The sequence below is a fragment of the Dermacentor albipictus genome, chromosome 2, assembly GCF_038994185.2.
Source record: "Dermacentor albipictus isolate Rhodes 1998 colony chromosome 2, USDA_Dalb.pri_finalv2, whole genome shotgun sequence".
Lineage (NCBI taxonomy): Eukaryota > Metazoa > Arthropoda > Arachnida > Ixodida > Ixodidae > Dermacentor > Dermacentor albipictus.
Genome location: NC_091822.1, coordinates 87,359,739 through 87,503,917, shown reverse-complemented (window position 1 = coordinate 87,503,917; position 144,179 = coordinate 87,359,739). Strand labels below are relative to the sequence as shown.

At 48.2% G+C, this 144,179-nt stretch overlaps 2 protein-coding genes across 2 annotated transcripts; both read left to right on the top strand.

Moving 5' to 3' along the window:
• Positions 1-28,828: 28,828 nt before the first annotated feature.
• On the top strand, positions 28,829-60,650 carry LOC135900974 (monocarboxylate transporter 5-like). Its single transcript, XM_065430600.1, has 4 exons — positions 28,829-29,461; positions 41,072-41,215; positions 57,253-58,392; positions 60,370-60,650. Exons 1-4 carry the CDS (start codon positions 29,236-29,238, stop codon positions 60,549-60,551), a joined length of 1,692 nt encoding a protein of 563 aa, XP_065286672.1. The 5' UTR covers positions 28,829-29,235; the 3' UTR covers positions 60,552-60,650.
• A 17,011-nt stretch (positions 60,651-77,661) lies between these two features.
• On the top strand, positions 77,662-135,879 carry LOC135901001 (monocarboxylate transporter 9-like). Its single transcript, XM_065430630.1, has 5 exons — positions 77,662-77,764; positions 77,930-78,126; positions 84,150-84,293; positions 131,884-132,981; positions 135,684-135,879. Exons 2-5 carry the CDS (start codon positions 77,940-77,942, stop codon positions 135,863-135,865), a joined length of 1,611 nt encoding a protein of 536 aa, XP_065286702.1. The 5' UTR covers positions 77,662-77,764; positions 77,930-77,939; the 3' UTR covers positions 135,866-135,879.
• The last annotated feature ends 8,300 nt before the right edge of the window (positions 135,880-144,179 follow it).

The following is a 144,179-nucleotide window of genomic DNA, read 5'->3' as shown; positions in this document are numbered from 1 at the left end:
CGACAAGTCATGAATAAAGGGAAAATCAGACATCCACCCGTTCGTAGAAATTGCTACAAAGGAAACCCATACGGGTTCCTCGAAAGAAAAGCCTCATAGTTGAAGAAAAATTTGTCGTGGTCCGGGACTCGAACCCGGGACTCGAACCCGGGACCTCCGCCTTTCCAGGGCAGCCGTTCTACCATCTGAGCTAACCAGGTGGCTAGCAGATGGCAGGGCGAAGTCGAATTTGTCAACAACACGAAGCAAAGGCAAGGGTTTGACGTAGTAGTTCTGTGGAAACCCGCAGAACTGGAGCGGCTGCCCCGGAAAGGCGGTGGTCCCGGGTTCGAGTCCCGGACCACGACGAACTTTTCTTCAAATATGAGGCTTTTCTTTCGAGGAACCCGTATGGGTTTCCTTTAGAGCAGTTGCTACGAACGGGTGGATGTCTGATTTTCCCTTTATTCATTACTTCTGTCCACCTTGCGGGTTTCCGCAGAACTACTCCGTCAAACCCTTGCCTTTGCTTCGTGTTGTCGACAAATTCGACTTCGCCCTGCCATCTGCTAGCCGACTGGTTAGCTCAGATTGTAGAGCGGCTGCGCCGGAAAGGCGGTGGTCCCGGGTTCGAGTCCCGGACCAGGACGAACTTTTCTTCAACTATGAGGCTTTTCTTTCGAGGAACCCGTATGGGTTTCCTTTGCAGCAATTGCTACGAACGGGTGGATGTCTGATTTTCCCTTTATTCATTACTTCTCTCCACCTTGCGGGTTTCCGCAGAACTACTACGTCAAATCAACAAGTCATGTATCAAAGCTGACGCGCTTGATCCGCAGATCAGATTTTGGACGATTGCCGACTCTGCTGCATGTCGCTCTCAGATTGTTTGCCTCAGTATATCGTGAAATAAAAATGTGTATACAGCTGCACTCAAATTTTGCAGGAGGGAGTATCGTAATTGTCGTTGAATTTTTTTTACCTGATGTAGGCCCGCTGGAAGTTCACTGGTGTCGTAACAAAGAAGAAGCTGACGAGTGCGTCCCGTTTTGAGGCGAGCAAATGTCCCTGCTGTTAACTGAAGCATAAATGAACCTGAGTACACCTGGTCAAATTCAACTGAGCGGGAAATAGAACGCAATGCCATTTTAAAGCTCTATACGGCGGTTATGCAGCGATCCAAATCTTCAGGCGCATCTTTGCTGATGAAATACTTAGACATATCATCATACAGACTGGCAACTATACAAAGCAGAAAAAATGAACATGGCTTTTCCCTCAACATGGAGGATGTGAAAAGGTGCGTCGGTATTCTTTTTCTTTCTGTATGCCATAGTCTTCCGCGTCAGAGGCCCTACTGGTGAATTGACGAAGATGTTGGAAAACCGAACGCAGCTATGTGTATGGCCCGAAATAGGTTGCGTAAGATGATAAGGTTCATGCACCCAGCTAACGATGACCCAATCGAAGAAACAATTCATCGAATGTTCGAACTAGGTCCGCTCTTGAACGATCTGAGCCAGCAATTTCAGCAGCATGGAAGCTTTCAACGAAACCTTTCAATGGACAAGTCTATGGTGATATGCTTACGGCACCGCCCCTCCGAATTAGTTATGCGAGACAAGCCGCTTCATCTTGGGTACAAAAATTCGATAAGGCGCAGTGCTGATGGTTATTGTTATGTCTTTGATAGCTGCTGTTCGACATCCTGGAGCTCATATAAGCATCTGAAAACTCACCTGGCTCTCTTTCTCCTTGAGGCAACTTCCGATCACAGTGACCACATTGTCTTTTCTAAATTTTTTACTAGTCAGAATTTCCTTGTTACACTGCGTGATGAGGGATTTATGGCTACATGCAATCTTCACGAGAACAGGCACCTGAAGTGCCCTCTGCCAACTCAGAAAGAAATGACAAGAAAAGCATGACCGTTTTGCCGTTTTTTTTTCTTTTGGACCCAGTTGGTGAGGTTCTTCTCGTAAAATGGAAGGACAATAGTCTAGCAACAATGGCTACCAACCACGCTAGCATCAAACCCACGTGCTTTCTGAAGCAGCGGTCGCGTACAGCGCACCAGAAGGTGAATTTTCTATAACCAAGAGTGTTCCGTTGCTATAACTGCAGTATGTGATATAGATGAAGCCTATTAAGCCGCAAACAACTATAGAGTTCTCATTTGCGACAAAAAGTGGTGGATGCCTTCCTTCTCGCAAATGCTGAACATGGCCGCCACCGTGAATGCTTAGAAAGTTCAAGTCGTCGCAGATGAGAAAATTGACCTCCTTGGGTTCCTACAAAATATCACACGGTACTACCTACGCCTCGGCACAAAAGATGAGACTATCCGATGGACGGACGGGCGACGATGGAGCGACCACGGCGGCGTCACGACCCTGAGCACACGTGTAGCGGCCCAGTCTAGTAGACAACTTAATTGCGTCACTGTGCCCGCGTAAGAGGCCAGATAGATAAAAAGTTTTATTGTGCCTCAAATATGCAAGTAATGCTAATCGCATTAAAATGTACTCGATGGCGGTGCAGGGGCTTCCATGAGTAAACTTAGACAAGGAGTCGTTAGGAAATAATGTTTCTCTGTCCCTCTCTCTTTCGGAGCACAGACTCCCGAAGCTGACAGCCACTGCGGAGTTTCTGTATTATATTGTATGGCGAGCTGGATTTAGAAAGGTATTAATACGAAAAATTCTCTGTATACACTCTAGGCTATCAGCGCTCTTCGATGCGGTCCGGTTTCTCACCCAGTGGGCTCCGCAGGAGGTATCACATGGAAGCACAAAACAGCTGCCTTTCTACATTGGCGAGAACGAAAACCTATCCAGTTGTGTAGAGTAGTTTGTGTAAGGCGTACAAAAGGAAGGGTAGAGCAGTGTCGGGAGAAGGAGGCATTTCGTCGTCATGGCTTGTGTAGCCGCAAAGGTTTTGGAGGTTGTTTAGTGCGGGAGGAATCGTTGCGACGCATAGTATCGCAAGTACTGGTGTTTCCAATGTGTTTACTAAATGCACCTAGTCGCAGTTTTTATTGTGATCGTTCGTTTGATCGTCTTGCGCATGTGACGGATCCATATCGGACTTCTGCTAGCGAAACTTTGGAGATTTATTACGGCTGCTAAGCTTTGAAAATGTTTCCTATAGTTCGCTTCGACAAGAGACACGAAGCGTCGCTACATATTCTGCTCGGAGCGGCATCGACGCGGGGGAATTTGCGCGCCGTTGCGGTCCTACTATCACTAGAGAGTGCGCTGGGGGTATAGTATAATAGAATATATTCTACTAGAATGCCCTTCGCAATGGTGTGATGGCGAAACTCAAGAAGAAAAAGATTCCTCATTTTGATTGGAGCCGCGTTCTGTGTTTCCTCGTGGCTTCTTTGCTTCACTCATTTGAACGGTTTCCACAATTTTCTCTTCTGGATGCGCGTCGAGCAGGGCCGCTCCACATATTCTACAGTGCGTGTGGATATTTCACGAACACGAAATATGCGAGCACGAAAAGAATACCAAGACAAGGAGGACGACAAGACGATTGCTCACTTACAACTGGTGTTTTTTTTTATTTCAGAAGGTACGACTTTGCCTTAGACACAGGCGTAGCCGCTATTGAGAGTCGTGAGCATACGCGACATTCAAAGTGTGTGCTAATGAAATCGTGTTCACATCTATACCTTTCTTTTGAATTTCCCATTCCTGAATGGGTGCCACCTCACCCAGCAACGTACTTGGCTAAGGTACTCTAAGCACAAATGTTCCCATAATAATTATCAGACCTAACTGCGGCGCAAGTGCCTGTGGGAGCTGCACACATGACCGTTCAGCCAGCATGGAAATGATGGTTAGCGCAACTTAAACTTTTCGCTCGGCTCGCATGACTTTGTGACTTTAGAAGTTGGTTACCTTCAACGAAATATTGCGTTATAAATGTAACATTTCTCAGTGATTATGCGTCTGCGCAGAACGGTATCACTGCATTTAGCGTTAGGAGATATGATACTGCAGCAAAATTTAGGCTGATAAATGCACAGACAGCGCAGCAAATCAAGCCAAAAGCCCGAAGATCAGATAAATCCAATCGCTAACGATCATTGCCATGGTAGCTAGCTAAGCGACCTTAGTGCCACAGTTTCCTTTAGCGATCTTTGTAGGAAATTCTAGGACCTAAGCGGCGAAAAGATCCAGTCCACAAACTACCTCTCTATATGTCAATCCGCCTCATTTTATTTTTCGCTCAATGACTACGAAACGGGTTGAGAGCGTCAGCACCGGGTGCCCAGATAGATTTCACCTGTAATTTTTCACTAGTGCCATATTGTTGCCGCACGAGACTCGCTTCTTTCTCAGCAAGGCGCTTCCCGAGCTTCGATTTGCAGGCACGCTGTTCGGGACCAGAAGTCAAAGTTGAGCTACAGGTGCGAGTCTCTGGGATCATGTGCGCCCCGGCATGGCGTCAACACTTGCCGTCCTCGACATCTGGACTGGTATCATGCATTTCCGCTGACGAAGCACTTGGGAAGGATTTCGCCCGGGGTTCCTTTCATGCACACTTACGTCGTGTTTGTGTGTGTGTTTTTTTTTCACAGCCTGACTCGGCAGGACAATAATTCGACAGTAACTTCTGAAGCGTCACTCGACCCGCCAATAGAATAAGGGCAACCTTGGACCTCTGTCAACCAAGAGAACAGGCTGGATTCAACAAGGGATACTCAAGAATGAACCATATCGACGTCATCAATCAGGTACTCGAGAAACCTGGGGAATACATTCAGCCCCTCTATATGGCTTTCATAGATAAGGAAAAGCTATTGCATTTAGTAGAGATATCAGCAGTCATTGGCGCTTTCCGAGCTAGGGAAGCTATGGAATCTACGAGTACAAGAGGGTTACGTAAATATCTCAGAAAATATCTACAAAGATTCCACAGCTACCTCAATTCTCTAAAAGAAAAGTAGAAAGATACCTATGAAGAAAGGGGTCAGTTAAAGAGACACAATCCCTGCATTGCTACTGACTGCATGCTTGGAAGAAGTATTCAAGCTATTAAAGCGGGAATGCTTAGGAGTGAGTTTCAATGGCGAATATTTGAACAACCTTCGGTTTGCAGATGATATTGTCCTTTCCAGGAGCGCTGGGTACGAGTTAAAACAAATGATTGAGGACCTTAACAGAGAAAGTGTAAGAGTGGGGATGAAGATCAATATGCAGAAGAGAAAGATAATGTTCAGTAGACTGGCAAGGGAAGAAAAGCTGAGGATCGCCAGAAAGCCTCCAGAGTTTGTGAAAGAGTACGTTTACCTAGGTCAGTTACTTACAGGGGACCCTAATTATGAGAAGGAAATTTACAAAAGAATAAGAATGAGCTGGACTGCATACGGCAGTCATTGTCAGATTCTGACTGGAAGCTTATCACTGTAATTGAAAATAAAAGTCTACAATCAATGCATTCTACCGGTGTTAACATATGGAGCAGAAATTAGGAGATTGACAAAGCGCGAGAAGAAGTTCCGCGCAAATTGCGATGGAACGAAGAACGTTAGGCGTGACATTAAGAGACAGGAAGAGAGCGGTATGAACCAGAGAGCAAACGGGGATAGCCGGTATTCTAATTGACATCAAGAGACAAAAATGGAGCATCACAGGTCGTGTAATGCGTAGGTTAGATATCTGGTGAACCGTTAGGGTTACAGAATGACTGTAAAAAAAAAAAACGCACTCGAGGACGGCAGAAGACTAGGGGGGGTGATGAAATTAGAAAATTCACAGGCGCTAGGTGGAATCAGTTGGCGCAGGAGAGGGATGATTGGAGATCGCAGGCAGAAGCCTTCGTCCTGCAGCGGACATAAAACAAGCTGATGATGATGATAATAAGTGCAAGCATTGCAGTAAATTTGCGAGAGACCGCCAATATTACCCTGTGACACTGCACTTCCTGCAGTATTGGCGTAGGTCGTAAAGGAACAGGGTGTAACGTTTTTTCGCTGGAATTCAAAAAGTACGCCATCATGCCATATCAGTAGTCGTCGTACCATCGTCGTCATCACCGACTTGGTCTTGCTGCTATCGTCACAAACACTTTCCTCGCCTTACACAAGCACGTTGTTCATTATGAATAACGCCTCGCAGAGCCCCGAAGATGGTAAAGTGTCACTTGCGTGGAATCTGTAGTATTTCTTTTTTATTTCTAGCCCTTGCGACGACATACATTACGCACTGGAATCAATTCAATTCAATTCAATTCAATTCAATTCTTTATTCAACATCGTCATGAGGATGTTGGGTGCATCGACAAAATGCCAGAAGAAAGGGTTGACAGAGGTCGACGCACCCTACAATGACTTGGCAACAGTATCGCAGTGTATCATACAGCATGTGTAAAGCATTCGCAATAACAACATTGACACAAATGAAATGGTATTTGAACATTACAGGCAAAAACAAAAGCAAGCACAAAGCACTATGACATAAGTGTCAGCAGTACATAAATTAACATCAATTCACAGCGCGTTATTTAACGTCTGTGGAAGAATGTAGCTATGCATTTGGCGACCATAATTCGTTCGCGTTTTAGGCACAAACCACGTGAAGCCAGTGCAGGTAGCATACTTAAGTTCCTTGCATTTCAAGATTGCCAGGTCTAACATGAATGTATTATTCTGTCTTATACTTGTTTTATACCGCCTTAACAGTAAATTTTCATGCAGTTGGGGAAGTGGGGTGATGCCAAGTGACAAGGCCGGTCTACCCGCGCTATTACACTGCGTAACGCTTAGCGCGTCGACACCTTCACTAATACCTGTGTCACACGGGCACATTTGGAAGGCCTTCCAGTCGACGGCCTTCGAAACGCCACAACTCCATCGACTCAAAGGAGTTGTCGCGCTGCAACACGGCACTTTTGAAAGGCCGTTGAGCGGTTCAGGCGTTTCTCGCAAAATTGTGTGGCGCTGCGGATCTTTATTTTCGTTTTCATGTCACGAAAAGTTAAACAACATTAAAACCTCTTAAAAGCCCTATAATTTCTTTTGTTTGTTTATACACAAACATTTGTTTATACATCGCCATACATATATGTTTAGCTTTCAAGTTGTTGAGTAGCGAAACTGCGGCAACACTTGCGCCGCTCATGCGGCCGCCGTTTTGGTGTGTGTTCGCACATGTCAAGTGGCAAAAATACTTTATTGAATAATTAATAACATCATATATAGTATTTTTAAAGCATTTTGGTTTGATGTTTTTTTTCTAACCATGAGTACGAGCACACTGTGAACGAGAGGGCATGTACGCGCTGTTTCCGCTTCCGTTGCTCAAAGGCGATCGAGATTTCGATAGAGTTGTAACGTGGTCCGTTGACTCGATAGACTATTGACTCGACGGCCTTCGAAACGGCTCGTGTGGCAGCTCGAATTTGACCTTTGAGTCAACTGACTATCGGTTGGAAGGCCTTCCAAACGCCCGTGTGACACGGGTATAATACACCCGTCGAGGAAGCTGCACAATGCTAAACCAATAAAACAATGCACCTTCCGGCATAGAGATTGTTCATGTGAGCCGTTACCATCTGGCATCCGAATTCTGAGCAAAAATCGTGACCCACTTCCGCGAGAGCTGAAGGACTCGCATCACACCAGGAAAAAAGGAAAAGCGCATATCAGTTACACCTTGCTATTCTTACGCAGCAAAGAAATGTTTCTAGGAATACTTCTCTGATTTGTTTTTTCCCGATTGCATGCTTTTCAAGATCACATGGTACGTGTGGCCTTATATGCCCGGTGCAGTCTGCGAACCCGTCTTGTGTGTATAGTATACGCATGTGGCTTTTAATGAAATCCAGTTGTGAGGTAGCGCTTTTCTCTTGTCTGTCTGACTGTCCCGTCCACGCTTATTATTCCACGCAAGAATCAAACTAGCCCAACAACGAATTCTATTAGGTCCCAATCATGCAAGGTAGCGGAGTAGCGACTATGCAGGTTGCGCGAAGCAAACTATTATATCGCAAAAATTAATGTGCTATTTTTCTTGACGCTGAGCGCTTACTGTGCGCATGCGTCGTAAATACCGTGTTTTGGTTAAAGTGTAGGAAATGGAGTCTTCTCATTGCCGGCTCCGCGGGTAGCTCCAAGCGCGTGGGCCGATGCGCGCGAACTCCTTGGTCTTCTCAGTCGCCATTCTCATTCCAACACTAACCCCCGTATTCAGAAATGCATTTTCATTCGAAGCCCGTGCTTGACTTGATTTAAACGACGCCTGTCGTCAACGCACCAAAAGAAACGCAATGAGCGTCTTCGGCACGTTCGCATAAGACGTCATTCATATCAAGTCAAGCATGGGCTTCAAGTTAAGACGCATTTCTGAATACGGGGGTAAGAATACGTTCAGTAAAATAACCATTATGAGGAAGCTTTAGCTCGGACCTACTTTAATTCGGACCTTTAACTCGGAGTCGATGGCACCATGTCGCCTGTAGCTGCACGGAACATGTTGTTTATATCAGAGCTACCTCCAGTTTTCAGTTACGTCAGCTAGAGTTGGAGTAAGGCAAGCAGTCTCTCTATCATACCGAGCCCCATTCAGTGGCAGCTAAGTGGGCGTCCAGTTGTGAGGCTCATGCAGCAAATTACGGGCACATTATGCGGTTATATAATGCGCTTGGGTGTGTGCTATTCTTTCTACAAGTGGGGTGCGGCCCAAATGAGTGAGCGGTGACGGAGTTGATTGTGGATCTGTTCGTGCTGTGTGTTCCAGCGTGCTGAATCGCTGGGTGAGTGTCAGGGCTGAATATTTGACAGGTGGTAGAGGAGTCAATGACTCGGTCATTGTCCGGAGCTGAGCTGTTGGCAGCCTGATAGGTAGCTCGATCAGCTTCCTGCTTGCTTTTTGCGAGGACAAGATAATACTCTTGCGTGTATTGCGTCTGCAGTGCGCACCCACATATTGAACAAGGTGTATATAGTATGTCATCGTACCATAACATAATCACCGGCCACCTGCCTTTCCCCGTATTTCCAACTTCCCCTTTCCCCAGTGAGGAGTAGGAGGCTGGAGGCACGCTCTCCTGGCCGACTTCTCCTCTTTTTTCTTCATTAAAATCTACTTCTCCTCCTCCATGATTGCGTGTACACGTCGGGTCTCGCGCTGTGCGTGCCATTGCAGTTAAATCAATGAGGTTAGCATTCACGCGGGGTACAGTCGGGTGTTGTGTGAGGCGGAAACTGCTAACTACGGCTGTTGCACCGCAATAGTTGATACTCGAGTCACTGGGAAAAAAAATTCATAATACCGCAAAGGTGCGCGCCATACCGGCAAAAGTGGGTCGCGGCCGTCATATCGCTTCCAGACCACGGGCGCGCTGCCAACGTGCGTTGAGTAAGACACGGATTTCCCTCCTGAATTTCGCGTTCGGTTCAGTCAAACTGGGTTATTTTTGTGTGTTTCTTCTATTGTGACGTAGCAGTTGTCACTACGTTTATTTCGAGCCGAAGATGCGGCGAACCGATCACGCCCACAGCACGGATCACACTCGATAGCCAGCCCCACAAGCGATGATGAAGAAGAACCCCGTATGAACCCCACATGATGATGCTCGTGGACAGATGACAAAGAATAGCTTATAAATGGCCACAGTAATGTCCCCTCGCGCGAGAGCCGCCATCCTGGCCGCAATTCAAAGCGGCGGCGAACGCCTCGTGAAAGGCATCATACGGGACACGCGGACAACCTCAGCGGTGCGGCAGCGGCGGTCACTTGGAACAATAACTGTAGAAATTAACCGGAGAAGTCTACTCCAAGCCTTTGTAGGGGCCGATGAACCGAAGTTGAGACTTGTCACACAAGCCAGGAGTAGGAACTGGTGTCCGGAGTAGCACTTGTCGCCAGGGCGGAAGCACACGACGCGATGAGAGGCGTCGTAATGCTGCTTGCGGTCCTGTTGCCGTTCTTCGGTGTTGATGCGGGTGAGCTGGCGACAACGCAAAATGCGGGACACATATTCTTCACAGGAGGATGGACATTGATTGACAGTTGGCGCGAAGAAAGAGACGTCAAGACAGGAACTGGGCGAACGACCATAGACAAGGTAGAATGGCCAGTAACCGGTCGTGCGTTGAACGGCGGTATTATACGCAAAAGTCACGATTGGCAAAATTGCGTCCCAGTTTCTGTGATCTGGTTCGATATACATGGCTAGCATGTCTGACAGCGTGCGATGAAATCGCTCTGTGAGGCCGTTAGTTTGCGGATGGTAACTGGAAGTAGTCTTGTGGGTGGTTCCAGAGGCTCTGAGTACGTCGTCTACTAGTTGCGAGAGGAATGCTTTACCACGGTCGCTCAGGAGGACGCGAGGAACACCGTGGCGCAGTATTAAGGATTGAAGTATGAATGCAGCAACTTCAGAGGCTGAGGCAGAACTCACACAAGTTGTTTCGGCGCAGCATGTCAAGTTATCAACGGCTGTCACAATCCATCGTTTACCGGTGAGAGTCACAGGAAGAGGACCATACAGGTCAATGCCAACGATTTAAAATGGTTGCGACGGACAAGGAACCGGTTGCAGTTGTCCGCTTGGAGCTGATGTGGGGAGCTTTCGACGCTGACATAGGGCGCAGGAAGCGACATACCTCGCTACACTGGCAGACAGTCCAGGCCAGTAGAAGCGACCTTTGATGCGGTCATAGGTTTTCTGGAAACCAAGGTGACCAGCAGTTATGTCGTCGTGAAAAGCCTGCAGGTCATCAGCACGTAGAGAGCATGGCAGGACAGGAACCTAGCGTTGACCGTCAGGGTGATAGACATGACGGTACAGGACGCGGTTGTCAATCTTAAATTGTGTCAGCTGTCAACGAAGGTGGGCGTTAGGCGGGCGCGCAGCTCCTTGAAAGTGGTCTATGATGCGCCGACACTAAGAGTCCGCAAATTTATGAGATTGGCAGAATCTATTGTCGTGTTTAGGCATCTCGTCTACAGTGGCCAACCAGAAAGCAAGTGAAGAGGGGTCGTGCGAAAGCTTGTCACGGATGGTAGTTGGAGGTCCATTGCATGGTGTCGTAGGGAGCGGACAGCGAGAAAGCGCCTCTGCATCCTGGTGACTTTTTCCGCACTTGTAGGTAATAGTAAAGTCGTATTCTTGTAGACGACGCATCCACCGACCAATCCGTCCAGACAAGTTCTTCAGCGTCGAAAGCCAGCATAATGCATGATGGTCTGTATAACGATGGTGGAATGGCGGCCGTGAAGATAAGGTCGAAACTTCTGTACAGGCCAAACGATAGCTAGGCATTCCTGCTCCGTGATGGTGTAATTCTTTTCGGCGTTTGTCAGAACGTGACTAGCGCATGCGACGACCCTCTCCCCTAAAGTGTCGTCTCGTTGTAGAAGAATGCCACCAATGCCGTGACCACGAGCATCCGTATGCAGGAGGGTAGGAGCAGCTTCATCAAAAAGGCGTAGCACTGGTTCAGATGTGAGAGCGCACTTCAGATGGGCGAACGTAGATTCACATTCGGGAGACCACACAAAGGGAACATTAGAACCCAGTAATTTGTGAAGAGGTGACGCTATTGAGCCGAAGCCTCGTATGAATCGGCGAAAATAGGAGGCGAGGCCTAGGAAACTGCGCAAATCTTTGGTCTTTTCGGGACGAGGGAAGTGCCGAACTGCCGAAACCTTGACAGGATCAGGACGAATGCCATCTTTGCTCACAATGTAACCTAGTAACTTGATCGTCTTGCTCGCAAAATGGCATTTCTTGGTGTTTAGCTGAAGTCCAGCGTTGGCAAGGCATGTGAGAACTTCCTCCAAACGTTGCAGGTGCTGAGCGAAGGTTGACGAGAAAACCACAATATCGTCCAGATAGAACAGGCAAGTCTTCCACTTCAGGCCACGAAGAACGGTGTCAATCATGCGCTCGAATGTTGCGGGTGCATTGCAGAGGTCGAATGGCATGACATTAAACTCGTAGAGTCCATCTGGTGTTGAAAACGCTGTTTTCTCTTTATCGTCCTCATGCATAGGTATCTCCCAGTAGCCGGAACGCAGATCGATGCTGGAGAACTACTCGGCACCCTGCAGGGAATTCAAGGCATCGTCTATTCGCGGCATAGGGTATACATCCTTGCGTGTGATCTTGTTAAGTGCTCGGTAGTCGACACAAAATTGAACAGAGCCGTCTTTTTTCTGGACCAAAACAACGGAGGAAGACCAAGGGCTAGCAGAAGGGCGTATTATATTCCGTTGGAGCATGTCGGTGACGTTCTCGTCAATGACTTTCCTCTCGGCTAGCGATACGCGATATGGTCTACGGCGCACGATGGATGTACCATCTGTCTCTATCCGATGCGTCGTAATCGAAGTCTTTCCCAACGAAGCTGAATGCGCGTCAAACGAACCTTCATGTTTTTGGAGCAAAGCAAGCAATTGTTGTGACTGCGAAGGTGTCACGTCGGAACTGATGGCAGCTGCAAGAGCTGAAGGAGATGCGGCCCGTCCGGTACAAGGAACTTCAGAAGAAGCTGGTTTAAAGGAAACAACAGATATAGACTCCGATTCGGTGGCGGACGCCAATGTAGTGCCTTTAGGGATGAGAATTTTTTTCGGATGTGGGGTTTGTAGCGTAGAGAAGTGCAGAGCCATGATCAAACCTAACCAGCCCTGATGCAAAGGCAATCCCTCAGCGTGCCGATGGTAATACGAGCACGTCGCCGCAGTCAATCACATCAGACGCGACAGTCACAGTGCTTTGATGGCGAGTAGGTAGCGCGGTATCTTCTGCAGCAAGAAAGTGAAGTGGTGTGTCATCTGCATGAATTGAATAGGTCGTGTCGGTCATGTGGAGAACGCGTTGCCCACAGCGGATGGAGGCGGAGGCCGTAGAAAGAAAATCCCATCCCAATATGAGCTGCTGGGCACACGAACTTAGAACTGCAAATTGTACGTAATGCAGAAGTCCATCGATGGAAATACGAGCTCTGCACATGGCGATAGGTCGAATGGCAGCTCCTTGAGCAGCGAGTAGCGTAAGTCCATCATAGGGGGTCGTAACTTTCCGAAGTCGCGAACACAATTCACAGTGAATGACCGAAACACTAGCACCAGTGTCTATTAAAGCTTCTACTTGTACACCTTCTATTACAACCAATATCACATTGCACGGACGCGATGGAGGAATTTCTGTCCTGTCGTTCGGTGCAGCTTTTCCTCCAAAAGCTGCATAATTCAGTTTTCCGGACGACGCTCGGCGAATTGAGAAGCAGGTCTCAGTGGGGATGTAGAGCGGCGAAGGGGTGGCGGCGAGCGGCGTCTCGCAGGACGGTACGTCTGAGCCGTCTCGGTTGCTACAGTAGGCGATGGAGAGCGTCCGCATGGTGGACCATAAGGAGGGCGTTGGTCATGGAAGCTCCCTAGACGTTGGAAATTAGCTCCGGGCGAAAAGTCATCCGGTTCGTATACGTCATATCCGCGGCGCTCGTCTTGCTGGCACTTGCGGCAAAAACGTGCTATGTGGCCACGATACCCGCAGTAGTAGCAGATGGGACGAGGAGGACGCCACTGCAGATAGCTGGTTTGGGTAGGTGCGCTAGTAGTCATGGACGCGATGGGGGCCGGTGTTGGTTTTGGAGGCATCGGTGGAACGATGACTGGAGTAGCTGCGGCTACTTGTGCGCACGTGGATGGGGCCCTAGGGGTTAGAGGGTCCTTGTACGCTGCACCATCCATGGACGCCATTGCCTCCTTGATAACGCCGCGCAGATTGGTATCGGAGGCATGAGAAGGCATAGGCCCTGCAGCTAGGCCAAGTTACTGGAGCTCTTCTCGAATTATTGCGCGTATCATTGCTCGTAAAGAAGGGTCGTCGGCAGTAGTGTTCGCACTGGTGTCTGTCTGGCTGCAAGCGTACTGATTCGAGTTCGTCAAGGCGCTGGCGAGTAGCGACGATATCAGCGACGGTAGCAGGGTTCTGGATGGCTAAAGCATTGAAAGCAATAGCTCCGATGCCTTTGAGGATGTGGCGAACCCTGCCTGATTCGGTCATAGTCGTGTTCACGCGTCGACAAAGAGCAAGCACACCCTCGATGTACGGCGTATAAGATTCACCGGTTTGTTGCTTGCGAGTGTCGAGCGTCTTTTTTGCGAGGGCGGAACGAACAGCCGGTGTGCCGAAGATTTGGCGGAGCTGCTGTTTGAAAGCGCCCCAGTTCGTGAAATCAACTTCATGGTTGAAAACCTAGTCTTCGCTACTCCGGTCAGATAAAAGGCGACGTGACGTAGCTTGGACGCATCGTCCCAACGGTTAGCCGAACTCACTCGGTCGTAGTCGTCCAGCGAATCCTCGACGTCTTCCCCGCGAAGTCCAGCAAACAGATGGGGATCACGCTGGTGTCCACTGACAACCCAATACGGGGAGGCTGGGGTAGCCGAGGCCGAGATGGTGGAAGTAGAAGTGCCTGTTGGCTCGTCCTGCGACATGTTGGCGGACAGCTGGCACAATCGGCGACCCGATCGAAGCTCCAGGAAGTTGAGCGGGGAGTCACAGGACGGAGGACCGAAAAGCGCACTCCACCACTTGTGACGTAGCAGTTGTCACTACGTTTATTCCCAGTCGAAGATGCGACGAACCGATCACGCCCACAGCACGGATCACACTCGAGAGCCAGCCCCACAAGCGATGAAGAAGAACCCCATATGAACCCCACATGATGATGATCATGTACAGATGACGAAGAATAGCTTATAAATGGCCACACTATTGTATATCACAAGTAATACCGGAATATCGACAGTAATGGACGTACTGTGCGGAAAGCGATGGAACTGCACAATGTCTGCGGCGATGGTTTCGATGCTCGCGCACTCTCCGCGTCGCTTTATGGACGTAGTCTTCCGTCAAGTTCTATGTGCGGAGCTGCAAACATAATTGCATGGGCTCGATGAATTCACTCAAAACGTCGTTTACTTGACATCTGTGCCTTGACGTTGTGCTTGTCCTAAAGAACGCAGCCTGACAGCCGGTGGAGTGTGTAGTTGGTGTTTAGGTTGCCTTCATAGTGCTCGTACGCGTCCTTTCAAAGTGAACAAGCAAGAAAATGTAGTCAATATTGCTCACTGTTTGATCTGTATAGTCGGCGCCAAGTGCACACGGCAATATTTATGTGGATTTCTAAAGTTCTGCGTCACGTATCGGGGATAAAACGCGAGTAGCCGTAGCATGCCGACTAACTTCACGTGTTGCGGCTACTGACGTATCTGCGAATGCGTGCTTGCATTGTTGCCATTGATTTGTCAAATAAGCTCTCTGAACGCAATACTCCACGTTGTAATATTAATAGCTCTCCGTTTACGCAAGACGCAAGCTTGCTTTCGCATACCGGTAGAAAAACTGTGTGTGTTCTTTATAAAGTATTTTTGTCCCTTTCATAGCGTCAAACTTGGGGTGTCCTTACTTTCAGAACGTTTACTGTGTTCTGGAATATTCTTTGTTCTTGACGTTGCCAGTACCTGATAGTGGTGCGGTTCTTTTCAAAGCCTGCCTGTCTTTTTTGATCGTACTCCTTTTATTGCAGACGCTTTAAGCGAATCAGATCATTAACACGAAAAAGTATATTTTAGAAAGAAGTCTAGCTCTGACTTGCTTTGTGTTGTCAGCAAGATTGCCATCTTAATAAAAGCATGCAATAACAAAGTAAGATGTGCAGGCAAACAACATATATGTACTTCACAACAGTATCATACAGCACCGAAGAAAATATGTATTGCAGCGCCAAGTTTTCACACAATAAGCAGACATGCGACTGTAAAAACAACAATGTAGCCCGACGGCTGCGTTTATTTTAACATTACTACAGAATTAATTGTGGCCAAACGAGGGAAGTATCAGCCTAGAGTCAGTGGTTCGACAAGGGACATAGGGGTCTCTGTCAGGTGTTTCTTGGCTCCCAGTTCATTGTAGTGTGTCACCTCAACCGTCTGAGTCAAGCCAGCTTCCCTCTACCGTGAGAAAACGTGTTTGAGGTGCGATACGTGCTGTTCCTAGCTGTCAGAAAAAATTGCTACATCATCAAGATATGGCAAGGCGAACTCCTGCAAGTCTTTTAGGACAATATCCATTAACTTCGAAAAGCTAAACGGCGCGTTCTTCAGCCCGAAGCTGAGGGCGAGAGGGCGAAAAGTGCTTACAGGGGAGATAAATGCGGCATAGCGGCTGGCACTTTCTGAAAGGGCAACTTGCTAGTATCCCCGCACGAGATCTATAGTTGAAATCTATTTAGCACCGCTAACTCTTTCGATTTGCTCCTCAGTGTTGGATATCGAATACAGCTGATCCCTCGTGATGGCATTTAACTTCCTGTAATCAACGCACGACGAGGGTCCTTATTAGGGATTTGTACAAGTATTAGCGGTGACGTGTAGTCACTCTCAGCAGGCTTAATAACTCCCAACGCTAGCATGCGGTGTATCTCAGCCTGCCTAATTTCTTTCTGTCGTGGAGACACCCTGTAAGGCTTTGATCTTACGGGTTCGGTTGAGGTCAGCTCTATTTCATGCGTTTTTAGTTCGGTTCTACCCAGCTGATCGCTGAATATGTCGAGATATTCCTCCAACATCCCTTTTAGCTCATTTAGCCGTTCGGGTCTGAGAGCGTGCGAGCTTACCGAATGTTTTACCACTTCTTCCAGGCTGATTTCCGAGTTGGAGGTCGCCTTCTACTCATTAAACTTGGTACTAGTGCCGTCCTGCTTCTTGATGGTACAGTTAACAACTGCGCTCTGCTCTACGTACGGCTTCATCAAATTGCAGTGGTATATGCTCACTTCTTCCTGCGACGGTGCATTTTCAGAGCGTAGTTAGCATCTGAAAGATTGTGCAACACTTTAACGTGTCCTTCCCAGTGAACTTCAAGCTTGTTCTTTCTTTAACGTTTGAGGATCATTACCTACTCTCCGGCGTTGAACGACGAAGCCTCGCATTCTTGTCGTAAAAAAAACTTGGCGTCCTTTAGAGCTACTCCCATGTTCTTTTCGAGTAGTTCTTCGGTTGCACTTAACCGTTCCAGCAGATTTAGCACGTATCCTACCACTGTTAGACTCTCTCTTCTTTCCTCCCATATCTCCCTTAACATTCCCAGTGTAGAACGGAGTGTCCTTCCATACACTAGTTCTGCTGGTGAGAGCCCTGTAGCATCTTGAGGAACCGTTCGCAAAGCAAACAGAGTGGCTGGAATACAAATCTCCAAGTCCTCCTTGTGCTCGTAACAAAGCACCCGCAAAACACGCTTAAGCACTGAATGCCACATCTCTACACTATTTGACTGAGGGTGATAGATGGAACTGTGTATCAACTATACTCCGCAATTTTGTAAGAATGTGGATGTCAATGCGCTGGTGAATACTGACCCTTGATCCGCCTGAATTTTGGCTGGAAATCCAACTCGTGCGAATACTGTCAAAAGCGCGTAAACTCCTTCCGTAGAGCTGAGCTCTTTCAGAGAGATTGCTTCTGGAAACTTTGTAGCCGGACACACCATCGTAAACAAGTATCGGTAACCCGACTTTGTCTTTGGTAGAGGCCCTAGTGTGTCTATCACAAGTCGCCTGAAAGGTTCTGATATTAAGGGTACTACTTTTAGTGGAACTTTGCATGTCTCACCTGGTTTACCTGAGCGCTGGTAGGCGTCGCACGATCTTACAAAGTTTTCTACGTCTTCCAAAGAGCCTGGCTAGTAGTATTCCATAAGCAATCTTTACTTTGATTTTTTTATGCCTAGCTGGCCAGACCATCTACGTACACTCAAAAGGTCCTCCCTGTACTTCGCAAGTCCTTTCAAAATTTTCTAGGAACAAGCCTATGTCGTTCCCATCCTCAAATGGCTTTAACAGCCTGTCCATGCGGTATAATTCTGCCTCACTTGATCGTCCCAGAGCCCCTTTATTTTCTTGAGACAACTCCAAAGGTTTGCTTTCAAGCTCAAGTTGCATTTTTCTTAACTCGCGCGTTCATCTCTGCCCCGTTCTTCTCTCTCTCTGTCCCACTTCTATCTTTTCTTAAGAAGTTATAATCCAATTTAAATGTCCTCATCACTGGCCTGTTCTGAAATCAGCTGCTATAATTGCAATTTTAGCATTTCCGTGCGTATTTCTAGGCCCAGTTCCTCACCAACAATCAGCAATTCGTCTCTCACCAGTATCCTTAACTCCATCATTTCTCCTTTCCTGCCTTGGTTCTGCTCGCTAAACATTCCTAGGTGAACACAAGCTAGCTAACAATCAACAGTCCGGTTTTCCTACTGTTTTAAACTGAAAAACCACAAAAGAGAAGCCTGGAGAGTCAAAGCAAGAACCAAGCAGTCACCGCGGACAGAGCACCACGTCGCAAAGTCCGTCTCATCGCTGTCAGCCAGTTGTTAGGATTGGGTTCGGGCATGAAATAGATGGTAGCTGACCCATGCCGCCGTCCAACTCATCCACGCTGAGGACGTTGTTGAAGGGAAGGACTTGTTCTGATCGAGAACGAAGAATATGGGATTTATTTACAGTATCCGCATGAGAACGTTACAGTTCATCAGTCTAGCATGACTGAAGGAGAATGCACACCCAGCAGCCGCATAACAGCTGCTTTTAAACGCTGTTTCCTCCCTAGATCCCTAGCTGAGGGAAAACGGCCGTTCAACCGTTGACCAATTCGGAGCGTCCAAAGTCATCGTAGCCGACCCGCCTTTGAGGGGGAGGGTCTACACACACTTCATTGCGCACAGGTTTCACTAACCACACCGAAGTAGGAGGGTTTTCGCAGACACGGGTCTTGCCCTGAGCAGGTGCCTCTTGGTCCCAGAGTTGACCTCTCAGACTGTGGCCGCCGCGTCTGTACATTGACTGACGACTTCTAAGACCCGTTAGACGGCGCCGCAAAACACCTTATTCCAGAAGTTCCACCGCTCCAAACAAACCCTTACGGTTACCGCTAATCCACTAACAATTCCTGGTCCGCCAACTGCGTGTTCCCGGCGCCGTTCGGTTGGGGACTGTCGTATTGTCGTCCTTACAAAACGAGTCGCCGCCGTAGACATCCTGACGCCGTTCGACCGTTGACTCGGCGCATTGTTGTTTTCACAAAGTGAGTCATCGCAGCGGGCAGGCAGGTTTCCTCGGTAGCTTCTCCTCTAGTTCTCCAGCCCCCGCAGGCCGTTCGTAACAGTACTAACTCCACCGTTTTCAAAAGCTCCAAGCTGAGCTAGCTGCGCGAACTGGACACGTAAAGCTTAGCGGTCACACGCAAGTGCACCCGCTTGAAAGCAATAACTGTCCATGGAAACTGCGCGGAAGATATTGAACAATTAAGCTTACTCGCACAAGCAGGTGTTCTTCGAGGGCGCGAAGTTTTTGCGGCCAATTCTGTGCTGCTACACAGAACGTTGTTCCCAGTCGTCCTTCCCGCACGGAATGTAAAAAAATGCATTTCCGGCCTCGGTTTGGTTGCTGCACGTGAAGGCGCAGCAACCAGGCGTGGTGTTACGCTAACTTTTGGCGCCTGTGTTCGCCAGAAACAGTGTGCTGTCGCCAGCCACAAATTGCACGCTCTCCGTCTGCATTGCGTCCTCTTCGTGTTCTACGCGCCTACTGGAAGCGCTTGCAAGGGATATGGGGGCAAAAGATTACGTGAGAAGAGTGACCCAACCACAGGCGGCCGTGGCAGGCTGTGGCGCGCACAAAACAGATGCGATATTCTGAACTTTTTTCCAGTGCCTCTAGTCGATACGCTGTAGGGCACACTTCAGCGTATTGGCGAGTTTTAAGACCCTTGGCGCATTGCACTGCTCGTGTTGGAAGGGATGCCCCTGTTGGAGCCCCAATTCGACTTTCATTTGTCGATGAAATTGAGTACCACGTATGCTCAGGAGGAGAGAGGTAGAATGTTCGAAGCGACAAGCCGCCAACCACACCCTGTCGTCAGGAAATGAGAAACTTATCTGCGGGCATAGTTAGGGGTAGGCCATGGATGGTGCATCTGGCACTGGCCGATGCATAATGCGCCACATATGCTGTTAGGATTCGCGGGGCCCCATCGACCAGTACGGTGTGGATGTCGGCCAACTTCTGCAGTGCCGACTCTTGACAGCTGGAAGCCGTGAAGGGATTTGGTCTCGTTGTCACTTGCACGAAGATGTGCCGCTGCTCTGACGTAGTTACCGACGCGAAAGTGCCAATTGCGCTGAATATGTAGTATGTTGGTAGCTTCGACAGGTGAAGACGGGCGTCGCCACGGAGAACGATCGTCCTGGCGACCTAAGGTGTTCAGTTAGGCAGATGGGGGTGACATCTTCGGCCTAGCCATGTAGATGGTGTCGGTCATGTTTTCATCTTCTGTAGAGAGCATGACTTTAAAGCGCACGCCCGTCACCGCTGATGAAAGTCTACTGCGAGGCTGGCCGTGCAAACGGGGCATGCTTGGGGGCTCCGGCTGGGCGCACCGGTCAAAGTGCATTTGCGGTGTGTGAGAGCGCAGCGGTTGTTATACACGGATGCTTTCAACGAGTACCGGTGGTATTCTCCCCACGAATGTTGTGCTCAATTTGTGCAAAGGAGGAAAATCACGTCAGTTCGCTTTACAATACGGAGAGGGAACTCCGTTGTAGTATATAAAAAAGAACCCCGCTACTCTCTAGACGGTGAAATTCTCAAAAATGCAACACTTCGGCCCAGAGAGGCAAGTAGTTGCCCGAGAGGATCCTGCAGGCCAAGGTGATTACAGGAATGAGAAGTCGAAGGTGGAGAACGAAATGGTCGGACGACATTACGAAGGCAACTGACTGAGGGACTTATGCGAAACGATCAAAGACAGACAGATCATGCATGCTTCGTTCAGATAGAGTCACTGCGGGTGATTCATGGCAGTCGCTGAACAGATTCAAAATCAAAGAGCGACGAGGTACACGGTTCGACGTTCTCAGAATAATGCAAGCAGAATCAGTGACACGTTTACCAAACGGGTATTAAACAGGACGGCACTTAGGGAATGCTACTGGTGTGAATGCCTTTATGTTGCTCTCACATGTGCAGGTATTCCGAGCGAGTCTCGGGGAGCCACCGGCATTATGCACTTTATAAGAGTAAAACGGTACACTCATCGAGAAAAGAGGAGTCAATATGTGCCGTGCAACGTTTTCTTACACTTAGCGACTTTCCAACTGCCCATACATAATAGAAATCAACAACGCGCAAGCTCAAGTTATCCGCAAGCTTCGGGAACTCTACGAATCTGAAGGGTCAGCAAGCGAAATAGCGAAGAGGTCAGCCCCCAACACTGCCTGAAGACGACGTTCCTTCATTAAATCGTTATTTTTAAGTGCCTAGAAGAGATTAATAAGTATATAAAGCACAACGTATTTTAAAACACAGCAACTGGTTTGGAATGTTGGCAAGACGCTCACGCATTGTTTAACCAGTCATTTCGGCTGGTTTTACTTCTAATTAACACCCCGTTATTTCATATTCTGCCGGAATCACTGAGGCATCATTTATAGTAGACATACGCCAATATACAATTCTTAGTGAATGTGTGTCGATGTTGCAGATTTACGAAACGAACATAAAATTTTTAGCTCTACCGCATATTTACCATTCGAGGTCTTCCACCGAACCTTCCTTATTTGCTCGTTCTCGCGACTTTAAAAATCGGTGGAAGTGACAAGAGCACGCGCGTGAAGCTGCAGCGAGCACCTTTTGCACAGAGAAAATATTTGCTCGTCACTATTTTTATTAATTTTTTGCAGTTGCATGTGCAACTGCTGTTCACCGAAAAGAAAGTGTGTTCTAGATTTTGAATGTCACTAACGTCGAGGTCACTTCCTCGCTAGCGCATAATATGATGTGGTGTTCGTTTGCTTTCAAATGCAAAAGCTTCACCGTATTTTCATTCTACTATTTCCTGCTAATCAAACTGTCACTGTCTTCAGCCAAGGTCGCGCAACGCTCTGCTTTTTCACCGGTGATTCACTTAGCGGCGTCCATTTATTCGTAATTGAAACATGCGACATGCATGGCTCAGTTCTGTTCACTGTCCGCTGTATGAATTTTGCAGACAGAGATGTACATGTGGGGTTGAAACTGGAATAGTTTTCCCTTGCGCGACGCAGCGACTTCACATCGTCGGTCTCCCAAAGAACATCTTAGTAAATCCATGTAACGAAAACTTTAAATTGCGAATGCTTGGCGCCTTATAAATCTTGGAAATTGCAGTAGTTATAGCACTGTGATAATGTTCCGATGCGCGCTTCGGGAGGCGTTTCGTAAAGAAAGCATCTGGGGCACCGTTTTCAACGTACGTGATCAGCTGCTGTGTGAGATGACATTCGGGCGTCAGATGTATGCATGTTGCAGCATCTTGACAAAGATTTGCATTCGTTCCGACCGTTTGGAATGTGCAGGCTGGCGCTGCCAGGAGGTGAACTGCCATTGCATTGTTGACTTACTAGGAGTGATACCAGCAAACTTGTAAAAGCTATGCAGAGTAAGTAGGCACTTCATTTTTAGTGTTCTTAACTACTTTTAGGCAAAGTCGCAAGAAAGTTCGCTTAACCACTCCATTTTTAGCGAAAGGTCGCTAGTGCTTTTGAGAGTGAATATGGCTGTCTTGGAATTTATATTATCTTGTCTTATTTGTGTCTATATTTCTTTCAGACATCTTCCTCACTATTTTTCAGCTATGGCTTATGATACCTTCTGCGGTGGTCGTTCAGCGTTCGAAATGTGAACTGGCAAAATACCCACCGATGTCCTTAAATAGTTTCAGGTTTCATGGTTGTGTTTAACCTGGAAAAGCGGCTTTAATACACTGAGATGGACCACAGTCTTGTTTTAGAGCGCAGCTCTTAGAAGCTCGTTGCTGCTGCGAGTGTAGGCGTCCCTCGTAACCGACCGAAGGAGCACAGCGAAAGATGAACGAGCCAACGCGGTGGAAGACGGTGATAGCGAAGGGAGCGCCAGGAGGACAGTGGAGGAGGAGTGCATGGTGAAAGCGCGAGAAGAAAAGCGTGGTGACGCGCAAGGCAGGCTCTGCGAAGACGATGGCTACAAGGTGGCGCCAAAGTAGCGCGTGTCGTCATTACGGAAACAAAGCGCTGCATGAGCGGATGTCTGTCTGCGGCTTCTCCTCTGAATCGCGCTCATGCGTCATTCACGCGCTACCTCTCACAATCTACTGATTAACGAGGCAGTCGCGCCACACTTCGCTACGTTTGCAACGTGTTGCACGAGATAGTTTGTCCGCGCAAGCCAATAGTTCGCGAAATGAAAACACGAATAGAGCTGCGCTCGAATTTCGCATTAGGGAGTATCGTAATTGTCAGTAACCTTTTTTATGTGGTTCGCTCATGTTGCGCGTGATGGCGATTTCGAAACACCGCCGAAGTTAAAAAGAAAGGTTGCTTGCTCCACCAGCGCTTTGTGCGCTCACGGGAAATCTCGCGGTGAAGTGGCGTCTACCTTTCACCTCCTCGATGACCCGAGAAAGGGTCACTCCTGAAATGCTGCCAGAAACGCTAAATGGCCAGCAAAAAAGTTACCGAGGCTACGAAAAGGCCGAGTTTTGAAAACAGTGTCGAAAATCCCCTTATTTTAGAGTGACTTTCTTGCTACGTGAACAGCGCTCCTCATTTATGTTGAGGTATATCAGCTCGGATGCGTTACGTTATGCATGACGAAAAACAGTGTTTTATAATGGGGCCGTACGTAGGCGTTCGGGTCAGCGTGAACACCAGGGCAACAGTATTGCATTGGAACCTTGCGCACGATTGTTGCAAGAGGAGTGACCGAAGTAGTTGCTAATCCACTATATAAAAACAGCACATAATCCTATGGAAGAATGGCAGGGGAGACGGACAGAAACGCTTTTGTCCGCCCGGGGAGCAGTCTATGCTGCCGCGCGGTTACCACTTTTGCAGTTTCAGCATGGGTTGCATAAAGAAGAAAAAATAGATGGCGAAAACAACATTGGAGTAGTGCATGCGGCTCCTGTCCTGGCACTTTTCTTCTCTCCTTCGGTGCATTATAATGCTGATCTCTAAACTCACCACGTAAGACGACTTTCCCCGTTTCGGACTTCCCTGTTCCGTCGCATTAATGTAAATCACCTTCCTAGTGTAGTTCCTCCGTTTACATGAATACGATACGGTGCGTCACTTGTCGCATTCATGCAAACTCCGCTATTGTGTTGTAGGCCGACGACTGATAGGGAAGGTGTGGCAGTATAGTGTCTTCACAAAGAGGGTCAGTGTAGTCGAGTGGTTGGGATGTATTAGAGGGTCACCCTTATTTTGACCCAAAGCAATGACAGCGTCTCAATAAGCAGTCGCTGTCCCTTACGCGGCCACTGATAACAAATTCAGAATTGTCCTCAATTTCTATGAGTGATGCATAAGCCTTCGCGAAGGCAACTCCCAGCAACAGCCTGCAGAGAAAGTATGCCTCACGTCACGTAGTTCGGGTGGTGGTCGGAGTTGCAGCCGGGAGTCGAGCTTGTGCAGTCTATTGCATGTTCTATTAGTGCCGTTCCACTATATAGGCTAACGAGAGTCGGCGTGTCAGATCGCAGAGCTGCCTGGAAGCCCTTGCCCTAGAAAGTGGAATCGGGTCAGAGTGGTATTGTTCATGTTACGTTCGAGCCACCTCGTTTGCGTCATCGTTTCCAACGATTGTTTGTTGTCGAATTTTCATGATTTTGTTATGTCAGCTCCATGTTGGAGGAAGGACTGCAAGCACTGTAAACCGCCTTTCAGTCGCAAAGAATGACACATTTTTCAGTACTCTCTGTGGAGGTGAACTTACGTGCACCGTCATCGCATAGAAAGTTTACTGGTGCCATGCAAAAATACCCAAGAACGGTGTGCGCCTTCTTAACCCTGAGGCAATATTTAGGCAACTATGAAAATGTGGAATCAACGAATTGTGGAGTTTTACTTGTCAAAATGTTGATTGGATTCTGAGGCACGAAGTAGTGGGGCACTGCGGATTACTTCAGACCACCAGGGGTCTTTAACGTGCCCCCATTGCACGGCACACGGCTGTTTTTGCATTACGCGCGCATCGAAATGCCACAGTCACGGCCGCGATCTTATCCCGCTATCACGGGATCTAATCCCGCGATCTTATCCCGCATAGCAGCGCAACACCATAGCCGGCAAGCCACCACGGCGGGTATCAAAATCTAGTAAGGGCACGTGTAGCATACCATTAGTACGTAAGGAATAGTAGTTGTACAGTCGCGAGCAAAAGTTTGGAGGCCGCATGGCATCACAAAAAAAATTACAACATACTCAAGCGCAGCTCCGCGGCCTGGAGTTCGTTTAATACATTGTATCGGTCAGACAGGCGCACGTAGGCGTGCACTCTTGATTTCAGCCAAAATACTCAGTCTGCAAAAAGGAAACATGGCAAATTTGGTCCCCAGATATTTGCTGACGACTGTCAGTATGGTGCTTCTGTATATTGCTTCATAAATTTCAAGGTATTTGAATGTATTGACAATAGACGTTGTCACCATGATTTTCCGCAGCAATCAAGAACGACACTGTTGTAGCTTGCAAAATTGTGCATATGTAAGTAACCTGCTGTCTAACCTGTAGTTTGTGAAGCTGATACCTTTGTCAGGCTTTATGCATTTAGGCTCAGCCTACTCTCTTTGAATGATACAAGAAATCAAATTCAAATTAAAAAGTAAAAAAAAAGATCAAATTTAAATTTACTACCACATGGGGCTCTTTAAACCTACACTTAAATAACGCTGCACGAGCGTTTAGGCCCTCTTCCTTCGACGGAATGCAGCAGCCACAACCAAAAAAAGGGCAACCGCGTCTTCTTTTTGCCCAGCAAGAACGTAACACCCAATGAGCCACGATGGAGGGTTTAATACATCGGTGTTCTGGCAAGCGCAATTCGAGCTGTTGTATTTGCGTGTGGTATAATGGCGCCTAACCAATTGCCACGACTACTCAACTGATGGTCGCATCTTTTTCATAATATTTCTCAGGCAGGCATTCAGAAAGATCGGTAAGTTGCACGATATACTCGAGGTATACATTATTGTTCCTTCGCTTTTCAATAGCATCAATAAGCGATCGGGCAGCTGTATCGCAGGTTTTATAGCAAACGTTGCAATCGGCATCACTACGACATAGTGCCACAAAGGAAACCAACACTGCTTCGACCAAAAAAAAAGTTCTTTATGGCTCAAGAAAACATTGTGCTCATAAGCGCGTGAGCATTCAACCATATGACAACGGTAGCTTTCGTAACTCCATATTCACGCATGGGAATTTCCACTGACCTAGTATGCTTAACGGATAGCTTCCGAGATCGCAGCGCGCAGTGCACCCCAGGATTGCGAAGGCCATGGCTTTGCTCACAGACCCTTAAACATGCAGAAATAATAAAAAAACCTTATTGGGAAATCAGTACCACCACCATCATCATCATCCTGGCTACGCCCACTGCAGAGCAAAGGCCTCTCCTATACTTCTCCAACTACGCCGGTGATGTGCTAATTGTTGCCATGTTGTCCCTGCAAACTTCTTAATCTCATCCGCCCACCTAACTTTCTGCTGCCCCCTGCTGCGCTTCTCTTCCCTTGGAATCCAGTCCGTAACCCTTAATGACCATCGGTTATCTTCCCTCCTCATTACATGTCCTGCCCATGCCCATTTATTTTTCTTGATTTCAACTAAGATGGCATTACCTCCCGTTTGTTCCCTCACCCAATTTTCTCTTTTCTTATCCCTTAACATTACGTCCATCATTCTTATTTCCATAGCTCGTTGCGTCGTCCTCAATTTAAGTAGAACCCTTTTCGTAAGCCTCCAGGTTTCTGCCCCGTCGGTGAGTACTGGTAAGACACAGCTGTTATACACTTTTCTCTAGGGGCATAATGGCAACCTACTGTTCCTGATACGAGAATGCCTGCCAAACGCACCCCAGCCCATTTTTATTCTGATTATTTCAGCCTCATGATCCGGATCCGCGGTCACTACCTGCCCTAAGTAGATGTATTCTCTTACCACTTCCAGTGCCTCGCTACCTGCGTAAACTGCTGTTCTCTTCCGAGACTGTTAAACATTACTTTAGCTTTCTGCAGATTAATTTTTAGACCCGCCTTTCTACTTTGAGTGTCCAGGTCAGTGAGCATGCATTGCAATTGGTCCCCTGAGTTACTAAGCAAGGCAATATCATCAGCGAATCTCAAGTTACTCAGGTATACTCCATTAAATCTTATCCCCAATTTTTCCCAATCCAGGTCTCTAAATACCTCTTGTAAACACGCTGTGAGTAGCATTGGAGAGATCGTATCGCCCTGCCTGATGCACTTCTTTATTGGGATTTCGTTGATTTCTTTATGAAGCACTACGGTGGCTGTGGAGCCGCCATAGATATCTTTCAGTATCTTTACATACGACTCGTCTACACCCTGATTCCATAATGCCTGCATGACTGCTGAGGTTTCGACTGAATCAAACGCTTTCTCTTAATCAATGAAAGCTATATATAAGGGCTGGTTATATTCTGCACATTTCTCTATCAGTTGATTGATAGTGTGAATATGGTCTATTGTTGAGTAGCCTTTACGAAATCCTGCCTAGTCCTTTGCTTGACAGATGTCTCAGGTGTTCCTGAGTCTATTTGCGATTACCTTAGTGAATACTTTGTAGGCAACGGACAGTAAGCTGATCGGTGTATAATTTTTCATGTCTTTGGCGTCCCCTTTCTTATGGTTTGATATTATGTTGGCGTTCTTCTAAGATATCGGTACGCTCAAAGTCATGGGGCATTGCGTATACAGGCTGGCCAGTTTTTCTAGAACAATTTGCCCACCATCAGCAGACCTGCTTTTAGCTGATCCTCCCCAGCTGCCTTCCCCCTTTGCATAGCTCCCAAGGCTTTCTTTACATCTTCCGGCGTTACTTGTGGGATGCCAAATTCCTCTAGACTATTCCCTCTCCCATTATCGTCGTGGGTGCCACTGGTACTCTAAATCTCTATAAATCTCTCTGTAAATCTCTGATAAATCTGTATAGAACCGCTTAGCCACTAGAACTTTCTTATTCATATTAGTAATGATATTGCCAATTCTATTCTAGCTGTAGGGTTAGAGGCTTTCATACATTGCGTGTCTCAATCAGATCTTTCGTATGCTGCGATAGCTTACCGGTATCCTGTCTAACGAAGTTACCACCGACTTCTTTTGCACACTCCTTAATGATGCCCATAAGATTGTCGTTCATTGCTTCAACACAAAGGTCCTTTTCCTGAGTTAAAGCCGAATAGCTTGAACCGGAATTCCTCTATTTTCTCTCTTACGGCTAACTCCCTAATCGGCTTCTTATGTACCAGTTTTTTTACGTTTCCTGCTCAAGTCTAGGCTAATTCGAGATCTTACCATCCTATTTCATTGCTGCGCACCTTGCCCTATTTCATTTCTAGACTCGCCATTCGGGCTCCTGCACGTCCACTTTCGGTTATCCCGCTCGCAGAAGAAGGTATTCATTATCCGCAAATTATTCCGTTCTGCAAACTCTACTAATAGCTCTCCCCTGCTGTTCCTATAACCCATTTTTCCTTCGCTTGTTCCGCTTTTGCTTTTTGCGCCGTACCGCGCTCGCCCCATTATCGCATGTGCCGGCATTGCGGTGTGTATGCCTGCAGGTGGTGACGATAACAGCTCGACTACGTGGAGGGGGATCATAAAATTTTACGCAAGGTTCGTCGTCACGTCATATGCGACATCAATCTGTGCTGCGAGTGACCCAGTGGCTGCGCTCGCTCAGTTTCTCATTGTGTTCTATGAAGGTTCGCCGTACGCATCACGTTATATTGGTGCGCTTTACCGACGGAGTCATTGTAACATTACTAAATATTTTTGAGTACTCAGTGGGACCAAACGTGCGAAGTTCCGAGTCAACAGGGGGGACACCAGCGTCCGTACAACAACTGAGGCGGTGGGTTGAGAGGAGGCATTATTGGAAATTTTCGATGTCACATGGAAGTCTGCTGATACCTTGTAGCGAGAACGTTTATGGCAGCCTGAGAGCTCGGATCCCGATTAATAAGTGGAAAGTGGGCCGCACGTGAGGTTTCCCTGGGTCTACAGAGCCGGTATCGTGGAAGGAAGATAAGAAGAGCAGTTCTGCGTACATGCTGAGGAGAGGCCGTTCCTGCACCTAACTGCAGCGCCACAACCGTTCTCATTCGCCTTTGGTTGACGAAATACGTGGTACGCCATGACTCCTGTTTCTGGACGTTCCGAAGGTCCCGTGGCGACGGCGTGTCCACCCCAGGACAGCTGCTGGAGCATACCTACGGTGGCTATGTGCGCCTCGTTCCTCCTCTGCATGACGCAAACCAGCACGGGCTATTTGTACGTGCTATTCATGGAGAAGTTTCGCGTCAATCGAGAGGTGGCTTCCTGGCCGGAGAGCATCATGATGCTCACGCAGAACCTGGGCGGTAAGGCAAGACAGACTGTGTTTTATTATTGCTCACCTTTTCGCCGCTTTGGATTGAATAACTTTAATGAGAGGTCCTGCGAGCTACGGGACGCAAGGTCCCATAGAGCGGGCTACTCCCACGTTGGGACCGGGAGTTGTAACTCCCTGGCCGCATCGTGGGCTCGCTGGACGGCCCATAGCTGCTCCGCCAGGTCCGTGCTGCGTAATGCTTCTTGTAGCCTGGCGGAGTCTTGATCCTTGTTTGCGTGGGTCCGACCACACGGCCAGAGCAAGTGATGTACGTCTAGTGTGCTATGGAAATTTTCGCAATATGATGTTTTGTATATTTCGCCGCTTAGTACCTGAAAGATTTGCTGAAAGACCAGAGTCGTGTATTCGCTCGAGTTAACACGCGCTGGAAAGATGTTAGGTAGAGTTGTAATTTTAACGTGTGCCAGTTAACGAGAACTTGCCTGGTGGACAAGGGTACGTTAAAGCATTTTGATCAAATATACGTTGCTCAGTGTCATGTCACAGGATGTCATCTGAATCGTGGTTACCACAGCTGCATTCCGAATCGGGTGGGAATTAAAATCGCTCCGGAAAATGCAAATACGTTCATTGTGACGTATTTTCTTCACAGCCCTTAACTTCCGGCGGTTTCAAGGGATAATGTGCAGCCCTGGAACGTCAGATCCCCGCATTTGTTCTCATTTTAAGCAATGCCCACGCTCGATCTACAAATGCCTCGTTCGCTCATCTCTGCACCGTTTACTTGTGCCTTTATGTCGATGATTAACTGCTGGAATAAGTGCATTGTACACTTCATTGATGATCCCTATACGCCAATAAGAACGGTCTGCCCCGGCCTAGCAAAACCTCTTGGAGTAACGCAGGGGCCATAAGTGTTGTATGCGAGACTGTTAATAATACGCTTATAAAAAAGAAATCCGACGCGACATATAATTTTTTTCGTGAAAGCTGTGGCTTCGGCAATTTGGTAAAACATAAGCAAAAAATCAAGAATAAATGTATTCCTTCGTAAGACATTCGTAAAGCTTACGAGGTCAATTCCGAAAGTTTATGCAGTGAGTCAGCAAGAAAAGTCAGAGGGGGCGTAGCGGCACCACTATCTCGCTCACGCCACTCGAAAGTACCAGGTTGACCTCTTCACGAGGTCGGCTGCTGTAACGCAGGCCGTATTTTATGCACTTTCGCTTTTTTCTTGCACTTTCGCTGCAATCGATTTTTAATCTTTGTCGAAATGGCGATCGACGGCAGATGCACCAAAGGATCAATCAAATGTTGCAAAAGTTCCACAAAAGGATGCCCTAAAGGGCATGTTTCAACTGGGTTCAACGCTTTCAGGAAGGCCGTGACCCAAGGACGACGCAAGATTATGACGCCCATCCACCTCGTGTGAAGATGAAAACATCGATCGGGCGCGTTCTCCTGCGCTCTGTGACCACCGAATGATTGTTATGGCTTTTATAGAGTCGTAACACAAGCACTTCGTTTTGGGATGGTCGTCAGATTACGGGATTATCACTAATAGAAATAGAAATGATAAAGATTTTTGTCACGATAGTGCTGATACTGGTCACTTTTTAGCAAAAGTTGCGACGAAAATAATGTACGTTGAATAGACTGGAAAACCTGTATTTACTGAATCAACGAAGAGCTGAAGTCAGACATCAAGGAGTGCAAATAAAAGATTAGTCCACGCCAAAAACTTCACCGACGATTACGATACTCCCTAATGCGAATTTTGAGCGTAGCTCTACAAGTGTTTTCATTTCGCGATACATTAACTGGCGCGCATTCTGTCTCGTGCGGCACGTTGCAAATAGAGCAAAAAAATGTGTGACGCGACTGCCTCGCTAATCGGGGGATCACGAGGGGCAGCACGTGGGTGACGCGTGGGCGCAATTACTTCACAGCAGCCGCCACAGACTGACGTCCGCTTATGCAGCGCTCTGTGATGTGACAATTCGAAATGAAACGACATCACTGTTGAAGCGCTTAACAGGAAAGGACTTCAAAGGATGGTTTCAGTAATGGAAGAAGAAATGGAACCAGTGTATTGTCCTTAATGGGGGTATCTTGAACGTGACTCTGTGGACGCATCTGAAAGTTTGTGCAATTTTTTTTATAAACGTACATGAGCCCCTTCAAATAGCGCGTTGTACCTCCTTATCGTTCGCACAATCACTAATGACGCAGAGTTCAAGCAATAAGCACCACTAGTGTAGATTCGAATGACGACACTTTTCCTCAAGAACCACCTGGCTTCCGTCATGAAGGCGCACTCTCACTTACGAGTCACCGAGTTAGTGAATGTTTGAGTCGGAAAGCGACAGCCGTAGAGAGTGGCTCTTTTCGCGCAGGTCATTGGCTGACTGCAGAATTATCCACCACGGTGGCTGGAAATGAACAACTGCTCAACCACTCAGCGACATATTAAGAAAGCATTACGGAATAATTTCGAAAAAGGTGCTGTCTGTGGGATATAATTCTGCAAAGTCATGCTAGTCTCCTGTGTTCATTATTCTTCGCTATAAGAGCACATAATGCTCACAGTTGGTTTCTTTTCGTTTAGAATTCTCAATGCAATTTCTTTGTTCCCCATCATACAATGCCTTGGCGCTCATTGACCACACTTGATCCTTGCGCAGTTAAACGCTACATATCATAATAATCCCGATCATTTCAAGAATTCCTTATCATCCTTGCGCAATAAAAATTCCCGTAAATCACGCTGGAAACGATACCCTTCTGAATCGTATCTCACACGTCGCGCTTTCTTGTGCCAACATTGGCAGAGGCGCTTCACTCAATGTTTGTTAGTCGTGAACGATGGCATGACCACTGCCAATCGTCAATATCAATGCAAGTTCCACCTTATGCCGTTTGGAGGCAGTTATAAAGCGAGCGCAGCTAGCAGTTCTTCGTTAATTCTGCTTCCGGCAGAGGAAGCGCGTTACCGGATTCCGGAAATATCGACTGACATTGCTGTGCCCGAATTGCCGGAGTTCATGTCAATTTGGACCTTTGAACATGGCGCTGCTAAGCAAGAAATCACTGTATACTGTCCTTTTTGCAGGCGTCGGGCACAAGTCCCTCAACAAATAAATGAAGCACGCTGGTAAGGCTCCATATAAGTGTAGGAAAAATAACTTTTTTTTTGTATAATTGAGGCATCTTGGAAATAGGTCTGGTTTTCGTCATGTAAGCCATCTGTGACCGCTATTCATGTCACAGAAGCTGGAACGCCTTCTAAATTTTGATAGAGTTCCACGCAACTCCATTGACTCGATCGACTACTGTACTCGACGACCGTTGAAGGTGCCCGTGTAGCAGAGAACACTTGACCACTGAGTCGGGCGGCTAGCAGCATAAGGGCCTTCTAAATTGTCATGTAACAGCAGTCTTCCTTCTCTTTAATAGGGCTCACGCTGCCAACAGCCTTGTCATTACAGAAACTTTCTAAAAAACAATCACGTAAGCTAATGTCCACAAGGATTTAACCGAGAACCGTCTCGCCAGGTATAATCGCTGCGCAGCGACTACAGATCTTGCCAATAATGAATAAACAGAAAAGTTACATTTGTTGCCTGCATGGGTACCGCCTTTAGAAAACAGAAAATGGTTATTTGTGGTTTTGTGAACAATGTTCCCCGAGGGCCATTTGAATGTGAATTTCGTCATTGCTTGGTCGGTAACAAGGTTTATAATTTCTGTATGATCACGTAAACATTGAGTGGCACTTACTATAAAAAGAATTATGAGCAAACAACTACGGTTTCTATCTAAGACTGCGTTTAGTATGCTTTGGAAGGTGGTTATTTGCGACCCTTTGTTGTACTTTGGGTTGAAAGTGGTGCTCCTCTTACCACTTTGACTTACCCGCCAGCGGAAGCCAACCGGTACTTCGAGGACCACTTGCTCAAGCATTCGGAACTCCATGCAGGGTCTGCGACAGCCTCTGCTAGTAGGCGCTATGGCTAAAGTTCACAGTTATATTTTAGCAAAGGATCTGGGGACTTTAGCTACGACCACAGGCTCAGCGTCGCAAATGACGTCTGCATCTTCGACAAGTGATGAAGCGTCAAACGACAGCATCTCAAAACGATACCTGTCACAAGAAAGGAATGCGAAAGCACTCGCCTTACAACCGTGCCATCAGGGGATACCAACGCCTGTGGTACCGTACCACCGTGCCACCAGAATGCTTAAAAGTCACAAGCGATCGCGACTTCTTCCCAAAGAGTGCTAAACGCAATAAAAGAAAGTTCACGAGTAAAACGACATGTGGATGGCGGATAGACACATCAGAATAGTGGCTAGCTGGGCTCGTTTTTACGAAAGCGCACTTCAGCAAGTAGCGCAAAAATGGGACACAGAAAAGCGGCGCCCGACACAGATGTGCCCCTTTTCTGTATCCAATTTTTTGCGCTGCTTCCTGAAGGATAATACACTTTATAACTGGTGTGAACAGTATTGCTAGAGTCACTAGTAATTTTACCTGGACCCGCTGTGGAGTGGCTATGGTGCTGGGCTGCTGAGCACGAGGTCGCGGGATTGTATCCCGGCCACGGCAGCTGCATTTCGATGGGGGCTAAATGCGAGAACACCCGTGCACGTTAAAGAACCCCAGGTGGTCGAAATTTCCGCAGTCCTACAATCCGGCGCGCCTCATAATTAGAAAGTGGCTTTGGCACGTAAAACCCAATAATTTAACTTTTTTGAACGCTTTTCTGGTCATTAAACTTCTAGGAGGAAGCTTGATATAGCTCAGAAGCGATACCGGGGAGTAGCATTGAGCTGAACCTCTTCGGACGATGGTCTAATTATACGCAGGTACCACATCTTGGCGCGTTACAGCACGCGAGGCAGCCGCTGCTGCTTTGCAGCAGAAATAGCAACTTGACGGCTACTAGGCGTTTCACAACGCTGCATTACTATAGGAGTGCCTACAGCGACGTTGGAAGTGTCGAACCGATATGGTGCATGAGATGAGGCAGAACGCAAATTGTGAACGTTTGTAGCTGGAAGTTAGCTACACAGCCGAAGCTTTACTAATAGTTGTGCCCACAACGCCCATGCCAACATCGGAAGGTGGAGTGCGGCACTGGCTTCGATGCAGGGTCGATTGAACATAGCATGGCGTGCGCCCACTTGGTTTTGTTCCTTTTGCAGGCGCGCGCACTGCGCATGCTCCAGCCATACCCTGACAGTAAGGTCACGACGATGGCAACGGTGAAAACATGCCTTAAACGTCTGTGTAATTGTTATCGCAATAAAAAAAGGCAGAAAATGTAAGCGCATAAATTCCAGAGCAGTAATTCCCGTCGTTCCTTTTTCTTAGGTGCAGTTAAACATTGACCAGCCATCTTTGCTAATAAAGGCATTTAAAACATCACGAATATCTGGAATTCATTCTTACGAACAGTTCTAGCGTACGCACACTCAATAAAAAATTTCAATGTTTTAATTGCCAAAATCACTATCTGATTATGAGGCACGCCGTAGTGAAGGACTTAGGAAATTTGGACCACCTGAGGTTCTTTAAATTGCACATAAATCTAAGTTCACGGGGAAACTGGCATTTAACCCCCATCGAAATGCGGCCTCCATGGCCGGGATTCAATTCCGCAGCCTCATGCTTAGCTACTCAACACCGTAGTACCATAGCCACTAAGCAACCACGGCGGGTGCAAGCACGTTTTCACTAATAGGCGCGTCAATTTTTTGAAGCGTATGTGACACAAAAACTGCATTAAGGAAGCGACTCTTTAAGTGGTTGTTTACTAAGAACGAAATAATGAATATATATAGGGTTGTGCATAGCGGGTGTCTGCCTTCTGAGCAGGTGCTTGGTGCAGAAATGGTCGACATGTCGGCCACAACACTTGCCATCGTGTCTCGCAGCTGGAGATTAACGTCATCTTTTATTAAACCTTGCTATTATTGGCATTCCTCCCAGCTTCTCCGCAGGAAGTTAACCTTTGTGTGTGGGCTAAGGACATCTGCACCAGGAATTCACGTCGCAAATGTCCACAGGTTAATGCTTGACCGAAAGAATGCGCAGTGGCGGTTCCTCGGCTTGGGTGCAGCGAAAATTTGTTAATCGACTTTTATAGTCAATTAACAGTGACACAAGCCCAATATACGTTGGGGATAACTTCTCTTTGGGCTCACGAGAAATAAACAAAGATACAAACGCCAATCTGGGCATATGTGATGACGCCTGCCCAGATCCGTCCCAGCAGGGAGTATGCCTGACTCCATCGTAATTACGCACTCAAGCCATCAGGAACTAAAAGTTTTGGAGAGAATACACCATAGAGCCCAGCGGCCCAATTGACTGTAGCGCCCCAACTGAGTGGAAGGAGCAATTGGACCCAATTTTCGGTTTCGGCTTTAGGCGGGCGCAATTTGAGCGCTAGTACGTGGCGCTCTAATAGCACAGTATTCTTGATACGAAGGCATCGAATGTCCAATTGAGCGAGAAAAATCAACTTCTCTCGTCTGGGAAACGGAAAAACTACGCCTCAATTCCCATTGGCAGCGACAGGACGCCATAAGCGTGCCTCAACAGAGCACAGCGGGCGAAAAGGTACACCTGCTGCTGTGTTTCCGCGACAGGCGCTGCGTGAGGAGAGAGGGCATCGCCTCGACGTCACGTCGTACTCGCTCTCGGAAGCCTGTGCTTACCGCGCATACCTTGTCCGCCCAAACTATAGTCTGCGTTCTAACTGCTTCTTTGTAATCGTTATATAGAAATAATTGCGTAAAAAGAAAAAAAAAATAATTCGAAGGAAAACACGTTGGCGGCAGTCAGTCCCGAACCTAGGACCCCACACTCCGAAACCGAGTGTCTTACCCATGTTCACTGTATTTGCGTTTGACCTATATGTCCATATTTTTGCTTTCAGCAACTGAAATTGCTTTCTTGCGGTGCCTATTTTGTTTCAACAACACATTCACTTACTCCTTTCTATGAGACCTCGCAGCGCTGGCAGATGCGATTGCAAAACGGAACACATCTTAGAACTTGACCATCGAGTATAAACGTTTGCGTTGTCAATGTTACTTGTACTTTTCCGGGGCCAAGCAGCTAAAGAAACTCGAAGAACTGCTCAGCGGCGTTGAGTTGGACATTATTGCTGTCGCATTATGAACTCATAAGAAGTGCTCAGGTGTCCTTTAAGTTTTGTTGTTTTTACTGCATCGACTCATACTGTTTAACCACGTGCCGTTGAGGTGCGGAAAGTTGCTCTTTTTTAGTTTTGCAAAATGTGAAAATATGGACGCTTGCGACTGCTGTTTACAACACATCATAAAAACTGTTCCCTGCCGGACGTGCAGATCGATAAATTAGACGCGAGACGCCTTGTCAACGGAACAAATATTTCTTTTGTTTTAAGCAAATGCAAGAACGAAGCAAAACAGTCGCCATTTTAAGCAGCATGAGGCTGAGTCTTTCAAGTGAAGCAGGTGAAACACTAAGCTCATGTAGGAAATGTCGTATCGACCAAAGTCACTTCCTTAGGCGGCACCGAGATAGAAGCCTCGCTTACGCACTCATCACTAGCGTTGATAATATTTGAGCCTGTGCAATCAGTCTAGAGAACGCACGTAAAACGTTAATTAAGAATGGGTGTTAGAAATTTAGGAACGGACGTTAATTTAGAACAGCTCCGTGTTTTTTATGTAGCTATTAATATAACTGGCACAAGCCGCAGTGCGTGGAGAGATGTGCTAAATCAGGCTTTTTGAGTTCAGACGACAGCACAACGAAGGGCTTGTTGAGGCTACAACATTATTATGCCAGTCTGACCTATATATGTCTAGACAACGACTCTCACTTGCTTCCCTCCACAACCGCTTCGACAAAAGGTCGCATCCTTTCCTGGTTTTGCTGCACTTGAGAACAGAAACTAGACAAGCGCACCAGGGCGGAAAACACGGCGTTCACTCCGTAGCGACACTGTGCGTTTGGATAATTGTTCTCTGCGGTACAGCCAAAAGCGGAAAAAAGGCGTGACTAATTCATGGAGAGATTGCGGAGTGAAACGCCTAAAATCCTTAGTCGGATGTGCAACAGGCTTCGTACGTTCCATGCCTTTGTCATCTGGGAAGCCATATATAGGTCAGACGGGCAGGTGCGTAAAGAAGCATTTGGTGCAGCAGGTTTCTGCAATAAAAAAAACGGACAGGTTCAACCAAGTGTTGATGCTAAAGAAGATAGTGTCGACGTACGTGGTCGTTCAAATAATTCCATGTTTAAAATGCTTCTGATATCTCCATATTTTGTTTCTATTAAATGTTCATGACTCACTTATTTTGCAACTTATTCATATCGTATTTGACGCGCAGTTACGTCGACCGTACCTTGTTAGGTGTCGACTCTTGGGGGACTCTTTTATTTTGCGCGTAATGTTATATCATTAGATGCTCATATTACATTCGTACACATGAATTTCTTTATCAGTCTACTTTTTAGCGTGTACTATGATATTCGCGCCTCCAGCAATTCTCCGCTATTCCTGCTTTTCAGACCCAGCGTCCTCCATCCCAAACTCGGGAAGTTCGCGCCATCTTGACGAGTGCGCGGTAGTTAAGCTTTATGGGGCATGGCAGTGGCATGCTAGAAGGCGACAGTGACAAAGCACTCGCATCGCACCATTTATAACGTGTCTACGACTAATTATACTGTTTTGCATATAATAATTTTAGTTGGCTACTGATAAGTTTTCGCGACATGGAGAAGTATGTTTTCGTACTATTTTCATGTACATAAGCCATCTACAAGTCGCCTATAACAAATCATTTTGTAACAAGACAACAATATTAGACATACGCCAACCCCGTCTGAAGTCAGCTAAGAAGATATTGTCTTCAAAAATGCTGATGACTAGTTGCGGAGCACTTAGTGAGAGTAGACGGCAGTGTCATAGAGGACTGCTCGGTACAAGGTCAGATATAAAGCGCATGTATTCAAGCGAACACACGAACTAAAACAAGATTATCATGCACCACTCTAAAATCGAAAGCTACATAGCACGGAGTCCTGAATAAACACTCATAGTCGTCAAGGAGGGTAGACTGCTCGGCGCTCTCCCAACACTTGTGATGGGAGTGAAATGAAGTGTCCATCAACATCGTAACCTGAACGTATCTGGTGGACATAAAACAAAACGTTACAGGTGTCTCCTCGTTATCGTTATGAGAACTATGCAAGAATTCAAGCAGCGCAACTTCGTTGCCCTCGGTTGCAAGGGAAGAGTTGTGCTACGGCACGAAAAAATGGTACAAAATAAAGGAAGCGGCAATAGGTCCATGAATTTGTTTCCCAAGGAAGTAAGCGTTAAGATTCAGGTTTAGTTCAGTTGCTCCAATGCCCCACGGCTCACGGTTTTCTTCATACAGCTCAGCGCCACAGTATAGCGAGTCAGCATCATAAATAAACGACTTTCCAAAAGAAGGAAAGTGGCTCGTTCTCGCAAAAGCACTTCTGGACGCACGGATAAAACTGAACTGGGAATGCGCAGTCGGTCGAGTATTGAAGCGACTGTCAGGCGTCATAGTTGGCCCGCACCAGTGGCGACTGAGGGAAGTAGTTTAGTGGGACGAGCTATTGCCATCAAGCCAAAGCCAGTGCTTTAGTTGTGATGGCATTTAGTTGATAGCACCGCTCTTGCCAAAGATGTAATCCGGACGCTCACTCTGGTAAAAAGCTCAAAGTCGTGTCACGGCATTTGTTGGCCTTCAAAACGGCAGTGGTGCAAGGTGCTAGTTGTTCTGGCCGGCACAAATCGGCAAAATGTCAGCGTGTTACAGACAGCTTTTAAAATCTCCTGGCAGCGAGGAAGGCCATTGTGCTTGCTTATTCAAGCTTTTGCTTTACGGGTTGCTCAGCGATGAAGTGCTACGGTAAACCTCCGGCATATTTCAGTTCTTCTACAAAAATCAACTCGCTATGAAGACACCATTTGGCTACATCTGTATCGGTAAGAAAAAGAAACAATGTCAAACAATTACCGAGCACCATGGAGATATAGTGTTGAAACGAAAATATATACATCAACAATGTTCCTGGTTCCACATGATCAGGCATAAATGTTTTCGTCATATGGCACAAGTAAAAATACAAAATTATGCACATTTGGCCCCTAATAATCAGGCGCTACATTCTGCGAGTTTATTCATAGTACCTCTTCTTTTAAGGAAGAAAATGAAACCATATTGCGCAGCCGCCGCGTCCTCAGTCGAGGCACTGTAGTGTGATCGACTGTGGAGCAATAGATAGGAGTAAAGTTTTCGCTCGCACGGTAAGAAGAATGCTTCGTTCGGCTTTCATGACGTTCGCATCCTCACAACTGCGTCTTGGGCTAGCACTAAACACCTCGGGTGTTGAAGCCAAACACCGTTTCTAACCGGACCACGAACGAGCATGTGAACTAGTTTTGTAGACTGAGCTTCAGGCGCGGGCGGCTGGAATGTAGACAAAAGAACCGTTCAATGACGTCGTTGATGGGTTCGCACTCACACTTATTCAGCAACAATGCCATAGCGCAGTGCATGTTGTCCCCCGCGAGGCGCGCAATAGTAGGTATTCCTTCTTAAGTGCAGAAGAAAGTAGACTATCATGACTTGCTCTGGTAGTGTGGAACAAGCGAAGAAGGCATTGCGATGACGACGTGTTTTGTGCGAAAGTGCAGATGACAGTGGCGCAAAGGGGCAATCAGCATAACCTGACACCCAACACTACGGAACTCAGGTAGCATGAAGCAGTTCTGTTAGCGCACGGCTTATTCCTACGAGTGAGTAGGGCACCTATAAAAGTCTACGTTGCAAGCTTAAATGCCGGACAGCAGAAATATTTAGCGTTAAGTAGCTACTGCCTTCCGTAAGCTTTTGAGTGGATGTGGTACGCTTCGGCAGTTTCAGTGAAAACTCGTCCGGTTTTCATAGCAGTTTTGGCTATTCACTCGCTTGGTGGAGTGCGTAGATATATGCCCCAATGAGCACAAATTGCCGATTAAAAGAAAAAAAAAAGAGAATCGCCCAACTCCACCTCCCAACCTTGGGTGCTCGACATGGGAATCCAGCGCAATGCCATAAAGCCTAGAACCTACAAGAAAAGAAAACAATTGGTGGCACGGACGCTGTGCCTATCAAGGGCAGGCGTTTCGCAGCCACCTGTGCGCTCTGACAAGCGCCTCTTTCCGCGCTCGCCGAAGGGCACTAGTTTGTTCTGTCATGTGTAGCATCCAGGCCAATGTCGCTCCGAACACAACACATCGAGCGTTCCTATGCAGCTGTAAAACAGGAGCGACAGATGCCGAGTTTGCACTCACAAAAAAAAATTAGTGAGAAGCGACGCAAATGGCGCACATCGGCATTCTGAACTTACCGCTGTTTTTGGAAGCATTGGATAAAATTTAACGTGTGTGTGCGTGCGTGTGTGTTTGTGGGGGGGGGGGGCGAGGCGTTCGGGTGGTGCAGTAACGCACGTCTTTATGTTGTCATCTGGAGGAGTGAAAAGGAGCGATCAGAGCTTAGCAGTACTATTTTTTTCTGTTTTTCCTTTTGCAAACCATTCTTCTCTTCTTTTACTCAGGATTCGTGGTCACGGTGCTCTACAGTAGACTCCCCATCTTCTATGTGACTCTACTGTCGGCTTCTCTCTGCAGCGCTGGGCTCGTCGGCGCCGCATTCGCACCAGATATGAAATGGATGAGCGTCATGCTCGGAGGAATATATGGTAAGGGAGGTCTAAAATTGGTTTATCCACTTCCTCTCCTATTATAGTACCGGAAATGCAGAGAAATGACTCTATCTGTACAGTACTTAGCGTTTTCCCGTCTGACATTTTTTAAGTGAAGTAAAAATTGGTATCGTCACTTTATAGGATAGTGAAGAATAAAACGGTGGCACCATTGTGATTCGCAAACTTAACTGCTTATCGGGTGAACTTGTGCCGGCAAGTAAAAATAGATTGACAGATTTTACTTGCCGAAAGCACGATCTGATTACGAGGCATGCCGTAGTGGGGGACTCATGATTATTTTTGGCACCACCTGAGGTTCCTTAACCTGCACCTAAATCTAAGTACACGGGTGTTATTACTATTCTCTCCCATCGAAATTCGGCCGCCGTGGCTGGGATTTGAGCCCGCGACCTCGTTGATCACAAAACGACTAACGCTCAAGCACAATGACAGCGGCGAAACAAGTGGTGATCGTCGAAATCTGATCTGCAGATATGCAGATCTGACCTGGCCTACGTTCACCCCCTCTACGCCAAGGAATGGTTTACCTCCCGTGCTCCTCTGTGTGGGTTAACCCGACGTGTGCTGGCGAGGCCCTCTACCAGGGAGCCAGTGAGAAAGGGGTTGCCCTGATGGGGAAGGATATAAGAAAGCCAGCGAGCTGTCATGTGGAGTCGCATCTTCTCTGCCATTGCGTGCACGCATGCCGAAAATTTCTCTACTTTCTTTTCTCTTGGAGCAACCAGCTCACCCGTAATTATGTATTAAATTTGTGTTATTTGTTTTTACATCACCTCATCTTCCCTGCCAAACCCTCTCCGATGGTCAACCTTGTTCGAGCTCCAAGCAAGCGCCTTGAATGTCACAAAACTCCGTCCCCACAGAGGGTCATGGCAGGCAAATCCTTCCTTGGTGTAGAGAGGTTGAACGTAGGACACAGGAGAGTAGGATTTGCACATACCGCGTATAACCCCGTTGCACACACCCGACGGACAAGTCTTTTCTTGTTGACAAGCATGACGAAAAGCACGTCATGTCCCAGGCGTTTGGCATCCATTCCATTCATTGCCGCACAAAGTGAACCGTAACCGACTGTCCCGCCGCCGAAAGAGATCCCGATGGGCAGGGGACGACATCCGCTGGCCAGGGCGATGATGCGGTCGGTGCATGTAGGCGTCGTCGGTTGTCGCACAGCCCTCTGGAGCTTGAAACACTGTAGGTGTTCACCAACGAAGATGCCTCGGAAGGGTCTCAGCAGATGCATCAGCAATTTTCCGTTCACAGAATGCGTCAGAAAAACTACGCCGAGGCTCAGCCGCCCAGTCAGCAAGCGCGAAACGAATTCTCGCTAAGCTCCGCCAGGCTTATTTCCCACTCAAAAGTGACAGTTCTAGAGAACTTACAGCAACACTAAATACACACATGAATTTGTTATACGCTTCGCGAGACATGTCTCTACCAAAATAAAGTCCTTGCAATCCCTACCCCAGAAGAAAAAAGGAGGAGGCAAGTTTCATGAAACGTTTGAGGCTGATTCTCGATCTAGGGGCTTCGACTGAAGCCATCGGCACTGTCGTTGACAGTCCACTTTTTATAGCGTACCTCGAAAGAATGCGGCTGTAAAGCGAGACTCCAAGCAGGAGACGGCCATTTTTGGGAGACATTGTCTGCAGCCATTTGAGAGGACAATGATGCGTTTCCATGATGAACCTCGACACCTGCAAAATGGCAAGACAATTTTTGAACAGCCCATACGAAACATGCGCACTCTTTTTCGGTAGCGCTGCACAGCTGTACTCGACTACCGAGTTACCGACTTTCGTAAAAGACGGGATGTTCCTCGTCGCTTTCTCCCTCTCCGCATAGTATTACCCCCATGCTTCGCTCACTCGCGCTGCATTGAAGCAAAAACTCCACGTGTAGTCCGGCGATCTTAGCACGGGCTGACTCGTCAGCGCGCTCTTCAGGGCGATGAAAGAGGATTCCTTTTTATCATGCCAGGGGACACTCTGTGGCTCAGTTTTTCGAAAAGCATCAGTTAGAGCGCTAGCTAGTTCAGAATACCTAAGGATGTACCGCTGATAGTACGCGGTTACCCCTAAGAAAGAATGGACATCGGTCTTTTTGCGAGGCAGCGGCAAATTTCGTATCGCAAGCTCAGAGAGAAGGCGACCGGCCCTGTACGATTACGTGACCGATATAGATTATTTTCGCTAGCGCCATTTGGCATATTGGTGCCTTGATGGTTAAGCCTGCGTCAAGCAAGCGGGCCAACACTGCCCTGGGATGTTTCATATCCTCCGTCCAGGATGTAGAACATATCGCGACACCATCTGAGTAAGGCAAGGCTAACTCCTCCTGTCCACGCAGAACTCTGTTCATAAGGCTTGAAAAATAGTATGGTGAATTTTTCAAACCAAAACTTAGCGCCTTAGGGCAGACCATACCGAGCGAAGATATCAAGGTGGCATATCTGCTATCCCGCACTGTCAGCGGAACCTGCCAGTAGCCTCGAACTAGATCCAATGAAGTAATTAATGGGGCACGACTAACATTCTCGATGCGCTCTTCGATGTTTGGGTATAGGACAAATCTGATCTTTAGTGATCGCGTTTAGCCTGCAGCAATCAACGCAAGGACGAGGATCCCTTCCCGACACTTTAAATAAGATCAAAGGCGAGTTATAATCGCTCTCACAACGCTCGATCACACCTAGAGTAAAAATTTATCCAACGGAGCTTGTATTGGCTCACAAGTGGCGGTCTAGTGGCCATGCAAAAAAAAAAAAAATCAGTTGCTCCCAGAGCAGAGAAGCTGCCGGAAAGGGTGGTTTGATAAGTTGACAGCTGCGCCAGCATCGGAGCGTTAGCCATTAGCAAGGATTCCGCAACGAACCAGAGCCGTTTCGCTTCCGCTAGGGAGGGATACAGCAGGACAGGGTTTCGCGCGTACCTCCGCCGGCTCCGTTTCCGTTCAATTAATTCTCAGAGAACAGATGGGAAGGCCACGTATTTTGCATTCCCCCGAGGAACTGGCAGTGTTCGACCAGCGGCGGCGAGAGCTCGCCTGTGAAGGGGCTCGCCATCGGTACGCCGATCCAGCCGTTAGAGTCGCCCGAGCCCAGGCAGGAACCGACAGGAACGACAGGAACGGAATCCGACAGGAACCGACAGGAACGACAGGAATCCGACAGGAACGAGGCGATCTCACGCTGAGGAAGGGAGGCCGACGCAATCCGGCACCGTTACATGTGGGTTACTTAACCATGACGAAGGTCAGGTGCATGCTGGATAAGCTTCGCTTTCCCCCATTTACCGGTAGGGAAAAGGTTCGTAATTTTTTTTTACTTCCTCATCCATAATCTCATGTTTGTGCGGTGAAACTCGATATGCCTTTGAACGTACCGGCTCCGTAGAGGTGAGCTCGATGTCGGGTGTAAGAACCGATGTCCTTTCTGGCCTATCTACTAACAAGTCCTGAAATTCTTGCAGGATTTCCTGGAATTCCGTTATTTGTTCAGGCTACAGCTGCGCTTTAGAGACTAGTTCCCTAATTAGTTGTTCCCTAGCCTCTTCGTTAGTGTCTCACACGAGTCCCAGAAGCTCTACCGGAATCTTTTCGGGAATATTCACCCGTGCAATAGCTTCGTTTGTGTTGCTTCAGATGTTCCGCTGGCTGGGGTCCTTGTTTTTCTCGGACTTCGAGGCTGAACTTTGTATCTCTGACAGCCGCTGTAGGCCTTACGACTAGGCGCTACAAACACATCTGGCGACTGCTGTTCCATTAACTCGGCTGTTACCACTAACGGGATCTCTGCCTGCGCGGATACAATCTCCTGCGGTTCCAACGCGGACGCATTCTCGAAAGAACGCAGGCTCTCTCAGGTTCCGAATAGCCATCCACCTCAGTTAGTGTACTTTCCGCGACTGTTTCACAGCTCACTAGCTTTAGATCTCGTTAGTGCCATCCTGCTACCCTCCCCGGATGTAAGCCATTTCTAGCTCAGAATTTGATGGTACATATTTCAGAACAGATAGTAGAGCTGAGGAAGACTAAGCGATACGACAGCTTCCGTCTCAGGTGTGCCTAAAGGATCCTTAATAGACATCTTTGCGACAGAAAGACATGCACTGTGAGCTTCTACAGCTTGTTTAATCCAGGCGCATTCAACCGTGAACATCTCAGGTTCCACATAAGAGCTATGAACCACGTCTACAGTAGCTGCGGAGTAGCGTAGTGCGCGACGTGGTTTCCCGTTTTCCTCAGGGTCGCGCATGCACAGTTCCAGCAGCTTCATGATCTCGACATTGCAACCGACCGATAAAAACACTACCTTTGCCTTGTTACATTACGCAGAAATGTGCTATGGTTTGTGACCGTTGTAGCAAAGAAACTATTTCCTTGCTTCCAATTTCTTTTACTGCTCTGCCTTAACTTCAAAGGTCGCTTCCAACCAGGAAATACCACATTTTGAGGTACCCTCAATCATAAGGTCGTGCTTTATTTTTTTCAGCCTGGAGTTCGGCCTGCCTGCCTGAAATTAGGAAAGCCTTTTCGACCGTTGCTGACTTCGCGAGCCAGACGCGTCTCAAATTCCTGTTTTAGTTCAGCGGCACTGGCTATCGTGGTAACTTCAGACCTATTTTGAACCCTGCACTTCGCGTTCCGAGGTAACCGCTTGTAAAATTGTTCAAGTGCAAAGCTCTAAACAACCTTCGCGTGATCACCATAGGCTTTTTGTGCCTTGAGCCAGTCCTCTATGTTTTACGTCAGCTTATATGGAAATTCTGTATAGGTCTCATTCCTAGCCTTTCAATTTCGCAGAACTTCCGCGGAACACTTCCACTGGCAGCCTATACATTCCTCAGCCAACTGGACTGTACCTTATCACAATCCTCAGCTTCCTTTATGGTTAAGTGAGCGATTACGTCCACTGCCTCTCCCTGTCACAGTGCGAACAGACGCTGCGGCCACGGTTATCGAGAAAACCCTTGCCTCTCGCACGCCTGCTCGAAGGTCAACAAAAACAAACCAATGTCCTCTCCAAGATTAAAGTGTCGCAGTAGTTCTGCCATTTTGAACGATACGTGCTCAACTGCACGTTTCGTTCGCTCCTCTGCCCCGCTGCTCGAGCGCGTTCTATTTCAAGCTCGCGTCACTTTAATTCCACTGTGTCGTTACGTTCCCGTTCTTCACGTTCTTTGTGTTTTTTATTTTCCCGTTGTTCACGCTGTTCTGCCTGACTTTTTGGAAACTCCCTTTCTTTAATGATCTGCAGGCATTCCGTAAGCTCGTCATCCTCAGCCTACAAAGCAAGAATAAGCTCAATCAACTCTGGTTTTCGGAGAGCGTCAGTGACATCCAAGTGCCACTCCTTCGCCACGTCTAACAACTCCAGCTTACGCAATTACTGTCTAATTCACGGCAATTTTCAGCGCTGCTCTCCCTACTGTACACAGTTGTCGTGCTACAACCTAACTGAGCGACAGCAATAGCTGGAATTACCCGTTCAGTTCTAACCTTTCAACTAAACCTGGCAAAACTCTGCAGAGAAAGTCCCACACTCACCACCTTGAACCCGAGAATCCGCCATCGACAGTTACAAACGCTGCATTCAGTTGCGACGTGGTAGACGAGGTTCGTAGATGACGCAGTTCACGGACATGTCAAGCCGCCTACTGGCAGCTTTTTTTCCGTTGTCCTCCATCTGCAATGTACATGGTGGAAAATAAAGATTTGATTTGATTTGATCCGATATCCCACCGCTCCTTACCCTATGTTATGAGGAGGGGGTTTTCTGACCTTCAACAGTGTGTGCTTGGAGCTCGAACCAGGTTGACCATCACAGAGAGTTTAGCAGGGAAGACGAGGTGATGCAAAAGCAAGTAACAGAAGTTTAATACATCCTTAAGGGTAAGTGGTGCGCTACAAGACAAAAATTACAGAAACGTTCAGAGTGCATGCACTTGCACGCAAGGGCAGAGTGGCGGCTCGCTTGCTTTCTGATAACGTCAGCCATCCGGCCAACCTCATTCTCTTTCACTCCCTAGCAGAGAGCCCTTTCAAGACACGCCGGGTCAACGCGCACAGAGAGTCATGGCATGCAAACCGCTCTTTGGCGTAGAGAGGTTGAAGTTAGGACTGAGGAGAGTACGATTTCCACATTCCGCGCATAATCCTGTCGCACACACCTTACGGACAAGTCTTTTCATGTTTGCGCCTCATGTTTCATAGCCTTTATATGTCACAGGCGCGTTTGACATCCGTTCCATTCATTGCCGCACAATGTAAACTGTAACAGCGTAAAGACTTTAAATTATCGCTGAGCGATAATTTAAAGTCTTTGGCGGGTTAAATGCGCTCCCCGAAAAGAAAAGATAAAAAAGTACACCATCCTGCACGAAGGCATTTCTGTGGCCACGGCTGAAAAGACGAGAAATGTCTAAGCTGCCAGGTTTTTTCATGCTATAGGAGCACGACTCCCATCAGAAAGTTTGAGATATGTCGGCGAAGGCGATAAAAGCGCTGTGCTAGAATCAGTGGTGATTTGACCGCGCCGGTGAAGAGATGTGACGCGTAGACCGACTTCTTGCAGTAGAACGGGACTCTCCGACAAACTAGCCGATAAGTTCCTCGGACGCCTGCATTTCTGGAAGAAGTCCCTTCTTTGAAATTTGCCTCAAAGTACGTCATGGACGCCTGGCTCAAGACCTGCACGGTTGAATACGAGCGGACAATTGGTACTCATATTATTTCTGTACTGTACGTCTTGAACTCTTCGTGCTTGTCGTTAATTATTTTCCAGAGTTTTGTTAACACTCATCTAAATTGCATTGTGATGTGCCTAGCCGAAGTGTGCACGTGTGAATGTAATCGCCTTATTTGAAAAATATATTTTGCTGAGTATTGACAACTCTGGGTTCTCACTCGGTCTTTGGACGACAACCAGCGTTCATTTGCGCACCATTATGGCCTATTACTAATTGTCCGAGCATTAGTGCACGTGGCGCGCTTTGTCCTCAGAGTCGCAGCTGCTGAAGGTTGACACTCTTTCAACAGCCTCAAGCCATGTCTCATCGTCGTAGGACAAAGCCCCGCGTTAGAAAGGCTGTTCGCGGGGTTGTTGCAGTAACCTGCCTGCAGGGGAGGCTCAGTCCGTCATCGTAGTAGCCGACTTGGCCACGGTTCTCCTGGCCGTCTGATGTAGAAGTCCGTACTCTGGATGTAGGCTTTGCAGCCGAGGGCTATCTCGATGGTCTGAGGACACGTTGGCGCTCTCTACAGGTTTTAGACTTGACAGGGATATCCGGTACATGAAAGTAAAAGCACCTCCACAAGATGTCACGTTGTAGTGACGCTGACGAATAGGACGGTGGCGCCACTGCGAGTCATGAAACTAACTCTTTATTTCAGAAACTTGTACCCACAAAACAAGTAATACTCAAGCACAATGACAGCGGCGAGCCTAGGCAGCGATCGTCGAAATCGGTTCTGCAGGCCGTCTACTTGTAGATGACTCGTCGAAGGTACCTGGGTAATGGTTGATGCCCTGTTGGCTCAGAGAAAGTACAACACTATTGGCGTCGCGCATATATACCGATAAAATGAGGTTCAGAGAGAACATATACAACAGATATCAACGATAATATTGAAAAGTTCAAAATTATGCAGTTGCGTCTTGCGATGAGCAATAACAGTGGTTAGCCAGTGCAATGCTCTCCCCGGGAAAAGAATAAACAAGTAGACGTGTCATTACGCAGAATTAATATTTTGAGTACTCGCTTCCGAGCGAATTATAAAAAAAATGTTGTAGGCGATGTGCAATATAGTGTCACGCGTGTTTTACATGTTCATTTCATAATCATCATCATCAGATCCGGCAGCCAATTTTTGGACTGGTTGTCTGCAGAAGACGACGTGAACGACGTTGGTTGTTGTGGCCGCTTCAGTAAAGGTGCCGTTCGCTGCCGGTGCATTTCTTTCTGCTTTCCTCTCGCCAAAAACTAGTGGAGGTACTGGGTAGACCTAGGCGACAACCTAGGACATCTTGACCCAATGCTGCAGACGCCACTAGCTTTCTCACCCCATGTCGCCCGAAGACGCTGTCGCCTACAAGGACTGCCACGTGAGTTCGATCTGCTGGCAAGTCCATGGAGAAACATGTCCACCACAATGGCAGGCGAGTCGCAAGAGACCCAAACTGCTCCTGTCCCGTGGAATGGTTATGCACCACGTATGCCTCGGTCTTCCCAAGGTCACGCATTCTAGGACGTTGAATATTGGCTGGATGACTTCGGACGAGTGGCCAGGTTCAGCCATTGGGACTACGGGCGTTGCTATGTTGGTCGAAGACATGTATGGGTGATTTCAGCGAGCGGATCCCTTATCCAAGGAGAAGAAGGTGCAGCTCTTGAGGCGTCGAATCAAAGGCCAACTGTTTGCCAGTTGTGTGCGTAATGCTCCCGCCACTGTAGCGGAGTTCCTTCGTGAGGCATCAACCATGGAGAGGATGCTTCGGCAGCAGCCGTCACAATATGAGCGTCTCACAGCCACCACCTGCTGCCTCGTGACGAGAAACGAAAATGAGTCTCATAGACCTCGAATGGCATGTGGTGAGGGAGGAACTTCAAAATTGGAAGCAGAGACATCTCAGCCGAATGTGACGGCAATTACAGGCGTGGTTCGTGACGACATCCGGCGAGTAAAGTAACCTTTCACACCCCCTTGATGAGTTATGCCGAAACGCTGCGCGCGTCAGTGCCAACTACAGGCAGTTTCTCGTCTCCAACGGGACAGGCAGCACCGCGGTTTCCAAGCGCCGCAACTCCGCGTAGGGCTACATGCAGTGATCAACGACTGAACATGAGGATGACAAATGTGTGGCGCACTGCCGACAACCGTACAGTGTGTTACCACTGTGAGGAAGTCGGTCACCTTTAGAATGACCGTACGTTCCGCCAAATGGGCCTCTGCAGCTTTCATCCTGACGCGCGTTGCCAGCACTACGGGGAGTGCCCTCAGGAAATCGAAGCGTATCTGGCAGGACATCATAACCTTGTGGTTCCACAGTGACGGTAGTCTCGATCACAGTCTCCTAGGCGCTTTGCGCCCCCTAGCCACAACACTTACCCCTTCGATTCCGTCGGCCGCAGTGTCTCCAGCCCATCTCGGGGAAACTAGGAAAAGCAACGGGTCGGAGGTGAGACCGCTATTCGCGAAACGGTCAAATTTCCTCTATCCACGCAATGTGTGACCGAAGAGCAACCGACAAGCGACCAACCAATTCGTGACATCTCACCTCATACCAAAGTTCCCGCTGATATTGCCGTTTCTCTTGATGGTCATCATGTAATCGCTCTTGTCGACACCGCTGCCGATTACTCCGTTCTCAATGGTACATTCGCAGCTGCACTACGGAATGTTACGACGCCTTGGGAAGGTCCGCAGCTGTGCACAGCCGCTGGTCATGTTGTAACAGCAACAGGACGATACCCGGCCAGAATTCAAATACGGAATTCTACCTTTATAGGCTCTTTCGTAACACTGATTCATTGTTCGCGGGAAATAATCTTAGGAGTGGATTTCCTTAGAAAAGGAATATCAAGCCGTCATCCACATACGGGACCTACTCGTTACAATCTCTAGCCAACGTACCATACCACCGGGTGAAAACCACTCAGAGCGAACAGCATTGCGTGTCGTTAATCGCACAGTTACAGTACCACCACGGAGTAGCATGTTCGTTGTCGTTGAGTGCGAGTCCGGTCAAAATGTCCCTAAAATCGCCGAAGGGAACGTTTCCGTCCTACTATTTCGATAACTCTGCGTCGCAACAGGTGTTGAAATCCGCCGCAAGCAAACGGTGATCATGGTCACGAATTTCAGTATAGAGTTACTGCATTTGGCTAAGCGCAGTGCTATAGCGCACTTCGAACACTTCAATCCATCGAAGACTGCGCGTCGTTGACCGAACTACCACTGAGCAGCACCCATGACGCAAATGTCGTCAGTGCCATTGATGTGAGCCCGCACCTAACCCCGGCGCAGAAGAAGTCTCCTCAGCCTGCTGCACTCGTTCAAAGATTGTCTTGCGTCAACTTCCCGAGTAAAACAGACTCCACTCACGAAACACCGCATCATCACTGAGTCGATTGTGAGGCCCATGCACCAACATGCCTACCGGGTTTTCCAGAAGGAGCATGGTGCCATTCGTAGCCAAGCCACGCAGATGCTCGAAGACGACATTATACAACCTTCCACTAATCCGTGGGCATCACCGGTTGTGTTGGTGAAAAAGAAAGACGGCAGTGTACGGTACTGCGTGGATTACTGCAAACTCAACCACGTCCCAAAAAAGTCGTTTATCCACTGCCCCACACCGATGCCTCCTTAGATTGCCTCCGGCATGCCTGCTATTTTTCGTGGATGCTTTTCCACAGTGGCTATTGGAAGAGTGAAGTGGATGAGCGCGACCGTGAAAAGACTGCCTTTACTACACCGGACGGCCTGTATGAGTTTAAGGTCGTAGCATTCGGCTTGTGTTCAGCGCCCGGAACTTTTGAACAAATGATGGACACTAACTTAGCTCGCCTAAAGTGGCAATCTTGTCTCGAATATTTAGATGACCTTGTAGCCTTCTCTGCGACGTTTTAACAAAACGTGGAGCGACTTAAAACCATCCTTCAGGCCATCCGTACCACTGATCTCTCCCTTATACCTGGAAAAAATTCCACTTCGCCTACAACAAACTCAAATTCCTTGGCCATGTAGTCAATAACGCTGGAATTGGACCCGACCCAGAAAAAACTACGACTTTTGCCTATTTCACAACACCTACAAACAAGCGGGAAGTACAACGCTTTCTTGGGCTTTGCGCATACTACGGTAACTTCGTTGAGAATTTTTTACACCTCGCTGAACCACTAACTCGGCTTACGAAGGAGTCCTTTTATGAGTCCAGGCTCCAGACCCACCTCCAGTCTCCTCCAATTCTGGGCCAGTTTGACGCGGATGCGGATACAGATATACACACGAACGCGAGCAACGTTGGAATTTGTACTGTTATTGTGCAGCGACAACAAGGTGTCCAACGAGTTAATGCCTACGCCAGCCGCACTTCATGATGTGCGAAATGAATCTTTCTACTACCGAAAAGGTGTGTTTGGCTGTCGTGTGGGCAATCACGAAGTTTCGCCCTTAGCTGTATGCCCGACCTTTCCCTGTGGTAAGCGACCAACCATATTGTGTTGGCTGGCGAATATAAAAGCTCCCTCAGGACGCTTAGCTCGATGGGATCTTCGAGTGGAAGAGTTTGATGACGCAAATGTGCCCAAGTTGGGGCAGAAAGATCTTGCAGGTATGTCAACTCTCATTGTTCCACCATAAAAGAAACGCTTTTTCACGCGCGCACACTGAGCTTAGGTTCATTTACAGAGTATTTTACATTCGAAAATAGGAATGAAACTTTCTATGCAACTCCGTTTGTTCCTCTTAGGAGGAAGCTGTATCTTATATAGGCGCTCCTATCAAACACATGGGAACGGAGAAATAGTATTCCCCGGTACGCACTGCATCAAATTTCATGAGGTTGGTGACATTGAAAAAGAAAGGTTTAAAGCCCCGTGACTGTCGGAAGCTGATATTATAACGAAGCTGTTAGCTTTCAAATGGTCGTCATTTTTCGTGTCCACGCCCGTTAGCAAAAATGTGGGCCGATCCCGGTGGCAGTGCAGGTTCAGGAGCTATGACCTGTATCCCTGTAAGGCAGAGGCTTCAAGCACTCAGCAAGGTGAAGCGAACACTGTATATATTATTGGAACCAGGATTGCAGCATACAGAACAACATGCGCCTCAATAACAAGCACAAAAGAATCATACGAACCACATAATTTATGATAAGGCTCTCCTGATAATAATGCGAAGCACGCAGCGTTATCCGCATACGTTTTCCGGTAATGATTACTGTTGCGCAAGTTGCTGCGGCGACAGCAGCTTGCGACGTGCGAAGTGACGTCCCTAGTGTTACGTCTGGGCGCTTTCCACGGCAACGCCACCCATCCATCAGCGTCTATCCAGACGTCAATGCAGCGTTGACACCGACTGCTGATGGGTCCACAAAAAGCCTCCTAGCACTACCTGACAGCCTGAATTATTGATCAAGAGCGCCAACGTCAAATGCTACCGAAAAAGGCGCTGACCTTGATTCCCAGGTTGCTATCCTGCCCCATATTCCGTACCATTGGAGGTAGGAGTACTACTAAGGTAGCAGTGCTAACAAGTTAGGAGTGCTGCTACGGGCAGGAGTGCATCAGAGGTGGGAGTGCTGCGGAACCATACGATATTATGGGCTTTGTGGCGCAACCGATTCGCCAATTGGGATTGGCTGCGACACAGCCATCAGATTCCCTAGTGGAGTCGCCTAGGGAAGACGACGGTATTAAAAGCGGGTACTTTTCGTGCAGTTGGGCCGACCTGTCCTGATATGAACTCGGACGTTTAACATGCCCCTCCCTGCACGTAGTGGGCTTCCGTAACTGGAGCCGTGTAACTAATGTCAAATAAGCCCTTTTTCTTTCATTCCTACTACTGGGCGCTAGGTTCGATAGGCTTGGTGGATTCATGACCCAAACGCCACCTGGAGCCGCAACGCTAGCCTATCGTATAAAAAACAACCAGCCTAGCAATAACTGCAATGCTGTTGCAGAACCAATTTGGACGACGGCTTGCTTCTAGATCACGATTACTCCCGTTACTACAATTACTCTAATTTACCATTACTACCATTGCCCTAAAGCAATAAAGCATTGCATACCCCTCTCAGCACTTTCAGTGGTGGTTTTCAACAGGTTCGCTGGATATTCACTTTCGCAGGGCCTGGATGGCGAGACAATATTCTTTTATTAGGCCATCAATTGTTTAATAACAATTGCTGAAAATTGCAAAAGTTAGACAGAGGAAGCTTTCAACGGACAACTTTGTAGTTCAGTGATGAAAAACGATACAGCCCTTCTGAAAACTGCACTTATTTAGTGAAGTATTTTCCGGAATACTACATCTAAAGCTGATGAAATGAGTGCAGTTCATATCCACGTTGAATACATTAGTATTGTATGAATAGAACTTCTGCAAACCTCTTGTAAACTTTGAAACAAATTCACGTAAGCTGTAAATAATATTCTTGGACGGTAGCACGAAGTGATCGTCGACACACGCACAGACTAGAAGAAGACGGGACGAGCGATCGTCCTGCCTTTTTCGAGTCTGTGTGTTTGTCACTTCGCGGTATACAATCCAATAATATATTACCGTACCAACTCGCCCAACTTTCTACCCTTGAGTAAATAACATATTACATTTCTCCACTTTCGATGCTCTGATGGATGCAGCTTACACAGGTGCGACATCTGCTTTGATGCAGCGTTATTGATTTGTAAACTTAGTTCTATATTTTTTTTCCACTCTTACCAATTTACATAAATCTTTGTCAAGACATTAAAGTTCTAAATCGAAATTCTGCATCTGCAAACACTAGCACATAACTTTTTCTCTCAAATGCAAAAAATATTAAAATTGGTCAAGTGGTTACCTAAAAAAATTCTGCGTTTAACAAAATAGGCGGCAACGGATTTGGGCCTATTTCTAAGCTTCCTCTTCATCTCAATATAGTACCTGCTACGTCCATATGTTCCGTAATTCACATCGCTCTCCGGTCTGTTACCGCTACGCCTATCGAATCGATCATAGCGCAGTACCTAACTTAAGCTTCTTTGTTATCCTTCAAGTTTACATCCCACAGTTTCCTACCTACAGAATGCAACGATTGCAAGTTCACATTTTCATGGATAATGCCGAGCTCTAGTTCGTGAATTGGCAGTGCGTGCCATATGCGCTCGGTGGTTATTTCCTGTGGGAGAGCAACACGCACGGCAAGCCCACAACACCTCAGCCGCTGTTTCGCGAGCCAACAGTACTCTTGGCACTCGCACTTCGTAGGAGTCCTGTTGGCGCCGTTGGGTTCATCACGCCGAGATGGTCCCAAGTAGGATGTAAATCAACGGGTTCAGTGGTGACTTAGGAGCTTCCTTTTTCTCTAGCCTGGCTTTTTTTCCTTTTTTTTTGGCACAACAACGTGTTGACGATCACGTGCAAGTTAATGCACCATATACAGACAAGGGTAGTCATGCGAATAGATGGAACGCAGCCCCAACAACTGCAACACATTTCCGCCGGATTTCTGTCCGAGTATAGGATGCAAATCGAAATAAGCAGAACGGAACAACGGACGTTGTAGAAAAAAGTGGCTGCGGTTCAACGTGGCTTGAGCCTAGTTATACGAGCGAAAGCTCTGGGACGCATGGTTAGACAGGGTTCTTCAGTGCTTCTTCCCAGCGAGCTATATCGGCAGAGTGCTCGGACTCAGCCTGTCGCTTGCGGCGAAGAGTTGACGCGCTCGCACCGCGCATGCTTCATCTATGGCGAGACTGAGCGACCAAGCGCCGCCGAAGCAGCTAAACTCTGGGCTAGTCACGTGGTACACAGCGGCGAGGCTCGAGCGAGTGCAGCTGCGATGCCTCTCCGCAGCGGATCACGTGACGTGATGTCGCGCCTTCGCACTTTTGCGCCGGCAGCTGAAGGTCAAACGCGTGCCGAGATTGACCTTGAGAGTTGCACCTCGAGGAGTAGAGCTTTCGCTCAAAAAGAGCGCACGTATGATTAGGAGTGGACGTTTCCGAAAAATGAGCGGGTGGTTAGCCTTTCAGTGCTTTTTCTTCTCTACAGGTTAACACTGCAGTGAGATGAATCAAAGGGGGGTTATTTATCTGTGAGGTAAACGGAAGAATTACTAATAGGCGTTTCAGATTGTCGTAGGCCTCTGTTACTTCGCTGGCTGTTTTCTTTATTTGTACTGCGTCCATAGAACAATAATATTTAATAATTTAGAAAGCGGTTCGCATTATATTCAATGAAATGCCATATATCAAAATGTCAGATTTCTTTAAGGTAGAGCTATAGAGACCTTGCCTCAATGAAAGCAACAAAGCTTTCATTGAGACAAGGTCTATATCTGCAAAGTGTAATTGCATAGAGAAGACTAGTATCCCATTTAAGATAACGACCATGGTGTTTGGTTAGGCATGCTTCAGACTAGCTTCGAAAGTGCTACAAATTCACGAGAGATGTTTGGTTGCCGATTTCGGACTTCCGTAATCTCTGTGTAATAGGGGCGATATTCTGTAGATATACCGAATACAAGCCAGTTTTTTCTTTTTTTGTTGTACCTGCTGCTTATCCTTCCCGGTGAGTTTTCTAGACCTTACTACGAACTTCAGCGAGAGACGTCAAGGTTTAGAAAGATAAACAGCATTGCCAAGTCCTGTTACTTGCTGTACGAGGCGAGCCGACCTGCGTTGGCAAGATTTAAAAGGGCTGACGTGAGCCAGGAGCAATACACCTCTTTCAGAGTTCGGGTGACAGAACGGAACAGTAAAATTATCATATTGCTTCTCGCTTCAAATACCAAGCAAACCTTGCTTGAGGAGAAATTCAACACGAGGCCTAGAAACATAATGTATAGTTAAGGCGAGAGATCATGGGTAGTTTCTAAACCACCAAGGCATGCGTTAATTAGCGAGAGTACAGCTATTGCACAGCAATCGAACATGATATCACAACAACGAATAACTGCTAAAGTCATTGACAAACTGTGTTTTTGTGACTTTTTAGTACTATACTAACCATCGTATGCAGCAAAAAACAATTTTTGGCAATGTTTAAGTATTCGACTGTCGCAAGCATCCGTTAATAAATCTATTGTTTATGACTGCCAACGACGGCAAGTACATAACTTCATCATTACTACGACAAGCCTGGAGGAGAGTCTTCCGAAAAGACAGTTGCTATCGTGTCAGAAAATTGATTAAAAATGTGGTTTGGATACGTCGCCATTCCTAACTATTTTCAATGAAGTCAATCATGCTAACAATGCATAAGCTTTGAATATTCTCTGATTCTCTAATGAATATTCTTTGCAGGCACAGGCTGTGGAGCATCGATCATTTCTTTCACCGTGATGACAATGTTGTACTTCGAAAAGTACAGAGCTACAGCTACGGCCTGCAAGTACATCGGGTGGGCCGCATCGGGACTATCTGGGCCCCTAGTTTTTTCAGCCACCGCCTCAAATTACGGCTTGGGAGGAAGTCTGCTTATCGGTGCTGCAATCGCGCTGAATGCCCTGCCACTGGAGATGTTGCTCCGCTATCCACGTCCCGTCATACTGAGGTTTTTGCGGGGTACTGGGCGCAACCAACCGGTCAAAGACGATGCAACCACAAATGTTATCACAAGAAACAGCAAAGATGCTCGGGAAGCTCAGAATGATTTGAAGATCGCACGGTCAGTTTGCGCTGTGCCGAAGCATGAAGTAAACTTAAATTTTCAGACACGACATGGAGTTTTTAGTGAGACGTGGTGCGACGAAAAAAATAGCATTGACGCGAAGCAAGAAACAGAGACATACCAATTATCATGCCAGCTGTGCGCCACACCCAGCCGCCGGCGAATGTCGGCCAGCAGTAGCCAATCTCAGAAAGTGAACAGCCGGCGCGAATCAAAATGTCATTCTGGCGACACGCGCGTTTCTTACGGAACGCAGACAACTACATTCTCGAAGTCGGTGCCCTCTGATTCAATTAAAGGCATCCTGGAACAATTGGCTCTGTTCCGTCAGCTTGCCTTCTATGTACTGCTCGTCGTGTACGCCCTCTGCGATTGTGCCATATCGATGCACACAACCACGATTGTGGACTATGGCCGGGACAGGGGATCTCCGCTTGAGGAGGCAAAGCTGGTGCTCACGTACAATGCAGTAGGCCAGTTTGCCGGAAGGACTATTTTGCCGTTCGCCTCGGACAACGTGGCAAATAGCCGGTGCCCGCTGGCCGTCTTGTGCTTCGTCGGAGCCGGCGCCTGGTTGGTGCTTATGCCGTTGGTGCAGTCCTTGCCTGCCTTCGTGGTGCTAAACGTGGTGCTGGGAGTGTGCCAGGGTTTCGTGACATGCATCCGCAGCGTCCTGGTCAACGACTACTGTGGAGTGGAGCGGCTGCCTACGTTCTTCGGTATTCTCGGACTAGCGCTGGTGCCGCTGTCGTTTAGTGCGCCTACAATCATAGGTGAGAAGCAGAGCACAATGCAAAGGCTGCTGGGCTTTTGATTGTCCTTACCCGAATGATTGGAACCCGCAGCTTCAAAGTCGCAGTAAACATAGCGACTATATGAGTAAGTAAGGCCACCCTAACCATATTCCAAAGCAGATTCACTACCAGATGATAGCTGAAAGCAGGGTCGTAGCCAGAAATTGTTTTTTTTGGAGGGGGGGGGGCGGGGCAGGCGTTCCCGGTGTGCCACACCCTTACTACGTCACTGGCTCAAAGGGACATTAAAACGAATATTATTTGATGTGTATAATATCTATCTACATAATATAATATTACACGGCTACCGAATTTCGACAGCGTGCTTTCAGTCTGTTCCCGAAAACTTCTAACGCTATGGCACTGCCGCTGTAATAGAAATATTCGTCACCGTCATCCGCAGAGACAACTGCACAGACAAGGAGACATCAACGCTGCTGCAATGAAGCATAAGTGCAGCCGTGCAGGCGGAAACCGCATGGCGATTTGCGCAGGCACCGCAACGTTGCCCCACGCTTTGTGCCCGCCGCGAGCATCCTATGCACGGACCCAAATCCACTTTGAAGAGGAGGCTTTAGCTCTGGGCCGCCTATATAAATACAGGGTAACAGAAAAATCGCTTTTCTAGGCAACAATGGCACCGAATTTCGTGAAGCTTGTTGAATCTAAAAGAAAAAGTTAAAATCTAGTGACTCTTTGAAGCAGGTTTTTTATTTAGGCAGTGGATTTAGGCAGATCGCAAAAGTTCAGAAAACGATACTACGAAGTTCACAACACTAACCCAGTTATGTAGAAATATATCCCTATAGTGCAGACAGCACCTAATAACATATTCAGAGGTTACAAAGTTAGTATCTAAGTTATAACTTAGATGGATCTGTTACATTCTTTGCAAAGATTTTTCAAGAGTACTCCTCAGAATTTAGTGGTGCATTTTAGAGCAATGTGTAATACATCAATTTTGCATGCTTTAGATGTTTTAACAGCTGCAGTATACAGAACTGCGACAGCTTTCTTGGTGCACAGTTATACACTTTCAAACTTCGCGCTTCTATTTTCCTTGAAAGTTAACCATTTTCGGAAATTTTCGCGAAAACCCAGGACCTATGTAAAGACGCCGCTTACTACAGCAGACTCAAATTGAACTTTCTGCTTGAATGCAACGAATGTTATTGAAATTTGTTGAGGGGTTGATTTATAAAAGGGTTTCCTTGTTTTACATGTCTATAGCTAGGCAGCATAGGAGTTGGCCCCGGGCTAAAGCTTTAACGTAAGTTCAATCACCCCGCTTCTTCGTAGAAATCGAAAGCCAGTAAACCGCAGGATACGCCCAACAAGAAGGCTCGGCAGCTTTTTTTGGTGCTTCGCCGAGAGCTTCTTTTGATGAAGCGAACTTTAAATGACCCCCGCGGTTTATGGCACAAACTGAAATTTTGAAACTCGCAATTGAGCCACATCGGATCCCACGATAGCAGGTTGACAAAGCTTGCGTCATGTAGGATTCGTGTTTAAATATAAGCTTGCTGTTGAATATTTTTAACAAAGACCTGTGAACAACGAAGCTTTATCTAGCCTTTCAAAAATTGTCGGTGGTGGGGAAAACAAACAAGTTTTTTTAAAGATGTGTACTAAGTTACTAAGATGTGTACCAACGTGTTTCTTAGGCACCTCCGCAAGTGAAATGTCAGGCATACGCAAGGGATATGGCTCCAAATGTCCACCAACTCGTGAGAGAAGGTGAAAGTGAAGCGATGTGTGCCTGCCTAAGGGCTGACATCGTTTGAGGACAGTCAGGTCACGGGTTAATGGCAAGGAGATCCTTAAATCGCTATGGGCATTCGCGTGTAAAGCTTCTATAGTCAGTCATAATTAGCTCCCATCCCGTTTACCAACTTATGCAAGTACTCCTAGAGTGATCATTTAAATAAATATTTTGCCTCTCTCTTTCTGACGCAGGATTCTTCCGCGACACGCTCGGCTCGTACGACAACTTCTACCGGATGCTGGGAGGAGTGAATATTTGCATCGCGGCCCTGCTGTTCATTCTCGTGTGGCGCGACAAGATGCGAAGAAAATCTTGTGACTTGCCCGGGCCAGCAATGGGATGCTTAACTGAACTCGCTGGTGCAGATCAGTGACATAACGTTTTCAAGCCTTTAGCACTCATAAGACACTTCGATCACGCACTTTGCTGTTTCTGACTACCTATCTGTCTATGTATGTATGTCTCTAACCACTTCCCGCCTACCTCACTCACTGGGTGGTCAACGAACAGATGGGTAGCGCATCGATCGGCTGTGCTACGGGAAGAGGGTTCGAAACCAACTATCAGACTAACTTGAGTCACTGAGTAGGTGGCAATGTGTGCATATGTGCCGCTCTTCAGTGAACCTCTTTGGTGCCGACGTGGCTCACTGTAGATGCGGGACAGGGTATGTGCCGCTGTGCGATGAGTGTGAGTGAGTGAAAAACTTTATCAGCTCTAGGTTCGCTAGTCTTCTGCGGTCTTCAGATGGCTTCATCCATCTTCTAGCACAATGGTCGGTTGCCCTTAGTCCAGGGCTCCACTGGATGCTGCTGCCAGTTGTGCTCGTCGAATCAAAGCTTGTTGGTCGACCTGGCGATCGCTGGAGAGCACTCCTTCCCATTGCTCCGCATTCGGGTTTGGTATAACGGGTACGACGTCTATCTTCTGGCATGCCCACGTTATGTGATACAGCGTGGGTGTTTCGTGGCACCAGGGGCATTTGTCATTGTATTGTGTGGGGTAAATTTTGCTGAGTACGTTCAGGTTCGGGTACGAGCCTGTTTGTAGATGCCTCCACGCTACAGAGTCCTCTCTGCTAAGGGAGTTGTGCGGTGGTGGATACCGCTTTCTGCAGCCCTTGTAGTAACTTAGTATCGCCGAATAATCTTGGGGTACAGGTTCGGTCCCCTCGAGGTGCCTACTTTGGATGCTCGGTAATAAGTGTACCCTCGAGCTATCCTGTCCGCCTCTTGGTTCCCTGCCCCTCTCGTGTGTCCCGGCGTCCATACTATCCTATGCCTAATTGGTTCTTCTTTTCGTTGTCGTGTTATGTGGTCTCCGGAGCGGAGTATGCGGAGCGCTCCGTACCCTATTCTGCCGCGTAGGTAGTTGCGGCACGCCGTTTGTGAGTCTGTAAGGATTGTTAGAGACCGTTTAGACCGATATCCCTCTGCTGCCACTAGAGCAACGGCCGCTTCTTCAGCCTCGACTACCGTACAGCCTTGTAGTGATGCGCTGGTGATCTCGCGTAGGTTCGAATCAATCACAGTTGCTACCGCGTTGCTGTTGCTCTGCCCCGCTGGTCTGGCGTATGTGGCTGCGTCCACATATACCGTCGTTTCTTGTGGTGCTAGTGTCTTTTGTAGTTATTCAGCCCTCGCTTCTCTGCCTGCTTTGTGTAGGTTGGGATCCATGTTCCGGGGTATGGGTGCTCCTTTTAGTGAGTTGCGATACTCGTCCGGAATTGTTTCGGTCCTCTGTATCTCTTGAAGTTGATCGACGCAGCCTAGTTTCTTCAGGAGCTCCCTGCCAGATGGGGTCTGCTGTAGTCTGCGCTGTTGGGAGACTAGATGCGCCTCTTTCAATTCCTCGAAGGTGTTGTGTAGTCCTAAGGCTAGGAGCTTTTCGGTTGAGCTGTTATGGGGAACGTGGGGTGTGGCTTTGTAGGCTTTGCGTAGAATCGCGTCAGCCTGTTGTACCTCACTCTTGATGGGATTGTAGTACGGAAGGCTGTATGCCACTCGGCTGACGACCAGGCTTCTGACGAGCTTGAGTGTGTCCTCCTCTCGCATGCCGTGGCGTCTGTGTGAGATGCGCGTGATCATGCGGGCCACTTGCAGGGTGGATGCCTTGAGTAGGGCGAGGGTGTGGCTGCAGCATTGGTTTGACTGTATCCACATCCACAGAATTCTGATGACCATCTTTTCCGGTATCGGCTTCCCCTCGAGGTAGACGTTGAGCTTTAACTAGTCGCTGGTGGGGACTGTGCGGTTTTGCTTTCCTCTCCAAACTCTCAGGAGCTCGAACTTCTCTGTGGAGCCGGCTAGCCCTCTTGCTTTGACGTAGTCCTCTACGCAGGTGGCTGCCTCTTGTAACTTCTCTTCTTTCTCTCTGAGCGAGCCTGTGTTAAAGGGACACTAAAGTGAAAAGTGATTTCTTCTGCATAAGTAAATCACCGTTCTACAACACCAAAAACACCACTCTTACAACGATAAGACGTTTGATAAGCCAGAAAAAGCGCAAGAACGAAATGCGGGTGGCGACGCCTACTTGAGTTCCCGCACCTGGGGGCTGTGACGTCTTGGATTTTGATGGCATCTTCTAGGGCCTACTAATTATATATAGCGGTACAGATTGACTACATTGTGTTCTAAAGGAACCAAATATTAAACATGCCAAGTTTCAGGAACCTTTATTCAGCCAACGCGGCCCAAATGCGAAAACAAACTTTGGAATCCCTGATGTCACGCTGACGTACCGGCGCTGGCATTTCGGCGCGAAATTCAAATACTGATACTTGGACCTTCATTTTGTCATCTAATATTCAAACTATTTTCTTGAAATGACTGCCTGCAGGTTTCTCAAACAATGCTTTATTAGTCTAAACTGATTTATTGTTTCCCTTTAGTGTCCCTTTAACCCAGATAGTGATGTCGTCGGCATACATGGCATGGTGCATGCCGTCAATTTCTTTTAACTGTTTTGCCAAGTCAATCATGGCTATGTTGAAAAGCGTGGGGGAGATGACCGACCCTTGAGGCGTCCCTTTGTTTGGAGTAAGGAACTTCTCTGATCGGAGCTCTGCGAGGCTAATCGTTGCCGTTCTGTTTGGAAGGAAGGCTTTGACGTAGCTGTAGACTCTCCTCCCGCAGATCAGGTCGTTCATGCCCGTGAGGATAGCCTCATGGCTTACATTGTCAAAAGCCCCCCTTGATATCCAATGCCATTATTATATTCTCCCCGCTCCTGGGGACGTTCCTGAGTACTTCTTCTTTCATTTGAAGCAGTACGTCTTGGGTCAATAATTTTGATCTGAAGCCAAACATTTTTGGGGGATACAGTTCGTTGTCCTCCATGTATTGTAGTCTCAGCGTCACCACTCGTTCGTACAGTTTTCCCAGGCACGATGTGAGCGAGATCGGTCTGAGGTTCTCAATTTGCAGTTTCATGCCCGGTTTAGGAATCATCACTACCTCCGCATGCTTCCACTCCTCGGGGACGGTCTCAGCTTCCAGTGTTTGTTGAGAAAGTCGGTTAATTCTGCGACTAACTCTTCACTGAGGTTGCGGATAAGTGCGTTATTCATCTTGTCTGCACCCGCGGCCGTGTTCCTGGTTGTGTTTCGAATCGCTGCGTAGACCTCTTCTCGCGTGATGGGTCTGTCCAGGTTAACGTTTCCTCGGTAGCGCTCTGCGTAAGCTGCTGGGTTTGTGTTCCCGAAGCATTTAACGCGTACCTTCTCCAGGAGTTCCGAGTCTGGTCCCTCGAACTGCTGGATGAACCGGTAGATGGTTTTGTTCTTTTCTGCCTTTGTCTTGGACGGATCTAGGAGAGCCTTGAGGATATGCCACGTCCTCGCTGTGTTAAAAGTTTTATTGAGGGAGTCACTGAATAGCTGCCAATTTTGCCTTGCCAATTGCGCCGCGTACTCCTCTGCTTTCGCTGTGACTTCTGCGATCTTTATCTTTAGCTTCCTGTTGTATTTTCGTTTCTTCCACCTCTTGGTGAGCCTCCCTCTAGCTTCCCACAGCTTGAGCAGTCTGGCGTCTACCTCGGGCGTCTGTGTCGTTCGCGCGATTTTTTTTGTGTACTTGCGCTGTTTTTCAATGAGCATTTTTCCCCACTCTTCTATTGATTGGATCCCGTTCTCGGCGAGATTCCTATCGCATACCTCTCAGAAAGCGCTCCAGTCCGTAATTTTTGCCGATCCCAGCTGACGCCTTAGCCTGTCCGAAGTTACTTCCGCCTTGAGTATGCAGTGGTCACTACCCAGGTTCTCTAACAGGTTCCCCACACTGCTTGTTCCGCTCCTCGTATGAACGTGAGGTCAGGGAAGGTGCCGGTACTAACGCTGTTTCCGATTCTGGTTGGAGTGTCTGGGTCTGTGAGGAGGTTGCAGTCGGTGTTCTCTGCTGCCTCCGCTAGGGTTTTGCCTTTTGGGTTTGCTGTTTCGTATCCCCAGCTTTTGTCCATGGCGCTAAAGTCTCCTAGGACGATTAGCGTGCTGCCTTTCGCTAGTTTGTGTGCGCCATGGAAAAGCTCGTAGAATTTTGCCTTCCTCTGTTTCGGGGGGCTGTATGCATTTACAATAAAGATGCTGCCCCTCTTTCTTTTCTTCTTTCGTATAATTTCTACAATCATGTGCTCTACGTCGGTGTCGGCTATCCTGTCGTGGCTTATGGCAATGAGTGCCTTGCTGACTAGGGTTGCCGTTCTTCCTTTCTCTTGAGTCTCGTAACACGTGTATCCTGCGAGTGTTGGTGTCATGCCCGTCTCTTGAAGCGATATGATGTCGGGCGGTGCTTGTTGTGTGCGAATGCATTGTTGGAGGAGGCCCTGCTTCTTACGGCAGCCTCTGCAGTTCCATTGCCATATATATAAGGTTTCGTGCTTGCTTAAAGTTGTACTGGCCATGTTTGCGCCTCGGTGTTTGCGGATGTGTCGGCGAGGGAAGCCAGCGCGGGGCGGTGGTAGGCCTTTTCTCTAGTGTTATCGGTAAACTTCTGCTTGCGGATGCTGCTCCGGAGCCCTGCGACTTGCAATTGCACTTGCTGCATTTCTTGCTGCTGTTGCTGCGTCATCTGCTGCATCATTTGCTGAATCTCCGCTTTAAACGGGCGAAATCCTCGTTGCCTGCTTGCCATGGGGATTGGGTTTGTACGTTTTGTGGCTGCGGAGGGCTGTTCGACCTAAGGTCTCGCGCTGCCTTCGTTAGCTCTGCTATTTGGCGTTCTAGCTTTTTCTGCCTAGCGCGTGATAGCTCTAATTCGCGTCTCAGTGCTATTTTCTCCGCGTCCTCCTGTTCAGGCTGTTCGCGGTTGCTGTTTGTGTTGTTCTTTTTTGTTAGCTGCCCCACTCGAGTGCGGAGCAAACCAGGGGTTTCCGGCTCCCTGCAGCTCACCTTGACGCTGCCGCTCTTTCGGGTAGGCTACTTCTTCGTCTTCTTCTTCTGCTGCTACTGCTGCTGCAGCTGGCTCCCTCTCTTAATGGCCAGGGGCGGGAGGGGCGAGAAGGACCGTGACCGGCTCCGTGAACGGCTCCGCGACGCCCGGACTCTCGAACGGCTTCGCGGTCTCCCCCTCCGAGCTGAACCACCTCGGCTTCTTGCCGCGGTCGTGCCGGCTGCGACGACTGCTCTCGCGTCCGCCACCGTTGTTGCCGCCGTTGGCCTTGCCTCGCAGGTCCCTGGCTTTCTTTAGTCGGTCTTGGCACTCCCGCGATCCGGTAGCCTGGTTGCCTCCGCAGATCAGGCATCTCGGGGTACATTGGTGACCGTTTGCTGGGTTCTGCATCCCGAACTGTTTGCAAGCCATGGCGTCCGGTGTGGGGCACCGCTGATGCGGTGACCTTGTTGGCAACAAACGTAGCCGATTTGTCTTGTGGGCCGGTACGGGTAGCACTTTTACTCGGCTCCGCAGTAGATGACGTGTTTCGGTGTGATGCGTCCGTCAAAGGTGATGACGGCCGTCTTGGTATTGCCTAGTCTTCGGTCGCTGTGGACGGTGACACCCTGTGTGCGCGTCCACAAGTCGGCCTTCAGTTCCTCCCGTGTCGCTCCGGGGTCCACTCCGTGTATCACGCCACTCCGGGTGTTTTCCGGTGCGGCGACGTAAGAGTTCACGTCGTAAGAGTGTCCGTCGATCGTGAGGCTAGTGATGCGCCTCGCGAGCTGGGCGGCCTCCTTGTTCGGCGTGCTCACGATTATTATGTTGGATCCTGTGCGGAGCCTCGTGATTAGGTCTCTTCCCTCGAACTTGTTGCTGCATGCCACGGCTACGGCCCGGGCCACTTGAAACTGCTGGAGCGACATGACTACGAGTCCCTTCGGTCGCGAAATAATTGAAATCTTGAAATCGTCTCTGGGGAGCGGGGGCAGCCTCTGCCTAGGCTGCCGCTGCGCTCCTTTCCCGTCTTTTTTCATCGTGCCGAAAGCTGGCGCGCCAGCTGTCGGGGGAGGGACCGGGGAATTCCCGGCGCTGGCGGCGTTCCGTCCGTTCTTCCTCTGTCGATTCTTCTGGCGTTTGGTCATAACCAATTCCCAATTTGCTTCGTCTTCTTTGTGAGTGTCTTGTTGCTCCTGCATGGCGGAGTCCTCGATCTCCCCGTCCACGGAATTCTCGCAGTCGGAGGCGCCGAGGTGGTCGTCGTCCATCTCTTGTGCTTCTAGCAAATTCTGGGCTAGTCTACTCGTCGATGGCTCAAAATTCGGATATTTCGTGGAGCGGGAGTCGAGTCCAGGCTGCATCGCTGTCGCTGAGCCGGCCTGGCTGCCCGCCAACGCCCGTAGTCGTGCTAAACCTCGGTAGGCTCAGCGTCGACTGTTTCCCGCCAAAGTCCGGTTTTTGCCAAAAAAGGCTCGTACCACCTTGAAATCGGTGTCCGGATGATCCAGCTTGTGAGCGCTCTCAGATCCAACCCGAAAGTTGGCGGCCCGGTGGGTCGAGATAGTCCGTGCGGGTCGGAATCTACAGAGCCCATGCGACGAACGTCCGCACTGCTCAGCTTCTTCTTCTTCTCCCCCTGTTCGATGAAACTCATCTTCATACTGGCACATACCGACTGACCCAAGTTGGCATCGAAGATGAGTTTCTGTTCGAAGAAACTCATCTTCGATGCCAACTTGTGTCAGTCGGTATGTGCCAGTAGGCACTTTTGCCCGCATGAACGTCAGTTGCATGCCAGTAGTATGCCAGTAGGCATGTGCCAGCAGGGGTTTTCAATGTGCATCTTAATCTACGTACACGAGCGGTTATGTTTTTCTCATTTCGCACACCATCAAAAACCAAAGCGGGGTACATCAGCCCCTGCAGCAGCCGCTGCATCGCCAACCTCTCGTTCAGCAGCGCCATGCTATATTGCCAGAGAACAACGGTGGCGAGTAGCTGGCTCGTTTATACCGGCACTATTGCTATCCACTATCCCGTCGGGGGCGCAGGCACCGTTCAATCCGTGTGCAGCCCATGTACACTGATCTCACAGCCGTCACCCTTCGATCAGCAATCGCACACCTAGCGGCAGCTTGCATGCCGAAGCAACACATCGGCGAGAGATATTTGTCTGATAAAGAAGTATGGAAGGGGCTGTGATATAATGATCGATTATATTGTCATCCAAAACACAGGCAGAATGTACGTGCGGCACAGCTTATACTCTAAATGCACGCACCACTGCGGTTCTATAAGCAGTTCTGAGCTAAGTATTGGGATATCCTTGTATTACCAGGCTCAAGGCGTCGTGAACGAAGATAAGAGGAAGGAAAAAGTGTCTAAATTTACGATTTACGTCTATTACCTCTTTGGGAAAAGAAAAAAAAAAGATGCGTTATTGGCTTGCTCATTAGTTCAAAAGAAAACTAAGGATGTCCTCTATAACTATAAAATTCCTTTATCAGTGCTCGAAATGAAGTCTAATGTCCTAACGCAGCACGTGATAACGGACGCCGACCGCGTAATTAAAACTTTAAAAGCACACAAACGACGTTTCGGCTCCTGTTCCCAGGAGCCTTGTTCCCAACGATTGTGAAAGAGCCTAAAAAATTGTTCACAATCCACCTGAGCAAGCAAGCTCGTCCTCGTCATCTTCTCGCATCTGAAAAAAAAAACGCTTTAGAACGTTACTGCGTTCTAAAGATCCTTTTAACGTGTCACTATAAAGGCAGCGCAAATATTAACAAAATAATTGTTCATTTCTTTACATTGCGGGGACTCTCCGCTAGGGGGCCGTGGAGAACCGACGTGCCTCACATGGGCTCCTGCGTCTTGCGCTCATTTCTACAGAAAGCTTGCCACTCACCACTTTTATTTCGCACCGGCAGAATCGATAAGCTACAAGGAACCAGCGGATGCCACCTACATTAGAAGTGAGTCGTTTTGGTCACGATTTCAAGCTTCGTCTTTACCGACCACCCCGCGCCTTGCTAAGCCTAACGCCGTGCGAGACTGCACCGGCCCGCCGGGGAGAACCGCCGTCGAACGTGCAACAGGTGTTGCACGTGCGCTGTGAGCCGAAGAGGAGGCTCGGTGCTCGTAGGTGCTGCGGCTGACAGGCAGACTTTGAGATGAGCCAAGAAACACCCGCAAAGGACGGGACGTCAAGCGAACGACTAGAAGAAACAAGCGCAATGCAAGCACACTCAGCGGAAGAAGCCGACGTCACACAATCTTGGGCCTACGATAAAAACAGCGGCAGAACTACAAACCTCAGCGGCCAATGGCTGACATGGGAAAGGAATGACAAGAATGACGCGCATCAACGCCCCCGTAGCGGCCCAATCCACGCAACAACAGCCAGCCATGCCGCCACCTCCGCGCAAATCCAGTGTGTCACCGCTACTTTTGGACGAGATCAAAATTGTCTGCCCCCCACAAGCTGGCCTTGAACTCGCCAAATGGTCGCTCGTCGCAGTCACTCACGCAGTCGGAAGAGCCAGCGGAACATTGCAAAGACAATTCCACGACAACGTGTGAGTACAAATGCAAAAAGAAGAAAACCTCATCATTGCAAGTACAGCAAACAAGAACTACGCTCAAAGCTTAGCCAAGGTCACTAACATACAGCTTGGAGGCAACAGAATGCGTTGTTGGGTAAGTTGGTTCATTGTATTTGGAAAGATTGGATGCGCTTTGTAGACGATCACAAGGAAGAAAACAGGACAGGCGCAATTCCTGTCTGGGGGAAATGGAGGCAACATTTCCAACGTAAAAGCCAACTCGCGTCTACCCGAAGATGTTAGCAAAGGTGTTCTCTACGGTATCACGCCTGGGACTTGCAGTGCGCAGCTAATGGATGGAATTCGAATGCCAGCACGCTATACAGTCCTCAACGTCTGCATGCTCGGAAAGTCCACGGCGGCGGTCATCTATTTAGGGGGCCCGCATGTCACCTACAGCATCATTTATCAGAGCGGCGACTACTGATGCAAGCCCTACCGCAAATCAGTTCAGTATAACCTTTGGTGACCTCGGACATCGTCAAGACGTCTACCCAAGACCAACCCCAAATTTCTGCTACAAATGTGGTAAAACAAACCAACCCCCGAACCATGACTGCCATGCCACGTGCAAAGATTGGCGGAGAAGGTCACAAAACGGCTGGGAAAGAATGCAAGAAAAAGCTAAAGCCTAACCCACCACCTTATTTAAGTAAGACAGCAATGGCAAAACAGCATCGAAGAACGAGACAGTCGATGGAGCTCAAACCGCGATGGGTTCCCTGAACTAAGCACTGGTCAATGGATGTGCCGCCAGCTCAAGTAACGCCTCCAGTAGCACCACCAGAAGCAGCAGACCCACATGAAGATCGCGTTCCAGAAAACGCATGAATTACGCTGAAGTTGCCGGCAACTCTGACAGTGCCAGTGTCGGATCGGCAGAAGCGGTAGCCGTAAGAATCCTCGAGAGCAAGCTCCAAAATCAAAAAAGCGTCATAGACAGACTACTCAAAAGATGCAAAGAATACGAACATGGAAGTAAGCAACCATCTACAACGCTAACCACGGAGGCAGTTGATTCCGCGATCGAAGCTAGAGTTCAAAAGTACCTCCAGGCTTTCGAGGACGTAGTCACAAAGCGCATTCTCGCCCTGATTGAAAACATCACCAAGCTTATCGTCAAGAAGATTGCCCCACTTAACACCCAAGTCACCACACTCGCAAGTCAAGTCGCCAATCTCAAAAACCAGGTCACCGGCCTAACAGCCAAGGCCAACAATTTAATAGCACACGCAAAGAACAATTACGTCATCAAGTCCTACCTCGACAGCCTTCTTAACACCACCGAGCAGGGTAGAAAGAAGGCTCGCACAAACAGTCGCAATGCCTCCCGCTCGATCTCACCTAACCATGAAGTTGCCTGTGAAACTGAAGAGCCTCATAATGGCGACACCTAAAACCACAAGAAAGAGCCCGCAAAAACTCTGCCCATCTGGCAATGAAACTGTCGATCCTCCCGGTCCCCGGTATGCAAACCTACAGGAACTCGTGAAACTGGACCACCCTGGTGTAATTGCCTACAGGAAACCAATACCTACAACGTTCGACTTCAACGATATACCGCACAGCCATCCTAACCAAGAAAACTCTCACAATGCAAGAACACGAAATAGAAATCCCCATCGAGCAAACCCTAGTGGATATCCTACCAGGCAGAAAAACGCAGCAAATTCTCTTTATCGTCAGCATTTACAGCCCTCCTCGTGATCAACTCCCGGAATTCGACCACTTGTCCATGAACTCAGGAAACGCACGAAAGGCCATCAAGTTGTCATAATGGGAGATTTCAACGCCCCACATACATCATGGGCTTATCCGAACACCACCAAGAAGGGAGCCCGAGTGCACGACACTGCTGAACAACGCAGACTGACCCTCAGGAACGACCCACTGCAGGCCACGAGAGCCGGGAACAGTGTCTCCAGGGACGCAAACCCGGACTTTACGTTCACAGCGAACGTCCACAGGGCCGAGTGGAGTCGACTCTCGGAGACGCTCGGAAGCGACCACCACATTATCCAACTTGACATCGCGCATAACCGGAAACCGACCAAGACTGCAGTTGCTCGACTAACAGACTGGAAGTCCTTCAGATTCAACCTCAGCGGCAACACAGCAATGGACGGCATCGACCACTGGCTCAAGGGCCTTCTCGTCACAGCAGGCTACCACATCAAGAGCACCCAACTACGTACCAAAACCCCCGCAGTCGACCCGCATCTCTTTTTTTCTCTGGGAGGCCCAAAGAAGCCTGCTGAAGAGCTGGAAGAGACAAAAGCTCAATAGAAACTTAAGCAACGAATCGCCCTTCTCACCATACAGGCCCGAGATTACGCGGAGCAACTTAGCAGGCAAAATCGGCACACATTTTGTGACAGCATGCAAGGGACATCCCGCACCACGAAAACCTGGCATTTCCTACACGCTCTCTTAGGTACCGATCGTACCAAAACGCAACAGATGAAAGATATGCGCAGACTGATCCACAATCACGCTAGATCGGAGCGTGATCTCCTTCGTGAGTTTCAGCAAGAACTTAGCAGCAACAAGCCCACTTTATCAGCGAGCGGAAAGACGTACAACGGTGCACCAAACCCAGATCTCGATCGACCATTCACCCAGGCAGAGCTCCACGCAGCCTTAGCTATACTCACTAGAAACACCAGTCCCGGCAAAGGCAGCATAACTAATAAGCTCCTACGGAACCTGCCGCAATCTGCCACTACAGCAATGCTACAGTACTACGACTGCTGGGAAAAGGGGGACCTACCAACAACCTGGAAGCATTTGGAGGTCACTATTATCCTCAAACCCAACAAACCCCTTCGCATCAAAAATCTTCGTGCCATTTCCCTCACATCCTGCGTGGGCAATGTCCTCGAGCACATGGTGCACGACCGGTTAAGACCATACCTCGAGCACAACGGACACTTGCCGCACACCATGTTCGGATTCTGACATACTCTGTCGACACATGACGTACTCCTGCTCCTCAAAGAAGACTTGCTTGACTTCCTAGACCACAGACGCAAATCATGAATCCTGGAAATCGACGTAAAAGGCGCATTCGACAACGTGGACCACGAAGCCATTCTCTGCAACCTCGAAGCTACAGGCTGCGGATCCCGGATCTAAAACTGCATCAGCAGCTTTTTGACACCCCGAACAGCAACAGTAGGCGTCTGCGACCTCCGCAGCGATAAATTTCGGCCGCCCAACAGAGGAACCCCACAAGGATCAGTTAACTCACCGCACCTTTTCAATATTGCAGTGATCAAGCTACCGAAACAACTGAACGCCATCCCAAACCTATGCCATGCACTCTACGCCGACGACATCACGCTCTGGACCAAAGCACCTACTACTGGACAACAAGAACGCAATCTACAACAAGCCGTCGATACTATCTAGAGATACCTTCGAGACTGCGGTCTCCAATGCACACCCGAAAAGTGCGAGCTTCTCGTCCTGAGGGCATGGACACGAGGAAGACCACCCAACTATACCGAACCCGATCCTAGCGTCTCGCGCAACGGAACCAAGATCCCTACAGTCGACTCTTTTCGCGTACTCGGACTTCACATCCACAAGGACGGATCAGGGGTGGCCACTCTCCCACGTCTCCAACGCACACTGTCACAAGTTACGTACCTCGTCAAGAGGATTACAAAGCAAGGAAGCGGACTCAAAGAGCACGACACACAATACATAATTCAAGCTCTCTTAACTAGCCGTACCACCTACAGAACTCCCTACTTGACGCTCAAGCCGGCTGAAATCAGGAAACTCATGTTGTCATTGAGTTGGATCATTTAATCATTGGATCATCATTGAAAGAACTCTTCAGGCTCGGCGTCCATAATACGTGGGAAGAGCTTGTTGAGGCTCATAAAATCAGCAAATAGAGCAGCTTAGGCTCACACCCACCGGACGTGCAGTTTTGCGCTACCTTAACTACTGTGAAAGCTACATTGCAGACACAAAACACAAAACAAAAATGCAGTCCGAGACTGTATCAGCGTTGCAAGTATACCGCGCAATATGCATCCAGCTTACCATAAGGAACGTGGGAAGAGCAGAATCTACGCACTCAGCAAGAAATACGCGAGAGATCCTCATACGAGGTACACCGATGCTGCCCGGTATATTAGCGAAACGCCTTTGCCCTAAGCGTACTCGCATCTGTCACCATCCGAGCAAGAGCCCCCAAGACTGCAGAGGAAACGGCAATCGCTCTGGCAATAACAACTTGCCCTGAAGTAGCAGTAATCCTAACATATTTCCAAGCAGCAGCTCGCAACTATCAAAAAGGAAGCATATCAGAAACCGCACTCAAAATACTTAGAAATCACATCGCACGTGCCCCGCTCCCCGACACACACAACTGGATTCCAGGCCATCAGGGCCTGACAGGAAATGAGGCGGCACATGCCGCTGCCCGCAAGCATAACAGCCGGGTTTTCCTGCCATCCCGCACTAGGCCGGCCACCAACGTTGATGACATCGCCCTAAAGTACTCAGAGCTTCTGCAACACCACCGGCTCATCAGAAGAACGTACGCTTCACCACACAAGAATCGGAGCAAAGAGGAAGAAGACATGCTCCGCCGCCTACAAACACCTACGTACACGCAAGAATTATGCACAGACTATATCCTACGCAAAGCTCGTACGCATGCTCCCACTGCTACGTGCAAAACACCCTGCAACACATGGTCCAGGATTGCCCACTGCGTGACACACTCGCTGACCATACCTCACAAGCTCCACAAGACGACTCCAAAGAAGGCCGCCCCATAGAAGCACAAGAGCGCCCCGACTCTCCACGGATCCGTACGACAACAGAAACGTGCGAGGGCAAGCTTTCCTTTGATGACCTGGACGACCAACGCAGTCTCGCCGCCCAGGCCAAGGGGGCAGCCCAAGCCAGAGAATTCCTGGAATGAGGACTCCTCCCACCTAGTGTGAAACGGGTTCTGATTCGGGTTACCGTTTCAGAAAATAAAAGTTTAGTTCTCTCTCTTTCTCTCTCTTTACATTGGGCTTCAGAAATGCAAAGGACAGATTAAACAATGAACAACGCGCTCCTAGTCTTCACCCGTCCACACATGCGAGTCATCGTCTCTGTTCTAGATCGCCTGTATGACGGGTCAGCGAAGCAGATAAAGGAAACCGCACCGCACATGGAATTTTATCGTTCTCAGAAGTCTTCATTGCGTTACATGTAATTTTATACACACAAATTTGTTTTGTCCTTCCAAACCCTACGTTTGCATTATTATTATATTTTACGAACCAGCTAATATATATGGTCATCGATAAGTGATGCATCGCGCAGCGAGAAGCCACGGAGAGTCATAATCAATGCCATATGAAAAAAAAATGTCATTTATGATATCTAGAAGTTGCTCAGTATGATATGTGGGACGCCGTAATGGGAGACTCCCGTTTAATTTGGATCAGCTGCAGCCCTTTAAAGGGCGCTAAAGGGTACCCGAATTTCCTGGCACGAGCAGTGGCGGGGGAGGCACGTAGTGATCGACACGGATGTGGAAGGCGCTAGGAATCTTCGTGGGTGAATATCAAAGTCAAGTAAATTAAGCACCGTGCATTCTCTCTGTACTGTGACTGACACGTGTGCTGATTTACAACGTGCACTACGACGGACACAACATTTGAACGGGTCGCATGCACTACAATCACTGGTGGCTCAATGTAAATGATGTTTAGGAATTAACCATAAATAGCGTACGCAAAGTAGGCAATGGCCAGGGCGAGCAACAGAATAAAACACAAACAAGGCACATTACAAGCACAAACAGAGACACCACTTATGCTTTCAGGTTTCTCTTGCTTATTTGCTTAGTTTACATGCCTAGCGTATGGTGTGCAAGATTAGGATATTTTAAGGGCCTTCAGAATCGTGGCAGTCGTTACTAAATATGACACCAAACAGAAACAGGTACCTTTCTTTCTGGTTGGTACCCTATGTACAACGAAACACGGTGAAGAATTCGCTGTATATTATTCCCTACATTTTCAGGAAATAGACAACAAACAACGCTGCACTTTGCATATGCACAGAATATCGCTGCTACAACACTGGTATGTGCACGCTCACTACATAAACCGCTGCCGTTATGGCGTCTCCTGCTCAACACATATACACTAGTCGCCTCCCGTGCGCTTTGTTTTCCGCTACGACGCAGTGCTTTCACCTTTCGCTGCGTCCGTTGGAATTCTGCTTCAATATCGGAAATGAAAAGGAAATGGTAGTGGTAAAACGGCTGAGCATTGCTGACAATTTTGTAGACATGTTTTTCTTGGGGCGAGTCAGAAAGTGGTGCTCTTATGAAAATCATTGTGCAGAATGAGGGAGAATCAAATATTTTTATTACAATACCAATTATTTCGACACTGCAGGTGCATCTCTGCCGTCACCTTAAATATGAGGTTCCGCATAAAATTCAAGCGCAATAAAAATCGTCGCCACGGGCCTTATGATGTATGTGCGAGTGAAAGCGATTTGCAAGCTGGCCAAACAGCGCGACCGAACGGACGTCATGGGCCCTATAACGTAAAACTATTCCAATACGTTTTTATTCCAATCTCCTGACGCCAAATTTTGCGTAACCGCCGATGCAAGGATCGGGCGGCCACCTGCAGGGTTGTCTGAACAGACTAACCAAACGCTCTCCTCGTTCATAAAAGGTCACTTCTGTTTGCTTGGAAAACGAATAACATTGCCTACAATGAATGGTTTGTCTTATCTAATTGACTGACAAGAGGTGAAGAGCACGCTCAAGTAGAGAGCGATTCTATGCCGCGGAGCCACTGCACTGAAAATCGATGACCGGATCAAGAGGGTGGTGCGGCGTTTGCGGTTGGTCCGCCTTGCCTTACTTAACTTGCGGTGGCTCGTCGAAAATCGCGGCGGCATGCAACGGAAGCTTAAGAATGACGCTGAAACGGATTCTCAGCAAACAAGATTTGCCAGAACGAGGTTATGAACGTGCCGAAAGTGCTCGAAAACGTTACACGGCCGCGCAAAAAGTGTTATTATATGCAATTAAAACCATGCTATCCGGCAAGTGCGAGTCGCCAGTGACTGAGCGATCGGTGGCGGCCATCTTTTATGCCTTTCGGAACGGGGCAGCTTGCGGCTATTGAGAAGAAAATTCAGTTTTGTTCGGCATATTATAGTATCTTTACGGCGTACACGTCGCATTGACGCGTGAGTTTTCGCGGTTTTGTGACGTCGCGTGGCAGGCAGGTGAATTAGATGCAGCCCGAAAACTTTTGACCAATAGCCGAGGCTTAATGTCGAAAAGAGGTCGAATCAGAAATAACTATTTTTCTTTTGTTCGATTGCATCATGCATAATCAGTGTGTACAAGTCATATCTGGTGGGTAGCTATCACGGTTTTCGTGACGTCGCGTGACAGACAGGTTAAGTGGGGGTGGTGCAAAAAAGTTTTGACCAATCGTGGAGGGCTGATTGCAGAACTGGAATAGAAAAGTTTAGAATAGTTTGACGTTATAGCGCCCCATCTTCAAAGGTATCTGCCATGGTTGCAGAGTGCGCGTAATGCCAGCAGCTTCGTATGCACTCTGCTTTCGATGTTGCGTGCGCTTTGAAGTTAGAGATGCACGAAGGTCAATTGGATCGCTGCTGCTGCTGCCGCGATTGCTCACTCCAGCATTCTGACACTGAGTTTCCGCGTTCATCGACCGAGATGTGTCCTTGTTTACCCGCACACACGTGACAGCGTGCTTGTTAATTTAGTAAAGACACATTGGCATGCTAGTTGGTTTGAATTCATGATAGAATTTGTAAGCGCGACAGCACGAGGACGCAGAAAGAGACACACACGCAAGGACAGCTCCGCCTCTGTGTCTCTCTCCTTCTACTTCCTCGTTCCGTCGCACTTACGCATCGTGTGATTGTTAATTTAGTTAGTAAGCGAATGTTTACAAGTTTACACGGCCGATAAAACTACTATCCACACTTCAAATTGCCATGCACTAATTTGCTATCGCAACCGGTTCCTGGCCTTAGGGCGAAACTGCGACTTTCTTTGTTAACGTCGTCTATCCCGGCTATTGTGTGTGTGTGTATGTGCGTGTGTATGTGCGTGTGTATGTGCGTGTGTGTGTGTGTGTGTGTGTGTGTGTGTGTGTGTGTGTGTGTGTGTGTGTGTGTGTGTGTGTGTGTGTGTGTAGCGACCTTCTGTGTGTGCGCGTGCCTTTTTTATAGCACATATGCCGGCAGAGCATATGTGCTATGCGCTACGAAACAGGTCGTACAGCTGCGCGGGAGATGCACCGCCCAAGCTACGCGGCAAACATCTACACTCCCTGCGATTCAGTGAATAGCTAGACAGACACTGATGCGCCCGCCAGAGTGTCTCTTACTGTGCGATATGAAATTTCCCTGTCCGCCTCACGCAACTTTCCCGCACTTTATGAAGGAAGCAAGGTCATATTGCTAAGTTTTTAGAATTACTAGCTCATTCGACTACGCAACAAGGCCCGCGCTCTGTACATTGGTCTGAGTCAACGAGCGGACACCGCAATCAATAGAGGATTGGAGCGTAGGTGCTGGCCTGATAAGAGGTATTATTGAAAATCTGCTATGTCGCATTGGAGTTCACTGATACCTCGAGCTGAGACGCTCTAGGGATGGCTAGAGCCATGTAGCATTACTGGAGTTTGCTGGAGTCCGCCTACGCTCCTTGTTACAGCATCGCCTGCATTGATCTTCCTCTTCATTGTTGCAAGTCCCAAGACGATGGCGGCTCCTCCCCAGGACAGCTGCTGGAGTATACCACTGGTGGCTATGTCTGCGACCTTCTTCCTCTACATGACACTGTCCAGTATGGGCTATTTGTACGTGCTCCTCATGGAAAAATTTCGCGCCAGTCGGGAGATGGCTTCGTGGCCAGAGAGCATCATGATGCTCACAATGCACCTCGGCGGTAAGGAATGAAATCATATGTTCTGTTGTTCCTTGCTTATAAACCAATTTGTTGCTGATAAAAACGCCGGCAGAATTACCTCGGGTTTTCACTCAAAAGAAAAAAAAACGGCAGATTATGAAAAAAGACTTGTGGCAGGTGTCAGTTGAAAAATAAGTTATGAGGATTTACGTGCTAAAATCACGATATGATTATGAGGCACATCGTAGTAGGGAAAAACCCAGTTACACTGGTGTTCTTGCCTTCCGCCCCGATAGAAGTGCGGCCGGCGTGGCCGGAATTTCATCCGGCGACCTAAGGTTATCAGCGCAACACCAAAGCTACTAAGCAATCACGGCGTCTGTGACTAGCGTTGTACATTGACTATGTGCGAGCTAATAGACAATTTTTGAACAGAGTTTGACGCTGTATAACTTTGAATAAGCACCTTTGGGTTGCGTTATGATGCGCCCCCGTCCATCAATAGTTTTAGTTTAACGAACGGGAACGTAAAGGTGAGGAAGATATTAGAATACAGGGCGGCGTCCGGTACTTCGTTCCAAACATTTCCATACCAAGGCAATCAATTAGCCACCATCCTGTTGTTTCTCTGGCGACACGTGTCATTCGGACGACGGAATAGCCAAACGACCCTCTTTCAATCCAAGCAATCCGACTTAAGCACTGGAGGAAGCACCCTCGCCATCGCCTGTCTCCCGGCTAGTTCGACCATTCAGCTGAGCTCTCGTTGCTGCCGCTGCGTTTCTGACTGCGGCTCGACGACCCCAATCAACCTCATCACGATATATATATATATATATATATATATATATATATATATATATATATATATATATATATATATATATATATATATATATATATATATATATATATATATATATTAGGTCGCAGAATGGCACAGCGACCTCGTCCGCCCTGCTATTACTCCGAGCAATATTTGGAGGTGGGGAGCACGCCACCACTTATGGAAATTCGTCGCAGTACTTTGCCCTCAGTGTTCATGATTGTCGGAAAACCCACCTCCACTCCCAGCAAACCTCATCGCCTTCTGTGCCCTGCTCAGTTGTATCACGTCAGCGCGGCCTCGCCATTTTAGCGAACCGAAACCTAATGATGTGGAGAATAAACTCGTCTTCTGCGAAAGAATGAGCATCTGAAACAAATGGGATAATGCTATCAATGTGAAGAAGGAAATTTTCTATCTCTGTGATGTTTGAGGCGCGAAGAGTCATCAGCTAAGCTTAATCGGCGAAATGGCCGCCAGTGACTCTCTCAGTGCATCGTCACCCGTCCTTTATGTATCCCTCACGCCTGGCGTCAGGCTTATTTGCACATCTGGGAACGCTTTTGCTCAAGCCAGTGTCAGAGCAGAGCTCTTTTTCTTTTCTGTACGCGAGACTCACCACTGCGCCTACTCTGCGTGGGACCCGACAGAAGCGAAAGACGCTAGTGAGAGAGAGAGCTGGCAAAAAATACACACCTTCTCAATATTAAAATTGATGCCTCATGCTTACACCCGTACCCTACCCGTACACCCGTACCCGCACCCTTACACCCGTACCCGCACCCGTACACCTCATGCTTACCCCGTACCCGCCGAGGGATTGGATAACCTGTAACGCCGCCATGGACAGACGAACTAGATACACGATTTGGCAATGGAATTGTAGAGGATACGATCGAAAACGATACATTTTGCAACAACACCTTAAAGACAAAGAAAACCCGGATATTATAATGATGCAGGAAACAAATGGGCTGGCAAAATTGTCGGGTTACAAGTCCTTTGGTAGAGCCGAAGGGGAGACGAAGGCGCTAACGACGTTGGTAAAGCGAAATCACTCGGTCGTTCAACACGACACGGAAGTTAAGTCAATCGATCATATTCTATTAGAACTCATACCCATGCGGAAAACGAAGGACAGCCTCTTTGTATTAAATATTTATAGCAGTCCAAAGTGCAGACACCATAAATTTCGATCGCTCTTTAAAAAAACACTAGCCATAGCGGACAACCGAGCGGTAGTGATCGGAGGCGATTTTAACGCCCAACACGCGGCGTGGGGTTACAAAATCGAAACTCAAAAAGGCAGGAACCTATGGCTAGACGCGCAGCAGGAAGGTCTGACCCTCGTGACCGACCCATCTGTTCCCACGAGAATAGGTACCAGCGTTTGCGCGGATACTACGCCAGATCTAATATTCACCAAGAACATACGGGACGCGCAGTGGATAAATACGCAACACGACTTTGGGAGCGATCACAATATACTAGAAATAACGGTAAGGGCAGGACCGCGCAAGACAAAGGGTAGACCACTTAAGATTGTCGACTGGGACAAATTCAGGAAAATAAGGGAGGAGGCCGACGACACGACACAAGGTATTGAGGAATGGACCGAAAAACTAAAGGGAGATGTGGCGGCAGCTACGAAAATGGTCCCGCCGGAGGCGCATCTAGAGAACGTAGACAATAAGCTTCTACACATGTGGGAAGCTAAGGCAGGGTTGCAACGGAGATGGAAAAAACAAAAACACAACCGGACGCTTCGTAGAAAGATAGCCAAATTGAACAGGGACATAGAAAAGTACGCCCAGCAGCTATGCAAACAACAGTGGGAGGAAAAATGCAACAACATGGACAGTCAGATAGGAATGGCAAAAACGTGGAACATCCTTCGATATTTGTTAGACCCGGACGGGACAAAGTCGGCACATAGGCAAAATATAAATCGGCTAATACAAACGTACCGAGGGACAGAGCAGGACTTCCTCAAGGAAATCGAGAAAAGATACATCTCGCAAGTGCTGCCCGTCGTACACCCTGACTACACAGGGCAGGTAAATGACGAATTAGACAGCAAAATCGGCGAGTCAGAGGTCAGGGCAGCCCTGCAGAAACTCAATACCAAGTCGGCACCCGGACTAGACGGTGTAACGAATAAAACGCTAAGGAACTTGGACGATGAGTCTATAGCTAAGTTAACCGAATATATTAACGAATGCTGGGAGGCAGGGCAGATTCCGCAGCAATGGAAGACGGCACAAATCGTGTTAATACCTAAACCGGGCAAGCGACTGCAAATTGAGAACTTGAGACCCATATCTCTCACTTCTTGCGTGGGGAAACTCATGGAACACGTGGTCCTAGCTAGGATGACCACCTACCTCGAAGACTGCGACGCGCTCCCGCCCACGATGATAGGATTCAGGAGAAACCTCTCAGCGCAGGACGCTCTGTTACAACTAAAACATCAGATAATAGACGATTCGGGCAGATCGACAAAGGCAATTCTCGGGTTGGACCTAAAAAAGGCCTTCGATAACGTAACACATGCAACGATACTGGATAGAGTAGGCGAACTAGGACTGGGAAAACGCACGTACGATTATGTACGCAATTTTCTAACGGGCAGAAAGGCAAAGATCACGATAGCGGACCTAGTTTCGGAGGATATCGAGATAGGCAGCGCAGGTACGCCACAGGGCTCGGTCTTATCACCGATGCTATTCAATCTGGCGCTTATCGGGCTGCCAGCCAAGCTACAAGAAATCGAGGGTCTAAATCATACCTTATACGCAGACGATATTACCCTATGGGTGAGAAACGGAAGTGACGGGCAGATAGAACAAACGCTTCAAACAGCGGTCGAAACAATCGAAAAATATCTAGAGGGGACAGGGCTAACATGCTCGGCAGAGAAATCGGAGCTGTTACTGTACAGACCGACTCGCAGAGGTCGCAAACCAGGCAACTACAGGGAAGAGCTCACTCATAGAGAGGAGATACAGTTAAAGACGGCCGATGGGAAACCCATACCCAAGGTCGATAGGATCAGGGTATTGGGGCTCCTCATTGAAGCCAAGGGCAACAACGGAGAAACCCTCAGAAGACTGGAGGGAACTGTAGCGCAAATCATGAGGCTAATCAGAAGGATAACAAATAAACATAGCGGGATGAAAGAGGAAAACACGATCAGGTTAATACAGGCCTTCGTAATAAGTAGAATAGTGTACGTAGCGCCGTACTTAAAATGGCAGGTCGCGGAAAAGATCAAACTAGAATGCCTCATTCGGAAAATATACAAACTAGCCATAGGACTACCGATCAGCACCAGCACGGACAAGTTGCTGCAATTAGGCCTACACAACACTATAGACGAGCTCATTGAAGCGCAATGTACGGCACAATATGAACGCCTCTCTAAGACTAGAGCAGGCAGACACATCCTAGAGAGATTAGACATAGGTTACCACACACAGCATGGTGTCAAGGTGGACATCCCGAGAGATACAAAGGAAAGATTGGTAATACCTCCCTTACCAAAGAATATGCACCCAGAACACAATGAGGACAGAAGAAAGAACAGAGCGATGCAAATACAGAAGAAATTCGGCAACGACAAGGACGCAGTGTTCGTAGACGCGGCTCGATACAGTCGCAGACGGGGATTTACGGCAGCCGTAATCGATAGGGATAAACGGTGCAAGACATGCGCGACGATACGCACCACAAGTAACGAGATAGCTGAAGAAGTAGCCATAGCGCTCGCAGCAGCTCAGACTAACGCAACCGTGATAGTCAGCGACTCTCAGACGGCAATAAGAAACTTTGCCAATGGCCGAATCTCCCCGGAGGCACTACGAATTCTTCTTGCAGGAGGGCAAAATTACAAAAGAAAGATATATATCACCTGGACACCCGCTCACACCCTCGCGGAGGACGGCAACAACGAGGCGGCACATGACGCGGCTCGAGGGCTTACGGACCGAGCCGCAGTCGCAAGTGACGCCCCGACACCCTCCGGACGTGACGGTGCGGTAAATGAGTGGGAGTGGGAGGACAGAATGACAACATATAATGACATTACGAAACATTATAGGTTACAGAGGTGCATATTCCCGCGACCTCACGCAAAATTGACAAAAAAGCAGTCTGTCGCATGGCGGCAGTTACAAACTAGGACGTACCCGAATCCTGCGCTCTCGCACATCATATATCCGGATGTATATCCTACGGACAAATGCAGAACATGTGAATCCAGAGCCACTCTGGAGCATATATTATGGGAATGCCGAGGGCTAAATAGCAATAAAGAAAACGCGGTCTCTAGCAGCAGCCTTCGCACGCGCTGGGAAGCCGCGCTGCTCAGCCCCGCCCTCGAAGATCAATTATGGGCCGTCCAGCGGGCCGAGGATGCCGCCAGGACCCAAGAACTCCTGGCCGTCACCTAGGCGGGCCCTTTGGCCCTCCCCACCAACTCGCAGGGCAAACAATAAAGTTCTTTCCTCCTCCTCCTCCTCCTCATGCTTACAGTCAAAATTGAACCCAGGGCCGTCGACGTGGTGGTTGAGCACGCGGGGGCGGATATGCGGACGAGCAAGGTACAAAAAAAAAATACTTGTGCGAAAGGCAGTCGCCGTCACGTGGGCACTCTGCCAACCGCCTCTCTGCACTCCCCGCAGGTAACTCGTGCATTCCGTCATTTATGCAAAAATCTCGCCCAACACATCACATCAGGTTTTCCTTTACATATGCAAGACGCGGTAATGGAATGCTGACTTTACAGTACCTCCAGTTCACGAAAGATGAGGGGAGGGGTGCGCATGTGGTTTCGGAAGCTGCTGGTATCCTGGTACCAGTGGATCACACGCAGATGTGGCCAAATTCACAAAACGTTTCGTTCGAAAGTGCTCCTCACCTTTCGTCTGCCATCAATGCTAATAATGTGTGCACTGTCACGATCGCCTCTTACGAACACTTCTAGCCAACAACATTTTCTTACACACTTGCCCGATTTTTGTTTCTTTCACTCTTGGTGGTTGAATTCGGAAATGTTTTTCATATTGCCTGGGTTATTGCACTCAAGTTTGGTCAGCCAGAGTGCACAGTAAGTCTAAAACTGAGCCAATTAGATTAGCTCTGGCAGTGATTTATGCGGTCATCTGTGGGCGTAAACGCAATGCGTCCCGGGCTTTTTTTTTTTCTTTTTTGCAAACCGCTGTTGTCCTCACCTCAGGATTCGTGGTCACTGTGCTCCACAGCAGGCTTTCCATCTTCTACGTGGCGCTCTCGTCGGCTTCTCTCTGCTGCGCTGGCCTCCTGGGCGCTGCATTCGCACCAGACATTAAATGGATGATTGTGATGCTCGGCGCAGTCTACGGTGAGTATGATACACAACTGGTCCCTCAATTTGCTGTTCTATAGGTTACAGAAAACCACAAAGTAGCACGCGAAATCTCTATTATTCTTACTGCTGCCTACGACTTTCGTGCGTGTGTGCGTTTACTTTGCTCTAGTATGTACAGGCCTAATATGAAGGCGAGATAGAAGGAGTTTTGGATGAGCCGGAAGGGTCAAAATAAAGAATATATAATTCCTGACTATTAAGTGAGGAAAGCACGATATGATTATATTGTGACGACGATGGTGTGACAAAGCTGGAACGACGGTGATAAAACGACCCCGATGGTATGCCACAACGGTATGACACCATCTGTGTGGCAACGATGCAATCACGACAATAGCACAACAACGGCGGCTTAATCACGATTTCATTCCGGCATGTTGCGATGGAATACTAGAGAAGAAATTACTTCCATGCTTAGGGCAAAATGACCACGGTATACCGAGTACGGCTTTACGACGACTGCATGAGAGCAATGGCATGACGACGAGTACATGGCGATGTCTGTGTGACGACACTGACGTGACAACGATAACTTCACGATGACCAGACGAGAATACGACCAGAATCGGTTGACAAAAGTGGAACGACGATGATAAAATGACCACGACGGCATCACGACCATGGCATCACAACGAATGCCTAACGGCGACAGCGTGACAACTACGTAATGATCACGATGGCATGAAAATGGTTGCATGATCACGATTTCACGATCACGATCACGCGACCGCATGATTTCGATGGAATGACGAATAAGGAATGGCATTGAATGAACGACGAAGGCGGCATGAGCACGACAGCATGACGGTAACGGGATGACGCTTTTGAACTGAAAAAAAAAAATTAAAATTATGGGGTTTTACGTGCCAAAACCAATTTCTGATTATGAGGCACGCCGTAGTGGAGGACTCCGGAAATTTTGACCACCTGGGGTTCTTTAACGTGCACCTAAATCCAAGCACACGGGTGTTTTCCCATTTCGCCCCCATCGAAATGCGGCCGCCGTGGCCGGTTTTCGATCCCGCGACCTCGTGCTCAGCAGCCCAACACCATAGCCACTGAGCAACCACGGCGGGTTCTTTTGAACTTATGGTGTAACGACGACAGCGTGAGTACAATGTTATGACTAAAGGTGCACGGTGAAGCTAAAATAACGACGATTGTACGACCATGAGGGTATTATCACCACGAGCCCATACCTAGGGCACCTAGCTAGTAGGCAACATAGGTCACTGGGCCGGCATAGCCAGGGGTCAGATAAATGGACTAAAGTGCCTGAAGTAGGCATAGAATGCTGATCGCATGTAAAAATGAAGGTTTAGCATTTACAGCGCGAGCAAACACAGAATATTGCTGTCTCCATTTGCGTTCGCATGTTGTCTAAGACCATTTCGCAGGCTGCTAGAAAAATGAATTATCAATATATGCTCTTTTCAGAATGTCTCTGAAATGATCTGTCTTATCAAGATATAGAATGGTGTAGTGCCACCAGCTCTCCTAATGTGACATCCTGTGCTATCTTATCTCCTTGCCATTGCCGCACATGCTACACAGAGAGCTGTACGGGCAGACTTCAGCGTTGCGTAATGTATTGCACAGCTACCGCAAAACGTTAGAATAGCGATTACGCAGAAAGGTGCTAGGGGGGGGGGGGGTCAAGGAAGTGGAATGCCGAGATATCCTTTTGTCAGAAATCAACGTAATAACGGGAAACGGCGTTATTGCAGAACAGAACGCTGCGAGGAAAGCAAGGAAGGCTGAAGCACACCGATGGCCGATCCGCAATGATGGCGGACTAAAATGTTAAGCATGCAGCGGCACGACGCAGTCGAGTGTGCATGAGAAGTGAATAGGATAAGCGAAGCGAAGTATCGAAATTTGAATACAAGTCCGGTTCAATAGAAGAATAATACAAGAATAAAAGACAGGTTCAGACAGGCAGACAGCAGCTCATTTGATAACGTCCCGTACAGCGTATGGCTGTTCCTGACTGAGAGTACAGTGGTATTAGAAATGTGTTGTATATTCTCATGTAAGGTCGCAGGTCTAGCTAGATTTGCTTATATTTCACATTCAGTTATTCAGGTATGGGCTGCGGCCCATTGTTTCAAAGAATGTCTTTTTGTGGTTCTGCAGCAATATCCTGCCCGGTCTCAAAACGGTACAGAGGCGCATCATATTTCCTATTCGGTTGGCCTCCTCACGAGAGTAGCTTCCTGGTGCTGTTAGGATTGTTGCATTACACTTTCTCACAAATAAATAAAATAAAATTTCCATTATCTCCAATATTACCTAGTGTGTAGCAAGTGAACATAAAACTGCAAGGCGCATTGGCATTAAAAACTTGCGCATCAGATTCCTTTTCATACATGGTAGCTTTTCATTGTTATTGCGGTAAAAATGCTATACTTCTGAGGAGCAGCTTGCATAATTACATGATCAATTATTGTTACTCGCCGTAAATGCAATCTCACTAAAGCATAGTACGGCTTCAGATGTGAACCAAAATCAGATGTGATGAATAGGTTGTATCAAAGGCGACATAATCATAAGTACAGGTAGGGAACTGAACGAAAAATACATACAAAGTAACAAATCATAAATTGGGAAAGGCACTATTCTGTTGCACATATTCCTTCGATGCACGTGGATTTTGCATGCGTAAATGCATAGACTTGCACATGAATCAACTACCTGAAACGAAAACTTTTTCCCTACTGAAGTGGCTAAGATGCGCTAAAGAAAAATGATCGCACTTCACAGAATCTTATCATCTCAAAACAAGTACACGTGTCTAGGAATATTAATACATTGCCTCACTATGCACTGCATCTTAAGTCCAGAAATATACGACGTCGAAAAATGATCTTTTATTTTGCCTTATAAAAATTATGTCAGCAGAAGCCATAAAACTAAGGTGCTCTTGCTTGATTACCACTATATGTTCACATCTACCAATTGATGAACAAGTGTTCCACTCAGATGCTCTCAGTTCTTTGCATTGAACACATATCTGCCTCCACTAGCAAAAGGTTAGACAGTGGGCGAGTTGGCACGGTAACATGGTCTTGGTTTGTAGCGCGAAGTGAACACGGACACAGAAAGGAGCAGACAGGACGAGCGCTAACTCTCAACTCTTGTTGAGAGTTAGCGCTCGTCCTGTCTGCTCCTTTCTGTGTCCGTGTTCACTTCGCGCTACAAGCCAAGCCCACTAGAAACTTGGTTGGCGAGAAGATTGAGTCACCTTAAGCAAAATATGAAATACCTGCCACAAGCTATCATATGACTATTTCACAGGAGAAACCACTATTTTACATTTTAAAAATAATTTTCAATTGCAAGTGACTTTGTGGCTTCTAAGACGTAAGGTGTGCACCACGGTGTACACAGTTAAAGGCCTTAATTGCGCCTTGCTTTCACTTTGGGAGGCACGAGCGGTTTTAATGAAGTGGTTTCGTGAGCATGCATGCAAACGATAATGACTTCTTAAACCTCAGATACTCTGCCCCCAATGCTTCGCCTTTCTGGAACCTATAATGAAGCCATACTTCTCAAATTAGGTGTAAAAAATGGATAAAAGGAAAGACATAAAAATCTGTCTGCTTGATGTCAGCATTTAAAATACAGAAATAAAGTGGTTTGTATTTGCATCCTTGCAGTCATGTGCTGTTAAATTATGTAAGCACCTGACAAAGCAGGAGCTCTTGCCTTTTATAGCGAACACAGGCACCATGCTCATTGCAAGTATGTATCATGTCACAAAGGAAATATGCAATTTCATTGTACCACTATTTTTTTATCACATGGACATTGCTGTTGAGAGGCAAGACAAAATGCAGTCACTTCTCAGAAAACTAATCAGCTTTTTGAAAACACATCTTTAACTTTTCAATGACAGTTGCTCCTATGTGTTTGCCTCCAGAGCGTATACTTGATCTTGATTTTCCTATCAGAGACATTACATAACTATACCATGTTAAGATGACTTCCTAGAGCTCGTGAGAATTTTCATCTTGGTGTGACAGTGTATCTTGAAATTTTTGTTGACATTTAGTCAAATGGCACATCCAATATACCCACATTCTAGTTTTCTCGTCCAAATTGCGTGACAATGTATTTTGATTCTTTGGCGTGTGCTCCTCTGCACTACGTGGAGTCGCGCTGGGCTGGCTTTTTGACATCCTTGTGTCTTTGCAGCTGCCTTATTGCATGATATAAAGCGGGTGCCTAAAATTTTCGTGTGCAAAAGTCAACACGAGGACATGGTGTAAAATAACACAAAAATATTCAAGAAATAAGGTCACGGCACTAAAAGAAAAATTTAGCTCTTATTCTTCCTACTGAAATGAATGCGACACATCTAAATGACTGCGACAGTCAACTGCCAAACTAACTTCAATTTTTATATTGAAAGCCCAGACGAAGCCCAGTGTGGCAACCGTGGATCGCTACGGCTGGGGCGGGCGAGGTTGATGGTGAACTTAAGAAGGCGTCCCAAGGTTGCGCCAGCTAACGTCTTTGTCTTCTCCTCGCCGGGCTCATGTCGTAACAATCCCCGGTTGCCAAGCTCCAAATCACTCGGAAAGCGCCGGGTGAAACCGCTTAAAACGAGCAACATGTACTAGCTGGGTCCAGCTAGACCGACGACCAGCGGACGTCAAGCGTGCCACCACGTACGTCAAGTCACTCAAGTCATCGACAATGACGAATGGGTCCGTGTACAGGGGTCAAATATTTTTGCCATAAGCCACGTTTATGTTCCGGAGAATACAACCACACAAAGACTCCTTTAGCGTACGAGACAGGCTGGTGTCGGCTGTCATAGCGCTCTTTCGATCGGTGTTGCGATGCCATATATATTACAAAAACAAGCAATAAGCCGGGCTTCTTCGGCAAGACACAGCATCTTGGTAACAGAGTACTCGCTGTGAAAGTGAAACGGTAGTATAGTGTCAATGCAGCTTAGCGTTCGTCTCATGTTTTTCAGTATTATAAGCATAGGTGAAGAAGGGGGAGTACGTCATCCCAGTCTCTGTGACAGAAAGATACGTACATGGCCAGCATGTTAGTTAGAGTTCTGTTCGTAGGTTCTACAAGCCCATTTGTCTGAGGGTTACAAGGCGTGGAATGGCGGAACTGCTAACTGAAAACGCGAAGCAGCTATTCTATGGCGCCCGCAACGAACTGCCCACCGCGATCGCTAATGATGCCACGGGGGGGACCATGCCGAAGAATAATGAATCGAAGCACGAACGGCGCAACGGACGAAGCTATTGAAGATGGTATGGCCGCCATTTCCGCGTAACGGTTAAGATGGTCGACACATATGATCACACATCGATTGTCCTTAGATGATCGGGGTGTGATAATATGTGGTACGCGGGAGTGCGAAGCATAAACATATGAAGACAGTGCGCCGAGCGGTGGCGAAGAGGACAGCGACTTTTTGCAAACACCCGCGAGAGAGCCATCATCATCACCGACACTGATTTGGGAGCGTCGACAGTGGCACCTCAAGAAGCGTGGCGCGAGAGAGTGGCCCGTGGCGTGAGCAGTGCGTGAGGTTCGGCGTTCGACGGCAAAGAACTTCCTCGCTGGGCGCCTGGCCCATACGAGCTACCGCCTCCCGGGTCAGTATACGTCACACCCGTGTCAATGGTGTCGCCCGCTGAGAGGCTAGCTCGCCTCGCTCTTCCGCTGGGCAACTGGTTCCGGAGGGCTGGCTGTCCTGAACCGGGGTGATCGAGCGTTCGGGTGAGCGGCCACAGCGTTACCCCGCCAGCTGTGGACGTGACCCCGTGACTGCGGCCGTGGGATCCCGAGCGCAAACCCCGCCGGAAGAAAACCGGGCGCGCGGAGGCTCCAGTATATCGACTGTTGCGCAGGGCCACCTGAGCTACGCGAGGCGGTCCGACCTTGCTGTCCGACCCTGTTGTCCGACCCTGTTGTCCGACCCTGCTATCCGACCCGGCCGTCCGACACGGCTGTCCTACCCTGCTGGCCGACACTGCTGTCCGGTCCCGCTGGCCGACATCAGTTCCACGAGGTATCCGATATGGCGACACGCGCTTCCGCCTGAACTGTAGGCCGATTATAATTGACCAATACATATATATAGCTGCATGTCGTCTGAGGTATTCTGGGGAACTGTCGCGTGTGTGTGCCGTTTTCTATATGCTATGTGCGTCAATACAAGTCTGATATGTGTTTCTGCTTCTGCGCGTTGCTTGTGCCTCTTTCTGGAGTGATCCTGCACCCAATAACATCACACAGCAAAATGGGCCCGGAAGATCGATACCCACTTGTTCAAATGGCAGGCGAGGCGACGGCAGAGGTTGGAGAAGACCTGGCGGAGCGGTCGTAGGGTCCTTGTAGCGTTGACATTGTTCGCAACTGGCGACGTAGTGCTTGACTGTGTCCCGAATTCTGGGCCAGTAAGAATGCTCCTGTATCCGTTTCAAAGTTCTGGTGAATCCTAGATTACCACCAGAAGGAAGCGTGCGCCGTTAGCTGAACACTTGGTCTTGTAAAGCCGGCCGTCACGGACACAAATCGACTAGTGGCTCCAGGACGTGATCCGGCTACAAATAGAGGTTCCAAACTAATGTAATTTTCTTGCTGTGCCTTCAAAGTCATCGAGTCTGGGAATGTAGAAGAAATTAGAGCAAAACAGACATCAAAATTGTCTTCGTCACACTCCGTCGTCGCCAGAGGAAGGCGGGAGAGACAGTCCGCACCTGCGTGGCGGCGCCCAGACTTGTAGGAAACAACAGTCGTTCTCCTGCAGTCGAAGAACCCAACGTGCCAGTCGTCCACTCGAGTCACGGAGATTCACCAACCAGCATAACGCATGGTGGTCAGTAACGATAGTGAACGGGCGTCCATATATATAGGGCTGAAATTTGTGGATATCGAAAACAGCTGCCAAGCATTCTTGCTCGGTCACATTGTAATTGCGTTCGCCTTAGTCAAAGAGCGACTAGCATAAGCCACGTGTTCAGCTCCTTGATGACGTTGCACTAGACGGCACCGATGCCGGTGCCACTGGCATCAGCGTGCCCTTCCGTAGGTGAGGATGCATTGAAGTGACGCAATATGAGCCCTTAAATTAGTAGAAATTTTAGCTGGCAGAACGCGTCGTCGCAAGCCAATGTACAGTTGAAAGGGACGACTTTTTGGAGAAGACATGTTAGGGGGTACATCACGTTGGCGAATCTTGGGACGAAGCGACGAATATACGAGCACAGGCCCAAGAAACTCCTCAACTCCCGCACTGACTTCCGTGCTTCGAAGGAGCTGACTGCCTCAATCTTCCGTGGATCTCGCCTCACACCGTTTTTGTCGGCCAGGTGCTCAAGTACTAACGTCTCGGCTTCCCCGAAACGAAATTTATTGGAATTTAGGATCAAGCCGGCTTGTTTGAGACAATCAAGAACAAGACTTTGCCGGCTGTCATGCTCACTCAATGTGCTGCCAAAAATCACCACATCATCGAGGCAGCACAAACAAATTTCCCATTTAAGTCCTTGGAGGATAGTGTCCATGAACCGTTCGAATGTTGCTGGCGCGTTACAAAGGCCCAACAGGATAACGTTAAATTCATAAAGACCATCTGGTGTCACGAAGGCCGTTTTCGACTTATCGTCTGGGTGCTGTTACGAACTCCAACCGGTGCCACCAGTGTTACGACATCCAACCGGTGCCGCCAGTGTTACGAACTTCCAACCGGTGCCACCAGTGTTCCGAACTTGTACCGCTGCACCACGATTACGGCTTTGTGGTCCCGTAGCGCTCGTCACCCGTTTCGTGACAGAGCGTTGGTAGCGAAGACTCCGAGCCTGGCGTCGATGAGAATAACAAAAGGGACTTTATACATTATATACAGGTTATCATACAGGACATGAACGGGTCGGCACTGGGGCCGAGTGCTCACAACAAACGCGACTGTTCTCGCACGACGACGTCCGGCGAAAACGCGTTACACATCTCACCCCAGTCGGGAGCGACACTCTCTCCCGGTGGGGTCGGCAGATCCTGTTTTCGAGCGGCGTGTCGCTGCTTTTATAATCCCCGAGGCCCATTGTCACTCAAACGGCCCAATACAAAGTCAGCACACGACGGTCGTCCGAGGGGTCCAACCAGCGACCGCGCTGGCCACCCGGTTCAAAGTTCGCGCGCGCGGTGACCTCCAGGCAAGGGAGGTGCGGCGCCGGGCCGTCTGGCACACGCGGACACGTCTAAACACGCTGCTCGCCGAGGCTTCTCCCGCACGACGGCGCAGCCTCTTGTCTTGTGAAGGGAGAATTATGGCGCTCGCAGGATAGATTCCGCATCTTGCAGATTCGGAATCCGGGCTTGTGGTAATGGCACAACAGCATCCCCGCCCTCAGATAAGGCGCCGGGAAGACGAGCTGCCTCCACGTGGCTCGGATGCCAGGCGCGCACGTTCGTCAGGCTCGTCCAAGTTCACGTCCAGTGTCGGGACGCCAGGTAACATCACGTGCCCAGGTACGACTCGCCAGGACAGGAGCTCTGCTCACCACGTCGTCGCCAAGGCACCTTGACCAGCTCCGCTCGGGTCGTTCCTAAGACCTTGCTTCTCGCCACTGGTCCCGCTTGGTCGTTCTGCAGCTTGCAAAACCGACCGGCAAAAGGCAACACCCAACACGAACAAGTGCCCTCTGTCTCCCGTCAAACACCAGACAAAGCCATAATTCAAATCAACCTAATTAATCGCTATCCCCTTTTTCTCCCGCTGCAACAAGAGGCAGGTGTACGATCTAGCACACAAGGCTCAAACAATCAGTTTTCAAATCAACAACACACCAAAATGAAACAATTAATAATCAGCAATAATAATGACAAATAGAATGGTCCCCTTGAAATCGCTTGGACCGAAAACATACCACTGAGGAAGCAAATGAGGTCATTCATTTTTCCCGGCGATATTTTCGCGGAATCCGAAGCTGCTTATATCTGCGACCCTGCTTATCCGTGTAGCGGCGGTACACTAAGCCAGATTCCTTGCCAAATGAAACCCTCTTTTTTTCACTCCCCGTTTGACGTTCTTCCTCAGATCGGCTAGTGAACAATCTTCCTGTTGCTCGCGAATCCGAGTTTCTCTTTCAACTGCAGCCTGCTCCTGCCGGCTGGCGGAAACCGGAGCGAGTGTGGAGCCCGCGTCGCCTAATTGCGGCGTCGAGTCTATATCGCGGCTAGCACTGCACGCGTCACTCCCACTCACTTCCAGGACCCGCTCGTCTAGGCCAGCCTCCGAGCTCTGCCTCTCCCGTGACTGCTTGCCACTCAAGTTACCGTGATCGGTCCGTGGGCCGCACCGCCTTTCGCTCACCGACGCTAAGTCAAGTTCCCTCGACAGCGGGCGCGCTTTGGATCGCGTGGGGGCCATGTACGCCACGTCGGCAAAGAATGATTTGCCCTGATCCCTCAGCAGCTGCTCCGAGCTATTTGAGAAGAGGTAGGAAAATTGCTCCGGGAGGGCGGCTGACACAGCGGCTTCGGTGTTAAGTTTCCCAAATTCTCCTTCAATGCTAACCGTTGCGATCGGTAAACAGACACTCTCCTTCTCGGCCACTTGCCGTATCCTAACGCACTCTCCCGTAAAATCACTCGAGGAGACGAAAGACGGGTGAACAACGTCCATAGTTGCTGCAGAGTCCCGCAGTGCTCGGCACTTCTTGCCGTTTACCTTAATTTCCTGCACATAGGGCTCCAATAGACGTATGTTCTTGTGAGTTTCCTGTATCGTTGCAAAAGCAATTCTCTCTGGGCAGCTTGCAGCGATATGCCCTTGCTTTTTGCAATTGTAGCAGGTTAACGGTCTCCGTTTTTCAAAAGAACGCGTCATTTCGTTTCGCTGTTTCGGACCATCGTCATCATTCTGAGATGCCTTCTGTCCATCCCTTACAGTTTCTTTGGGAAGGGACTCGTCGTCCCGAAACTCGCGACGCGTGATTTCCTTCCGTTCGTCGGGCTTCCCGTAAAACCCATCTCTTCTATCTGCTTTTTCTATGCGCACTGCTTTGCTGTGCAAGCTGCGGCGGGTGTAATACTCTTCCGCTAACTCTGCTGCCTTGTTTAGCTTAACCTCCTTTAGCCTATCTTGCAGCCAGAGCCGGACATCCTCATCAATGCAACGGTAGAACTGCTCCAACGCGATGCATTCGACAATTTTGTCGCGGTCGTCGTAAACCTCTTCGCCCTTCAGCCATTCCACCAAGTCGGCTTTTAGACGAAACGCGAAGTCAACATTCGACTCCTTACCCTTTTTTGCATACCGGAACCTCTGCCGGAAAGCTTCGGGCGACAATTTGTACTTCCGCAGTAGCGCTTCCTTCACATCACTGTAGCTCTCAAACGCCTCTTTCGATAAGCAAGTTATTACGTCTGATGCCTCCCCAGGAAGCAACGCTAACAGATTCTGTGCCCAAAGGGATCGCTCAATGCTATTCCGTTCACACACGTGCTCAAATTTCACGAGGTATTTGGCCATATCCTCTCCGACGACAAAGGGTGGAAGTTGATCGCGTATTCTTGGAACATTAGAAGTGAGACTAGGCGCCGGCGAGTTATTTCGGGTCTCCAACTCTTTCATTTTAAGCTCGTGCTCACGAATCTCTCTCCTTTCCTCCACGCAACGTTCCTTCTCCCTCTTTTCCTCTTCGCGACGTTCCTGTTCTCTCCTTTCCTCCCTTTCCCGTCGTTCATTGATATCCGCCCAGGCCTCTGCGGCTTCCTCAGCCGTTACGTCCCCAGTCCTCATGACCTCAAGGATCGCATTCTTTCTTTTGGTTGAGCCCAACTCAATGCCCAACTCCTCACAAATTTCGAGAAGTTCCTTCACCTTGTACTTCTCCATCGTTCACACTGTCCTCCTGCTGTTTACCCTTTTTGAATATACCTGCCGTACGCTACTATAACACTACTAGTAAGACATACGCAAGTATTTCACACACTGCCCTGTTTACCCCCTCAGCATCCCCTGGTTTTCAAAACACTCTTACTAGGCTTGAAACACACAAGGTTATCACAATGCAACACCAAATCCTTCCCTAAGCTACTATAACCTGTGTCAGAGAAAGTCTGGTGTTTGAGGTAAACTTCAGGCACTCACCGCGCCGAGGTAGCTGATGCCGGTCAATCCCGTAGCTGCCATCCAGTGTTACGAACTCCAACCGGTGCCACCAGTGTTACGACATCCAACCGGTGCCGCCAGTGTTACGAACTTCCAACCGGTGCCACCAGTGTTCCGAACTTGTACCGCTGCACCACGATTACGGCTTTGTGGTCCCGTAGCGCTCGTCACCCGTTTCGTGACAGAGCGTTGGTAGCGAAGACTCCGAGCCTGGCGTCGATGAGAATAACAAAAGGGACTTTATACATTATATACAGGTTATCATACAGGACATGAACGGGTCGGCACTGGGGCCGAGTGCTCACAACAAACGCGACTGTTCTCGCACGACGACGTCCGGCGAAAACGCGTTACACATCTCACCCCAGTCGGGAGCGACACTCTCTCCCGGTGGGGTCGGCAGATCCTGTTTTCGAGCGGCGTGTCGCTGCTTTTATAATCCCCGAGGCCCATTGTCACTCAAACGGCCCAATACAAAGTCAGCACACGACGGTCGTCCGAGGGGTCCAACCAGCGACCGCGCTGGCCACCCGGTTCAAAGTTCGCGCGCGCGGTGACCTCCAGGCAAGGGAGGTGCGGCGCCGGGCCGTCTGGCACACGCGGACACGTCTAAACACGCTGCTCGCCGAGGCTTCTCCCGCACGACGGCGCAGCCTCTTGTCTTGTGAAGGGAGAATTATGGCGCTCGCAGGATAGATTCCGCATCTTGCAGATTCGGAATCCGGGCTTGTGGTAATGGCACAACAGTGCATGGGTATCTGCCAATACCCCGATCGCAAATCCAGTAATAAAAAGTAGGTAGCGTAATGTAGACAATTGATGACATCACCAATTCTAGGAAGCGGATACACATCCTTTTTGGTGACCGCGTTCAGTTTCCTGTAATCAACGCGGAACCACCACGATCCATCCTTACTGCATCGTGGTGGTTACTGGTGCTTACTGGTTACTGGTTACTGATTACTGATTACTGGTGCTGCCCACGGACTAGAGGACCCTTGAACAACACTTTTCCATAGCATGTCTTTCACCTGTTCACCGATAACATCCTCTCTGTTGAAGAAACGCGGTAAGGCTTTTCCCGAATGGGGTACGCAGATCCGGTGTCAGTTCTGTGGCGAGCACGAGAACGCGGGAGCGAAGCCTGCTTGTCGCCTTGTGTGAAATCGAACACAGAAAGAGGTATCCACAAAATTTGTGTGAGAGCGTGGCGCTCATGTGAGGACAGCGCCTTGTTGATCATCGGTAGGGATCGCTAGTATGAGATTGCTCCTCCTCGCATAGAATTGTAATGGAGCTGTAAGTAATCTCGTCAAATTCAGCGAGCTTCATAACACGCGGGAGAACGGCAGGGATGCAAGAACAATTGAAAGCCCTCAAATTTGAGGCGCCATTCACTGCTCTCACGAGAGAGCGTGGTGAACGTAGTACGTAGTACATCTTTCTTTGCGCAGCTTGACGTAAGTGGCTGGATTGCGCGTCAAACGATGAAAGGTCGGCAGCAGCGAAATTGACAGGGGTACGTGACAGCGACCAAGGCGGTAGCAGCAAATCGTTCGAAACAACACAATAGTTTTTCGCTGGTAAGGATGTGTCAGCAAGGGCGGCGAGAAGCGAGCTATTCAAAGTAATTTCGCCTGTGCCACAGCTAACGGATGCACCACAATGCTGAAGAAAGTCAATCCCTAGAATGACATCATGCGTGCACTGCAGTAGTACGAGAAATACTGTTTTAAGATCTTCTCCGACTAAAACACTGGCAACACAAACACCAAGGGGAACTAGGCACTCTCCACTGAAACTAGGGAACGTCACACCATCATTCCACAGGAACACAAATTTCCGACCCAGCCTCTTTTTGAAAGTCACACTCATGACGGAAACGGTAGCACCAGTATCCACTAATGCTGTTGCAGGTATACTATGAACTAACACACGCACTTTGTTCTGTGCCATTCAAATAGGCAGATGAGTATTTCGCAGAGACGCAGACTGTCCGGCGACCTTACTGCATCGGCCGCACCGGCTAGTTTCCCGACGGTGAGTGGTGACGTAGCACGTCGCCGTGGTGACGTTGAACGGCGTTGGCGACTGGTTGGGGGCGTCAGGCTGCGCTCTGAAGCTGGCGAGTCATTCCTTCTACAATATTGACGGAATGTATACTGTGGTGCCGCACGTGTGGTGTTTGCAGTATCAGGGTTTGTCAGCCAACGGTCGTCATAACTGTCACCTTCAAAATTAGGCCAAGCTGGTGGTGGGACATACGTTGTTGTCTGTCGGCACCGGCGACAAAAACGAGCAATGTGTCCTGAGGCGCCACACCTGTAACACACAGGCGATGCGCCACCGAAGTTTGTAAGCCTCGGGGTCAACCTTGGGATGCTGCGTATAATAAACGCGATCTTCCAAATTCCAATTCGTGGTCGTAGCTTGAGTGTTTTGATCGTGCGTCATGTCGTCGGGGAAGGAACGTCGGTGCTGTCGCATCTGATCGACTCGACAGTCTGCAACGCCTGGCATCGAAGACAATGCGGACACAGTAGATGCATGTTCTTGAGGTTGGTTGGAAGTGCCACCAAGCTATTCGACACCCACCCCTTTGGTGTGTCGTTCAAGTACTTTGCGGAAAATCTGCCTTGTAGGTACCGCAAGGTACGTCCAATTGAAAACTGTAGTTGTCGTTGTTGTCAACGATTGCCACCGTTGTGACATTCGCTAACGTGCCGAACTTTGGCGGGATACGGCGCAGCTTCAAGGCCTCAAATGTGCTGCAATGCTTGATGATGTCGGCGACCGAGGTGAGACTCTCCTTTCCGATTAAATAGTAAACATCCCCGGCTAAGCCTTTGAGAAGGTGTCCAACTTTGTCCTCTTCGGACATTCGAGGATTGACCGTTTAGCGAAGCTTCAGGATCGCCTCTATGTACGTAGTACAGGTCTGGGACTAGAACGCGCTGAAGCATTGTCTGCTCCGCCCGCTTCTTTTTCGTGGTGGAATCATCAAAGCACTCTGTGAGGTCATTAACCAAGCTGTCCCACGTTGTGAAAATACCTTCATGGTTCTCGATCCAAACTAGGGCAGTGTCTGTGAGGAACAGAATGACATTGTCGAGCTTAGCCGTGGAGTTCCAGCCGTTGTACTTGCTCACGTGCTTGTAGTGGGCGAGCCATTCCTCCACGTCCTCGCCAAATTTTTTTGAGAAAGGGCGGGGCTCTATCTGATGCATCCACGCGCCGGTTGTTCGCACTGGAGCAGTCATAGAAGTCTGTTGGCCGCCACTGTGGGACATCGGGATCTCAAGTGGTGTCAGAGGCAGTCGAGCGTAGCGTCGGCTCTGGAGTAGCACTTGCTGCAGCATCTCCGCCGTCTTGGTCGAAGTACCCCGCACCTCCACCACAAAACTGTGACAGTTAATGTTGAACCGGCTTTATTTAAAGGACGAGGTTGATGGTGAAGATGGCGTCTCGAGGCTGCGCCAGCTAACGTCTCCCTCCTCTTCTCCTCGCCTGGCTCATGCCATAGCAATATATAAAGAAAAAAAAATAACCAACAGATCATCCACGTTCAGCACCCATGTTACAATACTCTTACTAATAAATAGAATATTGGTCATTGTCAGATGTCATAAGTGTGTGATTAGTCTGGTGTGTCGCAAACACCACTTGTGATGCATCCTAAGCACGGGCCCGGTGTGCCCCCCGCACCATTACTCGTTGTACCACTGCTCCAGCCGTAACTTGAGGATCATATCTGCAAACATGATGCCCAGTAGGGATGAAAATATGGTCCTCGAGTTGAATGGACATGAGTGGTTGTGCCTATAGAATGGGCAACAAGGCTTATTATGGCACGCTTACCCACATTTCAATACTAACAAGAAACAGTTCACTGTGGCCTGCATCAAAGCTTACTAAAAGGCATGAACTTATTTTCATTTATGAGGTGCACAATGGAGTTCATTTTTGACAGACTCGACTACGGCTGCAGTTTGAAAACTATCATTTTACATTCTTTAAGGGATGTAGAAGTTGCAGTTAGACCACAGTTATTAGTTTATTAGACCAACTCTTTGTTTTGTGTACGACAGACGACTGGTAGTGGAAATAAAGTAACGTTTTATTTTGATACTTTATTTCTGCCCAAAAAATATTAAAGGGATTAAGACATTTTGATCTGTCATGCAGTAGGAAAATGCACGCATTCTTTATTTATTTATTTATTCAAAAGAACCTTACAGGCCCTATAACAGGGCATAAAGTAAGGAGGGGGGGTATATTAAACAGTAAAGGTATAAAAAGTACAAATTTCCAACAGGAACAGCGCTATAAAAAGATTACCGTGTTACACAATATTCAAGGCACAAGGAATACAAAGCAACATCTGAAGTCACACGAGTACTTGTTACTGTTAACAGAGCAAAAGGTATACTGCTTATAAAAATGATATACAACATGGCAAAATTGCGCGATAAAATACACTAGATTGGGCACTCGTGAACGGTATTGAATGGGAAAAGCGTGAGTAACTGAGAGCGGAACGTGTCGTTATTAGATATAGAGGCTATGTTATTAGGGAGGTCATTCCAGAGACGATTGCCACGAGGTAGTGCAGATGAATTAAATGCAAATATTAGCAAATGCACAGGCATGTCCAAAACAATAGGCGTATGCAAAGCGCCCCTGTAATTGTACTTCCACACAGTAGCCGCTATGTTTGATACCGATGCATAACTCGCTGCTTGACAATTCACCGAGTTCGCACACATAAGCACCCTTTCATATTCGCACCATGCTCGAAAATCGCAACAGACATAAAGTGTGACATATAATCACACCATTTTAATACATGAGGAAAAACAGTTCAGTCTTACAGCTAAACCCCGGGAGAGCGATTTTGCACGCCACGGCGACGAGCGACAAAACAGGTCTTCGCTTGAACAGATCGCTCGTTTCTGGAAATCTAGAATTCGTCGCTCGTCTCCCGCAAGTGCTATGAGCGCAAAGCTTGAACTGTATGTAGGTACATCACTCGGATACCACCAATTATCGCAGGAAACAGCAAACGATTGAATTGAAGTGCAACTTTAAGAACCTACTGCAAAACATTCAGAAATATTTTATGCTGCTTTTTTACAGTAAAGTACATCCACTTAAATTACTAAATTACGCGTCACGCTAGGCTTGATGCGTATTTGCAGCCCTCATAACGGCAACACCGTGTAGTCGTCGCCCAAAATCGTCGCTCACATGGAGTACGGCTCGTAGGTGACGAGCCAACGTGACAGCCTTCTCCATAGCATCACTTGTAGCTGTCGCGCACAAGATCGCTTATATGGTGTTTGTATTTTATTCAGCATAAAACATGAATTCCTCATATGCGTTTTCGGTAAGTTCAAGACAACGGCCCAACTGACCTCTGCAGCATGCAGCTGAATGCCTGCGGCAAAGTTTCTAACTAGCACTGGCGCTGCACGCAACTTCACATTACCCATGGGCAAGACACCGTCAAGAGCTCGGCTTATCTACAACGAAAGCATGCCGTCAGCAAATTGACGCCTTCTGTTATGCCACTCCTTACTTCAGTAGCGTTCCGTACACAGTAGGCTGCCAAACTGAATAAAATGAAACGCACAAAACGTGCGCTAAGCTCGCTCCGCATAGGGTTGGAATCATGGGCTGGTGAACAAACCATTTCACGTGCCCTCTCGCCTCACGTCTTATTGAACATACTGTTACGACTTTGCGCCGCTGCACCACTATTACGACTTTGAGGTGGTCCCGTAGCGCTCGTCACCCGTTTCGCGACAGAGCGTTGGTAGCGAAGACTCCGAGTCAGTCGTCGGTGAGAATAACAAAAAGGACTTTATACACTATATACAGGTCATTACACAGGACATGATCGGATCGGCACTGGGGCCGAGAGCTCACAGCAAACGCGACTGTTCCCGCACGGCGACGTCCGGCGAAAACGCGTGACACATCTCTCTCCAGTCGAGAGCGGCACACTGCTCCCGGTGGGTCGGAGGATCCGGTTTTCGAGGCGGCCGCCTCGCGGCTTTATAATCCCCGAGAACCATTGTCACTCAAACGGCCCAATACAAAGCCAGCACTCGACGATCGTCCGAGAGGTCCAACCAGCGACCGCGCTGGCCACCCGGTTCAAAGTTCGCGCGCGCGGTGACCTCCAGGCAAAAGGAGGTGCGGCGCCGGGCTGTCTGGCACTCGGTTGCACGTTCGGACATGTTGCCCGCCGATGCTTCTCCGCAGGACACCGCTGCCTGACGGCTCAACATCATGACTTGTCAAGGGAGAATTTGGGCGCTCGCAGGATAAATTCTGCATCTTGCAGATTCGGAATCTGGGCTGGTGGTAATGGCACAACAGCATCCCCGCCCTCAGATAAGGCGCCGGCAAGACGAGCTGCCTCCACGTGGCTCGGATGCCAGGCGCGCACATTCGTCAGGCTCGTCCAAGTTCACGTCCAGTGTCGGGACGCCAGGTAACTTCACGTGCCCAGGTCCGACTCGCCAGGACAGGAGCTCTGCTCACCGCGTTGTCGCCAAGGCACCTCGACCAGCTCCGCTCGGGTCGTTCCTAAGCCCTTTGTTGTGGAATAAGAGACGGAGCACTTTGAACTTATGGAAAAACGACAGACGTCCTTTCGCTTCGAGCGCATCAAGAAGACTGCTTTATTTTTCACTAGAAGGTATGGGAAATGGGAGAGAGTAGTGAGAAGGAGAAAGTCACAAAACACCATGCCACACAAACATTCTTGCACCACGTACGTGCGAAAAGCCATCGCCACAGGCCGGGCTGGCAGCGTCATGAGCCTCCGCGACATGAACGCCTGAGTGCAGAGGGGCTGTGCGGGGGCCCAAGGACCCGCGTGTCCGCAACTCCCCTGTGTGCAATAAAGTTATCACCACCACCTCCACACTTGGAACGCACCACCGAAGCACCGCACCGCCGGTTCGTTTGTATACGTCGCGCCCGCCAGTAAGGCACGTAGTTCGAGGGGTATCAAGTGTCCGGCGCCTCTGAGAAGAAGTTCTCCTTGCCACTTCGTCGGTGGCCCGCAGCGCGGGGTTTAGCAACTGTCTGGCGCCGCTGGGGCGGGGGACCCTGGCTCCAGAATGGAGGATATACAACAACCTCCCCCGGATGAGCGAACTATTATTGAGCTCATTGCTCTACAATCTCCAAGGGATACAGCAGCTGTATCGGTCGCTTCACCTCAGTTCCCCCACTTAATACCAGTTTGCAGGACCGCACCCTGCCGTCTCTACCCTGAAATGTTTCCTTAATTCTGGCGGTCTTCCACATGTGGCGTTTCAAGCGGTCATCCCTCAGGAGCACCAATGCGCCTTTCTTCAGATCACTCGATGTCGTTGGTCGGCACATATGTGCCGATCTGAGCTCCAATAAGTACTCTTTCCGCCACCGTCTCCAGAAACTGTCGGCCATGGCAGTCCGGTACTTCCAGCGTCGTGAGAGATGCATGCCACCGCCAGGAATTTCGTCCGGCAGCAGGTGTGGAGGAAGGGTCGTCAACCTTCTTCCGACAAGGAAATGAGCCGGTGACAGTGGTTCTGGCTCTTGAGCATCATCATATATGAAAGTCAAAGGGCGTGAGTTGATCACGGCCTCCACCTCATAAAGAACGGTGGTCAGTTCTTCGAAACTCAAACTGCTCCGACCTAACACCTTTCGCAATGCTACTTTCACAGATCGCACCATCCGCTCCCAGAATCCACCCCACCAAGCTGCCCGTTCAACAATAAACTTCCATCTGATCTGGTTTCCGGCGAAGTATGACTGCAATTCCTCGACTTGCAACAGCCTGAACATTGCTTTTAGATCCCTGGCTGCACGCTTGAATGTGAGCGCGTTGTCCGAATACACCGTCGAGCAAATTCCACGGCGTGCCACAAAGCGTTTAAAGGCCAAGAGGAAGGCTGTAGCCGACAGGTCGCTGACGAGCTCAAGGTGGACGGCACGTGTCACAGCACAGGTGAAAATAGCGATGTAGCATTTTTTGCTGTCGCGTGACTGTTGACAAAACAAGGGCCCTGCAAAATCGATGCCAACGATGTCGAACGGGTTTCCCTTTGTCACTCTGTCAGCTGGAAGTGGTGCTACTGGTTCCGTAGCGGGAGGGCAACTTTGCCTGTGACAGACGAGGCACTGCTTGATAATTTTCTTTACGGCCTGGCGTCCTCGAATAATCCAATACGATTCTCGCAGCTGTGCTAGAGTATCGCGTACGCCCGCGTGCAGCATTCTCAAATGTTCCTTCCGTATGAGCAGTGACGTGAGGGGGTGCTTGCCAGGGAGAACGATGGGATGCTTAGTCTCTTCGTTGTTATCACTGAATTGCAATCGTCCACCAACTCGCATGAGGCCCTCTTTGTCGAAGTACGGGTTGAAAGGCAAAACAGGAGAGCTCTTGTGCAGCGGTCTTTGATTCTTCAGGTTTGAAATGTCGTCGCTGAACGCATCTTCTTGAGCTTTAGCCAACCAGTATCTTTCGGCGCTGATTACTTCCTCAGCTCGTAATGGGCCGGTCGTCCTTCCGTCTTTGTTGTGGCAGTTGTCGACAAAGCGGCGGACCCACGCGGTTACTCGCACGACTCTGCTGAATGAACTATAATTCTCAACATTGAAAATTGCCATGGATGACGATGATACTATGGGCATCACCGTCACCTTTCGCTCTTCCATTTGGCACTCCCCAACCTTCGAGCTCGGCTCACTTATCGTTGGCCAACATGTGTCATCCTCCTGAAGCCAACGGGGTCCTTTCCACCACAGTTCGCTTTCCCGCAGGGCCGATGGGAGAATGCCGCGGGTGATTAGGTCAGCGGGGTTATCTGAGCCTGGGCAGTGTCTCCAATCCCTGGGATCTGTCAGCGCTTGCAACTCTGAGACTCGATTTGCCACGAAGGGCTTCTATCTGGCAGCGTTTCCCTTGATCCAGTACATAGCTACTGTAGAGTCAGTCCAAAGGATGGTAGCAACGTTCTTCAGATCCAAGGCCTTGGCAACGTAGTGGCATAGTCGCGCGCCAATAAGGGCTCCCATCAGCTCCAATCGGGGTAGCGAGAGGCGTTTCAAAGGGGCCACTCTTGATTTAGCCATGACCAAGCTGACATTTGTTAGTCCGAACGGAGACTTGGTCACGATATATGCGACAGCACCATAGGCCTTCGGGCTTGCGTCACAGAAAACATGCACCACTTTCTCCGTAACATCGTTTCTAAAGTCTGCCGCTAGCAGTCTTGGAATAGACACTCCTTCGATGCATGGAAGCTCCCTACACCAGCAGTCCCACTCAGACTGCAATGTTTCGGACAAGGGATCGTCCCAACCAATTCCCAACTCCCACAACTTCTGGAACATTACCTTTACGCATAATGTTGTGGGAGCAATAAATCCAAAGGGGTCGAAAATTCTTGCCGAGACCTGCAGCACAAATCTCTTGTTGTCAGGTCTTGCGGAGAGGAAGTCGATGAGTGAAGTTAGGTTGTATTCAAAGTGGTCAGTCTGAGCATTCCAACCCACTCCCAATACCTTTGTAGCTGCAGCATGTCCAGCATCAGCGTTCCTTCTCTCCACATTGCTATTCTCCAAGAAGTTGACGAGATCGCGGTCATTCGACATCCACTTGTGTAGCCGCATCCCTGCTTGAGACAATATATCTTTGGATTCCTGGCACAAGACTTTACCCTTGTCAAGGCTGTCAACACCAGTTACAAGGTCGTCCACGTAAAGATGCTTGCGCAGAATACCTGCAGTTTCAGCATACCGTTCCGGCAGGCCCTCAAGATGATGTCGCAACGTTGCAGCCAAGAGAAATGGGCTCGACGTGACACCGAACGGCACGCGAGTCATGCGATAGGTCACCACAGCTGGAAGCTCTTCCCCTTTCTTTGGCGTCATAGCGTACCAGAGAAACTGCACAGCGTTCCGATCGCCCTCTGATAGTGATATTTGGAGAAAGGCCTTTTCAATATCCGCAACGATGGCAATGTTGTAAGTGCGGAAATTGATCAGCAGATCAATGAGCTCTGGGTTTAGGTTTGGGCCACTTTCCAAAACACTGTTCAGTGAGAGGCGATTTTTGGCACTTGATGCATCGAATACTACCCTCAGTTTTGTCGTCTGGCTTTCGCGACGAACAACTGCTTGATGTGGCATATAGTACACCGGACCTTCCGACGTGCCGTAATCCTTGCTGGCTGGCTCTGCATAGCCCTTTTCTATGTAGTCTCTTATGCAGGCGTCGTATTCCCTAATCAACGAATCTCCTTCCAAGAGGCGCTTTGTCTGTGCTTTAAGACGCCTTGCTGCGCACTCGTAGTTGTCGCCAAGCTCGTAAACCATCGAATTCCAAGGGAACGACACCTTATAGCGGCCATTCTCAAAGTTTACGGTTTCTTTATAGTGCTGAAGGACTGCGTCCTCGTGACGAACTGGCTCATGTTCCTTGATACCGATGTGCTCGAGCTCCCAGAAAGACTTTAGCTGTGCTGATATTTCCTTGTAAATTTGTTCACTCACTCCTATCCGCATCACGCCAGCAGCCGAGGAGCAGACTCCTGTTGACTTCCTTGTGCCGACCTGGCCCTGGACTGTCCATCCGAATACGGTCTCCACTGCCATCAATTTGGAGCTGAGACGCTTAGTGGATCCCGTGACAATTTCCCAGTAATGATCAGCGCCAATCAAAAGGTCAATATTTTCACTTTCGCCGCCCTGTGAGGCGTCTGCGACTTGGAAGTGAAATTTTGAAAGTTCAAGTAGAACAGAATTTGATGGAGCAGCCATGATATCTGCACAGATGCAAGGAACCTCCAGCGCTTCCACCCGCACCCCTTTTCCGTCGTACTGGCTTCTGAGCCACAGCTCCACTCGACGCGTTTTTGTGCGCGTTATGGCTGATTGCTCACCAAAGGCAAATATTTTAAGTTCCTCTTCTCCCAGCACTTTTAACTGCCGCTTTTCGGATAGGTTGCGATGGATGAAGGTTCGCTGACTGCCACCGTCCAGGAGAAGCCTGACAAGTGTACGTTCATGTGGACCCTCTGTACAAGCTCGCGCTGTCTGCAGGAGAAACTGCTGCTCTTCAGTGCACATCAAGTCATCTCCCGTGCCTAATGAGGACTTCAACACCGTGGCTTGCTCAATCACCGGTGACAAAGATGCATCCCTTTCATCAGTGTTGCGGCGTCTCCTAAAGTCAGGGTCGCACATTGTGGTTAAATGTCTGCCCTTGCAATGCGCACACCTGAGCCACTTAGCTTTACGGCATTCTCTTGCCTCGTGCCCTTTTGTTGTACACCGGAAACACCGATTGTCACGCCTCAGCACCACTCTCTTATCCGCCACAGACATCTTTGCGTTGCAGTTGCCGGTCACATGGCCGTTCGAATTACAAAATAGACATCCTGTGCTGTCCTTGATCGTGGTGTGCAGTGCAGCTGCAGTAGGCATGTTCGCCGCTTTAGTGTTGCTGTTGCGCCTTTCCTTTACCAATTCGGCACTGCTGTCTCTCGGAGCTTCGGCCCGCTGTATGATCTCCCGCGTCGCGACCTCTTTTCTCAAAAAACGCAGGAACTCCTCCAGCTCACTTCCCTCGTTCGTAGCCTCGCTTTTTCTTTGGTATTCCAGACGATGGTCGGCAGGCACCGCTTTCTTTATTACGGTCAATAACAAAGTTCCGTAAATGCCAACACTCACGCCTAAAGAAGTGAGGCTGCGTACACCTGTCTCTACTTCGTCGACGAGGCTGCGCAGTTGGCCGAGATTCCGTGAGTCACGCACTGGCTTGATGTTAAGCAGCCGTGACATGTGATCTTCTATAATAACTTCCTTTCTGCCGAACCTCTCCTTTAATAGCGAGAGAGCGACATCGTAGTTGCCCTCCGACAAGTCAAGTCCTGCTACCGCAGCCGCCGCCTTTCCTGTCAAGTAGCTGTTGAGGTACTTGAATTTGTCTACGTTTGAGAGATTCTGGTTAGCGTTGATGGTCGACTCAAACTGACTCCAGAACCCTTGCCACTCTCGAAGCTCTCCGTTGAATTTGTTGATTTCGAGCTTTGGCAGCTTTACGGTGGGGCGTATCTGTGAGTCGTTTGCGCTAGATTCTCTTTGATCTCAGGAGTTAAGTGTGCGATCTGATGAAACATTTGTGCAGCTTAAGTAGCGTAGCATGCGTTGTGCCTTTGTTTTCGCCACGCTGATCTTTTCTCTGTACATTTCGGAGCATGCAATTTCCTCTTCGAAAGCTTCATCTTCAACGCCTTTTTCTATCTCCCGATCTAGCTCTTTCAGTGAGTCCTCTTTAAGAGTAAGAAGATTTAGCTTTTCTTCCAGCTCACCGATTGATGCGCTGTCGTCCATGGTGGATACTTCATTGATCAGCTTGGTTGTAGATGATCGCGCCACGGCCCTTTTTCGCTTGACTCTGTCGATGTCCATCTTTTGAAGTCCCTATTCCCGGGTTTCGGCACCAAAAATGTTGTGGAATAAGAGACGGAGCACTTTGAACTTATGGAAAAACGACAGACGTCCTTTCGCTTCGAGCGCATCAAGAAGACTGCTTTATTTTTCACTAGAAGGTATGGGAAATGGGAGAGAGTAGTGAGAAGGAGAAAGTCACAAAACACCATGCCACACAAACATTCTTGCACCACGTACGTGCGAAAAGCCATCGCCACAGGCCGGGCTGGCAGCGTCATGAGCCTCCGGGACATGAACGCCTGAGTGCAGAGGGGCTGTGCGGGGCCCCAAGGACCCGCGTGTCCGCAACTCCCCTGTGTGCAATAAAGTTATCACCACCACCTCCACACTTGGAACGCACCACCGAAGCACCGCACCGCCGGTTCGTTTGTATACGTCGCGCCCGCCAGTAAGGCACGTAGTTCGAGGGGTATCAAGTGTCCGGCGCCTCTGAGAAGAAGTTCTCCTTGCCACTTCGTCGGTGGCCCGCAGCGCGGGGTGTAGCAACTGTCTGGCGCCGCTGGGGCGGGGGACCCTGGCTCCAGAATGGAGGATATACAACACCCTTGCTTGTCGCCACTGGTCCCGGTTGGTCGTTCTGCAGCTTGCAAAACCGACCGGCAAAAGGCAACACCCAACACGAACAAGTGCCCTCTGTCTCCCGTCAAATACCAGACAAGGCCATAATCCAAATCAACCTAACTAAATTGCTATCCCCCTTTTGCTCCCCCTGCAACAAGAGGCAGGCGTACGATCTGGTACACAAGGCTCAAACAACCAGTTTTGAAATTAACAACACACCAAAATAGAAACAATTAATAATCAGCAATAATAATGACAAATAGAATGGTCCCCCTGAAATCCCTTGGACCGAAAAGATACTACTGAGGAAGCAAATGAGGTCATTCATTTTTCCCGGCGATATTATCGCGGAATCCGAAGCTGCTTATATTTGCGACCCTGCTTATCCATGTAGCGGCGGTACAATAAGCCAGATTCCTTGTAAAATGAAACCCTCTTTTTTTCCACTCCCAGTTTGACGCTCTTCCTCAGATCGGCTAATGAACAGTTTTCCTGTTGCTCGCGAATCAGACTTTCTCTTTCAACTGCAGCCGGCTTCTGCCGGCTGGCGGAAACCGGAGCGAGTGTGGAGCCCGCGTCGCCTAATTGCGGCGTCGCGTCCATATCGCGGCTAGCACTGCACGCGTCACTCCCACTCACTTCCAGAACACGCTTGCCCAGGCCAGCCTGCGAGCTCTGCCTCTCCCGTGCCTGCTCGCCACTCAAGTTGCCTTGATCGGTCCGTGTGCCGCACCGCTGTTGGCTCACCGACGCAAAGTCAAGTTCCCTCGACAGCGGGCGCTTTGGATCGTGTGAGGGTCATGTACGCCACGTCGGCAAAGAATGATTTGCCCTCATCCTTCAGCAGCTGCTACGAGCTATTTGAGAAGAGGTAGGGAAAGTGCTCCGGGTGGGCGGCAGACACAGCGGTTTCTGTGTTAAGTTTCCCAAACTCTCCTTCAATGATAACCGTTGCGATCGGTAAACAGACACTCTCCTCCTCGGCCACTTGCCGTATCCTAGTGCACTCTCCCGTAAAATCACTCGAGGAGACGAAAGACGGGTGGACAACATCCATAATTGCTGCAGAGTCCCGAAGTGCTCGGCACTTCTTACCGTGTACCTCAATTTCCTGCACATAGTGCTCCAATAGTCGTATGTTTTTATGCGTTTCCTGTATTGTTGCAAAAGCAATTTTCTCTTGGCAGTCCGCAGCGATGTGCCCTTGCTTTTTGCCATTGTAGCAGGTTAACGGTTTCCGTTCTTCAAAAAAAAAAACGCGTCGTATCCTTTCGCTGTTTTGTTGCAAAAGCAATTTTCTCTCGGCAGTTCGCAGCGATGTGCCCTTGCTTTTTGCAATTGTAGCAGGTTAACGGTTTCCGTCCTTCAAAAGAACGCGTCGTATCGTTTCGCTGTTTTGTTGCAAAAGCAATTTTTTGTGGGCAGTTCACAGCGATGTGCCCTTGCTTTTTGCAATTGTAGCAAGTTAATGGCTTCCAGTTTTCGCGCTCCCCGGAAAACCCATCTCTTCTATCTGCTTTTTCTGTGCGCACTGCCTTGCTGTGCAAGCTGCGGCGGGTGTAATACTCTTCCGCTAACTCTGCTGCCGTGTTCAGGTTAACCTCCTTTAGCCTATGTTGCAGCCAGAGCCTGACATCCTCATCAATGCAACGGTAGAACTGCTCCAACGCGATGCATTCGACGATTTTGTCGCGGTCTTCGTAAACCTCTTCGCCCTTCAGCCATTCCACCAGGTCGGCTTTTAGACGAAACGCGAAGTCAACATTCGACTCCTTGCCCTTTTTTGCATACCGGAACCTCTGCCGGAAAGCTTCGGGCGACAATTTGTACTTCCGCAGTAGCGCTTCTTTCACATCACTGTAGCTCTCAAACGCCTCTTTCGATAAGCAAGTTATTACGTCCGATGCCTCCCCAGGAAGCAAGGCTAACAGATTCTGTGCCCAGAGGGATCGCTCAATGCTATTCCGTTCGCACGCGTGCTCAAATTTCACGAGGTATTTGGCCATATCCTCTCCGACGACAAAGGGTGGAAGTTGATAGCGCATTCTTGGAGCGTTAGAAGTGAGACTAGGAGCCGGCGAGCTATTTCGGGTCTCCAACTCTTTCATTTTAAGCTCGTGCTCACGACGCTCCTTCTCTCTCCTTTCCTCGCGACGTTCCTTTTCTCTCCTTTCCTCCTCTCAACGTTCCTTCTCCCTCTTTTCCTCCTCGCGACGTTCCTTTTCTTTCCTTTCCTCCTCGCAACGTTCCTTCTCCTCCCTTTCCCGACGTTCATTGATATCGGCCCAGGCCTCTTCGGCTTCCTCAGCCGTTACGTCCCCAGTCCTCATGACCTCAAGGATCGCATTCTTTCTTTTGGTTGAGCCCAACTCAATGCTCAACTCCTCACAAATTTGGAGAAGTTCCTTGAGCTTGTACTTCTCCATCGTTCACACTGTCCTCCTGCTGTTTACCCTTTTTGAATATACCTGCCGTACGCTACTATAATGCTACTAGTAAGACATCCGCAAGTATTTCACACACTGCCCTCTTTACCCCCTCAGCATCCCCTGGTTTTCAAAACACTCCCACTAGGCTTGAAACACAAGGTTAACACAATGCAGCACCAAATCCTTCCCTAAGCTACTATAACCTGTGTCAGAGAAAGTCTGGTGTTTGAGGTAAACTTCAGGCACTCACCGCGCCGAGGTAGCTGATGCCGGTCAATCCCATAGCTGCCATCCACTGTTACGACTTTGCACCGCTGCACCACTATTTCGACTTTGAGGTGGTCCCGTAGCGCTCGTCACCCGTTTCGTGACAGAGCGCTGGCAGCGAAGATTCCGAGTCAGGCGTCGGTGAGAATAACAAAAGGGACTTTATACACTATATACAGGTAATTATACAGGACATGATCGGATCGGCACTGGGGTCGAGAGCTCACAGCAAACGCGACTGTTCCCGCACGGTGACGTCCGGCGAAAACGCGTGACACATCTCTCTCCAGTCGAGAGCGGCACACTGCTCCCGGCGGGTCGGCGGATCCGGTTTTCGAGGTGGCCGCCTCGCGGCTTTATAATCCCCGAGAACCATTGTCACTCAAACGGCCCAATACAAAGCCAGCACTCGACGATCGTCCGAGAGGTCCAACCAGCGAGCGCGCTGGCCACCCGGTTCAAAGTTCGCGTGCGCGGTGACCTCCAGGCAAACGGAGGTGCGGCGCCGGGCTGTCTGGCACTCGGTTGCACGTTCGGCCATGTTGCCCGCCGATGCTTCTCCGCAGGACACCGTTGCCTGACGGCTCAGCATCATGACTTGCCAAGGGAGAATTTGGGCGCTCGCAGGATAAATTCTGCATCTTGCAGATTCGGTGGTGGTAATGGCACAACAATACCATGGTTCTGGCATCGTTTGCGATTTTCAAAGTTCTTACGGATATCAGCAAATTATTAAATCACACGCAGTTATCGTGACGAGTGGCTTTTTCGATTGACAACGAGACACAGCGCGCTTGCCTAGTCCGTTGTCAATCGCGTCGGCTAAGCGCCGCGACGACTTCCTGGCGATAGCATGTCACATACGCAGAATGTGCACCTATGTTAGAATTCACTTACCGTTGATGATTTGTTGTTATATCCAACAAATGACGAACGACTCTCGTGTTTTTGCGGCGATGCGAGCTGGATGATACACGATATCCCTTGGATGGCCTTAAAAAATTAAATTATGGGGTTTTACTTGCCAACACCACTTTCTGATTATGAGGCACGCAGTAGTGAAGGACTCCGGAAATTTCGACCACCTGGGGCTCTTTAAAGTGCACCTAAATACACTGGTGTTTTCGCATTTTGTCCCCATCGAAATGCGGCCGCCATGGCCGGGATTCGATCTCGCGCCCTTGTGCTCAGCAGCCGCACAGCACAGCAACTGAGCAACCACGGCGGGCGTGGATGACATTCGTAGCTGCTCCATAGTATAAAGAACCAACTTTGGAGAAGGGAAACTGTACATTCGGCAGTGGTAGGGAAATGAGCCTCGATCACGCGTGCACGGCGGGGCTTGCTCCGGCAGTTCCATTCGGACGGAGAAGGCGTAATTGCGGAGAGTGGCGTGGCCGCTCCTTTCGCCGCACCGCGGCGCGCGTGCCCGACCCCTCGCCTCCCCGGCTATGGCTTCGCACGAGGCGATTTGCGGCGCCTTGAACGTATTGCGTGATGAAGAGTGGCGGAAAACCGAGATGGATACAAATTTACGCAATAACACCAATGCCTCCTGCGGCTAGGTATTTATTTTCTTACTAAGCTCCAGACGCTGCGGCCGCATGTTGCCCTAAGCGGGCAGTCATGATGCCGTGCGAAACGAGTGCTCCCCGGAAAACAGTCATATCTGCGGGTTTGGGCGCAGCAGGCCAATGAAAGCATGGAAGTATGGAAAGGCATTACTTCTTTATAAAAGAAGTGCCACGTCTCACGAGGCAACGCAGTAGTAATTTATTCCCCTGTGAATTCATGAACGTTTGTGCATGAAGTACTAGCTCGGTCAGAACGTCTTTACAGGTCAGAAAACAGCCTGGAAGTAAAATGGCAATTCTAGTATGAAGGAAATGGGCAGGCGATGTTGCACGCTGAGCTGCCAATGTTATATTCCTCAGGCGAGCTCATCACTGTTCCTCCTGTACGAGAAAATCTGCTCACCCGAGTCGACATCCGCAGAGAGCAACGTCCTGTGGCTCTGATTAGTCTGTATACTTGAATATCGTGGCTATATTCGTGGTAAAAATTACCAGCATAATAAAGGCAGTGTATGCAGGAATTTATTTACAATAAAAAGAGGTCAGCTCGCGCGCTCGAGCTTTTTAAACGCGCAAAACCTTTCGACTGAGTGGCTTAGTGATTAATTTTTTGCGATAGGCCACTCTTACCGTAACAAGAGCAGCAATGTTTGATAGGAGGGGCTTAATAATTTTCTTTGCCCCTATTGAGGGTGTGACCGAAGCATGGTCTTCTCGTGACTCGCATATAAATAGAGGGCAGCTCTCCAGATGCGGCAAAATCATTGCCGTGATCTTCGTGCACACATCGCTTGTGCCAGTATGTGGCACTGCGATGTCGATGGCCTTCTTTACTTTTACAAAAACAGCCACAAACTCGGGCTTTGGGAACACCAAACCCCCTCTAGTTCGGTGGTTAATAAGTCCCATCAGTGGTGATATTGATGGTCCCGAATAATTCAGTCTTGGGCAGGCGCTGCACCTCCTTTCTTCTTCTATCGCTTTCACGACAGAACCGGCGACGTATACTACTGCAGCGGTTTCCACTGTTGAAGGTGGCCGCTGCACTAAAAAAAAAAGTTAAGAACAAAGTGCTCATATCAGGACTAATTAAGGAATATGGAGCTCCAATCCCGGCTTGAAAAAGTAATAAGCTCGAAAGGCTATTATAACTGCATGCGCAATACATTAAGTCTGCCTACTTACAGGGCTTCACTTTCAGGGGCGCCAGCAAACTGTTGACATCATCCACGAAACTCGGTGGTTCACAAATGCTAGAAAACAAAAGGGTACAGAAAATATGTATTAGTGACCGACATGAAAAAGGTGCAAAAGCCGGGGGAAACAGCACTAGCTTGAAAAACACATTTTTTAAACGGAGCTGGGGCTTATGCATACTATTAGAGTTGTCAGACGTTACCACCGCTGTTACCAGTTCCAGGAATTATCGGACGATGTCGCCGCTGCCACCATTTGCAAGGGTTGGAGGTCGTAGAGAGGAACTTGGGAGGAACTAGGTGAACAGGGTTTATTTACAGTATTTACATTTTAAACAAGTGATACATTTACACAGCCTAGCGTGACTCCCAAATGGAGCGGGCAAAACGAAGCATTCACCATACGAGCGCACAGTTCACGAATACGATCACAGAGCACGACGAGGAGCACATTGACGAGCACAGACGAGCACGAGCACTCGGAGCTGACCTTCGCAATGCGGCCGTCGTGCTGTCCATTGTCCTGCGTCCCCGCAGCCAGGTGGTCACGCCCCACCCCAGCCGGCGCCTCTAAATTCCAGAGCGGACCTCGCACAGTGGCCTCCGCCGCTGCCCATTGTCTGGCGTCTTCAAAGGCCCGTGAAAAGGCACCGCGAGGCATCTCCTTCCAGGAAATCTCCTTGCTTCAGTCGAATCATGAAGGCGTTGGCGATTTCACTAACAATAGCTTATCGCGTTTAGTCATGCGGCGCCGAGGAGTTGTTGACACGGCACCTCGTGGCCCCTGCGAAACGAGACACCGCGGCAGGTGTTGAAGGCTTCTATGGTATCTTCGGGGAAGCTCGCCACGCTCGCAGCTGCAGCTGGCTGCGAAAACTTGCATGTTGCCACCTTGGCAGGCCATTCTTAACAATACCTAGGTAGAAAATCGCTAGTTGCTGCTGACACACTGCTATGATCATCCGCAATATCGGGTGGTTCAGACAAGCTGAAAAACCAGACAGTGCAAGAAGAAGAAGTTGGTTACCACTATATGTGGTGTACAGAGGTAAAAGAACCAAAGGAATCGCGCGTCCTCTTTGAAAAACTGACATCAAATAAATGGTGCTGCAGCGGATGTGCATACCTGAGTAGTGCACTACTGGTTTTAGCCGAGGTGTTCTGAGTAATGCTCGATGTGTCCAGTCCTGAAGATGTCCCGCTCGGCACAGCTGGATCACCTCTGCTCAAATGGGTTGTTGTAGAAGCACTGTACATGCTGGAGAACAAAAAAAATAAATGAATACGACGGAAATGACATCAGAAGAAAAAAATGCCAAGAAAATTTTCTTGCATGGTCAGCACAGACTAGCATTAGTGAACACGTGAAATTAAACCACAAGAACTTGATATAGAGCGAAATACACTTAATTTTGCAGTTAAACTTGTGTCCTTACCTCATAACACCGACCATTTCCCGCATTTGATGCCTGCGATGCACACAGGGTGCCAGTCCGCAGTAACATTTCAAGGCCGAAGGTGACAGCTCTAGCCTCAGACAGTCATTGCAACCCGCCATTTGACGCAAAGCACTGAAGAGGGCCTCAACCGGATCACTTGACAGATTTCTCGTGAGGACATGAAAGAACCCACTCTCCAGCAAGTACTTAATACAAAGAACAGAAGACTTGCTTGTGAGCAGCAGTGCCTCGTAAGTTTCTGGGCTTACGAATTTTTTTCCACTTGATTTACAGGCACTATGGAGAATCTCAAGGCACTGCGGGAATTCGTCCTCAAGCCAGTTCAAGCGTCCATATGTCGCACAGAAGAAATGCATCTGGTCGGGCTTGTTTAAGTGCACGTGGGCTGTTTTGTTGGCGACATTATGGATATCAAACCACTTTTGGATTGCCTTCATGAACCGCACAGTTGCGCCAGCATTTCTGAAGGGCTCAGCTCTAGGGTGATGAGCAGGGAACTCCACAAAAAAGAAAACCGTAGCAATGACCTCATCCGAGAAAAGCTGCACTGCCCTCCCAACATTCATTTTCTTGAAATTGCTGGGCTCCACGTGATTTTGAGTGAGAAAACAAACAGGCTTCACAATCTCATTCTTCTGAAGTTCATAGAGCTTCTTTATGAATAATCCCGTTATTGGAATGCTTCCATCAGTCATTTCGCCTTCAAGAGAGAGATTTCGCACATGTTTTATGATGTGACATTGGTCGAAGGACAAACATAGTGGCCTGCTTGTCATACATGTGACAAGCATAGTGGCCAGCTGCCTGTCAGTCACATGGGTGACTGACAGCTGGCTTCAGCGATCCATTTTCAAGATGGCGCATCATAGCCACATTAATTTTGTGGTTGTCTGTAACGATTCGTACCACATGAAGACCACACTTTTCGACTTCTTCGATCACATGCTTTGTCAGTTTGTGCAGCATTTTACCACTTAGCCGGTTCGTGAAGAAGAAGCGGCATGGAATTTTGTAAGACGTTGACAGCCCTGCAGCCACAAAGCACAACAGCTTATTAGCAACTACAACATTGCTTACATTTCCTAGGCTGATGGTGTCAGGCTTTGTTGTTTCATGACCAAAAGAACAGTCCATTTTGCGGTATTTTGAGCTTATGAACATTTCGTCAATAAATACTGAACACATCTTTGCTTGCTCTTTTAGCTGCTTGACTTCTTGCATGAGACGCTCTTTCATCGGCGGTGTGACTCCACTTTTATTGTTAGACTTCCCAACATACCGGAGCAAAATATTTTTTGAGGGTAGCTTAAGTAGGCCTCGGTTACGTATGTGACGGTAGGTCTTTGGCGATAGGTAGTATAGGACTACACACTCCTTCACAAAATCCGGTGACCAAGAAGGACGCTGCCTTGAAGCGTTTGCTAGCTGCTCAACTATACAGTCCTCCAGACAAAACTTTGCTATGCCCACTTTTTGCAAGCACTTCCTCAATGCAGATTGCACTGTATTGGACTTAAAATCATTGAGTTTTTTGTTCAACCTTTCATTTTGTGTGCGAAGTTTTCGAATTGCTTTATTTTTCCTGAAAAGCTGCACCCTCAACCGGTTTATTTCTCTTACATTTGTATGTTTATGGGGGACAATATCATCAATTGTTTGAGTAGCACATTCAACTATTGCAGTAGCAGGAAGGTGATTTTCAAGGTCTTGAGGATTACGCTGAAGAACAAAATTCAGTGTTTGGCTGTTTACAGCAGGAAAGAGCAGAAGGCTGCTTTCTTCATGGCCCTCGGTTGTCTTCCAATTTTTCTCGCCAATGCAGTTCATTGGACTGAGAGCATCACTTGTTTTAGGAACTGTGCAAGGTGGTTGCTCCGCTCCAACTTTCGCCGTTTTTTTCTTTGCTATCTCCGGCTGCATATAGCTCGGGTATCCAGGAAAAACACTGGGTACAGCAGTTCGCTTCAGACGCCGGATCTTTGCGGATTCAGAACGGTAGTCATTGCCCAAGAAGTGCAAAGAGCAGATGACACTGCTGGCGGACTTATCATTCGGAGTAAAATCTTTCCTCGATATAGCTTTCAGCCACACGTGCCGGAGTGTTTCATCAGCTGGGAATTAGTGGAAGCTTAAGCCGAGCTTTTTTTTTTGTGCTGAATTTTCAGCATGGCACGCAGCAATGGCATGTTCCTGAAAATGCACGAAATAATCTTTGAGGTTAAAGTCCCTGATTATCAAAATAATGTTTTGTCTGAATCAAAGTGACTCGAACAATGCGATAATACACAACACATGGCTGATAGCAGCAGAGCCACTTCAGCAGCAACACTGGCGGACTGGGAAGCCTACTCCCAACACCACTCAAGTTCCCTTCAAGCTACACAATGTAAAAAAAAAAGCCATGCGTGGAAAATCCCCGAGCATATATACAATTTGTCCAGCACGAGGCTAAAGAAAATGGACCTCAAAAGACAGATCGAGAAGACAGTCAGGGGCCACGTTGAAAGAAAAGCCCGCAAGCAAAAAGAAAGGAAGACGAGCGTTGCAGGGGCAGCGCTTAGGCACAGCGACAGCTCACTCGCCAGAACAGATATTTCAAAATACGTGCAATGCGGCACATCAAGTCATGCATCAACACAGCCTTAGCTGCGTCTCGATCGTATTATGCTACAAGAAACGAGGAGCACTGTGCAAACCTGATTTGAGGACATACAGAGACGTACCTTGATTTCCTTGCGGTTTCCTCTGGCTGTCAACACATTTTAGAGCGAAGCTCATGCCAGATTGTACACGTGCACTCTCGGATGTATTCGCTTGTCCAAGCATGTGCCATGCCGCCGCGCCATCGGCGAGAGTAGGAGTACAGCGCCGCTCCGCGGCGCGCGAGGAAACTTCTCCGATTACACCTCTCCAATGGGGTGCGCGCTGAATGGGATGGGTGGAGCAAGCCCCGCCGTTCCCGCGTGATCGAGGCGGCCGTGGGCAGCGCATGGAACTTAACGTGGCGGACGCCAGATGGCGATGCTCAACCAGGAAGCGGAAGTGGTTTTTTATTGCGAAAGCAATACTGCTCGCACTTTTGGCCCCTCGGTGGTCGTGGCGCCTCCTTACACAGCTGCGCGTCACCTGACCATGTGACGTCACGCCAGACAGAGAGACGGGGCGCCAGCTCGCGGCATCGATGGTGGTGGCGAAGCCTTGCGCGCCGCTGCTGCGGCGCTACCGAGAGAGGGCGCTCGCTGGTGTGACGTCACGCTAGGAGGATAAATGCGGCTACAGCTCGGCTCCTCGCAGTGGTCGGCGCGCTGCCTTGCGCTATGTCGGATGATGTATAGCCATAAGTTTAACAAAGGGCAACCATGTCCACACCATCAGCCGAACCAAGGCGCAGCCAAGGATACCCAGGTAGCACAAAAGAGATACGTAACGTTTTCATAGCGTTTATACAAGACGATAAAAACGGGTTAAAGAAGACACGAATGAGAGAACTTCGGCGGGAAAACGTCGTATATCTCTGCTAATGTCCGGCTTAATTACTTTCTTGAGACGATCTAGAACAGGTCTGCAAGACGTATTCGAAAAGCTGGTCTAGAAATAGGATTGGGAAAGACACAAGTAATCCCTTTGCCAAAACTATTCGTAACCAATTTCTAAACGTTTTTAGGACGTTATCAAAAAGCTGGTCTAGAAGCGGTCTTGAAAGGTTTACGATCATCTGAAGCTAATTTTCGCAGGTGACGGGCGCGATCATACATCGTTGTTCAAAACACGCGTTTAGTTTGGCCTCACGCGACTGGCCTATGCCGCGCAGCCGTCGCCAGCCGCACCCGTTGGCACGGCCTAGGCCAATCGCGTGAGGTGAAACTGATCGGGCGTTTCGAACAACGATCTCCAATCGCGCCCCAGATGAGTAGAAGCGTCGGTGTTGACTGTAAGAGCCATGGCGCAGTGCCAAGCACTGTTCCCCGCATGGCCGGCGCATCCTCTACCAAGTCGCACGAAAATGAGCCTGTTAGGAATAATAAATCCTTAATACCGCCTTTAGTAAGCTACGATGCTTACAACCGCAATGGGAATGACATCCTGCAAAGAACAAATGGCCACGTCTTGGCAGGTGGCCAGACCAAGCCCTTTATGCCAAGAGTGCATGAAATGAGAACATTGTGACAAAGCAAAAACACTTTATTAAAATGTATAGCTTATTCAAGGTTCGAACAAACTGTGTGAGAAATGCAAATAGAAGTAAAAGTACATCAACAATGACAAAAGTCGCAGAAAGGATTCGTAATGAACTCGAAAGTGAACATTCACTAGCACATAAACAAAATTCCAAGTACACATACAAAACTGAACAGAAAAACCTGGAGTGTACTAAAGTGTCTAATTTATCATAGTAAAGTGCACGTGCTATAAGATGGACTAGAGTTATGCAGAAGTGACATCGGAGCGAATGGAAGAAGTAGACTGAAAAATGCAAGAGTATGAATCGGATGGTAACTGCCTCCAAGCAATGTTAACAATCAGCTAGAAGCTTGAAAAGAGCACAAAAAGAAATACCACCGCAAATCATCATAAAACAATCCTGTGACAGAAATACAAAAAATGGGAACAATGCAAAATTGGAAATATTGCCTTTAGGATATATCAAGGAAGGTAATGGCGAGAAAAATAACCATACAACAAAAAAGCAATAAAGTGAAATTAGTACAGAATACTTAAACGGGGGATTCAGTGTAACAAGTGAACACTACTGTAGTACAGCGAACGATGAGACAGTAATTCTGCATCTTGCCACTCCAGAACGTGAGAAATGAATATGCAAGCCTCATATTAGAAACTTACATAAACATGAAAATAAACTGGAATGCACTGGAAGCTGCATTTGTGTAACAAAGGAAGCAATGGTTATAATAAATAGTGTTTTTTATCTAAAAAGCCTTTTACAAGAGGCAAAGTTGTACCTCTCTGGCAAAAACAAAGTTGCAATGAATAATTTGCAAACCAGCAAATACATTAATTATCACACTGACATGTGACACTTTGCGCACATCTCCAGTCTCCTAAGGTAAAAAAAAAGCACTCTGAATGAGAAAAACGTTTAACACATGTAGCCCAGAGCAAATTCTTTGCCAGTTCACTCACACTTTCACATCCAAAAACATTTGCCACAAAGTCCAGGCACAGTTCCACTGATGTTTACCAATTCACCCCCACTTTCACGTCCAAAAATATTTGGCACACATTCCAGGCAGAGCTTCATAGATAAACAGCTTGAGAGCACCCTACTGATTATTGTGCAGTCCCGTTGCTGGAAATAGAACTGCCGCACATGCTGGTAGTGGTTTCAATGTAGACAGACTTGCTGCCCTGGACAGGTATGCTCAGATATCTGCACTGGTGCTCCATTTCGTCGAAGTAGATGCATTGATGCAGTACGCTGGTAATTGAAACGTTTCGAATGCACAAGTATTGGCTTCAGCAGAAAGACTTGCCCACATACCACCACTGGCATATATATGCACTTGCTCTTCACTCAGTAGCATTGAACCTAAAGTGTTCTCTATGTGGGAGCCATGTGTAAAACCGGTGTCACACGACCACTCTCGATCGCGATCAAGCCCGATCCGGACCGAAATTATCGATGCGACTGGCTCACTCTCGTAACTTGCGCAAAGGAGCCAATCACGACCGAGAAATTCGATTTGTAACGGACTGGATAGCGGCTAAAAGAGCCCCGTGTGAAACCGGTATCAAATAAAGCACAGACGTACGCTAGGAAAATGTGTTGCACAAGGACAAAGAACTGCGACATGCCCTGTTGTGCAAAGCGCGCGAACAGAACACATGTATACATTAAAAAAAAACTGCGACAGCGCTTGGCGAACTCCATGCGCACACATGGCACCCGCACGAAGTCGGCAGGCCGCCGACTAAGTATAGCGCGAAGGGCGCACAGCGTACATTCCGACACATGTCCCAAACTGCAAACAATCGTACTACCTAAAGCATACAAGTTATTTCATACCAAGGGCATACTCGACTCACGTATGCAGTATCCACAAGCGAGTTATGCAGCGTACATGCTGTATCCATTCGCCAAATAGTAAAATTGATAACAAGCACAAAGCTACAAGAGACTCAATACATTACTACCATTTAAGGCGTCAAATAAAATCGAATTTGGCCATTTCATATATTGGACACAATATATGGACACATGTGGTACCCGGTAATACCATGAAATACCCATCATGTGGGTAAAGGGGGCGAAAACACAATCGAGAACCTGAAGCGCAAACGATAAAAGCACGGTATGGTGCACTGTAGCGCGAGGGAAGAAAATAGGGCGAGCACTTGACCTCACCTTTTGGGATACCGCACTAGCACTGAATCATTAAAAAATAAAAGCGTGTTTGAACCAGTTCCCTTGTCTGCAACACTCTTGCTAAACGGGAGACTAAAATACCACGATGACGGCTCTATTGCGGAGATCGACAAGGTGCGCACAGACAGAAATTTTGCCGCCTTTCTTCGCATTCTGCAAAATGCTTTCTTGTTAGGATCACGCATAGCCGCCGATCCCGACGCTAGGGACACACAGGCACGATTTCGTCCCTCTAACTTTCGTCCTTATACTGCCCTTAACGCCTTAATTACAGCGTCAGGGAAAAGGCGCCTCACATAACATGACAATGAACTTGAAGAGCTGATCAGTGCCCTCCACTCCGCGCCCTCCAATTGAAAACACTACTGATTTCCAAATTAAACTACACAAACAGATCGCACAACCCAAACTAATCAGAGAACGTCGTTTTCTTGACGGCAAAACCCTGCAACAGTTACATGACAAAGGGCAGCGGCAGCACATTCAGGGCAGCCGCAAACAGACCATAGTGCCATGCGAGTGCGATAACGCAACTATGCCCGGCTTCACGAATAAAGTGGCCGCCTTGGTCACATAACAATTGAAAACACTACTGATTTCCAAATTAAAACCACACAGACATATCGGACAACCCAAACTGATCATAGAATATCGTTTTCTTGACAGCAAAACACTGCAACACTTACATAGCAAAGGGCAGCGGCAGCACATTCAGAACAGCCGCAAACACACCACAGCGCAATGCGAGTGCGGTGACGCGACGGCGCCATGACGACGCGACTATGCCCGGCTCGCCCGGCTGCCCGACATCACGAATCACGTGGCCACCTTGGTCACATGATTTGACGACGGTATCGCCACCTTGCACAAGGTTGGATCGCGTTGATGGGTTGTTGAATATTGCAGAAGCCGCTAAAGAGGCTGACGTGCCGTGGCGTGGCGGTGGCGCCTTGAGCTGTTTTCAAAACGTATTCACCCCTCGTTTTTAAGCTGCCTAGCTTCCAACGTTATCAAAACGTATTCACCCCTCGTTTTTAAGCTATCTTGTTTGGAACGTCTTTGATGCGTCGATTTTGGTCAAAAATCCGTTTCAGACGTTGAATCCCTTAATACGACGTTTTCAAGACTTTGTGTGCTACCTGGGTATTGCTTTCGCAATCTTCCAGGCTTAACCAAGCTAAGCCTTCAGCCAATTTTTTTAGAGCAAAGGCTAGTATGGCCGCTTTCCGCCGGTCGCGTGCGCTGGTACACGCCGTGCTCGCCCTGCTGCCTATGTGGCATGCCTCATTGCCTAGGCTGCCGCGTAGCTGGTACGTTCTAATTGCCAGGAGACCAAAGAGCCTCTACTGACGCCCATACAAAGAACCCACAAGTGAGTGAACAGGACGTGCGACATTATTGGCAGAAGAAAAGCAGTGCACCTTCTCGTACAAGAGCAGAAATAAAAATTGCAATTTGCAAGCTGAGAAGCTCACTTAAGTCGTCGCACATGGCGGTCTGGTGAAGAGCGACAATCAGCAGCGCAGGCAAATTGGACAGTGCCCCACCTGTTTGCATCGACAGTCGCCGTAACTTGCATTGCGACGCAACCAGATCACGCAGGAATCTGCTGCCGCAGCCAGCAAAGCGACATGGACTACCCGGCATTTTAGCGTTATCTCCTTTCCAACCTGCACGTTTCTTTTTGTTTTTTCGCGTGCCGCTAATGTGTAACTCGCACTTGGTGCCTCAAATTCTCAATATGGGCATAGTCGGTTTTGTGGGCGTCACCATTTTGAAGCCACTTTTGCAGGAGCCTTTCCACCCATGTGGCTATCAATTTCATACACTTCGGATTATGCAATCACGTATGCTGATTTCCGTTCACGCCACATCATGTGTGATGAAGGCCCACAAGCATAATTTGCCCTACTGCTGTAACATGAAAGGTCGAATGGAGAGCACCAATTACGGTGTGTGTAAATTGGGAGTCATTGTTGCTGTGTGGACTGCAGGAGCAGATGGTTACCCCGCGAGACTGTCGCCCAATGCAGTTCACCAGATCGTCACATCCAAGAAACATAACACGGCAACCATGATCAAATGAGACTCGGCATTCAATCACCGCATAAGGTTCAGACAATACACCGTACATTGGCTAAAAACCACATGACAACAGTGAGCATTCACGCATTATAGGTCTCTTACAGAAAATTCAGCTATCCGACTTCAGGCACAGTGCTTGCCTTCGTCGCACATGGCAGTCTAGTAAGGAGTGACAACCAGCAGCACAAGCAGATTGGACAGTGCCCCACCTGTTCGCATCGACAGTCGCAGTAAGTTGCACTGCAAATCAATTGGGTGATGCCCGCATCTGCTGCCATACACAATACACCGTACATTGGCTAAGATCCACACGACAACAGTGAGCATTCACACACTATAGGCCTCTAGCAGAACATTCAGCTATCCGACTTCAGGCACAGGGCTTGCCTTCGTCGCACATGGCAGTCTAGTGACGTGTAACAACCTGCGGCGCAAGCAGATTGGACAGTGTCCCACCTGCTTGCATCGACAGTCGCTGTAAATTGCATTGCAAAGCTATTGGGTTACGCAAGCATCTGCTGCCGCAGCCAACATAGCGACATGAAGTACCCGGCATTTCAGCGTTACCTCCTTTCTAACCTGCACATTTTTTTTGTTCTTTCGCGTGCCGCTAATGTGTAACTGACACTTGGTGCCCCACATTCTCCAAGTATGGGCATGGGCGGTTTTGTGGGCATAACCATTTTGCAGCCACCTTTGCAGGCCTTTCCACCCATGTGGAAATCAACTTCATACACTTCGGACAATGTAATCACGTATGATAGTGTCGGTTGACGCCAAATCAAAGCAAACTTCATCTTCAAAGTGTTTTTAAATTACGAAACACGTATCTTATTTGTTCCTAATAATTATAGGTCGATAACATCATACCCCTCTGGTTTTCTTCATTAGATCTGAAGAAAAAAAGTAATGCAGCGCATGCCACAATACCTTACCGCAAGGCACGCTGGGCGTCGCACGAGCCGCATCGTCGTAATCTTAATCGTGGGAAATAGCACTCTGAAAGTCGCCTTGCTACGAGTTCGACTGCAGCGATTTCATTCTTGCTCCAGTCGCAGCATGCGAAGGAGCCTTTAGTGCTTTACATCGTGTCTGAACTTCGGTGAAAGGAAGAGAATTATTCAAGTCTCATAACTGTTCCAGTATAGTTACAATCACGGCGGATTCAAATAAGGTCATATTTACTTCTTTAACTGCATACGTAAGGAGTGCGAAGAAATGAAGCAAACTCTCCCCCACCACGGCTTACGGCAGCCGCTAACACTAAATGCTGCGGTTTTGAATAATATAAGCAGATATGGAAGGACGAACTGCTAAGGTAACGTTTTGTTCATTCTCAGAGAGCGTTAGTTGTGCTTAATGTTTTCAATGATATATCTGGTAAGTGAGGACGCTGCCATGTTAACAAAAATAACTTGCTCAATGTAGTCCCGGCATCGATGCATTACTGATAATGTTTTAGCGGTTGCTTCTCTCCCCTAATATTCATCTGGGGAAGGCACTAAAGTATTTGCGTCGTTACTACGATGGGCAAGTGCTAGCTATTGAACTCCACACGACTCGTGTCACCGCTATGCGGTAATGATTTGGCAAAGTCGGACAAGTCTCTTTAAATTTTTTACGATAATAACACGCTATACTAGCACACAAATTAAATGTTTCGCTAGATTTGGACAACTTATTTGTGAGACCAGCTAGGTTTATAGATGTCAAGCTAAAATATAATATTCAATCTCCAACCAGTACCGCCCCATGTTCCATCACTATCTGAGGTCATGCTATTGAAGCCAGTGCCTATCCTAGCGTATCGCCGCGTAATCCAGTGTGGACAGCTTCTACTGGGAGCGCACTGCTGTTTCGCCCGTGAGCTGCCAGTGCTCTCAGTAACCGCAGTGCACTGGCAGACACGGAAACACGCATTCTCAGTATGGACCAGTGTGCTTTAAGGCACTGTATACACTGTTGTTTCCAATGAACAAGGTAATGTTGCACAGAAAAATTGTACTTGCTTGACGATTACGACCAGGTTCTATCTATTCAGTGAGCACGTAGTACTTCGTCAAAGCTGGATCTTCACTTTTAGTAAAAAACACTTTTATGAATCTTGAGTGGCCATGACCTTACGAGCTACATTATTCTCCTTTTCATACAAGTAATACCGCGGTGTCTTGGAAGCCACTGAAGCACTAACATGTTGCCAGCGTTACGTGCCAAGGGGTGTAGGTACCTTATGTGACGGACCAAAATACAACTGCTTGATCGTGTACTTTTGATGCAAAGGCATTGCAAAGCTGCTTTTGGGTCTGCGAAAATTGTGCATTGTTGGTCAAGTGGCCATAGTCTGTATTTCATTGTCTCTTTCATCGCATCATACTCGCCTGATGCTGATCGTTTCACTCTCTCTAAAAGGCATGAAAATGTATGCCATGTGGAAGAAAAAAAGGAAACCGCAGGAATAGCTAGCCATGCTACGTAAACGAGCCACGCTCTGTAACATAGACATTTGGTTGGCACTCATACCGGATTCTGTAGTCTCTTTGCTTGTACCCCTCATGAGCGGCGCTTTTAAAGATGAATATTTACCAACCTGCCATATGTGCAATCCAAATAACTTTGATTGCCATTTTGCTTTTTCAACTACCTCAGTTTTTATGCTTATGCTTAAAAGCACTCACTCAACATTGACTCCTATACTTAACTTACCCAGTGCAGCGTAGCATAGCAAGCGCCAGTAATATAAAAGTCGTTGCGCGCGCTTTCCTCAAGGTTAGCGAGAGATTCTCCGTCGTGCGCATATTTGCTAAAGTACATTATCGTGCTGAACCACGTGTTCAAATTTCAGTTTTATTGTTTTCTTAAAATTTGGCATTGGGAGGCACGCGAAGACCACCTACACCAATAAGCTATGTGGCCAGGGGGACTCAAAGTGAGATGATACTTATCGCTCTCAGGAGCCCGATTAACTAAAATTGAGTAATTAACTTTTTGTTGACTGCTAAGTGGGTATATTGGTATTGAAAAGTTAGAGGCAGTCGTGTTTCTACACAGTATCAGTGGGAAGAATCCTTCTAGCGTATCTCTGCTCCGAGATATGCAAGTTCCAGCGTTAATTGTCGTTCGCATGATTACGCATCCAAGAGGAATAGGATCGGCGCAAGGCTGCTACCCGATGTGACGCGGCTGTTGCGTGCGGCGTTTAGTCTGAAAATGGGGCGGAGGCTTTGGCAAAGATGATAACTGCTCCCCTTGCCCTCTTTGTTGGCGAAATAAAAAAATCTAAGAACCCGGAACCGCTGTTGTGACGCGCGACCCCGCAGCTTGTAACCGTGGCGGAAGTTGCCATGCCGAGATAATGGCGCGAGCGAAGAAGCCACAGGGCCGTGCGCGTGCGTAATGTTGGCTAAACGAGTGCGGATGGTCCTTGCTTGGGCTATGCAAATAAAGTGACTGCTGGTTTCCGAATACTGTTAGTTTCATTGAAATCAGGAGCAACAACTGCACCGCACACCGCGCTGTCATACCGTGATATTGCCAACCGAGAAGGGAACAGTTATCATCTTCGCCAATGTATCCGCCCTGTTCTGAAACTAAACGCCCCACGCTACAGTCGCGTCACATCAGAGAGGAACTTTACGCCTCTCCAAACTCTCTTGCATGCGTAATGAAAGCAACGATGATTAAAATTAGGAGTCGGATATCTCGGAAAACGGGCTCACCTGCAGAAATCTCGTATCAATTTCTGCAGGTAAGCCTGTTTTCCGTAACCGCGTGCGTGACCTGGAAAAGAAATACGGCAGCAGCAAAGATACCGTTTACGTAGACGCCGCCCGTTACGAGCGGAGACGCGGTTTCGCGGTCGCAATCACGGACCACAGCGGAACTTGCGTCGCGAGAGCGTCGATACGCACGGAAGAGACACGAGGCGGCCGAGGAAGCGGCGTGGCCCTCGTAGTAGCCACCACGGACGCCGAGGTGACAATAAGCGACTCGCAGGCAGCGATGCGCAACTGCGCTAGCGGCCTCATCTCCCGGGCAGCAGCCCGCATTCTCCAAATTCAAGACGGCAATCTTTGGCGTCAATACGACAGTTTCCTCGTCTGGACCCCCGCCCACACGGACCCTCCACACCCGGGTAATGAGACGGCCCACACCAGGGCTCGAGGATTTACATGCCGAGCCGCGGCATCCGCCGGCATTCCCGACGTCTCGCCCACCGCGGGAGCGATGCGGGAGTGGACGTGAGGGGATCGCATGACCAATTTCAGAGACATCACGCAACACTGCAGATTGAAGAGATGCAAATATCGACCACTGCACCGCCAACCAAACAAGAAACAGGCGGATTGCAGACAAACACTTATCCGAACCTGGCGATTCTTCACCTCCGCTACCCCGACCTTTATTCATCAGACTAGTGTAAAGGTACCTCTAAACTAGCGACAAGAACGCGCGCGACACGCCGCAAGCGGGAGACACACGGTCCGATTCGGTGACCGATCCGGCGTCCGATGCGCCGGTATGGAAGCCGGAATCGAGGTGTTTTGCCGTGCCGAAGCGCCGGATCGGACGTCCGCCGTGCGACAAACCGGGCAGATTTCCATCCTCTGAAGTGTCCGATAACCGCACCGTCGTTTGGCCGCAGCCAATGACAGCACGGCTGGCATTTGACGTTCTCTGACGTTCCCTCCACGGAAGCGGTGCTGGCATGGCCGGTTTCTCACCGTCTTTTTTTTTTCTTGCCTGCTGCAGTTTCTTTCCGACACGAAATAGTTACCAGTTAAGTAAAATTATCTCGGACGTGTGCCTGTTCTGCAAAGCAGCGCCTGGCACACAAGTACTAAGCTACTGCCGAGATCGGGAGCCGCGACGCGATGGCATTTCGCGGGCAGACGGCGCACATCGACCGCCTGAGCGAGGCTGCTCGCTTCGCTTGTACGTTTGACCTTCGCCACGACTGCGTCGAGCAAACTCATTGTTTTTAATTACGGGCGACCTAAGTTTATAGTGTTAATTGTTTTGGCAAAAATAAGCGCTCTTCGACGAGCTCGGGTTGGATCGCAAGCGCCGTCGGCCGCTGCGTCCGCCTAGCTAGGCCTACCGGCCCCATTGCTGGCTGTTAGCGGAGCCGTAAGTGGACAACGCGCCGTCGTGAAGTGTTCCGTCACTCGCAGGGGCATAATTTTATTGACAGTGTTCGCGTAAAGCGAAGCAGTGTTGTGCAGACTTGTTTATATTGCGTTTCTCGACGTGGATATGAAGTCAAGTTGGGGGGGGGGGGGGGCTGGATCTGGGCGGAGCTTACGCGTCGCTCGATCTTTCGAATGCAGGCACCGTGTGCCCCGCATCGTCGTATGCCGCATTTGCCAGAGCATTCAGCGCCGCACGTCGGAACGGACGCCGAATAGTACCGTGTGTCTCCTGCTTAAGCGCCCGCACGGCAGGCACGCGCGGGCAAGTCCACAGTCACGTTTTGCGGCACGCGGCAACGGCCCGTGGAGTCCCGCGTTGTCTCGTTCCATTCGATACTTATCGTGACAACGCGCTCTCCGTTCTGCCCATTTCGTGTTCCATCGGAAATGTCTGCGTTTCTTTGCGTCACTGCCGGCCACGCTCAGGCATGTCGGATACGGACGAGGAGCTACTGGTGACTGTGAACACTGTAGTACTTAATTTTTCGTTACTTGTGCGACGCCGATGTGCCACAAAGCGGGCGAGAAAGTTTTGGGTGCTGTACAGGGACACTGAGGGCCAGGCGCACACTCTGCTTCCCCGCCTTCAACAATTACTCACCTGTCATGCCAAACTGCTGTCCAATAATGTGCCAGCGCTTGGCGCGCAGCTCTTGTCGGACTTTTCATAGACGCATGCATATCCACAAACGGTTTCCAAGAACTCCGCCATTGCGAAGCGACTTCTTCGTCGCCGTCTCGGTGGCGGTGTCAGAAGGCTTAACAAAAACAGCCCCCTTGACTGGAAATGGCCTCTGAGATTTTAAGGCGCGCGTGTAACTGTTCAATCTCAGAGCCCATAGATTAGGATTCTTTGCTTATCCGACAGGTGGCGCCACAACAGCGCAGCTCGTTTATCCATATACCTTGGTATATGGATAAACGAAGGCAATGGATATATGGAAACACAGGAAAAAAACCATAACAGTAAAGGGCAAGAGAAATGCAGCCATAATGAAGCACAGAGCGCTATGGGGATACAATAGGTACGAGGTCCTCCGAGGTAAGTGGAAAGGTGTAATGGTTCCAGGACTTACTTTTGGAAATGCGGTTGTTTGCTATAAATCAGGGGTACAATCAGGACTCGACGGGAACCAAAGGTCAGTGGGTCGCCTCGCATTGGGCGCTCACGGAAAGACTACAAATGAAGCTGTGCAGGGTGATATGGGCTGGACTAGTTTTGAAGTGAGGGAAGCTTGCAGTAAAATTGAGTATGAAGAACGGCTGAGGAATATGGAAGAAAGTAAATGTGCTGGGAGAGTGTTCAGGTATCTCTACAAAAAAAACATTGATTCACAGTGGAGGAAAAGAACTAGGAAGCTTACCAGCAAGTATGCGGCCTGTAGGGTGGACAACACAACAACAAAGGTCAAGCGGAAAGTCAGAGAAGCTGAATTAATCTCATGGGTGGCGGCAATGGAAAAGAAACCTGCCATGAGTAACTACTTAAGAGGAAAAAACGAAATCAGGAAAGAAACCATTTATGATAACTCAAATGGAAACTCATTACTTTTCGAAGCGAGATCAGGATGCCTTAGAACACGCACCCATAAAGCGAGATATAAGAAGGAAGAGGAAGCATGTGTTTGCTGTGGTAAAGCTAGGGAAACTACGGAGCATGTTTTATTAGAATGTGAAGACGTCTACCCAGCGGTCGATTTAGGCACCACTGGCCTCCTTGAAGCCCTTGGGTTCAGAGGGAGCAGTGGTAAAGCAAACATGTCCGCAATAGACAGTATAGTAAGAGGCGACTGGAGGATTGGTGGAAGAAAAGTAGGGAAACGACAAAAGACGGAGACGTACAAAAGCACAGTTCGCAATAGGGGATCAGAAAATTTGGGCGTGGTAGTTCATAGTGTTTTTTTTTCTTTTTTCATTTATTAACCTAGGTAGAATATTAGGCAGTATAGTAGCAAGAGCTTGGTGGCGTAACCCACCGCCCCGTTCCAAAGGGGACGCTAATAACATCCATCCATCCATCGCTTCTTATTGGTGCTCGTCTTGCGGCTGCCGCAAAAAAAATGGGTCTCGCACACATTCGCGGGTTTGCCGCGCATTGCTGCCGCTTTTCGTGAACCTTGCCGCACGCGACTGCACTGCTCGCCGCGCGCGTTCTTGTCGCTAGTGTGGACGTACCTTAAAGCGTGCGGAGCGAAAGCAACGCAGCAGAACATGCTGTGAGAATGCACCTGAAGCGAGCGTCAGGAGGGCCTGACGAACGGGGTAGACATGGCAGTCTCGAACAGAGGGGTGCGTTGGGAGGCGGCCCTGCTCAGCCACGACCTCGCCGATCAACCGTGGAATGTCCGACCCGCCGACGAAGCCGCCCATTTCCAAGGACACGAGGCCAGCACCTAGGCTGAGCAGCAGCGGCTGCGGTGGCGGCGGCGGCAGCAGCAGCAGTCTGAACAGGAGGAAGAAGAATACTAGACCCGTCATCGTCGGTGGTAGCAGAACTGTAATCAGAGTATTAGAAATTATAATAACCTGGCAAATCTACGTTCTCATTTTCGTATTTAAACACATCATTCTATGCCAGTACTACGGGAAACGTTGATGTGAATGCTCCGAAAAAACAGCTCTTTAAATAACATTGCGAAAATATGTATTCTGTATTGCAATTACCTTTCTTTGGGCATTTTTAGAGTGCTATTTCTGATGTGAATAATTAAAACTATGATTATTACCTTGGATTTTGCAGGTACAGGCGCAGGAGCATCTATCATTTCTCTCACCGTGTACACAATGTTGTACTTCGACAAGTACAGAGCAACAGCCACAGCCGCCAAGTACGTCGGCATCGCCGCATCGGGAATAGCTGGACCCCTGTTTTTTTCGGCCGCCGCATCAAATTACGGCTTGGGAGGAAGCCTCCTTATCGGCGCAGCAATAGCTATGAATGCCTTGCCACTAGAGATCTTTCTTCGCATCCCACGTCCTCTCGTATTTAGGTTTCAGTGGTGCAATATGCGGAACATGTCAGGTACTGAACACGAAACCAGAAAGGTTACGAAAGGAAGCTGCAAAGATGTACGCGGAATTCAGAAAGATTCAAACAGTGCCAGACCAGCTCATACTGCGTCACCGGGTGAAGTGAATTTAAGTGCCCTGGCCCGAAATGTAGATCGCAGTGAGGTGTTCTGCGACCGCAAAATCACTAGTGACGGGAAGGCTTTCCAAGCACAACCGCTACTAGGCGCCAAAACCTCTGCTGGCAATAGCCAATCTCGTAAATGTGGATCAATATGTCTTGACCGCGACGGGCGCATTTCATACGGAACATCGGCAGCTACCGTCTTGCAGTTGCCTTCTGAGTCAAGTAAAAGCATCTTGGAACAACTGGCTCTCTTCCGGCGGCTTGCCTTCTACGTACTGCTCGTCGTGTACGTCCTCTGCGACTGGACAATGTCGATGCACACTACGACCATTGTGGACTACGGCTGTGACAAGGGATCTCCCCTCGAGAAGGCAAAGTTAGTGCTCACCTTCAACGCAGCGGGACAGTTCGTCGGAATGACGCTTTTGCCTTTCGCCTCGGACAACGTAGCTCACAGCCGGTGTCCATTGGCTGTTGCCTGCTTCGTCGGATCCGGCGCCTGCTTGGCGTTTATGCCGTCCGTGCAAACCCTATCTGCTTTTATCGCACTGAACCTGGTGCTAGGAGTGTGTCAGGGTTTTCAGACCTGTATCCGAAGCGTATTGGTCAACGACCACTGCGGAGTCGAGCGGCTGCCTACGTTCTTCGGCATGCTTGGACTGACCATGGTGCCGCTGTCGTTCAGCGGGCCAACAATCATAGGTGAGTGGCAGATCACGATGAAAAGGTGCCTAGACTTTTGATATTCCTTAGCTCCTTTACTGCGAACAGCAGCCTCAGCCTCGCCGCCGGACTATATAGCAGCAATGGAGTGCTGTTGCTGAATACGGGTTCGTGAGTTCTACTTAAGGCCGAGGTGGACGCATTTCAATGAGCACTAAATGCAAAAAAAAAATTGGAACGCTGGTGTATTTATGATTGTATTCTTATTTAAAAAAACATCGAGTTAACGTATTTAAACAGTAGCCTGCCACTATGGCGTCCATTATTGTCCCAGGACGGTCTTCGGGACGTTAAGCCTCATGACTCAATCAGAGGTGCTCTGGAAACTTACCTACGCCTGGTGATTCCGTAGTTTTGGCATATGAGGTGTTCTGCGGTGGCCACATTAAAGTTCCGTTATGTGCTATCATCGTTTCAAGTTCAAGTTTCAGTTTCAAGTTCAAGTTTCCTTGTAAGTGACCGCGATCAGGCTGAGTTTAATCGCAAGGGATGCAGAAGTGCTGCTTGTTTTCGTCTGAGTGTTCTTGTCAACGGTTTATGTGTTATGCTAACGGCACTAGACGGCGCTTTCTAATTATTGTTCGCGTACTTCGTGTGTCCTCCGTTCTGGTGTTTGTTCATGCTATCACCACATCCTTTCTTTGTATATTTGAATGTAATACCTTCCCATGATAGATTAAATAGCTTACGCGCTGCATAACTGTCATATATATTATCATATCGAATCCACAATCCAATCAACTTGAATTGCATAGTACAAGCACACGGCGCGCGATGCCGTCTACCGCTTCGCAATTTCAAGAAAATTTCGTTGAGAAAGGTGCATGCAAGCGACTTTTTCTGCGAAAAATAAGTGATATAGCACCACCCTTAACTTTTTGTGTACGCTGTTAACTGCTGAGTTTTGCGTTGTCACTTACTTGTGTGATGTGCAAAGTTTCTTGTAGCGCGAAAAAATAACGTATATATGGGAAGCAAAGCACGAACGTCAGTTTGATTTTCATCTATGACTTACTGTGGTACACGCAGAATTTGTAACGGAGTGAAAGCTCATTAAATGGCGAAATACCCGAAGGTCCAAACTGCATGAGGAAACATTTTCACCGGCGATTACGATACTCCCTAATGACAAATTAAAGCGAAGCTCTATGCAATTTGATTTCGCAACATATTGGCTGACGCGGATAATCTGTCTCATGCAGCATGTTGCAAATGGAGCGGTTTGTGGTGTGACTGCCTCGCTAATCGGGAGATCGCTAGAGGGAGCTTGTAAACACTCACCCTTTCGCCATGCCCTCCTCCTCCCCTTTCCGCCTGATGATTCCCCTGCACCCTACGCCTCCGCTGCCCTCCTCGCGCCCTGTTCGTTATCGCCGTCTTTCATTTCCTTCTGCTCTCAGCGTTTGCTTTCATCGTTCTCTGTGCTCGTTCGCTTGCTTACGAGGTACGACGCCAACGCTCGCCGCAGGAACGGGCGCCTAAGAGCAGCGCTATAAAATTTGCTTATATAACATACGGTGAATCACACAAGGAAGTTGCGCCAGCATTCCAGGTATTGGAAGTGATGCCTCCTTATCAGCGCTGATGATTTCTAATCACCGCTGCCGGTGGTTGAGCAGTTTTGCGTATCGCTCACCATAGTTCACCGCTTCTATTATTTTATGGCATTTTGTGTATTTGAGTTTTGATTTTGCTGTGAGGATTCGTTGTGTGTATATGAGAGCAGCTTTTTCCGCAATACACTTTAATTTAAAGCAGTTTTTGTGTTTTTGTCAGCTAAGCTAGGAATGTCCATAGGTAAAAGAAATTAAACTTCAAAACATTCTTACGAAGCTCAACCGTTGCACTAGCCGCACTATTGAAGGACGTTCAAACGTTCCATTGCCTCAAGAAAGACTCCCAGATGATGATATAATACCAGAGTACCATGCTCTCCGAGCGTGGTGTGCGCTACCAACTCTCCCAACAGCAAGTGCCGTCCTAGCATTCGCACATCTACTGCAAGCGACGGTCTTTCGGCGATATTTCGTGGCCTTATCTTCTCGAAAGCCTCTGATTCTGCGGCGGTGGCGTCGTGATTGGAATATTTGCCGCGATGAATGACAGACAAGGTATAACTTACAACGAGACATAAATGTAGCTGTATCGACGGAAACCGCGGGACATTGGCACCAAAATTCTGCGCATTGCTAGTGACAAAATATGCCCTGCAGAAGGATTTGGCAGTTTCTTCGTCTGCTTCGCTGATATGGGGAGCTGCTCCGCTGGGGTCATTTTTGTATGCCAGTGCAGCAGCTTATTAGTTTCTGCAAATATTCCGAATACCGAATCGGGCCACATGCGCCGTACGCTCGTCCAATGAATCATCAAATTTCTGGAAAATAGAGTGAGCCCGTGACCAATATCTAGCAATTTTTCGACCAATTCTTGTTCATACCATATTTTGCAGCGAAGCTCTATATGACTAGCCGATTCGTCCGTCTGTCTGTCGCTTGTGCGCCGAATACTCCTTAGGGGTGCTTGTCTGGTGCTTGTCTTTGCTTTTGGTGGCAATGTGGTTCTGTTGAAGCTTTCCTAGTGCCATCGATTTGTAAGAACAAGCGCGCGTTTTGTTTTATTGTTTGTGTACTAATTGTTGAATTTCTGTTTTATCAAGTGCAGCAAAAACGTTTGCGATGCAGGTTTCTTCCGCGACACCTTGGGATCGTACGACAACCTCTACCGGATGATGGGAGCATTGCATACTTCCATCGCGCTTCTGCTGTTCGTTCTAGTGTGGCGCGACAAGACGAGGAGAAAATCTTGCGACCTACCTATAGCAGCAATAGGACATGGAATCGAATTAGGTTGTAAAGATAACTGACAAAAAGATTTTGATGTGCACGAAACGTCTGGAGACATTTTCTGGGAAGTCTACAGACTTTCTTGAGACACCCGGTACAATCCAGCCATAATCTTCCTCTTGACTGAAGTCTTCGAGCACTGTACATGCAACCCGCTAAACTTTTTATGTGGAGCACAACAAGTTACTGGAAATAGGTTTAGAAAATTCTGTATCTAGAATATGACTGTTATAGACGTCTCTAGAACAGCGTATAAACTTTTTATACCCAAGAAATGCAAGTGAATAGGAATTAATACCTGTGTACAAGAACTGTGCACGCAACTTACAGACTCTCTAGAATAAATATTTTAAGTATCTCGAGGCAATATCAAACACAATACTTGCAATAACACGCATGCGAGTATAGTACCCGCACTTCAGCGCTGAAATTGGAAGAGTACTTGAATCGGTAACAATAAAGCAGTAGAAAAAGCGCGCGAAGCAAACATGCTCAGGACATTGCAACAAATGAAAACCTATGCGTGTGAGATGAGAAAGAAAGCAGCGCTGAAGGAATAATCAGTTTATGTTGGAGGTTGACTTTATAGTTAAGGCAACGATCCGCACAAATCCGTTATCAGAGTGCGTAAGAGTCTTCTGCTTCTAAAGGGAGCCTATATCGGCACAATCTTCCCTGTTTGTAAAAAAAGGGTATGAAACAAACACACTAAGAATGTAGGTAACAAAAGTGCTCCTCCGGCGAGAACCCAAACCATAACCTAAAGACAAAGCGCGTCAGCTATGCTTTCGTTCCACTAAGATTTGCTTTCATTCACAGACATAAACAAAATATATAAAGGTAAACTTCCTTGTACAATAGAAGCGTTCGATTTTCAGTAACGTTTAAAATTTTAAAGGCGGCGTAACATTTGTATATGGAACTCTCGCATTCATTTTCATTTACCTTCTCTCATCGCAAACCTGAATGTTCGCACAGGAATTGACTGCACTTGAAGAAACAGCATCGTAACTTCTTATTAGCTCGTATAGCGCAGTAAAAAAAAAACAATTGACTCCAATTGGCTTTTTCAATAGTCATCAACTGGAACCAATAGGTACCAATTGGAACCAATTGGAAAATGCCTACTTCCAATTGGTTACGATTGGGTCCGAGGAGAAACCGATTGAAGTGCCAGTTGGAATAAACTCGAGCCAACTGGAACCACTTGCAAAATCCCTTGTTCCAACTGGTTGTGACTGAGTCTAAGTGAAACCAATTGAGTCCAAATGGACTTGCCAATTGGAATCAACTAGGCCCACTTGGAAAATCATTGCCTCCAATTGGTTACAACTGAGTCAGGTACGCAACCAAGTCCAATTGGCCTTGTCAATTGGAACCAGCTATGCCCGTCTTACATTCTCAACTGAATCTAATTTGACTACCAATAGGAATAAACTACAACGTACCGAACTGGGAAATCATACTTATGGTTTACTAGCCCATTCAAAGAAACTGGAATGAGGTATAGCTATATGCATGCAGTGCGAAGGCTAGCAAACCTTAGCTGGTAAACATATATATATATATATATATATATATATATATATGTAGAGAGAGAGAGAGAGAGTTAGGTCCTCTTTGTTGGGTGTATCCTGAAGGATAACTTATTGGGCTTAGAGGGACGCGACGCATAGCACCATACACTTGGGTCTGGTCAACATGCCTGCGTTACACCTAATTTGTGAAGTAAATATAAGAAATGAAACTCAGATTTATTCAGAAACACAAAATTAAATAAGAGCACTAATTTCACAAGTGAGCATGATGACTAAAAGCAAACAGTTTCGAGTGTTACACACGAAATGCGCGCCCGAATCGGTTATATAGACTACCTTACATAATGCTAAATGAAGAGAATAGAATATGAAGGCTATGCAAGAAAGCTGCAAATGTAAATATTTCCAAATGCAGCTCATGAACACACCACACATCTCTAATGTGCAACAAGCAAAAGCCAAAATTACCCTCATACTATGATTTCGTTTCCCTTCAGGACAGTGTGTGCGAGTGCACGATGAACTCAGATTTTACTAAGTGTTTTATAGCTAGCAATGGCTTACTTGTTCCGGAAAAATTTCATATTCTCCCAACACAAGCTCCTTTTTTTCATATTAGATAGCAATTACAGGAAACATTTCTCAAAATAGTGTGCTTGGGTCCAAATTGTTTGATACAGCTTTGTAAACCGCCTTTCTTCAGATTGAAAAATTTCTCATGGTTTGTAGTGTTACTAAAATCATAAAAGCATGATGTCAAGATAACCATAGCAGTTATCTAATTCATCTAAATTATAAAAGTTTAACCACATATTTTTCTATAAGCTCTTCCCATTATGCGCTGCAAAATTGGCCAACATGATTTATTAAAGTAAGTATTATTGTGCTGAGGGAAAAGTCTAACACTGACCAGCGGTGCTCAAAGAGGTGGAAAAAGGCTAAGCCAGAACTAATCCAAAGACATTAATTACGGTGTCCTGCATGTGCCGAACTTTCGTGCAGTGCAGGCACTTTTCGGCAACCTGGGGCACAGTAAAGAAAATCTGCAGTAGAAACAACTGAAAACCAATATTGCTAATAAATGACATAGTGAAGCACATAATTGCAACTTTTTATCATATTGGCTACATTGTACATGAGCATGGTACTGATGAGATGTAGGCATTTCCTTGTGTCTTTAAAAACACACAAACAGTCACAATCTTTGTAGTTGGAATTATAATCTCCATTGATAATTCTTCTACAGCCATTAACATGCGCTGCATTGTCACTAGACTGTACTACAACGTCTTGGCAATAACAGAAGCTTCTGATTGGTTCTTGCAATTATGTTCTCAATAATTTCATATGTATTGTCAACAAGTTGTACTACAGAACTATTAGTTCTTTTTCCTCTGCCAGTGAAAACAACACCTCCCTTAAGCATTCGGTAATACTGCACCCTGTTGGCAAGTTCACTAGCACCTTTAGACAGCCTCCTTGATACAGAGAATGGAACACCCCTTCCAAACAAACGGACATCTCCCGTCACTTTGAGAGTTTTCTGGATTTCCTTGGCATCCAGCGAGTTGCAGTAAGCAAGAACTCTTGGTTCAGCAGCTGTGGCCAATAGAACCTGAACAGTTTCCTCCATTTTCAGCGTACGGCAGATTTGGTGCGGGATCCCATTCGCTGACTTCACTGCCTTTTTTAGGCAACCGTTACCCGCTTCAAATGGAAATGCAGAGTGTGCCCGGAGAGGACCCCACTGGTGCCCACTATTCCCAATATGAGTTAGTTGGTGCATGTTAAATGTCATGGAACTTTTACCATACAACAGCTCAAGTCGAACACGAAACTCTAGTAAGAGTTCTTCGCAAAGAGTAAGCTGTGACGGTGCGATTTCTTTCTGCAGCATTATAGGAAATGCTTCCACCAGGCAGGCGCAATGTTGTATGCATGAGCAATCAGCTATGCCCTCTAAAACTGGCAAGCTATAATACAGGAGCCAATTCTCCCATTCCTTTGCTTTCCAGAATTTTTGTTCGCTTGTTGGCCTTATATTCTTTTCACATTTGCTGGAGGAGTGATTGCCATTATTCTTGTGTCAACGACACCTCCCATATAAAACTTGCAACTAGTATAATCTAACCACAGTTCCATGAACTGCCTTGCAACACCAAGCAATATGCAATGCATATAGTCAGGGACGAACTCCCACACTATAATAAAGTGCTCCAACCTGATCAGTGGCGACACAGTTCTGACACCATTCACGGGCCTGCCTCCAGCAACAGCTTCTCGCATATCCTGCATCATTTGTAACCCTGTTCTTTCCTGTACTGTTTCTTGTACTGGGTACTTTGTGGAACGCAAAACTCTTTCCCCTCTGAAGGCACCAATAAATTGCATTACACCCGGCATTGGTGCCCTGGCGATTGAATCTACTGCGCAAGAAATGCAGAAGGCCTTGAAAATTTTTTACTGCCATTTTGCTCAAGATTGAATCCTTTCTCAGAAAGGTCATTTACAGAATCAACAAATGCGTCCTGAAAGTGCAGCATGTCAGACTTTTTCTTACCAAACCACAAGGCAGTCAAAATCACTTTTTGCAGTTTTTGTGTGACTGGTAGTTCATTGACAAGCATCTGAATCGGCCAAATAGCAGTACCACTTGATTTAAAAAGGGGTGCACCTTCTGAATTTAAGATAAAAATAATTCTATGCCCAGCATTTGCTGTCGAGGCCACAAAAGCACGGTACGGGTCTCCATCACAAATATATGAAAAACTGTTTTATGCTTCAAGAGGCTCTCTCAGGTTTAGGAAGTCGCATCCCTTCAGTACCTTTTGGAGTTGCGAAGGTATGTCAAAAAGTACAAAAAAGATACATTGTTGACTGATGAGAAACATATGTTGCAGTTGCATCGCGAGCGCTGAAAGGCTGAACTTGGATCAACGTGACCTGTGTACAAGGAACATTCTGCACAAAAGAAGTGGAAACTCATAGGCGTGCCAAATCCTTCATTTATTTTCTTAAGCATGTGCAGAGAATGGACAAGAACTGGCTTTTCAAAAAACAAGTTAATCATTTCCACCAAATCCTTGAGTGCTGAAAATGTCAAGCTGTGCTGGACAGCAAATTTGAAGACCATGAGCAGAATATCACCTTTTGAGACTGCAACATTGTCTTGAACAATTTCACCAAACGGTTCACCTAGCACACCGCAGGCAGAATTCGAAATACAGGGAGCTTCTAACTCAGACTTCCTCTTGTGCATATGGCTGGCTCAAGTCCTCCTCTTGTCCAGATTCTTCGTCTTGAGCAACTGGCAGGCTGAAGCCCTCCCCCTGTCCAGAATCTTCGTGTTGCGCGTCTGGCTGGCTGAAGTACTCTTTTGTTTCTGAGGCTTGCGCTTGTGCATCTTTGTTAGGCTCTGAGTGTAAATATATTATTGTTTGTGAACAAGCAGTAATATTAAGTAAATCTCGCCTTTTTAAATATCAGTAAGAGTTACAATAATTTGACTCGCTCAGTGCCCTAGAGAGAATTTCAAATGCAGAGCTGGTAGTCTATTTGCTTGTCGAGAATTAATGTAGTCAGCTTAGCAAGAAATGCATCAAATAGAAAAGTTACACTAGGAAGTATATCGCAGGAATGCATTTGACCAATTGTTGATAGAATCGAGTGGGAGCATCGTGCATGCTTACCAAATCGACTTTTCCGGAAAAATCACATCCGCGCACATTAGTGCTGGAGAATTCACGGTTTATAGCAGACGCTGCACGACCGTCCTGGGAATATTCCATGCAATGTGCACCGACCGGCGCAGTCGACGCCTCCGCGTTGCATTCTCGGTGCGTCATTATGCTGTCATCCAGGTTAAGATCGCAGGAAACGCTGCCCGGCTGGGATTTCTGCAGACAGAGCGCCATATCTGGTTACTTTTCGGCACTCGATCATTCGGTAAAGCAGTGATTTGGGCTTGTTGGTAAGACATCGTGAGGATTATAGCGCGTGAAAAGGACAAGGACGAAAGGGAGACGTGACACACACTGGCGCTATGACACACGTGACACAGACTAGCGCCAGTGTGTGTCACGTCTCCCTTTCGTCTTTGTCCTTTTCACGCGCTATAATCCTCACGATCATTCGCCACAGTTCAGTCGAAAGAAACTTTGAATTACGTACCGCTTCTGCAGCTGCAATTCGGAGCCACGCCGATGAATCTGTAGACCTAGGCACGAAGTACTTGGAACCAGGATTCAAGTATTTCTTGTTATGTGCACGCTTCTTACGTTTTTTCAACGGGTCCATTATTCTATTACAAATCGGGCCACACTTTAACTACCACACAATTTAAGGCCTGGGTAACCCTAAAGGAGAAAGCATGGCAAACGTAGTGGTAAACACGCCACGTATGTCGATGTCGATGTTGGTTTTTCTTTTGCATTGCGTCGCCGTTGACATAGTGGCGATCAAAGGCGCAGCGAGCCCAACAATCCTAATGAAATGAATTAAATTAATAAACAATTTACATTGTATGCGTTGCTCGAAAATATTTTCAGTTATTTCTTCACCCACCGTGTTGTCATATAATTACAGCGTAAGCCTTTCGCAATTAGTAATTGCTGACAACGTTATATATATTTATGTTTTAAATAGTTTATATGCTGGTAAAATTTGAAAAACAACACAATATGTATAGGTAACTAGGATCTGGCATTTTGCCTTGAAAGGCATAAAAATATAAAAACAATTTACATAAAGAAGCATAAAAAGCAGGGTTGGTAGAGCAAAAATTGGAGGACGCTTAAGCTTCGCCTTCAATAGTGGAACGCGATAGCGTTATCGTATCCCGTTCGCACCGCCTACTCAAACGCGCTACGCCAGCCAAACGACGCGATCGGCAGAGATAGCCGGGACCCGACGCGCCATGAAGGCGGACGCGGTCATGGGGCGAGTGGCGCGCCACGTGTCGGGGCAGCGCCGTACATTGCGATGAGGGGGTCTTCTGTGTTTGCCGCAACATGGCTCTGCGTGTGCGCAGAGCGCAGAAGAAATTTAGCGGAAACGTGCTTCGCTGCTCGTTAAACTGCGCCTTCTGTAAGTTCCATGGTCATAATTACCGATATACACCGCAGTATACCTTCTACGGCACGTTTCTAAGGGAACACCGCATTCACTAGAGGCGATTTTGTCCCGTTTTGAAGGAACGAACTCGTGGCTGAGTGGTAGCGTCTCCGTCTCTCACTCCGGAGGCCCTGTTTCGATTCCCACCAGCCCATCTTGCAAGGTGTTTTTTTATTTATAAATTGCCTTCTGGGATTTATCGTTCACGGCCAACGCCTCCGACGCCGACACCGGCTTTTCTGCGACACGAGCTCCTTAACGCTGTCGCGTTAGAACTGTATCGCGTTTAGACAACAGCACGAGGTTCATCACGAGGCTCGTCTTGGTGCACGCTTAAAGGGAAGCTGAAACACTTTTCGAAAAAAAAATGAGTTCTCTGCGGCATTCTACAATTTTGAGTCCCCTGAACACGAATATCTCGTTCAAAAAGGGCGGAAACAAGCGCAAGCGGCTGTTTTTTCATGAAAACGCGCACCAGCGCCTCAGGGTATCGCGCGAACGCCGCTGTTGCCCGTGATTGGCCGGAGCCGCTGTGACGTCATTGGCGGCAGTCGCCGGTCGGCGCCGCCGTTTCAGAGCGTAGCACGCTGTTCTGTCTTGGCTTCATAGCTGAGTTGTAAGCATTATGGAACGTTCTCGCTGTCTCGGACAGCTTGTATTTTCGCCATACATGTTCGAACCGACAGCCGATACGGAAAACGATGGCGGCAACGGCGGCAACGACGATGTTGAGTGTGCCAAAAGCGAGAGCGATGTGTGCAACTTCTCGTGCGTTGGAAATCTTAGCTGTTACGTATGCTTTTTTTTTCATGTAGCTGTACGTTCCAATGACGAGAGAAAAAATGCGCTAAAGTGTCACTGGGAACTTGCTGCTGGAAGAATGCCGAAGCACTAACTTCTCATTAGATTGTAAACACGGGTACAATTCCGCGATGTCAAGCACCTTGCCGCTGCTTGTCTAAAGTCCCGTGATTTTCTGAGCGTTGATACACGATCGCGAACATAAGTGCCGCGTTTCAAAGCGCGCACATGCAGTACTGCGAGGTACAGTCATGGAAGTTGCTTATCATACACATCCAGAGATGGCCAGAGGTATTATATGTGCAATATTCATACTATGGTTCGATGACCTTGCGATTGTGGCTCAATCAAGAATCGGTATACGTGCTCCATGCTAGTGTTGACATAAAGATATTAGGCAGTTTTAGCACCGCCGTGTGGTAAACACGGTAACTGCAAGCGTACGTCGAATGTAACTAGGCAAGCCTATACTCCATTTCATACCTCAGGTGCAACGCTGTGGAAGCTATGCATGAAGTCCGGTTACCAAAATTTATTACTGCGCGCGTTTCCGTCTATGGTTCGCAGCGTGCCAGCGGCGTTTGCTCGCGTGGGCATGCACGTGAAGCTGCCGCGACGGGCTGCAATTAAAGAATGCCGAAAAGAAAATTGATTTAAAAGAACGTGTTAGCAGCCGTATAAGTACACGGATTGTTTCTATGGGTAAATTCTTTTTTTTTTCACTCAGAACTGAGCTTATATATGAAAAGTTTTCTCAAAACTCAGGTCAAGAAACACCGAACTTTTTCGAAGTGCGAACGCAGCCACTGGAAGAAGTATCTCAAGCCTCCACAGCGTTGCACCTGATGTATGAAACGGAGTATAGCAACGCTAGCAACAACGC

What these genes read in the sequence shown, in the direction of transcription:
- LOC135900974 (XM_065430600.1), top strand. Translation starts at nt 29,236, where the DNA reads ATGACTCCTGTTTCTGGACGTTCCGAAGGTCCCGTGGCGACGGCGTGT. An exon ending in GCTCACGCAGAACCTGGGCG is followed by an intron (nt 29,462 to 41,071) that starts GTAAGGCAAGAC and finishes TCTTTTACTCAG; the next exon opens with GATTCGTGGTCACGGTGCTC. An exon ending in CATGCTCGGAGGAATATATG is followed by an intron (nt 41,216 to 57,252) that starts GTAAGGGAGGTC and finishes TATTCTTTGCAG; the next exon opens with GCACAGGCTGTGGAGCATCG.
- LOC135901001 (XM_065430630.1), top strand. Translation starts at nt 77,940, where the DNA reads ATGGCGGCTCCTCCCCAGGACAGCTGCTGGAGTATACCACTGGTGGCT. An exon ending in GATGCTCGGCGCAGTCTACG is followed by an intron (nt 84,294 to 131,883) that starts GTGAGTATGATA and finishes TGGATTTTGCAG; the next exon opens with GTACAGGCGCAGGAGCATCT. An exon ending in CAGCGGGCCAACAATCATAG is followed by an intron (nt 132,982 to 135,683) that starts GTGAGTGGCAGA and finishes TTTGCGATGCAG; the next exon opens with GTTTCTTCCGCGACACCTTG.